At 29.9% G+C, this 140,911-nt stretch overlaps 16 protein-coding genes across 27 annotated transcripts; 7 read left to right on the top strand and 9 right to left on the bottom strand.

The window, feature by feature from the left end:
* Window positions 1-4,609: 4,609 nt before the first annotated feature.
* On the top strand, window positions 4,610-11,014 carry LOC113854487 (cytochrome P450 716A67-like). Of its 2 annotated transcripts, none has more exons than XM_027485495.1 (5): window positions 4,610-5,024; window positions 8,534-8,751; window positions 9,087-9,331; window positions 9,789-10,176; window positions 10,356-11,014. In XM_027485495.1, the coding sequence occupies exons 1-5, from the start codon at window positions 4,679-4,681 to the stop codon at window positions 10,785-10,787; spliced, it is 1,629 nt and encodes a 542-aa protein (XP_027341296.1). In that variant the 5' UTR covers window positions 4,610-4,678; the 3' UTR covers window positions 10,788-11,014. The 2 variants fall into 2 exon arrangements, with proteins under 2 accessions (XP_027341296.1, XP_027341297.1); XM_027485496.1 differs by having other exon boundaries at window positions 4,663-5,024; window positions 10,083-10,176; window positions 10,356-10,889.
* A 2,356-nt stretch (window positions 11,015-13,370) lies between these two features.
* LOC113856299 (mitochondrial inner membrane protease subunit 1) lies at window positions 13,371-17,477 on the bottom strand. 2 transcript variants are annotated; one of them, XM_027488070.1, is made up of 6 exons: window positions 17,310-17,462; window positions 16,999-17,220; window positions 15,726-15,836; window positions 15,182-15,233; window positions 14,429-14,431; window positions 13,371-13,628 (listed from the first exon to the last, which is right to left on the bottom strand). In XM_027488070.1, the coding sequence occupies exons 1-4, from the start codon at window positions 17,436-17,438 to the stop codon at window positions 15,195-15,197; spliced, it is 501 nt and encodes a 166-aa protein (XP_027343871.1). In that variant the 5' UTR covers window positions 17,439-17,462; the 3' UTR covers window positions 13,371-13,628; window positions 14,429-14,431; window positions 15,182-15,194. The 2 variants fall into 2 exon arrangements, 1 of the variants encoding a protein (XP_027343871.1); XR_003502886.1 differs by having other exon boundaries at window positions 13,371-15,004; window positions 16,983-17,220; window positions 17,310-17,477.
* Window positions 17,478-19,438: 1,961 nt separating this feature from the next.
* LOC113853731 (probable solanesyl-diphosphate synthase 3, chloroplastic) lies at window positions 19,439-23,609 on the bottom strand. 3 transcript variants are annotated; one of them, XM_027484303.1, is made up of 6 exons: window positions 23,097-23,609; window positions 22,745-22,878; window positions 22,112-22,239; window positions 21,872-21,975; window positions 20,507-20,634; window positions 19,439-20,347 (listed from the first exon to the last, which is right to left on the bottom strand). In XM_027484303.1, exons 1-6 carry the CDS (start codon window positions 23,299-23,301, stop codon window positions 19,799-19,801), a joined length of 1,248 nt encoding a protein of 415 aa, XP_027340104.1. In that variant the 5' UTR covers window positions 23,302-23,609; the 3' UTR covers window positions 19,439-19,798. The 3 variants fall into 3 exon arrangements, with proteins under 3 accessions (XP_027340104.1, XP_027340105.1, XP_027340106.1); XM_027484304.1 differs by having other exon boundaries at window positions 22,745-22,857; window positions 23,097-23,509; XM_027484305.1 differs by having other exon boundaries at window positions 22,112-22,194; window positions 23,097-23,508.
* A 4,897-nt stretch (window positions 23,610-28,506) lies between these two features.
* On the bottom strand, window positions 28,507-29,701 carry LOC113854187 (major pollen allergen Ole e 10). Its single transcript, XM_027485074.1, has 4 exons — window positions 29,578-29,701; window positions 29,092-29,120; window positions 28,757-28,991; window positions 28,507-28,603 (listed from the first exon to the last, which is right to left on the bottom strand). The coding sequence occupies exons 1-4, from the start codon at window positions 29,627-29,629 to the stop codon at window positions 28,578-28,580; spliced, it is 342 nt and encodes a 113-aa protein (XP_027340875.1). The 5' UTR covers window positions 29,630-29,701; the 3' UTR covers window positions 28,507-28,577.
* A 2,299-nt stretch (window positions 29,702-32,000) lies between these two features.
* LOC113854186 (fatty-acid-binding protein 3, chloroplastic) lies at window positions 32,001-38,653 on the top strand. 3 transcript variants are annotated; one of them, XR_003502741.1, is made up of 7 exons: window positions 32,040-32,376; window positions 33,898-33,999; window positions 34,659-34,814; window positions 34,900-35,114; window positions 35,246-35,450; window positions 38,031-38,172; window positions 38,269-38,653. XR_003502741.1 is itself a non-coding variant. In XM_027485072.1 (5 exons), exons 1-5 carry the CDS (start codon window positions 32,163-32,165, stop codon window positions 35,402-35,404), a joined length of 846 nt encoding a protein of 281 aa, XP_027340873.1. In that variant the 5' UTR covers window positions 32,001-32,162; the 3' UTR covers window positions 35,405-35,670. The 3 variants fall into 3 exon arrangements, 2 of the variants coding, with proteins under 2 accessions (XP_027340873.1, XP_027340874.1); XM_027485072.1 differs by lacking the exons at window positions 38,031-38,172; window positions 38,269-38,653 and having other exon boundaries at window positions 32,001-32,376; window positions 35,246-35,670; XM_027485073.1 differs by lacking the exons at window positions 33,898-33,999; window positions 38,031-38,172; window positions 38,269-38,653 and having other exon boundaries at window positions 35,246-35,481.
* Window positions 35,630-43,336, bottom strand: LOC113854184 (receptor-like serine/threonine-protein kinase At1g78530). Of its 3 annotated transcripts, none has more exons than XM_027485069.1 (7): window positions 43,023-43,336; window positions 42,658-42,820; window positions 42,224-42,562; window positions 41,589-41,843; window positions 41,378-41,511; window positions 35,949-36,246; window positions 35,630-35,766 (listed from the first exon to the last, which is right to left on the bottom strand). In XM_027485069.1, exons 2-6 carry the CDS (start codon window positions 42,791-42,793, stop codon window positions 36,079-36,081), a joined length of 1,032 nt encoding a protein of 343 aa, XP_027340870.1. In that variant the 5' UTR covers window positions 42,794-42,820; window positions 43,023-43,336; the 3' UTR covers window positions 35,630-35,766; window positions 35,949-36,078. The 3 variants fall into 3 exon arrangements, with proteins under 3 accessions (XP_027340870.1, XP_027340872.1, XP_027340871.1); XM_027485071.1 differs by having other exon boundaries at window positions 42,658-42,700; XM_027485070.1 differs by having other exon boundaries at window positions 35,639-35,766; window positions 35,903-36,246.
* A 2,624-nt stretch (window positions 43,337-45,960) lies between these two features.
* Window positions 45,961-48,932, top strand: LOC113855521 (3-ketoacyl-CoA synthase 19-like). The gene has a single exon (XM_027487162.1). It carries the CDS (start codon window positions 47,511-47,513, stop codon window positions 48,930-48,932), a length of 1,422 nt encoding a protein of 473 aa, XP_027342963.1. The 5' UTR covers window positions 45,961-47,510.
* Window positions 48,933-51,561: 2,629 nt separating this feature from the next.
* Window positions 51,562-54,809, top strand: LOC113855283 (F-box/FBD/LRR-repeat protein At3g14710-like). Of its 2 annotated transcripts, none has more exons than XM_027486858.1 (4): window positions 51,562-51,690; window positions 52,134-53,119; window positions 53,819-53,962; window positions 54,073-54,809. In XM_027486858.1, exons 2-4 carry the CDS (start codon window positions 52,160-52,162, stop codon window positions 54,361-54,363), a joined length of 1,395 nt encoding a protein of 464 aa, XP_027342659.1. In that variant the 5' UTR covers window positions 51,562-51,690; window positions 52,134-52,159; the 3' UTR covers window positions 54,364-54,809. The 2 variants fall into 2 exon arrangements, with proteins under 2 accessions (XP_027342659.1, XP_027342660.1); XM_027486859.1 differs by having other exon boundaries at window positions 51,577-51,693; window positions 52,150-53,119; window positions 54,073-54,413.
* Window positions 54,810-58,248: 3,439 nt separating this feature from the next.
* Window positions 58,249-60,268, top strand: LOC113856361 (F-box/FBD/LRR-repeat protein At3g14710-like). The gene is made up of 3 exons (XM_027488148.1): window positions 58,249-59,205; window positions 59,723-59,866; window positions 59,978-60,268. Exons 1-3 carry the CDS (start codon window positions 58,249-58,251, stop codon window positions 60,266-60,268), a joined length of 1,392 nt encoding a protein of 463 aa, XP_027343949.1.
* A 10,430-nt stretch (window positions 60,269-70,698) lies between these two features.
* LOC113854003 (caffeic acid 3-O-methyltransferase 1-like) lies at window positions 70,699-74,141 on the bottom strand. The gene is made up of 4 exons (XM_027484778.1): window positions 73,703-74,141; window positions 72,786-73,122; window positions 72,650-72,714; window positions 70,699-71,336 (listed from the first exon to the last, which is right to left on the bottom strand). The coding sequence occupies exons 1-4, from the start codon at window positions 74,060-74,062 to the stop codon at window positions 71,037-71,039; spliced, it is 1,062 nt and encodes a 353-aa protein (XP_027340579.1). The 5' UTR covers window positions 74,063-74,141; the 3' UTR covers window positions 70,699-71,036.
* Window positions 74,142-79,003: 4,862 nt separating this feature from the next.
* LOC113855339 (ribokinase) lies at window positions 79,004-82,178 on the top strand. Its single transcript, XM_027486948.1, has 5 exons — window positions 79,004-79,671; window positions 80,202-80,387; window positions 81,093-81,288; window positions 81,373-81,479; window positions 81,820-82,178. Exons 1-4 carry the CDS (start codon window positions 79,051-79,053, stop codon window positions 81,462-81,464), a joined length of 1,095 nt encoding a protein of 364 aa, XP_027342749.1. The 5' UTR covers window positions 79,004-79,050; the 3' UTR covers window positions 81,465-81,479; window positions 81,820-82,178.
* Window positions 82,179-99,256: 17,078 nt separating this feature from the next.
* On the top strand, window positions 99,257-104,101 carry LOC113854093 (mitogen-activated protein kinase 19-like). The gene is made up of 10 exons (XM_027484948.1): window positions 99,257-99,615; window positions 100,261-100,669; window positions 100,779-100,906; window positions 101,023-101,082; window positions 101,914-102,063; window positions 102,191-102,346; window positions 102,489-102,700; window positions 102,796-102,897; window positions 103,067-103,230; window positions 103,462-104,101. The coding sequence occupies exons 1-10, from the start codon at window positions 99,592-99,594 to the stop codon at window positions 103,875-103,877; spliced, it is 1,821 nt and encodes a 606-aa protein (XP_027340749.1). The 5' UTR covers window positions 99,257-99,591; the 3' UTR covers window positions 103,878-104,101.
* Window positions 104,102-104,478: 377 nt separating this feature from the next.
* Window positions 104,479-106,993, bottom strand: LOC113855520. The gene is made up of 4 exons (XM_027487161.1): window positions 106,747-106,993; window positions 105,348-105,940; window positions 104,753-105,268; window positions 104,479-104,616 (listed from the first exon to the last, which is right to left on the bottom strand). The coding sequence occupies exons 1-4, from the start codon at window positions 106,991-106,993 to the stop codon at window positions 104,479-104,481; spliced, it is 1,494 nt and encodes a 497-aa protein (XP_027342962.1).
* A 3,058-nt stretch (window positions 106,994-110,051) lies between these two features.
* On the bottom strand, window positions 110,052-111,809 carry LOC113854744 (protein SRG1-like). The gene is made up of 4 exons (XM_027485934.1): window positions 111,490-111,809; window positions 111,164-111,411; window positions 110,759-111,077; window positions 110,052-110,422 (listed from the first exon to the last, which is right to left on the bottom strand). The coding sequence occupies exons 1-4, from the start codon at window positions 111,721-111,723 to the stop codon at window positions 110,168-110,170; spliced, it is 1,056 nt and encodes a 351-aa protein (XP_027341735.1). The 5' UTR covers window positions 111,724-111,809; the 3' UTR covers window positions 110,052-110,167.
* A 15,120-nt stretch (window positions 111,810-126,929) lies between these two features.
* LOC113854658 (protein SRG1-like) lies at window positions 126,930-129,419 on the bottom strand. Its single transcript, XM_027485799.1, has 5 exons — window positions 129,306-129,419; window positions 128,929-129,216; window positions 127,859-128,106; window positions 127,449-127,773; window positions 126,930-127,184 (listed from the first exon to the last, which is right to left on the bottom strand). Exons 2-5 carry the CDS (start codon window positions 129,181-129,183, stop codon window positions 126,930-126,932), a joined length of 1,083 nt encoding a protein of 360 aa, XP_027341600.1. The 5' UTR covers window positions 129,184-129,216; window positions 129,306-129,419.
* A 2,630-nt stretch (window positions 129,420-132,049) lies between these two features.
* Window positions 132,050-137,740, bottom strand: LOC113854655 (protein SRG1-like). 3 transcript variants are annotated; one of them, XR_003502787.1, is made up of 5 exons: window positions 137,406-137,729; window positions 137,084-137,331; window positions 136,478-136,802; window positions 135,003-135,183; window positions 132,050-132,563 (listed from the first exon to the last, which is right to left on the bottom strand). XR_003502787.1 is itself a non-coding variant. In XM_027485795.1 (5 exons), the coding sequence occupies exons 1-5, from the start codon at window positions 137,658-137,660 to the stop codon at window positions 132,309-132,311; spliced, it is 1,002 nt and encodes a 333-aa protein (XP_027341596.1). In that variant the 5' UTR covers window positions 137,661-137,697; the 3' UTR covers window positions 132,255-132,308. The 3 variants fall into 3 exon arrangements, 2 of the variants coding, with proteins under 2 accessions (XP_027341595.1, XP_027341596.1); XM_027485795.1 differs by lacking the exon at window positions 135,003-135,183 and having other exon boundaries at window positions 132,255-132,563; window positions 136,478-136,600; window positions 136,682-136,802; window positions 137,406-137,697; XM_027485794.1 differs by lacking the exon at window positions 135,003-135,183 and having other exon boundaries at window positions 132,055-132,563; window positions 137,406-137,740.
* Between the last annotated feature and the right edge of the window lie 3,171 nt (window positions 137,741-140,911).

Here is a 140,911-nt window from a genome sequence, read left to right as displayed (position 1 = left end):
CATAAAAAGGGAAAGGTAAAATAGTTATCATAAATTTAAACTAATATAGTATATTATATATAATTATCTTATTCACATCTAAATATATCAACAAAAAGTTGCACACCAAAATTGGTGGAGAAACATTTCCATAAACTATTTTATCTCTTCATCAAAATTAAGCTCTTTAAATGAGAGCAAACACTTATCTTTTAGGTTTACATATTACTTTTATCTAACAATACCAAAAGAAACTAGAATATAACAAGAATTAATTTTTTGTATTAATCATATAATAATTAAATTGTATTAACCTAATTAAATGATATAAAATAGTAAATAAAATTTTCTATTAAAAATATGAAACAAATTATTTTTATGGTTTAGTTTATTAGTAAATAATTTTTATGTTAATCTTGTAAAACAAATTTAAATAGATAATTTTTTATATCTTTAAATATGCATTCTTTTAGTTGAGTAACATAAATATTTATATTAAATTTTTAAACCTTTTATTTTGCATAAAAAAATTTAAAAATAGAAAATTATAAATTGAAAGATAATATTGCTCAAATATATATTCAAAATAAAAAATTTATCTATTCAAAAAAATAAAATAATTATGGCCCATAAAAGAACTCTAAACTGAGTAAAAAACATAAAACATAAAATAAATAGTGAAATTTTTATCTTAACTAAAATTTTATAAAAACATCCACAAAAAAATTTCTAAAAACTAAAAGTGAGTTATATTTTTTTTTTCTTAAATTCTTAGTTGCTCCATTGTAAGTAAAAAATTATTCAAACAAGATTATATGAAATTAGAAAAATAAAGATAATTAAAAATATTAATAATTATTATAATAGAGTTTTAGACTTACTTGTTAATTAAAAGACTTACTTGTTATGAAAGTTATTGAACTTGATCTCTCAATCCTATGAGAAATGATAGGTTAGATATTTATATGTAAATTACACTCTTAAAATACAACTCTTGATAGGACAAGTTGTGGAGTAATTCATATGATTACATAATTGTTAATGACTATAGAGAGAACTTAGCCAAATATATAAAGTATTGAGTATTAACCCTAATTCCCTCCTATAATGGACTTTTGAGTTAAGGCCTCTATTACATAAGTAGCATATATATATATATGTCATACCCGTACCCGTTTAGCAGGTAAATATTCTACCTATTGAAAGTAAATTTTGCGATACTCATATGAAACTGCATTAATATCATACTCTCCATACATTCGATGTAGTTATGGTTAACACGATATAGTAACGAGACAATTGTAAAGGGAAGACATTACTTTAGCACCCAATATCTAAATACAGTGTATGTGCAATATGAAAAAGGTAGTCTGACATCAGTTTTAGCACACAATCGATATAAATAGAGTATATGCACAATATGTAAAGGTAGTTGCCTAATGACATCAGTTTTGCCACACAACCGATGTAAATAGAGTCTATGCGCATATGTAAAAGGTGATTGCCTAATGACATCAGTTTTGCCACACAACTGATCTAAATAGAGTCCATGCACAAATGTAAAAGGTAGTCGCCTAATGACATTGGTTTTATCACACAACCGATGCAAAAGTCTACTAGTCATTTGTTTCACAGTGATGACAATTTAACATCTCTTTAAGTAATGAACAGTTGTAGAAACTATCCATATTTTATTATTTTTACGTTAGTGACCAAGGTCATCAATGTCGGTAGGTTGACTGTTTGTGTTGTCTATGTTATTTGCAGGGGAGGGTTCTTGTGGCAACACTTTTTTTGTTGAACAGGTCACGTTTTTATTACAAAGGATTTGCAAGAAATATGCATTTCTGGAAGAAGGCATATATATATATTTTAAAATTGCCCCTCCCTCTGTTGTTGTTTTTGACTTCCCATCATCACTGTATCGTATGACGATGATTACATGCACAGTATTTCTATAATATACAGTGCAACACCTTAAAATTCATGTTGTACCACATTAATTATACGATGATCCTGTCATAAGTTTGATTGATAGTTTACTCTCTATGTAACTATACCACGTTATGTTGTAACTATTATATTTAGAACATCTTAACCTCTACCAAACTTTGTTAGTGAAAATGAATTAATTCCAATTTATCATTAAACTCTTTCCTTTATAGGAGGTTAATGTTGTATTTATTAATGTCTGTCACACCTATGCATATGTCAATATTCATTGTTGGTTGTGCCACTAGTGTAATGCACAAACCCCAGTAAATTGTGTTTAAAATTATGTAGCCGTTCCGATTCCATTCCTGCACTTATTCTGAAGTTGTTATAAATATAATAGAAAACAAGTTTTGCTTTGAAAATTTTCTCATTAGTTCTTTAACCGACGATGTACAAACAAATGCAGCTACAAATGATATCAGTTCAGCAGAGAACTGATACAAATACAGTGAAATTGTTAAATGTAAAAAGGGCGCATTTTATAACATGAGTTCACCATCCAACTGATGCAAATATGTTTGACTTAATTGTTACAGATAGTAAACAAATTTACATTTGTTAACTATTGACCAGTTGCAAAAACTATCCAATTTTGCAAAGACTTACACCTAATTTGTATAATACTTTTCATTCTTTATTATATTTTATATTTGACCTACCGTTTAAGTATGCAAATGTCATATAATCGTCTGTATACCAACTGACATAAAATAATGTCAGTTTATTCGTTCAATCCAGATATGTTGACATTAACATTAACAATTTAGCCACATGTGTATCGACCATCGATGTTAATGAATCTTAACTAAGCTATATTAAGCACCCTTCATAAACGTTACTTGAATGAATAAGAGTTCAAATTACGATGAAATGACTATGTCTTTGAAATATTATCACGTGTTTTTTTCACTAACAGGCTTTGAAATAGATTGTAATTTACAACACAAAAATAACCTAATAAACAACACAAACACAAAAATTAAACTATCATTCTTGATTGATGAGGATGACGATGATCATTTTCCATAAACCCTCCACATTTCTTTTGACTTTGTTTCCACCAATCTTTGTAAGTTATTAAACGGATGTATTAACAATGATAACATTGTCTTCATCCGTACTCTAACTTGAATCTTCACAACTCGACATTGTTGTTCACCTTACTTTATTCCACGACTTATACTATAAACTTGTATAAACTGACCTTTTCACCTTTCAATTTAAAATAAAGAGTTCTGCAATTTGTTAATCCTTTATGATCTCACACTGAATGACAGAAAAAAAATAATGAAAACAGCAACATAACGCTGAGGATGAAGAGAACAAGATGACGACCACCAAAAAGAAAAAGATAAAGATAACACAAAGAAAGAATAGAAACATGAAATTACCAATGTATCATTTCATAAATCTAACTTGAATAACTTGTATCCTATAGTTTATTCTTAACTATTCGATTAAAATCAACGGTCTATAATATATGATAACTTTTACAAAAGTTTTCTTTCCCTTACTTTTTACAAAAAAAAATGAGGATATTAGAATTCTCCATGAACGTGGCTTTATTAATCTTTACGGTGAAACATCTCTGTTTTACTGCTTGCAATATATTTTGTTTAAAAAAATTCATATTTAATAATAATGTTAAATTAATTGTATGTTACATTTAATTAATAGAATTTGATATTATTATGAAGTCAAGTATTTAAATTTTTTATTATTATAATTTTAGTAAAACATGTAATAATTTAAATTTTTAATTTTTCAATCTTTATATTTTATTTTAAATGAAAAATAGCAAGTGGTTTATTTATTTTGCATATAATTTTTATAATTTATATAAAAATTATAAATACGATGACCAAAGAATGTTTAGATTATATTTATCAACATATAACATTTTTTTAAAATAAATTATTATCGTCTATTTAAGTATATATATATATATATATATATATATATATATTAAATTAGAGTTGATAAATGTATTTTTAGTAATAACTTTGTGCAAGGACGTACATTTATTAATACGAAAAATTATTTATTTAATGAATCTGATATTAATTAATTTTTATTTTAATTTATTATATTTTTAGAAATAAAATAAATATTAATTATAAAATTATATAAACTATAAATACTTATTTCATTTAAATTTAACAAATATAATCATTGAACTTATGTTATATAATTTAATAATTAAATTTCTCAAATTCATTCTTAACAAATTGATAAACTGAATAATAAGCATCGAAAGCATCGTTGGACGAAAGACAAAACAAGGATAAGGTCCATAAGGATGATAAGAGTGAGTTGTCTAAATCGTGATGTCTATTGATATTTTTTATTTAAATATTATTACAATTTAATTAATCAATAATAAAATATTTTATATAAAATTATTTAAAAATGTGATCATAAACATTTTAAAGTAACAATACACTTAAAAAAAATATGAAAAACATATTTTTAATTATTAAATAAATTTTTTATTAAAAATTATAAAAATATTAAAATATTATTAAATAAAAATAAAAATAATTTTTTATAATTTTAATAAATTATCAAAAGTGGTTTAAAAAGGGTAACATTTCTCTATTTATAAAAAGAAGAGTAATAAAATCACACTCAAAATACGACAAATTAAAAGGGATAATAGAGAAGGCCTAGCCAAGCAAACCACATAGGTCTTTCCTCCGCATGTATGAAGCCTTTGGTTGTGCCTGTAGTTTCATCATTCATTAAATTTGCACTGAACACACAGAGAGAAATGGAAGTAGCAGGGGCAACAACTGCAAGCACAATTCTCATACTAATACTTGCTTTTGCATGGGGATGGAAGGTGCTGAACTGGTTATGGCTAAGGCCAAAGAGACTAGAGAGACTCCTAAGAGAGCAAGGTCTTCAAGGCAATTCTTACAGACTTTTGGTTGGAGACTCAAAGGAGTTTTTGAAGACACGACAAGAATCAATGTCAAAACCCATGAGTCTCTCTGATGACTTAGTGCCCCGAGTGTTTGCCTTTGTCTATCAGAGTGTCAACAAATATGGTACTTCTTTTTTTACTCCTATTTGCTTTTGTTGATTGTTTTCTGTTCTGCAGAAAATTGATAATTAAATGCGAGTAAAACATGATTTACTAAAACATGTTGAATGATAGCGAGCGATTTTTTATTTTTTAATAGAACCATATTTTCGGTCAATGAAACTGAGGAAAAAAGCCTTGTCTATTCTGTTAAAAGTGACCAATATTTACACTTCTAAATGATTAAATCCCATTCACCTATCTTTAGCCTAGTTGGGCTTTATCAAAATTGAGGGATTTTAAACAAGGATAAAACTTAAGAGAAACTCTAAAGTGTTTCTTCAAGTGTTACCGGTGCTATTTACCGATCAAAATCACCTATCTTTATGCTTTATTGATAAGCTCATATGCGTAAAAAAATAAAAATAAAAGGAACTAGGCATCATTAAAACACGACTTTAATGAGTTGGGTTTGGAGGACTCGAGGCTCAAAAAATGCTTACAGAGATACTTACAAATCATCCACCAATGAGGTCCTTATATTAATAGTGAAATTTGAATCCGCGTCCTTGCAGGATACTAATTTAATTCTTACTAAGTGGACTAACTTTTGTTGATCTAAAACACACGACTTTAAGAGAGACCTTTTAAAAAGTTATGTTTGTTGTGGAAAAAACCATCATTAAACCCACGTTTTAAAATATAATAATCTTTATTTGAACACTTTTGTCTTTACTAAAATAATTAGCTGCGACTTTCCAAGTAGACTGATTACCAATGTTTTTAAGGTACTGGTTAAGGATTAAAATTATATTAAAAATTACATTGAAATGCATTAAAAATCAAGGAAAATGTGTATTTATAATATTTTCTAATAAAATTTTTCTGCTTTTAATTCCTTAACCAGTGCCACTGGTTAGCATTTGTCATATAATTATTACAACCCGTTACCAAATTTCTTAAGCTAGGCTGTCATTTTTAAAATGCTTTCTAGTGAAGACTACAGACCTTTTGTTTTGTTTTACTTCTTCCTTTTTCTCTTTAAAAAAGTATCAAACTAATTACTAAAGACTCACCATCAGAAAATCAGTGGGGGCATAACGGTTGAGTTCCATGATGTTGATTGATACATGTAGCCAATCTCATATAATAAGTTAAGATTTACTTGTTGTTCTTGTTGCTATAAACTAATAATAATTAACCAGTGTTTCTCAATATAAGATAAAGAGCAGCATCCTAATGTGAATTACATGGGTATCATGTCTATTTCATAGTTACTTGAAATGCAGGACTGTTTTCCCCACAAGTTTGTAACAAATTTCCCGCTTATGAAATTATAGGATTAGATCTTCAACCTACGAAATGATATAAACTGACTGTGTACCCACTAGGTTGATTCATAAACTGTAAAAGCTACAAAGTCGTTGCACTGAATTTAATTGATGAGCTAGTATTTCGAAATTTATTGGTTAGTTTTAAGCACGTTAGACTTGAATAACAATACCTATAACTCCTGCTAGTTGAAGAGACAGTTGCAGCAGTGCAAAGTAACCTCAATGGGAGAAAATTTCAGACTGATGCCAAAGTTGTTCAACTAATTATTTGCTTAGGTCATTTATCCATCATATGTTATGTATATATTATACAAAATTTAAATTTTGCTCATCTATATGAAGAATCCATTTACTAAGTCTGTCACATAATTTGAGATAACAAGAACAGCCAAAACACTGATAGTTGACTACTTTTTGTACTCTACATGAAGCATGCAATCAACACCAGTCGTCACTTCCCATGAGTAATTGAATGCATCAAATTTTGCGTAAGCCTATTTTCCTCAATACAAATGACAAGAAACCAGTTGCATATTCAATAATCTAGAAATTGACATCGCATAATAGGATGGATGAAGAACATAATATTGGAAGAATGCAAGACAAAAATTTAAACTAAATCATATTAATAAAATTTTCCTTTTTTCATAATGAGGCAAAGATGTAGGCAGGCAAGTTATAAATATGATTAAAAAAGGAAAACCATACTGCACCAAAAGTATTTGTTCCTTTTTTCTTTTGAATGGGAGAGGAAGGGTCACAATTCTCAATCTGCATATATAAGATCAAATTTTTGCATGAAATTGCTAGCTTGAAGTTAAAGATTTAGATGAAGCAAGTTGGAAAATTAGAACATAGAAGCAAACAGCCCACCGTTTCAATCACAGGATCTCCTTGTAAACTAGATGCTTACAAGACATGTTCTTCTCGGCATCTCTGTGTTTCTTGTGCTGTGTAATTCAGCTTCTCACTACCACTGCATTGAAAAGGAAAAACTATTGCGATGTATTTATATTTTTTCCTTTTTATTTTCTACATGGTGATCCATTTTGCAGAACCTTATGCAGTGAGTTATGTTTGTTTAGTTTATGCGTATGGGAACATATACTTAGAAATCCATTTATGGTATGCGTCTAGTGAGAAAGCCATTTTCTTAACAAGTATAAAAGGAGCAAATCTTAACTGTATAATCATATATGGATGGTTAAGATTAAAGGTTAATTAATGTGACGTGATTAATTTACAAAGTCACATGATAGTAAGATCTAATAGTCAATGTTTACTCTCCTATATCTCACATAAAAACAGTCTTTTTGTTTGATATGTGCCCTACACACCTATGAAGCTCAGACACTTCAAAACAGCATGTGTATCTGACACACATATCTAGTACCGATACGTGTCCAATACATCTAGATACTTATTTCAAAAGCATCTATAGTTTAATTTATTTTTAAAAACTAATTTCTAACCTAATATGACTTAGATATGACTGGAATATGACTCCTAATCATTCGATACAGTTCAAATAGAATTAAATAGTATAAAGATAGTACCTTATTTTTGTGATAGTTCTATATTTCTTTTGGATAGAATTACTAATTCTTTTGTAGAATTCTAATTTAAATAGGGGGTAAAGTATGTAATTTTTTATGTGTTTATAGTAAGACAAATATTTTGATTTAGTTACTTAGACAAAGGAAAAATACGATCTCATGTATTTTTTTTTTGTTAGATGTGATCATTGATATCCAAATATAACACATTAATATAAATGAATTATCAATATCTCTTTATAAATATTTTGTATATGTATAAAGTATTTTATTTCTTTAAATTCACGTGAACGTATATAAGCCGTATCGTATTTTGAATTTCAAATTTTTTTCGTATCTTCGTATCCGTGTCCTACCAAGTATCTAGGCTTCATAGCTACACACATATAAAGCCTTTAGTTCTTCTTAAGCAAGTCATTTCATTGAGCAATACTAACCAACACAATGATCCACTTGGTGATCTTTTAAATTGGCAAAAATCCTTTAGAAAATACAAACACTTTAGAGTGTACCCAACGGTTACATGATTTATAATTCATGTCAAATTCTATAATATCCCACACAGAAAAGTTTCTCATTCTCTTAAAATTCTTAATGCTTTTCTCCTTTTTGTGCATCTTTAATTTAAGTTGCTGATGGTGTAGGCAAGAATTCTTTTATCTGGCTTGGACCATCACCAAGGGTGACCATCACAGACCCTGAAGTAATCAAAGATGTGTTTAATAAGATTAATGAGTTCACAAAGCCTACTACGAGTCCGCTTATCAGGTTTCTAGCTCCTGGTCTTGTAAGCCATGAAGGAGAAAAATGGATCAAGCACAGAAAGATAATCAACCCTGCATTCAAATTAGAAAATTTGAAGGTTAGCTTCCCATTACTAGATATAGATCTTATATGTTGACTTGTGAGCCTTTTGAATACATGCTTGAAAAAAATTGTAAAAATGCAATTTGTGAGCATGCTCTCGTGTATTTATGATTTTTTTTCTTTTGTAAGGGAAGAATTACTCTCCCCAAATATGCATTCTCTTGAGAAAAATATTTGGTATGGAAAAGCTTGAGCTAGTTTATATCCTACAACACACTTTTGCAAGCAACATTAGTTTGGTTATTCAGTAACATGATGTTAAGCCTATTTTATGTGCTAAATTTGACGTGGGATATTTTAACACCTTGCTATTTCTTTATTACATCACAGAATATGTTACCATTATTCATTCAATGTTGCAATGATCTGATTAGCAAATGGGAAGGAATGTTGTCTTCAGATGGATCCTGTGAAACAGATGTATGGCCTTCTCTTCAAAATTTGAGTTGTGATGTTATTTCCCGAACAGCATTCGGAAGTAGCTATGAAGAAGGTAGACAAATATTCCAACTTCTAAAAGAGCAAGTTGATCTTACAATGAAAGTTATCTTGAGAGTTTACATCCCTGGGTGGAGGTAAGACTAGCATGTATTTCTGACTGCTTGACAGACTTATCATTTGAGCAATCAAGCTCTTTGTATGAGTTCTATTTAACTAAACTAACCATAAATTCATAAAAGGAAACATTGATTGGTATATAATACTAATCGTCAAGAATCAGAAATTACTTGAAATTGTGACATGGCTATGTGATACCTCTCAATTTCAACTTGAATAGGAAACTTTTTCACTCTGGACAAAACAATTACCAAATAAGATTTATCATTAAGAATTTGTCAGTGTGCTTTCATTTACCTATTATTTTGATGGAAAGATGTGATGAAGTAACTTAATTGCAACTTGCTATAGTAAAATTGAAGTTGTTAAACCGAACATTGTTTGACAGAACCAACATTAGAAGGCTGGTTAATGTAGAAAAGTACATTCCTTTCATATCATGATAATAAAGGGATTGATTTTGTTCACTTGTAGGCTTCTACCTACTCCTACCCATAGAAGGATGAAGAAAATTAATAGAGATATAAAAGCAAAGCTTATAGATATGATTAACAAGAGAGAAAAGGCACTAAAAGCAGGTGAAGCCACTAAAAACAACTTGTTGGATATACTTTTGGAGTCAAATCACAAGGAAATTCAGGAACACGGAAACAATAAGAATGTTGGAATGAATCTGGAAGATGTAATCGAGGAATGCAAGCTATTCTACTTTGCAGGGCAAGAAACCACTTCAGTTTGGCTTGTTTGGACAATAATTTTATTGTGTAGGTACCCTGATTGGCAAGAACGTGCAAGGGAAGAAGTCATGCAAGTTTTTGGCAACCAAAAACCAGATTTTGATGGGCTAAGTCACCTTAAGATTGTAAGTTTGCACTATTATCTATTAAGATTTTATTGGAAAATAATATTCATTACACTTTTATAACTTAATATAATATCAGTGTTATTTTTCAATAAAAAATATACTATTTTTAGATGTTTGAACTAAGGATTGATTTTAAAAAAACTCTTCATTAATAGCATGAATATTTTTTGTAACAGGTCACCATGATTTTGAATGAGGTTCTTAGGTTATACCCACCAGTAGTTGGTCTTGCTCGAGATGTTCACAAAGATACGAAACTTGGAAACCTAACATTACCTGCTGGAGTGCAGCTTTCTTTACCAACAATTTTGGTTCAACATGATAGTGAACTCTGGGGTGATGATGCTACGGAGTTCAATCCTGAGAGATTTTCTGAAGGGGTTTCGAAGGCTACAAATGGAAGAGTTTCATTTTTTCCATTTGGATGGGGTCCTAGAATTTGCATTGGACAAAACTTTTCCCAGTTGGAAGCAAAGATTGCGCTGTCAATGATGTTACAAAATTTCTCATTTGAACTCTCTCCAACCTATACTCATGCTCCAACAACTATAATTACTCTTCAGCCCCGGTATGGTGCTCATGTCATTCTCCGTAAAGTGGAAATATAAAAACAATGACAAGCTCTTATCGTATGATTTGGTTGTATAATGTCGGTGGAAGTGCTCAAATGTAATAATAAGCAACATACACTTTATAATACTGATTTTATTGTTGCTTCATAAATGTGTACTGGACTTCTGGTTCAAAACCCTGTACTGTTGGTGGAAGAGTCTCACTCTTATATAATTACCATCTTATTTTTGGAGTTTATAAAATATCGTGTTTTGGATGATACCATATTTTCATCACACAAGGAACTAATTTTGGCCTTCGAGAATAATAGAGACTAGTCAAGCATTTAAAAAAGCTTTTTTTTAACCTTTTAGTAGATAAAATTTTAAAAATAAATAATTTTTTATTTAAAATATTCTGTTAACCCCTAAAAGATAAATAACTAATAATAGTAAAATATTTAGTACAAATTTAATACATTAAAAACCACACAGTAATACAAATTGCTGTAACTTTAAAATAAAGTTGTATTATTAATTAAATTTTTATCTTGTCTCTTGGGAATTCAGAGATACATTAAAAAATCGTTTAAACTATTGTGCAGGCAACATTCCATCCCAAAATCATCAGATTATAAATGTGAAACAAAAAAAATTCGTTTTGGTAATTTGTGAATTTAGAAAATACAAAGAAGAGAAATGAGATTTAGGGCAGTTTCCCTGAATTAAAACACGAGGGAAGACATGTAAAATCCTTGAGGCTGCCCCAAAAAAGCATCAGATGTTGGCCGGGTGAAATTGAGATCTCAAACACCATTTGCAGAGACCCCATTGGAACGGCACAAGTTTTGCAAAGACGCAAATAAGAAAAATAGAAATTGCCATAGAGACGATTAAGATGAAGCAAAAGCAATGTGTAAATCCTTCCCTTACTTCTGCAAAATTAGGAATAAAATTGCAGAGAGAAAAAAAGAGAAAGATCTTAGGGTTTTCTATGTGCCCGCAACGGAACTCGGACGCCATAGTCGTTGTGCTACGTCCGGTTCTCTCAAAGGCATTTGAATACCTTGCGGCGATTGTCACTGTTTATATAAAGATAAATGAGTTGTATCAAATGTCTATTTTGCCCTCAATTGTAGGGTTTTTTTATATAAAAGTTTCTCCTCTGATTATTTCATACTCCTCACATTAAGTTAACCATTAAAAAGTTAATTAATAGGTTATACAAAGACAGTAGAAAAATGTAAATTGTGTTTAAACCTTAATATAAATTTCCTACACCGTTGTGTTAAATCTCGCTGAATTGATTATTCTCACGTTTTATACAATTAGCAAGTATTTCATGTATTATACATGTATTATATTTTTTAAAAATATTAGACATAATAAATTTAAAAAATATTTAAATTTTAAAAATCTAAGAAAAAATAATTAATTTTATAGATAATTAAAAAAATATAGGCAGTCAAAATTATAGGAAAAACTTAATACTTTAAAATAATAAAAATAAAAGTATAAATAGCTAAAATTTGAGGAAAAAATTAAAATGAATAAAAGTGAAGTATAAATAAAAAATATTAACATAAAAATTCAAGAAAAAATAATTTAAGTATATATACATATATCCTTACAACATATGATTTTTACCATTATTGAACACCAACACACATTTAGGGTTATTTTCCATTGTATAATATTGTTAATAATGATCCAAGACTTGTACTTTTTTTCAAATCGTAATTTCGTACACTCTTTAAGTTAACTATCTATATCTCTCTTTATACTTTTTTTTCCTTTTATTTTATATTTCTGTGCACGGACTATCCTCATTTGGCTACATGGTCTTCTAATATTTCATATCAAATTAAATCGATACATTTTTTTCTCCATTTAGTTTATCATTCCGAATAAAATTTTATTTTTATTAATTTTTTTTATCTGTGCTCAAATTAATTCAGTCAATACAAAACATTATGAACATTTACGTATCACCAAGAAAATTAACTCCTATCAATTAAATAATTCTTAAATGCTTTAAGTATATTTATTTTATATTTTAATATAATTTTATAATCAATAAAATAATATTTTAAAAATTAAACATGCTTTTAAAATTTTTCATTTATATATTGTTATGTATTTAAAATAAACTCTCATAGTTCGAGTTCCCATGAAAACAATTATATTAAATATAGAGAAACAACCTATAGTTATTCTACCCAACTAGAACATGATTACTTCCGACCAATGGAGAATGATTCCAGTGTCCACCACAAAAGCTCCCATTTGCTTTTAGGTGAGAGTATCTGTCCTATTCTGATCAATTTTTAACAACATTCTCTAAGTTTGAGATATACAAACTGCCATTCCTTATTCCTTTGGAAAGAAAATGGAAAAAATAAAATAAAATTCTATCCTTTGAAAGAATTTTTTTTAAAAAAAAAAAACAAGGTGTGATTTTTAACATCATCATCTAGGTCTGTGCATTATCATTCTCTTAATGGAAAGCATTAAGCCCTTACCACAGAGAGTTGGTTCTTGACAACCCTCATTGAGACATAAAAAGCAAGATTCAACCTAACAAATGAAATAACTAAATTGAAAGGCAAAACAGAAGTACTTCTTTGAATTTCAAGTATATTATTTTCAAAATATTATAAATTGACATTGGGTAATGGAAAAACAAAGATAACCAACCCTGGCATATTGTTAACAAAAAATGAGTAAATGAATGATTCCTAACCAAGTATTCTGCATACAAGTTTGCATTCTATTCTTTGATCAGTAATCCACACAACACAGTACTCAAACAGACCCCAAACGATGTTCCCAATGTTGCAAAAAGGGAGTATGCTCCTTAGGTGTTTTCCTTGCAAACAGCCACCTTAATGTAAATCACTGAAGCTCCATGCAAGTATAATTAGTTGCATTTCACAGGATGACTAACCTGACCATAAGCACTGTTCAATAAATTGGCAAACGAAAGAGGACAACTAGCAAAAAATAGGTAAGAGCGGAGGAACTTATTGCGATTACCATTCATGTAAAGGAATCATTGCATATAAGCAGTGGTGGTTCCACTTAAATGGTCAAATCAGCCAATAATCAAAACATGTACAAGAAATTAGTGCCAATACCATGTCATCATTGTAGGATATTCAAATTCTTTACATGCAGGTAAGAAAGCTTCAACTTGGTGGCGTAGATTCCTTTACAATTTTTTTTTCTTTTGGATTGCAAGTTTGTTACGGTTAAAGCTATATTACAGACTTATTATTATTATTAATATCTAAACAATTGTACACCAACAGAATTGATATCTTTTCTTTTTTACTTATCTCTATCTCTTCGGCAGGGGGTTAAGCAGGGCACTGTCAGGGTTCAAACCCACTCATCCTCAGTACCTCCAGGCTCACACCCTACTGGCAGCTTACAAACTTTATTCCTCTTTTTGATGTCTGCCAATAACTATTTCTTTACTCTCTTGCTTCTGACAACATAAAAGTTTAACAAAAGTTAATACTAATAATTTTCTTCTGCCTCCAATTTCTTTGAGGACGGCCAATTATTCTGTCCTACTAATCCTTCCAACTCCAAAGCAACTCATAAATTTTATTCCTCCCTGATTAGAAGACATTTTCACATTCCAGTTACTCAGGAAGTTCGCTACAGGATATAGCAGAGCTAGCAAAGTCAACCTTCTCTTCCCAAGAGATAGAGAGGAAAAACTGACAAAAGATTATGTATTGTTACCTTCATAACCTTACCAATTCAGTCTATTTATTTGCAATAGATGCTCTGCCTTTACATCATGAGAAGAGATATAGAATTTAAACATGAGAGAAACTAATAGCACACTCTTTAACATGTTCTTTATTGTTGATTAAAATTTATTAAGAATTACAAAAGCATAGAGCTTGAGCTTTAAGTTTAGGCCCAACTTAACTATAGACCTTTTTACCCGACCAATCCAAGAGCTTCAAGACAACTTGATTATTTAATTGTAAAATGCAGGTTCGAGCATGGCTTGGCTTGGTCTTCTATTTTAAAGCCTGAATAAGAAATAGTATTTTTGACCCAGTCTAATGGAACCAAAACTGGTTAACCTGATTCGGGTCAGGTAATTAGTTTGATCACCTCTAGGTCCCAATCCTATTTTACAAGTCTCACTAATGATTTCATGATTCCTAATAAATCTCAACCAATAGGAGATGGTATGTTAGAAAGAAAGAATGTGTTGCTTGCATCCCTCCTTAAACATTCCAACATATAATCTGCATTCATAGGAATAAAAATGGGAAATATTAAATATAGATAGTAATATTTAGAAGGCCGTATGAAAGACTTCATTTTCTATAGTGAAGGTTATATCTTCATTTCAAGACCAGAATACATTTTTTAAATAAAAGACAAAAGCAGACATCTTAAACACAGAACTGAAAGTAAAGTACCTTTATAATATCTTCATTGACCTAGCAATCCAAAGCTATCAAATGGCCATACCTAATAACATAGAGTATTTGAAATGTCTTTAACACAAGATTCAAAATCATCAAAAAGAAAAATACAATTTGACACAGTCCAACAACTGTTTAACTAATATGCATTTTTTTTACTATTAAGTAAAATAAAAGTAGTAAAGCATAAAAGGGTACAAATAATTAATCAGATTGACCAAGTTGCACACAGAAAATGATGCCTTCACTATAATGATAAATCAAATTAGTCTAGTAAATGACATTTAGATCAGCAACAAAAATCTGCAATTGCTTTATACATTACACTTACAAGTAACAACTATAGAATTAGATGTTTCCAGGTATGCATATGAGAAATGGGAAAAAATGAAAGTAAAAAGAAAAAAAAAACTTAGAGTAATGTATTAGCATATTAGTATCATTACTACCTTATCTCACTCTCAAATTATTAAGGAATGAAACCCAATGAACCAATCCTTAAAATGTAGAAGAATATGGTATCAGGGGCAACAGTTACCCGTAAAAAGACTTTTCCTTCTATAAGAGCATATGGAACAGGACCAAAATGCCGTGAATCAAGGGAGGCATAAACATTATCCCCTTGAATCCAAACATGCCCCTTTGGCACCTGTGGAAAAAAAGATTAATAAATCAAACTTATAATAGCAATTAGATAAAATAATGAAAAAAGAGAAAGCAAAGCTCCCCACCAAACATAAACTCCAAACATAGGGAAAGATCTCAGGAAACAAATAAGATAACTGTGTAATAAATTATTAACTTCTATCAAAAACAAAGTTAATAAGTAATTTTAGTGTATTAAGACTCAGCAAAAAGAATTGAATATTCTGATAAAATTGACATGGATCTTAGCAACCATGAGTAAATCAGGGTGTATGGATTATAATAAACTATAATTGTATTATACAAAATATTATTTTATAATTTAAAAATAAATAAATAAATAATTGTCTCCGCCTAAAGCCTAGTGAAATTTCAAGTAACATAACTAGTCAATTATAAACGACAATGATAACATAGTGAGCAAAACAGAGAAATGCATGCCATCAAGTTTAGGACTCAGCTGTTAATCTTAAACATGGGATTAGGGGCAGCTGTGGCACCATTGAACCATCACCTGGCATGAACTGTACTTTTTATAGTATATACGTGGAAGAAGTAGGAAATATTCACTAATAAAAACGCCCAGGCATCCAAATCAGTTGAATCATGAATGAACAGCCAAAAAGACTAATCTAAATGGGACACAACACATAAACAACCTTTTGCAAATCATAAATCAAACTTACTAACCAATGGCTTTCAATCTCATGACCAAAGTAATCCCCACACCTGCCTCTACTCACAACGATCCAACATGATTAAACAATCAAGCCATCACAATTATACATTTACATATAGGATATGTTTGAGTAACAGCTCAATTAAGCATTTATTAAATAATTTTTCGTTGCATAAAGCGTTTATGCCATGAATTTGGTTATAAAACTCAGAAATCAGCTTACTAATAAGTTATATGAAAATGCTTATTGAAAAAAGTTTTTAAAAAAAAAAACTTATTAGAGAAGCTATTTTCATAAGCTTTCTATAAGCTCATCCAAACGCACCCATAGTAAAAGTTGAATTCTCATATTTGCTTATTTATTCTAACATAACAAAACCATCAAGTAGGTACATTTTAACAATCAAGCGCTACAAAAAAAGAGAAAAAAAAAGAGATTAATATTGCAATAGGAGCAAATGAAGAACAAACCATTAAGCACACACACCACAGCAATTTGTGTAGCATCAACATGCGAAGGGTCAAAGTAAGTAACGGTGTCCCCTTCGACGGCCACAACGCGCTTGGTGATGCTCCGATTAGGGTTGACAGGGGAGCGAACGAGAACCAAATCGCCATGAGCAATGATACCGAGGCGTGGAGAGATGTGGTCGACGAGAACGACGTCGCCGGCGACATTGAGGGTGGGGAGCATGCTAGGCCCTTCGACCTGCAAGCATACGATTATGCATTTGAGTGAAAAGGGTATTGAAACAGCATGAAGAGGAAGAGAAAGGGTTGAGTCTTTGAAGTGAATACGTTAGTTGAGGAACAGAGATAGTTGCTCGTTATGTGAAGCCAACAAAGGAACTTGGCAGCGATTGCAGTGCGATCCAACGCTTCCTTTGCCGCGCTTTTCCATTGTGCTACGTAATTCACAAACCTCATCTCTCTCTCTCTCTCTCTCTCTCTCTCTCTCTCTCTGTGTGCTTTCGTTTCGAAGCATGTGATTACACCATTTTCTTGGCACCAAAAGGGAAAGAAAAATGAAAAAGCTCTCAAGCTGCAACCTGCAATTCAGTATTCATTGCAAAAAAATTTTAGAGAAATAATAGCATCATTATGCTTGTTCTCTTTTAATTTTTTAATTTTCATTTATATTTTAGATTTTTATAATTTATTTTTAAAATTTAAAAATTATTTATTTATATTTTTTTAAAATGATTAAATATTTTTTGTTGATAATTAAATATCTATTTATTTTAAATTTTATTTTATTTTAATTTCATTATAAATGTGCAGTGTACCAGAAATGTATATTAATAAGAAAATATATTAGAAAAAGTCTGCTAAAAAATTTGTTGATAATGATTTTTTATATTCTACAAATAAAATAATAATAATAATAACAACAATAATAATAATAATAATATCCAAGTTTATGAGCAGGAAAAGCATTCATGATGTGCACCACTTTATAATAATATAATGTGTTGATAATATTCTTGTTTATTACTTTTGATTGCTTATTCTTAGCTTTAAATGGTTGGATTAACATTTAAAAAAAAAAAATTACAATAAAAAAAAAACCTGCAAATAATGAGAAAAAAATGCAAACTACTTCAAAATTGTCTAGCATTTCCTTGGGATCAAAACATAAATATAATTAGCATGTATAATACATATAAGTAGTTTTAAATTTCGCTTGTTTTAGTTTTGTTTTATAAATTAATTACTTTTATTTTTAAAACATGCTTTGAATAATTCTTTGTTTAATAGAGCAAATAAACAACGAAGATAAAGATATAAAAAAAACTGAGATTTTATCTTATTTTATCCTTTAACTATTTATGGTCAATCTAATTCCTAACATACAAGTAACCAATTTTTATTACGATAAAAGGTGAATATGAACAGAAAATGCTTATTTAACAAATTTCTCTTCGCTCAAAATATATTTAACAAGTTTTTCTTTAACTAAATAGGTCGAAAAGCAAATTGGGTTAAGCTTGAATGACCTCTGTTTAAAAATGCTTTAACCAATTTTAAATTGAAGTTTCGTTATTTATATAGGATTTGATTTATTCCTAATCTACTAATGTAAGATTTTATTTCAACACTCTCCCTCAAGGCAAACTAATTTGGGACTAGTTGATATTTGTATATATATTTTTTAATTATTTTGTTTTTTTTTTCTTTAATATCACAGATCTAATTGCAATTTTTTTACTTTTTTTTTTGGATTTTTTATTTGTTTGTTTTTGGATTTGATGTTGACATCATATTAGGAATTTTAGTAAAATACAAGTATTATTTCTAAACCGAGTCTCTTCAAACTCTTTACACCCTCAGGTGTTTAAACAACATAAATAATAACTTCAATGTTATATATTCTGTTGAAGAATCATGATAGTTGGACTCCAAAATTTGTCTCAACTCAATAAATACAAAAAAGATTTAAAATTAACAAAAGAAAAAATGTAAAATAAATATAGTTAAATGTTTATAAATCTTATGTATTCTCTTATTATTCGCAAATGACTTCTATTATATACCTTGATAAAAAAAATAAACTTCGCAGAGTTGAGATTAAGAGTGAAATTAAGAGTGTCAATTGATTTAGCTCATTTTGCAGCTTTCTTAATTTAACATAATATTTATCTAACTGTTCTAAAAGCTATGAAATTATCAGAATTAATTGAATCCTAAAGAGATAAGATGTCCTGAGATTTAACATCCTCTTTCTTTTCTTTTTTTTTAAACAAACCTCAATGATTTGATAACTTTAATGAGGCAAGAATATCATAGCAAAGTATACCTTTATTTTCTTCATAAGAAGCATTATCGAAGTAGGACAAACAAAATAACAAAATAGTGAATGAGCAAAGGCCAAGATGAGATGGAGTATATAAGATCAATTGTATACTATCTTCAGAAAATACAGAAGAAAAGTAAACAAGTAAAAAATTACAATTATCATTTTTTATTCTGTAAATGTTTTGATGATCTCAGAAAGGAAGAATGGGGAAAAGAATATACTGCAGACGTGTATTGATACAATAATGGAACATACTATGTTCTTGTACTATAATTTGCAGGAAGCTGCAAATATATGAAATGATGAGCATGTGCACTAGCTTTGTCCTTCAATGTCTATATTAGTACTCTAAAAGTAGCACAGGAGGAAGACATGATAGATTTGCTGGAAATTCTTGAAATTGCAAAAAGTTCTCAAGGGTCTCATCCTTTTAGGAAAAAAAGAATGTTTTTTTTATTTTCTTAGCAATGTGTCCTCAGCATGCATAAGTTTATGCTATTCGTTGAAGATTATATACGACCATATCCTGGAGAGCTAAACGAAACATGCTTTGAGGGAGGCATTGGAGACTTTGAATTGCAAGATCAGCTTTCTCTTTTGCCAATTCTTGTGCTCTTTCAATCCCCCCACAACTCTTGACCAACTTGATGGCCTCATCAAGGGAACCAACCTCACTAAATTCAGATTCAATGATATCCCTCAATTTTGGTTCCTTCTCCAACGCAAATATTACTGGAGCAGTCAGATTACCCTTGGCAAGGTCAGTGCCAGCAGGCTTTCCCAGTTGCTCCGCTGATTGCGTGAAATCCAATATGTCATCCACAACTTGGAAGGATAGACCAAGATTCTTTCCATATTCATACATCTTCTCAGTGATGCTGCTGTCAGCACCACTAAAAACTGCAGCTCCTTTTGTACTGGCAGCAATCAAGGAAGCTGTCTTATAATAGCTCTTAATTAGATACTCGTCAAGTTGAACATCACAGTCAAACAAGCTAGAAGCCTGCTTTATTTCCCCACTTGCAAAATCTTTGATCACCTGTCACAGCACAAAAGTAATGCAACAAACTTCAGAAAAAGGAATTATGCATTCTCTGCTAAATAATTGGGTTCAAGTGTGTCAATCACTTACGGAATAATGATTTTAAGCATGTATGTGAAAGATGGTGTCTTAAACAGGTATGACGATGGAACTCACCTGGCTGATAAGTTTAATGACTTCGATATTTTCAAGGTTGGCTAGATACCATGATGACTGTGCAAACATGAAGTCTCCAGCAAGAACTGCAACTCTTGTTCCAAACATTTGATGAACAGTTTTCTTCCCTGTTAATACATAGCAATCACATTTGAGTTCAAATAGAGGGAAACTGAAATTAGCAGAGGAGAAGAAAACCTGGAAAATGAATGTTATAATATGAAACTCCATAATCATTTTTACAGTTGTATAGACAAAAATGTCAACACTCCTGAAAAAGTTGATGCATAGGTTTGGTCTAAAATGGTAATACTGAATATGGACATGTAAATATTCGTCCAAAAAGTAATGATGTTCAATTCTTAAATGTGCAATCTTAAGGGTTTTATTATAGAAAACAAGTTCACATTAAGGATCGAACCAAGATGGTCAAGCTCAATCTGGGCAAGATATTTAAAGTCCAATGGAATGTGAATACATGGAGAACCTATTCTTTTTTCAGTTTTCATTTGAATTCCCTTAAAAGACACCAGAACAATTCCATGAGCACACTGTATTGAGAAACCTATTCTCCTTTAGTTCTCAATTTTATGCTGTATGTAGAGCATAGAATGGCACTAGCAGCCAATAAAAAGGGGACCTTTTGCCAAAGCATGCATTGAACTACCACTACTATGCTATTTAGGTCTGCTGTAATTGCTTAAAGAGATGCACTTCATCCTACCAATAATAATGAAGTTTTAGGCTGTAGTTGTGTTGTGCAGTTTTATTCTTTTATCCATTCTATTTCATTTCCTGTTTTAGGTGGGTGGAGGGACTCTAGCAGGTATTAGCAAATCAGATGATTAAAAACTAAAATGACATGGACCTGAATTCTTATTCCTCATTAACAAGTATAGTTAGCAAGTGCTTTCCAAGACATTACAAAAACTGAAGAAGCTTCTAATATTAGTACACTTGTCCATTTTTTCCCTTTTCAGTATCTGAATCTAATTTAGTTATCTCTTTTATTTTCCGTTTCTCTTTCTCTCTCCTTTTTAGAGATATTGTCTAAATCCCATTGATAACAAATCTTCCGCAAGTATCAAAACTCTGGACCAGATTGAAGACTCTCCTTAAACAAATTCCAAATATGATACACGACCCAAGCATCACAGCTTTGGCACAATCTTGAGGTGCAAATGAAATGTTTCATCAAATAAACAGTAACATGCTTAATTGGTTATCTTAAAATTAAAACTAACTTATTGTATTAGAATAATTGCTTCATAGAAAGCACCTTGCCAAATGAGATACATAATCAGAAACCAAAAGTGATTTCATAAAAATAAATGGTTAATTTCAAAAGAAAGATCACAAGCCTACCTCTTCTTAGATCACTTTCGTCTAATACATCATCGTGTATCAAACTTGCAGTATGAATCATTTCAATAATTTCAGCTAAACGTCGATGCTTTACAGTAATTTCCCTGGAGTCACCCATTTAAAGATGAAGGTTTCAATTTTCTATTGCAAATATATAGAATTTTCAGGACAGGCAAGGAAACTGTGTTGGTGTGTGTGTATGCACACCTGCACATGTCAAAGAGAGAATTATATACTTACTTCAAGCCAAGTAACTCAGCTGTTGCCCTTGACACCAAGAACACCAAAGCTGGTCTCATCCTCTTCCCACCAGCACTAAAGATCTGTTCAGCTGCAGACATTAAAACTGGATTTTCTGCACCTACAATCTATCGGGGCATCATTATCAGGTACATCAGATGTTAGGCAACAGAATCTATCACTGTTTACAAAGGCAAAAGAAGTAAAATAGAAAGAAGGTTCAGCAGGCAATGAGATGAGAATAAAAACTTGGCACTAATTGGCGGGATAAACATTCTAACAAAAAATGTCCAACAACTGGGTAGTAACTTCTGTTACAATAAAACAAATCAGAATGGCATTTAAAAATCATCCAGTCTCATTAAAATTAAACTAAATTCAATAACATCAATCCTGAAACATTGTGATTTGTAAACTGGTATCAAGATACAAAGAAACATGATGTCATCAAACAGAACTGCAATAAGGAATTCAACCAAGGTTAACAACAACAATGATGATGAAAGAAAGCCATTCAAGTGCCACTTCAGTCATGGCAGATAAATCAACACAAGACTTCACGAGACAGGACAGAAACAGTAATCATTCACAGTCTACATAGAAAAAGCAAAAAGGGGAGAAAGCATTGCTTACCGACTGAAGATTTTTATTGAGAGTTTGCAAATCATCAGCAACCACTTCAAACAACCGAGCTGGGGAAATGGGGGTTTCTGAATAACTCTTCAAGTCCAACCCTGTTGTAAGCCCTTCAATTGCTTGAGTCCCCCCTATCCAAAACCACGCCAAATCAAAACTTGCAATGCCATGTTCCACATCCATAACCAACATCTATGTTCATTCATTCAAACAAGTAACCAGAAACAACTCTACCACACACTTGTATTGATAAAAATCTTATACATGCAACTCTAGCACACAGTTCTATTGCTAATAAAGTCTTATATAAGCAATTCTGCTACACTCTTTCATTGAGAGAACCGTATACCATTCACAGTAGGTTGTGCAGGCTTCATAGAAGAAACCCTGCATTGAGTGCTCCTCCTCTTACAACAAAACGATTTACGAGCTCCATGGCCTCTACCCCACCCTTTGGAATTAACCTTTGCAAAATTCCTCACCGTGGACCTATCAAACGAAGCATTGGAAGAACAACCACAAGAGAGCAAGTTTTTGCCAGTCACAGACATCATTATGACTTCTGAGCCAAGCCCAGAAGCTTTAAGAACCAGCAAGTTCTAATCACAATTCACAAAACCCAGATGGAAAAGGAACCCAATTTCACGTTAGAAGCATTGGAGGAATAACAATCGAAGTAGTTGTGGTGGGAGAGAAGAAAAGAAGAGAAAGAGAAAAAAAAGGGGGTGTTTTTGGGTCACAGGTTTGAAGTGGAAAGAAGGAACACAAGTGTAGAGTTAAGTAAGTGGATCGGAAGAGCCCACATAGGACTATGTTTCTTATCAGTTGAGAGAGAAAACGATGAGAATGAAATCTGTGACTCATGATTTTTGCTTAGGACATCTTATTTAGAGGATAACATACAACTCTAAACGGTGGATCTAATTTTTTTTGTGTCACACTCATTGGCACAATTTTTAGTAAAATATAGTATAAATGATGATGAAATTAAGTGCCCCAAGACTCCTTAGTCTCTTATGATGAAAATTATATTTACCATTGTCAACCTACAATTAATTGTTTAACCAGTTTTGTTAACGTTAATTCTTGAAATTGAAAATAAGCGTTTTAAGACTACATGTTGACTAAAACAGAAAAAATATATATATTAAAATATTTCTCTCTTTGATTTTTTTAATAAAAAATAAAAGATTAAATTATTAGAATTAAGAAAAATAAGTAATTATATTTTTTATAAATATAAATTTTATTTAAAAAATATTCATGATGTTAAATAATATATTTAGTGTATTCATTATCTCGTAAAACATGTATTTAATAAAATATATATATATATATATTTAACAATTAATACATCTATAATTTATTTTATATTTCTTTTAATTAAGACAAAAAAAATATTCCATCTTATTTCTTATAAAATAAAACAGAAGGAGTGTTAAATGATATTTTATGTGATTTTAAAGATATTTTTAACATATTTTTAAGTAAAAATATACTTTTTAATATTTTTAGAATATTAGTTAATAAGATATATAATTTTTTATGAGAAAAGTGTTTATTATACAAAGATGTAATAAACAGTGTTTAACAAATTATCATTACTCTTAATTGCTCCAAATAATTTCAAAAATTAATATTAATTTTCTACTTTTAAATATTATTAAATGGGTGAATTAATTGATAAAAAATATTACAATTAAAGTAAGTCTTAAACACAAGTTCTTGAAAATATAATTGCAATAATAACTCAAATTTTTTACTTGAATTATTCAAAAGTCTAATGATATTGATGACTAGATATTAGTCATTTTAGGAAAAAATAATTTTAAAATACAGACACATAATTAATCTAGCTGAATAAATCAATATTTAAAAGACTTAATGATAAGATATTTTTGGATTTGTTGGATAAAAATATCTTTTTTAGAAATGTTTTGAATATGGTCTCTTAGTTAGTGTAGCGTGTAGGTAGAAAAATTGCAAGTTTGATGTGCTCAAACAAGAGCCAGAGAAAACCCTCAACACAGGGAATTAAAATACCAAAGAAAAAAACTACATAATTTGAGTTTGAGGATTGAGCCACGTTACCAATTGTGTAGGAGAGTGTGATATTATTCAAGAATATTAATGTGTCCAAATGCTATTATGTGACAATAATTGTTAAAGCCAATCACGTAAGGGTTTTATGACAATATACGTAAGAGATTTTGTAAATTAATCATTTCTTACGCAAACTCTATTGTTTGCCAAATCCTTTTACTGAATTCAGACACAACCAAATAGGAAAGACGTTTTGGATTAAGCTTTTTGCCCAGTTAATTCATACATAACTATTTCAACTTTTGATCAAGAAAATACTAAACATTACATTTTTGGGTCTTGCTGATATTTTATTAGTAATAAATTTTTATTAAATATTTTATTGAAATGTATTCAAAATTATAAAAAAAAATATTTTTGTATTTTTTTAATTAAACAATTTTAAATTCTATAACTAATGTTCTAAAAATACTTATGTTAGTATTTTCTAACTATTAAAATAATGAATAGTTGAAAGTTTAACTAGAGAGAATCCATACGTTTTCAGACATCTTTAAAAATTAAAACAAATCTGAAATGATTGACCAAGAAATGAGTACAAAAATTCGAAACAAAAAAATCATACTTAAATTCTACTTTGCACTTATTTAATTTTATATATTAAATTTAAATCTTTGTTTTTAAATAACAATGTTAAACAATCTTTTGAATGAAAATATATTAAAAAAATTCTTTTATTTTTGTTGTATCGTATTTTTCTTTTTTATTGAGATTTTTAATTTGTTTTAAAATATTTTTTATTTAAAAATTATTGATTCAGTCAAAGTCACTTCATATTAAATTAAATTAAATATGATTTAAAATTATTTTCTTTCCATGGAAATTGATCTAATGTAATTATTTAAACTCCTAAAACGCCTTATCTTAACGTGCAAAGATTGATAAAATTATGCTTACAATCGAAACAATTTACATTAACTTGAATTTATTTTCATAGGATGATATCAGATTAAATGGATTATAGAAGTAAAATTTTATTTTCAATTTGAAATCATAAAATTAATGTTTAATTTTGACTCTACTTTATCTATCTTTTTATTTTTCAATTATAATATATATATATATATATATATATATATATATATATATTAATCAAGTATCTTACACATAAGTAAACATATTTATTACAATACTACTATAATATTCTTTTCAATTACGTAAATTGTCTTTCATTTTGTATACAATTATTATATAACTCAGGAAAGATTAAAACAATATATATATATATATATAAAGAGAGATATAAAATAAAATTTTATAAATTTTAGGGAGTTTAAATGTAATAAGTTAACAATATATAGAAATTGCAATAATAAATCAATAATAATAATAATAAAAAGTTAACTAACTATTTAACGTTTAGCTATTCAATATGGTTGTCGTCTCTCTGCAATGCTGATTACGGTGGGTGTGAAAAAGCCAATGAATTAGAAGAATGTTTCTCTTCACCACAGGGGCAAGAAGCTAAAGATTTTGTTTATTTTCTTTTTTTTTTAAATATTTTTTTAAATAAAAAATTTATTTATTAGCATAAATTTTATTTTTATTTTTTAAAAACTGTTTTAAAATATAATTTGTAAAAATTAATCCTAAACCTAAGATTTTATTTGAAAATTAATTATTAAAAAAATTTATATAATATTTATCTTTATTTAAAAGTTTTTAGATGAGAGATAAAGAGTTTATAAACTATTAAAAATACTCCTAATTTTATATTTATTAAATTCTCCTGTTTTAAAAGTTTTATAATTCTTTTTTTTCTTTTTTTTCAATTTTTTTTATTTTTTTAAAACTCTCTAAAAAAAGTCTTGCATAAGCTAAAATTATGTGTCTTAGCTTTTGAAAGAACAAAATCTGGTGTTCTTTGGATAATTGCGTTCCTTTCATTTCCCAAGGGGCCCTATTTTTTAATAAGTTTTTTTACATCTCTGATATAATAAATATGGGATTAATAAATAGTTTAGTATTTTTAAATACATAAATTAGACTTAAATATATGCTGATAAAGCAGTTAAAATATATGAAAAAATATTTTTGTAATGAATAATCATAATCTTATTCTACGGTGTATTTATTTTAAGCATATCTTATTTTAAGTTTCTACTTTTCTATATTCATAACGATTCAATCGAATATTCCATTCATATTCGGATGTACTGTGATACTGTCCACTTTCTGCGAATAAAAGCAAAATGAAAGAAAAAGTATGAGAAAAAGTTGTAGAACTAGAAAGAATGTAATTTGCAATGAAGATTGTGCACTCAGAAAAAGGATAAAGTAATATGATATAAAAAGATTAAACAAAGGTGAAGTTGAAATAAAATATTTTTAAAGAATAAATAGTATTAACATTTTTCTAGATATATAAAAAGAGAGAGAATTAGAGAAATGTTGCAAACGAAAAGTTTATCTTTATAGAATTATAGGGGTATCAATCGAAAAGTAAAATTGGCAAATTTTGATTTAATGTTTGCACGCAAACTATCAAACTACCATTTGTGAATCAACAAACTGGATTTCAAATTCAAAACATTTTTTCCTCTTCCTTTCAGACTTTTTTTTTAAAATATTATTTTATCACTTCGTCGGTTACTTTTTTCACTCTCTTTTTTATTCTTTTTTTTTTATCTCACTTTTATCTCTCTTTCCTTTTTTTTATATATTTTTCTCTCTCCTCTGCTTACTTTACACTCCAAAAGTGAATTTCTAACATATAAATTTCTTCTTTTACCACACATAACAATTTCTTAAAAAGCTTAGGATCATATTTAGATAAAAAAATTCCAAATTCTAAAAACCATAAATTAATAATAAGGGATTATCTAAGTAAAATTTAAATTTGAAAAGAGTTATAAATAAAAAATTAAGTATATATTAAAGAGATAAAAATTCTTCATAATTGACATAAAAATTATCTATTTGAAATTTTACAGTATTTTAAAATAATTTTTTATCATATATATATATATATATATATATATGTATATATTATATGTTATTCAAATATATGTAATATAGTAATTTTGATCTATTCCAACACTAATTAAATAAAATTTGTCATTATGTCATTTAATCCCTCATTTTTATTTTATTTTAAAACAAGTCTATCAAAAATCATACTTTTTCATATGACTCCTCTATTAGTAGTTTCTCTCTCTATTAATAATTTTCTTTTTCTTTTTTAAATATGTTCTTATGTAATATTCAATTTGACTCATGACATAAAATTGTTGTAAATGATAATCTTACATTCACACTTTACTTTTTTATGTTTTTAAATATAAGTCTTAAGCTTTATAAGTTAAAATTTTATTAAAAAAATAAAAAATGGGATATTATTAATAACACATCTTACCATATTATGTCTCAATCAAATTATACAAGACATATAATAAAACAAGCTAACAAATGATTAACAGATGGACCAAATGAAAAAGAAAAATATTCTAAGGAATTAAATTATAAAAAAAAGACCAAATAAAAATAAAAAAGTAATTAACTTTCTAGAGAAACAAAATCTTATTTAAGTCCTTTAAAAATTAATTTATGAAATGCAAAATAAGAAATGGCAAAACTTGACGCTATATTTACTGGTTGACAATGACAACCTATTTAATTACAAGTCCATATAGCAGAAGATTAAAGCAACACATAAAATCCACTATCAAATTTTGCCTACATGGGAGCAGATCATATACTTGAGTTTTTTCAGTCCACTACTCCCCTTCTATGCATAAATGCAATTACCATAACCTGCAATTTAAAATGAGAAATAAAGGCACATTTAGCACAACAAAAAGTCATAAAAAACTTGTACATTAGTTTCTACACATATATAAAGCCAAAATTTCAGTTACAAAAGAGCAATTTAGAAATTCAAATAATAAAATGAGTAATGTGACATACTTGGATCGGTGATAACAACGAGGCCAGAGGCCCTGAAATCACAGTTCCAGTGGTTCCTTCCTCTAGACTGGTAATAGAGATTCATGGCAATGGAGGCATGGTTCATGAGATTGTCAGGGTAAGAGCAGGGGCAACCTCTCTGCAGAATCTTGCAATCAACTTGAGAGCAAGCATAATTGAGGTTGGCTAAAAGGGTAGCCTGGTCTGATGAAGGCTTTGCCACGCACCAAGTTTTCTGTGAATAATTCCATAAGAGAAAAAAAAAATACTCCAACTTTAGTATACAAATTATATAATCTCTTTTAAAGGCATTAGAGAAATTTGGTTATAGTTACCTGCCCATTAACCTTTATCATATTCCCTCCTGCATAATAAATAAATGTGCTTAATATCAATAAACACACATTGCACCAATGTTATTGCTAATTCAAAAAAGGAGTCTCTTTTTTGAGATCATTTATCAAAGGGAGTATAAGTACAGCATTTTGCTAATGCTACTCCAAGATACACCTATACTTGGTATATAAAACTCGAAATTTCAACTTTTGCAACTGAAAATTTCGAAATTAATAAAACCCCACTAGAGATCTGAAAGCTAAAAAGAAGAAAAAGCCTTCAAATAAACATTTTGAGTAAGGAATCATGTCCCTGGAAGAAATTCCAAGTCCAACAAAATTTACACTGGCTGTGTAAAATGTAAACCAAACCATGTTTATGTATAATACAAACCAAAGTCCAAAAACCAAAACTGAGACGAATGTTGATGACTTAAGATTATTATATAGCACTGGAGCAAAAATATATAAAAATCTGACACAAACCTGAAGAGAGAGATAAGACGATAAGGAAAAAGAGAACAGCTACTTTAGCCATGGGTGTACAAGTACTGTCTGAACTACTGCTACAGAATAGTGTGACTAAGAGGTTAGAGTAGAATGATGAAGAGAGAGAGAGAGAGAGAGAGAGATGTGATAGAGAAGTAGAGTAGAGTGTATGTGAGTGTGGGTTATAATGGAAGGATGGGATCTTTTAAAAGCAAACCATGGTGGGTGATACCCAAACGTCAGGTCAGCACAACGGCTACATTAACAGCAAATGGAATTTACAATTTACAATGACATTGAAACTTCATTGGGGTGGGGATCTCACCTGAGAAAAATAAAATAAAATATTTTGATTTTCTTTTTTGCAATCAATGTAATTTGGAGTTACATCCTTATCAGATAAAACGTTATAATTATAAAATTATTATTTATTAGTTTTTTACTATATTTTATTAGTCATGCATTAAAAAATAGATTTCTTTCATTATAGTAAACAAAAGTGTAATATAAAATTTTGAAAAGAATTATGAAAATATGAAAATAAAAAATCACCAATGAATAAATTTAGTTAAACTCAAAATGTGTTTTGAATAGAATTAACTAATTTTATATAAAAATGACAAATTTTTAATTTAACTAATTTATTATTGGTGATTTTTGAGTTCTCATATTTTTATAATTTTTTAAAAAATTATATTTTGATATACAAAATTTTTTATTTTACAAGAGTTGAATACTAAAAGAATTAATATAATTTTAAAAATAAAATTTAAATTTTTAAAAAAGTAAAAAAAATAAATAAAAAGTTGTATCTAAATTTTGCAAAAGAAAAAGGGAGCACGTGGAGTGAGGTGTACTTGTTAGATTTAAGAGCAATTTTTGGCTCTGGCTTTCTGATTGGGTCATTATTGGAGAAATGAGAACGTTGTAAGGAAACAATGACCCCACTGTTATTGTCCATTTACTGAGTGTAGGGTCCCATTTTACGTTTTATTTATTTTTCTGTTCAAAGCTCTTAATCATTGAGATGTTATTGCTGATTTGTTTTCTACTTATTCTAACGGGTGCCATGAGTATATTAAAATAACAATAAAAATATTTAACAATATTAAAGCTCAATTTATGTTTTTGTACAATAGTGAAGAAACTATATTTTGAGAGGAAAAGAACTTACTTTAGTTAATAAAAAATTTAAAATAATCTGAGAATATAAATATCTAGGATTTAAAGCAATGCCTTATGTTTAGGTAAGAACAAAAAAAAAGAATAAATTCATATAAAAATATTTGGAATTATAAAAAAAATAAATGTCTAATCAGTTTATATCAAATCTACAAATATTGAAAGAGGGGTTTGAAATTTCAAATAAGAAGAAAAATGCATAATAAATTAAAGATATTTTTTTTTACATAACATGTATTTTTTATATAAAATAATTCTGTTCAAGATTATTACAAGTGATAAAATTATTTCTAGAACTTAAAGTTAATATTATGAATTAAGTTGAAATAATTTTATGATAATTGATTCACACATTTAATGATATATAAAAATTATAATTAAGTTAATTTAAAAAATGCAATAAATAAACAATTAATTGAGATTTAACTGAAAATATAATATATTAAAATTAAAATAAAAAATTTAAAAGTATAATAAAAAAATTTAAAAATAAAAATATTAATTTAAAACATTTTAAAACTGAATGATTATAAGTTAATGCTTACATTTTGAATGTAATCGATAGATAGCATTTTTTATTTTACGTTAGGATACAAGTGAATTTATATTTTATTTTAATGTAACTAACTGTAGTTTCTGCATTAGATTTATGTTTAAAGGCTTTCTAACATATTATTTAAATATAGAGCGCATAAAAAAAATATAAAAAGAAAGAAAGAAAGCAAGAAATATGATAAAAGAAAAAGAAAATTAAAAAAAAATGAATAAAGCAGAAGTAAATGTTAAAATATATAATCATCACTAAATAATACGTGAATTAATTGATATATAATTATTTTAATTTCATCAACCATCTTTAATTTAAGTATTATATATGTATTGAATAATTGAAAAAAATACCATCTACTAATAATCTTATCCAATTTAAATAAAACTTGTGATTTAGACTAAAAGAAAACAATAAATAAAGTTATATGTATTAAAAATAAGAGAGTATAATTAAAAGTTTTAAAAATATTATACTTTATTATAAAAACCCAAAGAATTAAATTAAAAAAAAATTATGAATTAATTGTTAACAAGTTACTCTAAGCAAGGAGCTCCCGAAATTATAGCAAGATCTGATAAAAGAAATGGCAGGAGCAGAAAACGTATTGTCTTTATACTATTGAAAAGATAGACAACTTGGGACCGAGATTTGGATAAATAGATAAAAGCAACTTTTTCAGTTTAACAACAAAAATAAAATAATCTAACTGTCCAAAGGAATTTACTTCAACACAGGGCAGAAAAAAGAATACCGGCGGAAAGACCAAAGTGAGAGTAGTTGAGTTTTGATTTCTTATATCAATATTTTATTACCTAAGAACATTCCTCAGCATACACAATCCTACCTTAAAATGCTTGGAGCTGTAGCAGCTTCCACAACACTATCCTTTTCACCATCCAACCACTCCAATAGAATTGTTGTTCTCAAAGGAATCTCAAATTCAACATTGCCAGTGAGCCATGCCCACTGTTTCTCACTCTCATCAGCTGCCCCTTTGCATTTGTCTTTCTGCAAGAGCATTAGAAGACTACCCCTTTTCCTTGCACAAGCTGCTTCATCTTCTGGTCAGATTCTGTGCTCACTGTCATTATTCTCGACTTTATCTTTTTGCTTTCTCATCAACCCCACTTTTTAGTTCTAGTTTTTATGCCTTGTTGCTTGGTTTATTCTTTCAACTGATTCTTGTATGGAATGCAGTTGCAACTTTCTTGGAAAATTAACAATGCAGACTGAGGAATAAACTTTAGTGGCAGTGCTGCATGTATGAGGATTATTATATAAAGGATGTTTTTGGGTAGCAGCTTAATTAAGAGCTTATTTAATAAACTCTTATTGTATTGGCATAAGCTGAAAAAAAATTGTTTTAATAAGCTATGTGAAAAAAATATATATTAAAATAAGCTGAAAATAACTTGTGAGAATGGTATGTTATTTTCATATGCTCCCCGTAAGCTCTTCCAAACACTCCTACTGATGTTAGATTGATATTGCTATAGAATATGTCTTTTTTCTTTAATGTTAATTGTTAAACTAAAGGTAAATTTTGAATTCTGTTGGATAACTTGTTTCGTGGAGAATAATGCTTTTGTGTTTTTAATTGGAGTGCTGACATGGTTATAGTACAACTTATTTTTGAGATGTGCCACCAAAATCTCTTGAACTTGCTTCTTTGTCCTTGTACAACAAATATTCGCCTTTAATAAAGCCTAGAAGAAAAAGAGAAGGGAAAAAGTAGATGAGATTCTGGTGTCGTGTTTTTCTGTTATTATTATGTTTTTTGTGCTAGTTGCTGACTTTTACAGAACTGTAACTTGAATAGTGGTAAATACTAGTCAGAAAGTTGGGTGAATTGTCCCTATTAGTTGGTTTTGCAACACTAAACAAGGAATAAATGTGAGCAGGGACAAGTCTGTTTCATTTGCTTTTCTGAACTCCTCATTCAAAATAACTATTGCTACTTCTTGTGGCATCTTTTGTTAGGAAATAACAAGAAATGGTTAATTTTTGTACAGATTGGCCAAGTTAAAAGCCAAATAAGATGTTCATATAATAAGAAATTTCTTCAGTGGATGCTTTTTAAGAGATGCTAAAATCAAACTCTATATCTCATTTTATATTGCATCCCCAAGTTTGTTGATAGAAAAACAGGTAGTTGAAGTTAGGTGTTAGGGGTATCTTGCTATTGAACATATGTTGTTAGCTGTGAGGACCAAACACAAACACTTCAACAAGGTTAATTTCCAAAATATTGGACACCGTGACACTGCACATCTGTGTGTGTGTGTGTGAGAGAGAGAGAGAGAGAGAACTCAAAATTAAATATGAGCAACATAATAGAAGTCCTAAATTGATAATCAAGATTTGTATATTCTTTACATTCATCTTCTCCCTATGATATTGAGCCTCACAAAAAAATTAAGGCATTATTTTATAATGTAAGCATTTTGTTTTTCTACTGGTATCTTGATTATCAATATAGAACTTCTGTTAGTTCATCATCTATCACAAAATTCTCTTTCCTTCACTGTGTCATGCTAGCTGATAATAAAGGTTGATGTCTAATTGGTTGTAATCGATCCTTGCAGCTACAAATGCTGAATATGTGAAGGAACCAGCAACGAATGTGAAATTCCAGACATCTTCAAGTTTTCCGGGTTGCTCAGATTCATTAATTTTGTTTGGAACTGGTTAGTCGTTATAGTATCAAACGACTTTTGGAAGAGATAGAAAAAAAAATGCTCTGAGCATGTGAAAATATGATTACAACCATAACTTGATATGTTAATATTGAAAAGATATTTATAAAGCAATTTCATGTGCATATGCTGAGCAGGATTGATTTTGTTTATCTGGTGCTTTAGATGCTTTCTATGATGATGTTTATTCTTGTAAGAAGCTAAATATATTGATATCATAATGAACTTACTTTCTGGACATGAACTTCCAAATCTGATACTTCCAAACTCTTGATAATAACCTTGTGCCTAAATTCAAACCTCTTGTGAAAATCACGAAAAGTAAAATGTCTGTAACATACAGTGATTATAGGCAAATTGGTCACAATTAGGAAATATACAGCGAACAATTGAGGTTAATTGTAGGACACAGTAGGCAGTACCTTGTTTGATAATTCACTTGTGGAATTAGTTATATCATTAAATTTGTGACTTGCATGGGGCAATCAAACTTGGTACAGCTGTAAATGTGAAAGCTTTTGATTCCAATGTTCTTCTGTCTGTATTGTATTGTGAATTTTTTTCTTTTTGGCCCTTAATTATTTCTAAACAAAGTAGTCATGCTATGTTTTTCAATGTTATAGGATTTGATGGATACTAACTTATTTCAGGATATAGAGAGAAAGTTTTTGCAATTATTGGTGTCAAGGTCTATGCTGCAGGTTTGTATCTAAATCAATCTATCACAATTGAGTTGAATGCTTGGAAAGGGCAATCAAAAGATGCAATTCAAGGGAATTCTTCCTTGTTCAAGACCATTTTCCAATGTAACAACTTTGTATTCATTTATTTCAATCTACAATGCGCTCACAGAGAATAAGTTGATAGACATATGCCTTTATGTGATTGCAGCTTCTCATGAGAAATCATTGCAAATTATTCTTGTTAGAGATGTTGATGGTAAAACTTTTTGGGATGCCTTAAGTGATGCCATATCACCAAGAATAGCACAACCCACAACTGCAGATGAAACCGCCTTGACAACTTTCCGTGGTGTCTTTCTAGATCGCCCTCTTAAGAAAGGAACTTTTATAATTTTGACTTGGTTGAACCCCTCCAAACTGCTTGTAAGTCTTCGTTCATATTTTCATTGTGATTTTTACTTCAGATAATTGAGATCATTGATGTCTATTTTCCTGCCTCTTTACCATTTCTATCTCTCAAGAAACTATTCCTTCTAAATTGATTGAGGTTTCAGGTTTCTGTCTCCTCACATGCACTTCCATCTACTGTGGATGCTACAATTGAATCTGCAAATGTGACTTCTGCTCTTTTTGATGTATTCCTTGGAGATAGTCCTGTTTCTCCCTCCTTGAAAGCTTCAGTGGCTGAAGGCTTGTCAAAAGTACTCAAATAAAAACGTTTAGTGTCTCTTGAGAGAGTTTCATGCATCGATGTAAAAGGTTTAATTTTTAAATGTACTGTTGCTGCCTGTATTCTCCTGATGTCTATGTAAGCATGTTCTCTGGTCTACTGATGTATGCCTTATGTACAATTGGAAGCTGTTACTTAGTTCTGGTATTTATTTTTAATGGTCTAAAATCTTTGAAATACACTTGGACCAATTCTAATGAACTATTTTGTCCAGAAAGAAAATTTTCATCGTATAAATGTGCTTTTCTGACCAAAGCTTCATCTACTTTATCCTAGTCTTGGCGTATTCAACATGGTGGATTGGCATGTAACCATGTCAAGGCGCATATTAACGTCTCTCAGTCCCTGTATAGTATAATTACAAAACAAAATTGTTGAAGCTGATAGACAGTAGGCAGTGGCTGGATCTCTTAATAACTAGACAGCTACACTAGACCCCCTCATTTTATTTTTTTTTTCAAAATTCAATATTTTACCATACACATGTATATTTTTTCATATCTTGTTTTCACCCTCTTGGGCTTGACCTTCCCAAACTACATTAATCTTGGTGTTTGATGGCTCTGCCAATGCTTGTTGGATGGTTTTACAGAAACTTTAGAGTGATGGTTTTTTGTGTGAAACATCAAGATGCAGCAACAAGTTAGCTTGTTCTGTTCACTCAAGCAAGTTGACAATCTCAGCCATATTTGGCCTCTTCAAGGGATCTGGTTCAAGACACATCATAGCAATGTTGAAAACCTTGTTGACCTCTTGCATTGGACAAGACTCTAAGCTATCATCAAGAACTAACTCTTCCTTCTTCTCTTGAACAACAGCCTTGACCTGATTCAATAATAACAGAATTATTTTCTAGAAAGCAGTACATATTCCTAAGTTGGGTCCAGAATTGAAGTAAATTCAGTTTTGAGCCAGAAAATCATGTTCTAATTTGACTCGTTGGTAGCTGTCATAAAAAATCAATATTTTTCCATTCTAATTGTCAATGGTATGTGTTTTATAAATGGGAATGAACGAATGCGTAAAAGCAAGTAAATTGGATTATATGCCAATCCAGCCCTATAGATTTATGCTTCCAAGTTTTGCTTTTTGTTTTTCTAGTTTTGATTATTTTAATCTCCATATAATTTTTCATTTTAAATTTAAATAGAATACTTTGTTCTGGTTTTCAAACACCCCCCCCCCCTCTCTTATGATAGCAAATAATAGAGGTCAAAGTTGTTATTGTATATAATTATCATTTATGTGTACAGATTGTTTTTATATACTTTAAATAGGTGTAAATGCTAGATTGATTAGTTGTAATCTTTACATATCAGTTTAGGAATTAGCCTACCTAAAAATAAGCATATCCCTTTAATTTAGCTTAAATATCAGTCTTAGTATTTGTATATTGATCTATATATTGAATAAAAACTAGAAACATGACAGACAAGTCATTCAGCCATATTTTTGGTATGGTATCAAGAGCCTAAATTTTGGGTGGGGTGTTCGTGTCTTTTTTTTTTGAGCCTTGGTTTTCTTGTTCTTTGTTCTCTTAGGGGTTTTCTCGTTTGTCAGGGTATTTTTTTTTTCCATTCATTACTTTGTAATAGCTAGTAGTACACCTGAATTTTGTGTCAAATTTACTGGAAAAAATTATGCAACTTGGGAATTTCAGTTTCAATTATTTGTTACTGAGAAGGAGTTATGGAGACATATAGATGACACTGTCCCAACCCTCACAAATGCTACAGAGTTAGCTCAATGGAAATTCAAGGATGCTCGGGTTATGTCATGGCTTATAATGTCATGTGATCCTCAGATCGCTCTTCATTTACGTCCACACAAAACTGTCAAAACGATGTGGAACTACTTGAAGAAGGTTTATAATCAAACAAATTCAGCTTGAAGATTTCAGTTGGAGTGCAAAATTGCTAACTACTCTCAAGGAAACTTGTCTATTTAGGAATATTTTTCTAGATTTTAAAATTTATGGGCTGAATTTTCTGATATTGTTTGTGCTACTGTTTCCACAACTTCTCTTTCTGATATATTAGCTGTTCATGAAGTTAGCAAACGTGATAAGTTTCTGATGAAGCTTTGACTTGATTTTGAGAATATTCGTTCTCATTTGATGAATTGTCATCCTTCTCCTACCTTGGATGATTGCTTTGGTGAGTTGATTTGTAAAGAACGTCTCTTTACTCAAGCCTCTCTTGATCAAGACAAGTTGACTGCTGCACCTCTAGCCTTTTTGGCTTAAAGAAGAGACAAAAGTAGGGATATGAGTAAAGTTTAATGTTATAGTTGTAAGAATTATGGTCACATTGCTACATAATGTACCAAAAAATTCTGCAATTATTGCAAAAAGCCAAGACACATTCTTAAAGAGTGTTCAATTCGGCCTCAAAATCGCCAGCCTATTGCCTAGCAAGCCACTATAGGAAATTCATCATCTAGTCAAATTATAGATGGGACCTCACCTCCTTCTGTAGTCAATAATAGTGCTGAAACCACCGTTCTTACTGCTGACATGGTGCAATAAATGATTATTTCTGCTTTCTCTGCTTTGGAGCTTTAAGGTAATCGAAAATCATCATCTAATTCTTGGCTTATTGATTCTGCAGCCTCAAAACATATGATTAGTTCAGAAAATTATCTGCAAAATGTTCGCCCATACAATGGTTCCAACAAATCCAGGTCACTAATGGACACACTATACCCATTACTGCTGTTGGAGATATCACTCTAATTTTGAACAATGCCTTTGTATTCTCTGAACTTTCTAATAATCTCATTTCAGTTGAACAATTAGTAGAAAATAATTGTGATGTATATTTTTCTCTTGATGGATGTTGTGTGCAGGATCTGGTGTCGGGGACAGTGATCGCGAAGGGACCTAAAGTTGGACGTTTGTTTCCTCTGCAATTTTCTATTCCTTATCATGTGACATTTTCTACTCATGTCAATAAAAGTGAAGTATGGCATAGGCGGTTGGGACATCCCAATTCTCTCATTTTGTCTCGTTTGTTGAATTCTGGTTGTTTGGAAAACACTAAACCCGTGTCTTTTGATTGTTCTACATGTAAACTGGAAAAAAGTAAAATACTTCCGTTTCCAATAATTGGTAGTCGTGCAGAACCCTGTTTTGATATTATTCATAGTGATGTATGGGGGATCACACCTGTTATTTCTCATGCCGACTATAAATATTTTGTGACATTTATTGATGACTACAGTCAGTTTACTTGAATTTATTTTCTTCGCTCTAAATCTGAGTTTCTTTCTATTTTTTAGACTTTTCTTACATATATTGAAACTCAATTCTCTATAGTTATTAAGGTACTTCGATCTGATTCTGGTGGCGAGTACATGTCTAATGCACTACATGATTTTTTGAATAAAAAAAGTATTATCTCTCAACGTTCTTGTCCATACACACCCTAGCAGAATGAAGTGGCGGAACGGAAAAATTGTCATCTCTTAGATGTGGTTTGTACTTTGTTGCTTGAATCTTCTGTTCCACCTAGTTTTTGGGTAGAAGCTTTATCTACTGCAGTTTATCTCATTACTCGTTTACCCTCCCAAACACTGAATTTTGACACACCATATTTTTGTCTTTATCATAGTCATCCGTCCTACCAATATTTGCATACTTTTGGTTGTGTTTGTTTGCTCATTTGCCACCTCACGAACGTCATAAGCTTTCTGCTCAATTTGTTAAATATGCATTTATGAGATATAGTGCTCATCACAAAGGTTTTGTTTGCTATGATCCTGATTCAAAAAGATTACGCGTTTCTCGGAATGTTGTTTCCTTTGAAAATCAATTTTTCTTCCCAACTCATCTTCATTCATCACCTGAGTTTGTTACTCTTCCTAATTTTGATGACACGATATCTCATATAAATCGATTCAAGCCTGGATTGGTGTACACACGACGTCCTCCTTCATCACTGTCCTCTTCTGATCCAGACTTGCAATCTACTGTTGCTCTACTAGTTTTGAGACAATCCAGTTGAGTTTCTCGTCCTCCTAATAAGTATAGTTCTTATCATACATCATATACTGCTGCTTTGACTTCTATTTTAGTTCCATTTTCTTACTCACAAGCAGCTTCTAATGAGTGTTGGCAGCGAGCAATGCAAGAGGAACTTCGTGCTCTTCAAGAAAATCAAACTTGGGACATTGTTCAGTGTCCCCCTCATATTAAGCCCATTGGGTGTAAATGGGTTTACTCAGTCAAATTTTGTTCCGATGGGACTCTGGATCGCTATAAAGCTAGGTTGGTTGCTCTTGGAAATCAACAAGAGTATGGGGTTGACTATGAGGAGACATTTGCTCCTGTGGCAAAAATGACTACTGTTTGCACCATCATTGTCATTGCTGCCTCACAAGAATGGCCTCTTTATCAACTAGATGTCAAAAATGCTTTTTTCCATACTGATCTCAAAGAAGATATATACATGAAGCCACCTCCTAGTATGTTTTCCTCTTCTACTAAAGAGGTTTGTAAGTTGAATCGTTCTCTTTATGGCTTAAAACAAGCACCGTGAGCATGGTTTCAGAAGTTTCGCTCCACATTGCTTAAGTTTCAGCTTGTGCAAAGCCAATATGACTCCTCCTTGTTCCTTCGTAAGACTTCTAGTGGAATTATTCTACTTCTACTATATGTAGATGATATTGTTATCATTGGGACAGATCTTTTATTGATTACACAACTTCAGCAACATCTTCATGATTCCTTTCATATGAAGAATCTTGGCAATCTTACTTATTTTTTGGGACTGGAAGTTCACACTAGTCCATCTGGCATATTCTTACACCAGCATAAATACACTCAGGATTTGATTTCTTTGGCTGGTCTTCAAGATTCTTCATCTGTTGATACTCCTCTAGAGGTAAATGTTAAGTACCATGCTGACGAGGGAGATCTCCTTCCTGATCCTTTATTGTATCGATAATTAGTAGGCAGCTTGAACTACTTAACTATTACTAGGCTTGATATCTCCTTTGCTGTACAACAAGTCAGTCAATTTATGCATTCTCCAATATGTTTGCATGTGGTTGCTGTTCGTCGCATCATTAGATATCTACGAGGTTCTAATTCTCGTGGTCTATTCTTTCCCACTGGGTCTCCCCTACGACTTATTGCTTTTAGCGATGCTGATTGGGCTGGTTGTCCCAATACTCATCGCTCTACTATTGGTTGGTGCATGTTTCTTGGAGACTCCTTGATATCTTGGAAAAGTAAGAAGCAAGATTGTGTCTCCAAATCATCTACTGAATCTGAATATCGTGCAATGTTTGCTGCATGCTCGGAAATCACTTGGCTTCGAGGATTGTTGACTGAACTTGGTTTTCCTCAAGCTGAACCCACTCCTCTTCATGCTAACAACACAAGTGCCATTCAACTTGCTGCTAATCCAATTTACCATGAGCGCACAAAGCACATTGAAGTGGATTGTCATTATATTCGGGAAGCTGTAGACACTCAAATCATTTCTCTTCCTCATGTTTCCACAAGTTTACAGATAGCAGATGTTTTTACCAAGTCTCTCACAAGACAACGTCATCAATTTCTTGTTAGCAAATTGATGCTTCTTGATCAACCAACATCAATTTGAGGGAGGATGTTATTGTATATACTTATCATTTATGTGTACAGATTGTTTTTATATACTTTAAATAGGTGTAAATGCTAGATTGATTAATTGTAATCCTTACATATCAGTTTAGAAATTAACCTACCTAAAAATAAGTATATCCCTTTAATTTAGCCTAAATATCAGTCTTATTGTTTGTATATTGATCTATATATTGAATGGAAACTAGAAACATGACAGGCAAGTCATTCAGCCATATTTTTGATAAAAGTGAATGTGGTACTTGATAAAAAATGAGTTATTCCATTATTGATTTCAAACTTGATTATTATAATCAAAGAAGCCAATATGCTAGAATTCTGTCTTACCCATGTGACAAGGTTGGTTCCCTCTTCCATAAATGCTTCATCACTAGGTCTTTTCCCAGTTAAAAGCTCCAATAGCACAACTCCAAAGCTATAAACATCCCCTTTTGCCGTTGCTCTTCCTGTATCAAAATATTCTGTATACAAATAATCATCAATTTGAAACACAAGTAGTGTAAGGGAAAAACCATGTCTAGCCAGGTTGTATCTATACCAGGTGCCAAGTATCCAAAAGTTCCAGCCACAATTGTTGAAACATGAGTTTCATTCGGTTGCATCAAAGTGGCTAATCCAAAATCGGAAACTCGGGCCTCCATATTTTGATCCAACAATATATTACTTGACTTGATGTCTCTATGGATAATGTGAGGGATGCAATCATGGTGAAGATATGATATTCCTCTAGCAGCACCTTTAGCTATCCTGTATCTTGTTGGCCAATCCAAAACCTTCTTGTTCTTTGATCTTCCTGCATCACTTTCAACTTTTCAATTAGAAAAGTAGTTAAATTATCATTTGAAGAAAATCAATAAATACGTAATGTAAGTGATGAAAGTTGCATTTTCATCACTGTATTAGATGCTGTAGGAATGATGATGTGCTTGCTGAATAACAAAAAGAAGTTCAGTATTTCATCCCAATCTTAAAAATTTCACTAGTTATATTTGACTAGAGCAAAAATGTGAATAAGAGAGAGTGAACATAAAAAACTATACTACTATCAAAATATATGTAGCATCTATTTATCATGCAAATGTTCAGGATTTCCTTCCATTTCCCCTGCCCCCCTTTTGACTTTTTTATAAGGAAGTCTTAGAATGTAATGTTAGGAACTAACAAAATACAAACCATGCAAAAAGGAATCCAAACTTCCATTGGGCATTAACTCATATATGAGAAGATTGTAGAGTGGTGCAGTGTAATATCCATGAAGAGTCACAATGTTGCGGTGTTTTATGTCTGCCATTGCTTCCAACTCTCTCTCAAAACCTTTGTCTCTCTGTGCTGTTCCTCGGTTAAGTCTTTTCACCGCAAAGGCTGTGGAGTCATTTAGTTTTAGTTCATAAACCACACCATAACCACCAGATCCAATAATGTCCTTGTTGTTCAGTTTCTGTGTCTTCTTTAAGATCACATCAGATGTGAGAGACTTAAGCACTGAGGACCTAAATATTACCATCTTCCCTCCTGTATTATTCAATCGACGAATGTTATTATTAGTGTCTTTCTTTTTTTTTTCTTTGCAAGAACAAAAGTAGAAGACTCCCTGTTTGCCTCCTTACCTGCATAACCTTCTTCATATATCACATGTTTTCTTCTCCATCTCTTGTAGAGGAGGATCGATATAAAAATCTTGGATATCACAAAGGCGATGAAGCATATGGTTATAGAGAAGGCTATAACCAAGGAATTCCTCATTTGGTGCTATATAATTATAAACTAATGCTGAGAAATTAAGAACCTGAAGACAGAGTTAATTAAAATAATCAATGAAAAACCATTAACTAGTTCAGGACGTCTCATTATCTAAACTAGCAGAATCTGGAATATGAGGGCAAGTTGAAAGATTGCTGCACTAAATGTGCAGAACTAGCATTTTTTTTCTTAAATGAAACAAAACACATATAAAGAAAGGACGAAATCTCACATTAATTCTTTGTAGTATTTTGTAATATTCTGATTTCTGAGAAGTCACTTTAAATCTCCAGTTTCTGTGACCATGAACTCTTCTGTGTTCTGAAAATGAATGTAGATGCCATCTTCACACACTGGGATGGACAGTTTTGCAAACTTGTTCACTGTAACAGTTCAGAACTTCACTTTTAACATTGCTCTCATGCATTCAAATTCTCAAATCATCTCGTTTTAACTATTGTCTAACTTGAGTCAGTGCAAAGAAGAGAGCATGGAAAGTTGAAAACTATTGTCTCATTCTTCAGCCAAGTTACATCCTTGAATGTTGGTGCCTAAATTTAAGATCAAGAAAGAAATATCACTGAAGATGATGATAAGAGGAAAAGTAGAAGTTGTACAAGCAACTTGAAAAAAAAAAAAAGGGTACTTATGATAGTGCTAATGAAGTTTGAAATGAATATGGCCTACCTTTATCGTCTAGCCATCATAATCTGCTCTTTTATGTCTAAACAAACTATTGCGGTCCCAAAGATTGTGACATGCTTACCCATTTAGCATGTTTTTAATGGAAACTGTGGAAAGCACAGGTAGGTGAGTGGATAAAACCTGTCAAAAATGTCTCTGTGGCTGTTTACTATGTGAAAACACTTGGACTTTTACGGCATCACTTAAGTCGCATTTTATAAAGCTGGCAGTGAAATTTTTTCGTCACCAATGTGAACGGATTTTGTCACACCCTTACCATATAACTTCAATTATAATATGGGAATGTTCCCTTTTATTAAAGTATAGAAGATTATGTTGAAAAGGACAAAAAGAGAAAAGTAGGCAGGTAGGTGTGCTACAAACCAGGTTAAAGTTCCGTAACATTCAATGATCATGTGAATGGCTATGCTGTCACCATATTTTCTTCACCACCTGTCCCTGTTCCATTCAATTTGGAGGTTGGGAACTATTAGGCCAACGAGATAAACATTATTGGAAAAGGAAGAAATAAGCACTAGTGAAAATGATTGGTGCATAAGCCTGCAAGAATTTCGCAAGCTTAGTACTTTTGATTAGGAAGTTTCTTGCATATTTCAATAATATATAATAAAAGCTTCTACATTTTGAAACTAAGATTACAGAAGATTCTTGTCGGTAGTCCTGAATGAAAACTTTGTAGAAGATTTTTTTAAAAGTAATAATTCTTAGTATGACTTCTAGTGAATTTGAGTCAATAGCCATTTAGGTAATGATATTATCATTTAATCATGTATTCCTACATAAAAAAATATCTGATTAATGATTCACAAAATCAGATACGAAATCAAATCATTAAGACCAAGAATATATAAAAAAGAATAAATAAATCAAATCAGCAATGAAAGTTAAACCATACGGAATAATCATTGGCTTTTAGAATATATAGTACACAGAGTGGAGTGGTTTACATGGATTACTTGCGACTGAAACTGATTATTCGCACATAGATAATTCTAAGATGGACTATTAACACGTAAATGGTGAGAATAACATAAATATATAGTTACACTTTTTCTTTTTTAGAATTTTAATTTCAAAAATTCTTCTAGAGTTTTAGTTGTGAAAGTGATTTAAAGATCATCTTTCCATAATTAAATTTATAGAATGTGTTAATATTTTTATAAAATTAAATTTTAACAGTGATTTATAAATCTTTTTAGAATTTAATATATAAAAAACCATTAATTACGAATGATAATAATAATAAAAAGATGTGTGAAAAGAATGGGCCAGAACACAATTAACGGCTGAACCTGAATATGCAAAGAAAGATGGGCCCAGTCTGATTGTACACAACCCACATTTGTTATGGAGTTGGGCTATTGTGCACTATGGGGCCCAAATACATTTTCACTACGAACACTTGAATTCCACTTTGGATATAACACAAGGTAAAAGTCTTTCCAGTATAGTTCATTGGTATAAGAGAATTAATACAACCCAGTTATGTTAATTTTATGAAGTATATGAGAAAATTGACCAAAAAAAGTTACTATGAGAGAATCCAAAGTTAAAATTAACCATCACTGTGCTTTCTCTTTCAAGCTACTACATGGATGTAAGAACAACAATACCCGTGAAACATTGCTTTCTTCTTTTGTCTGATCCCCTTTTTTTTTATTTAAAGAAATACAGATACAATTACTTAATGGCTACTTTTTTTTTATATGATTTTTATTTTTCAAAATTCAAAAAATATGAGATTTTTTACAAAATTACGAGAATATGGAGTTCAAAAATCATCATTGATGATTTTTGATGCAGTATAGAAATTCAAAGATAAAAAAGCAAACAAATGATAAAGTTTTAAAAGTCGCTAATAACGATTTTAAAAAATATTAAAAAAATTAAAAAAATTAAAAATCGTCAATGATAATTTTTTTAAAAATAATTAAATATTTAAAAATATATCAAAAGTCATCGGTGGCAATTTTTGATCAAAAGTCGCTAATGATAATTTTTTTTTAAAAAAAAAATCATATTTTTATAATTTTGCAAAAAAATCTCATTTTTTTAATTAAAAAAAACCCATATATAAAAAATATGTTCCATTACTTAATCAACCACCAATAAAGTTCTAAAAGGAAAAGTTTACACTAACGTGGTGTATTTAAATTGTTACATGCATCTATTTGTTTTATACTTTGATAGGATTAACTTTTAAGCATTAAATAAAATTAAAATATGAATCAAAATTAATCTCAACTAAATTTTTTTACATTAACACAGATTCACTATTATTGTAAACTAATTAGGCTCATAGTGTTATATATTAATGCTTTAGTATGGTTTGGGGTACAGTCGTTGCTGTAATTAACTTTAATGCTTTAATTATGGAGCGTAATTTCTGCATTTGGTTTAATGTTAAGTTTGAGTGGAATTTGAAGCAGGTTTACAATTAGCTTTTTTTTTTTTTTGGTAAATAACTCCTGCAAGTGTAAGGATTAATTGTCTGATCCACGTTTATTTAAAGCATAGAATATGATCATTGTTTTCTTAATTTTGGTAGCTAGCTATCTAATATATTTGATTTATCCTGTTTGTTTATATCACTCTGCTTTTCACCTATTTTAATGTTTGATGTTTTAAATCCATGCAATATATTGAGATTTGTAACTATTCATTGTGGCAAGTGTATTGAAGGAACCAAGTTCTTTGGGTTTAAAATATTATAATATTAGCATGAATACAGAAAATAAACTATTTGCTTATTTTCATTTCAATACACATGTTAGTTTCAGCATAATTAGAATAATTTCAAAATCCAGAGTGTGTTTGTGCAAATTTTACTTATTTAGTTCTTGAGTTTTGTGAAGAAAAAAATTTCTTTGAAAATGCTCTAATTTCTTCAAATTTTGGGTTTGCGTGAATTATGTACTCTTCATTTAATTTTATTTTTTCAAATTTGCTACTTTAGTATTGGGTTACTTTCAAATTATATATGCTTGCTTAATTAACGACACATTTTTAAAATTATTTGCTTAATAATAAAAAAATATTAAAGATAAAGGGTTTTATTAATATTTCTGTCTTATTAAGTGAACCATAAGTTTTGATTACTTCTTTGATGAAAAAGGAACATATTTGATTGTTAATTAAAGTTGCATAATTCCCCACAGCAAATTGCCCTGAAATTTGTATGACCAGGAGAATGGCTCTAGTTTTATGTTGGTGTCAGTCGTCATTGTTCAAGTTAACCAATTCAAGGGTAGTTGTTGGATGAAATAAAATAATTGAGATCAATCGTTCATCGAAGAATCCATTTAAACATATATATGACCTTATTTTTTAGCCTAGAACCTCAAACGTTTTCCATAAAGACATCATTTTCCAATCAAAATAAGTGAGGTTTTCTTGAAAATTTTGGAACTTGTATTCTTTATTGAAAATGTGTACAAATTAGGACCTATTTAAATTTAGAAAACGTTTTAATTTTTATTTATTAATTGTTTTAAATAATAACAAAATTAGCATTTGTTTTTATTTTATATTTTAAAAAATTAGTAAGTGAAAAAAAATACTTTTGGTATTTTCAAAACTACTCCTTATATAAATGTTTAAATTAAGAAATAAAGTAACTATAGTATTTTTACAATTATTTATTAAAATAAGAAATGAAAAGATAAAACATTTTATCAAAACAAGCCTTGTCGATCTACTCAAGTACTTGCTCATGTCATCACTGTTAAAAACTTTTATATCAAGGTTAAAAATAAGATAGAAAATTGCAGTTATACGACAAAGTGCAATCGGGGAATTGTAAAAGTGGGCAAGGTTGTTCCTTTTAACACCTTTATGAGACGAAAGTCCAATAATCCAGAACTGTATGCATCTGGAAATTATTTATTATATACTCCAAAACTATGATTTCAACATTGGAGCTAACATTGCACTTTGCAAATCTTCACAACCCATCAAATTAAAAGCTAGTATGTGTATATATAGAGATTAATATTTCACTTAAAAACAAGGACAAATGTTCTCCTCCTTAGCCATGGAAATTTTGCTCTTATCCCTTCTTTCCTTATGCTATGTGTTTTTCTATCTTTTCAAATTGGTCCTTAAACGTAGAGACCAATCGTGTTACATGTTGGCCTATGAATGCTACAAACCTCCAGAAGACACCAAACTCGACATAGATTTATATGAGAAAATCTGCCTAAGAAACAGGAGCTTGGGTTTGGAGGAATTCAAGTTCCTCCTCAAATGCATGACAAAATCTGGGATTGGAGGAAACACTTACGCCCCAAGAAACATCATTGAGGGAAGAGAATCAGATGCCACTGTTGAAGATTCCCTCAAAGAAATGGATGAGATTATGTTTGACACACTTGACAACCTCTTCACTAGCACTAAATTTTCTCCCTCTAAAATAGACATCCTTGTGGTAAGTGTTTCCAGTTTTGTACCTGTTCCTTCCCTCACATCTCGCATCATAAATAGATACAAATTGAGGGACAACATTAAGGCCTTCAACCTTGGTGGAATGGGGTGCTGCGGAAGTGGAATTGCCATTGATTTGGTGCAAAGACTTTTAAAGACATACAAAAACTCTTATGCTGTTGTTGTGTGTTCAGAGTGTTTGAGTCAATCTTGGTATTGTGGAAAAGTTAAGTCCATGATGCTTCCTTATTGTCTCTTTCGCTCAGGTGGGTGTTCCATGCTTTTCACAAACATGTCATCCCAAAAGCGAATTGCAATGATGAGGTTGAAGCATGTTGAAAGAACCCATCTTGGGGCGAAGGATGAAGCGTATGGTTGTGCTATGTTAGTGGAAGATGGGCAAGGGTACCCAGGCTTTGGCCTTGCAAGGAGTCTCCCAAAGGCTGCTGCTGAAGCCTTAGAAATGAACCTTAAAATATTGGTGCCAAAGATTTTGCCACTTTGGAAAATTTTGTGGTATTTTAGTGTTTTTCTTTGCAAATGCATAATGAAAAAGGCCCTTATGTCCAACATGTTGGGGAGTCTAGAGTTGAAGTCTGGAATAGAGCATTTTTGTGTGCACCCTGGTGGAAGGGCAGTTGTTGAGGAGGTAGCAAAGTGGTTAAGGCTCAATGATTATGATATTGAGCCATCTAAAATGACAATTCATAGATGGGGTAACACATCTGCTAGTGGGGTTTGGTATGTTTTTAGCTACATGGAGGCCAAAAAGAGGCTAAAAAAGGGTGATAGAATCCTCATGATTGGCCTTGGATCTGGTTTCAAGTGTTGCAATTGTGTTTGGGAGGTCATGAGGGATTTGGAGAGTGCTAATGTGTGGAAAGATTGCATAGATTCTTATTCACCAACCACACTAACGTCCATTTTCGAGGAAAGGTATGGTTGGATTAACGATCCTGCTAATCAAGCCGTCATTGAGGCTCAACTTTTAGCTAAAATCCACCCTTCCAATTAACAAGAAATAAATAACTTGATAAATTTTATTTGAAGCAAAATATATCAAACTCTTAAGAATTATGTAATGCTTTGCTCTTACTACAACTCTAAATGTAAAACTCGTTTTAGTCGATCTACGATGTGCTTGATCGGTTAATGCAAGCTGTGGGGGATAATTACTTTGTTTTAGTTGAGGTTTTCTTTCATATTGGTGGGTTTTCTTTTTCAGAGATGGATTTCGACTTGGAATGGATGACTTAGATTCTTCCTTTAATTTCACATGTTATGGCCCCAATTACTCATAATCATCATCAATATGTCTGTTAAAGTTTGTTTCTTTGCTATAAAAATAATTTAGACCAAACATCTGAAATGCTGACTCACTGTTCCCATAACTCTCATTTTCTCTGCATTACAAAGATTAAAGACCAGAAGTGAACACTCCAGCCAACTTCATCAAGCTTATGCTTTATTTTACTTCTTCTGTCCATTGCAAGACATTCTAACAACACCAACACCTCTTCACTGGAAATGCAGTGTGAGAGAGAGAGAGAGAGACATATATTTTATAAGTATTATAATTCTTGTATTTAAATAATAAAAAAATAATTTTAAAATAATACATCATTTAGAGAATGTAGTTTTGTGAATGACAGAGTGCAAGTGCGCTTTACGCTTGTTGGTTGTACGCAATATGATTATGCTAAATTTATTTTAGTGTGTAGGTTATGAGTGTCAAATTTAATATATTCTTTTGTAATTATTTATTAACTATTAGAGTAAGTATCAAATAAAAAAATATTTATTATTTTAAAATATAAAATAAAATCATTTTTATAATAAAAATAATTTTTATTGAGTAGATCAATCAGCTAATGTAGCTAAAGGGATTTTTTACTCTAGAGAATACACATATTATGAAAGAAAAACAGAAACATTGTCTCCGAAAAGAAGAGATATTCTTGTACCTTAATGTGAAAGTGAGACAATAAAAGTTTATATTGATGGGTTAAGTGTCAATTAAAAAAATATATAAATGAGATTATTTTTTTTAGCGGTAACTATAAATATAATTTGTCATTCAAATTTTTAAGACAAATAAGTTATCCAAATTTAAAATTTATATTATTTTAATCTTTGAATTGAACTTACAGTTAAATTTTAATATCAAGTCAGAGCTTGATGTAAGAAAAAAAAAATGAAGCTAAAAAATGGCCCAAAAAATCCAAAAAAAAGAAAGACTTGTAGCATTTAAGAAAAACAAACACAACCAGTACAATAAAAAGAAAAACAACAAAATACATAAATTGCAAAACAACTCAAATTAATCTCCAAACCAAAAAACCAAACATTTCTCTTTGAATATTCAATTTTGCTTTCCCACAGTCATTCCCAAAACCCAAATTCAGACTGAACCACCTTTCAACCCAAACCAACTCACTTTCAATAAGTGAGTTGTTAAACTATTTGATAAATATAAAATGATATAAAGATATAATTATATATCATATATGATTTTTTAAATTTGAAGACAAAAATATTTTTTAATTAAAATTTTTAATAATTATTTTATTTTAAAATCCTATTTTTTATAACTTAAATATCATATTTGTAATCAAAATAAATAGCATAATTAATATAATAATTAAAATAAATAATGTATAGTTATATAATCTAAAGTTACGTATTTTATTTTTATATTAAAAGCCCCTCTTAGAAGATGTACTCTTTATATTTTATATAAATAAATTTATTGAGACTAATGTTTTTTATTTATTAAGCTACAAGGGACACATACTTTCATAAGTTTCACTTTCTAATAATAATAATAATAATAATAATAACAAATGTGTAAAAAAGTATATTAAAAGCTTACAAAATAAATAGTTAAGTTGAAAGTGTAGGGCACCGGAAAGTCATGGCATTAATTTAGCGTGCTAGCTACCTCCTTAGCGTTTGGGGCCACTTCCATGCCAACTACCTCTCTGCAAACAATGATTGTCACCACTCTAGTAGACGTGGCTTCACCTCTACTATATAATATAATATAATATAAGATAAATTATTTTTTATAATATTTAAATAATACTTTTTTTTTATCATAAATGGAATATAATTCAATTCATTTCAATATGTACGAACGTAGAGAGTTGTAAATTTTCTGTTTTGACGTGTTAAAAATTAAGAGAGTTTCCCTTATTTTGCAACTATTTTGGGTCCACATACAAATATTTATTTTTTATTTAATTTAAAATACATGATAATATTAATTAAACATTTGTTTATTTTTTAAATAACTTTAGCTCTATATATTGAATTTTTTAATTTATATAAAATTGCATAAGTTAAAAAAATTTATTTATAACAAATTTTTATTGAAAAAACATAATTTAATACATTAATATTATTAAAAAATTATAATTTTTATTGAAAAATTTTCGATGAAAGCAGTAGAAAAACTATGAAGAACCAACCATAATTTCAATTAAAACTGTAAACACAAAACCAATCACAAATCATAATTAATTAATGTAAAACACTAACTAATCTCTTTTTCCTTAATTTAATTACTTAACCTGTTAAACATTACGTGTTTCGTAATATACAGCATAGCTCTGCATATATAGGTGGAGATTAAGTTACTCATCTAAACTGCATGCCCTTGAAGTTCTAACACTGTTGCTGGAAACTGAACTCAGACCCTCAATGATGTGTTCTATTATAATTTTAATTTTTTCTCCATACTTTCTGTGATGCTCTAGTTTTTCTTCATTTTGGTGAGTCTTAATTCCTTTTTCATCTGCTTCAATTTGCATATTCTACTCTTCTTCCTATTCGATTCTTAATTTATTTTTTTTGAATAACAAATTTTCAGTTAGCTACTGGAAATTAAATATATATGAAATAAAAGTTTTAGTTTTCTCGTTCTGTTTTCTATGCAGCATAATTAATTTCTCAGTTATGTCTCACCTCACTGTGCACTATGTTTCTGACACATTCTGAGCATTACCCAGAAATCAGAATGGGCAAATTTACTCAATTAGCATTTCTCAACCTCAATCCAGAAACTGTTCTGTTCAGTCATGCATATATTTTTACATATACTAATGTTCCTCCTAAACAGTGCACGCTTGTAGTTATGATACATTTATACATAGATCTGTTTTATTTTCCTTTTAACATTGATATTTTAACTATTGGTGAAACTTGACATCTTCAGAAATTGTGGACTAGCTGTTCAAAGTCATGGATTCAAGTATTGCCACTCAGAATAATTACACGACCACAAAATGTTCTTCTAAGCAAGCCGGGGTTGATGGGGAAGACATAATTAGCAAGTTACATGAAAGCATTCTTGGTCATATCCTGTGTTTCCTTCCAACTATGGAAGCCGTTCACACTAGTGTGTTATCAACAAGGTGGATTCATGTTTGGAAATCCATCACTGGTCTACAATTTAATGATAGTTTGCTTTGTTTTGGGAAGAAGATGCAAAAAGAACAGTTTGTGTATTTTGTGGAGAGTGTGCTTCTTCACCTTGCCAATTCAAGTATCAAAAGTTTCACTCTTTGTTTAACATGTTATCATTATGATTCATCTCAGATTAGTGCATGGATCTCCACTATCTTGAAAAGGGGTGTCCAGAAGCTTCATATTCAGTATCCTGATGAGGTCCTAATCTCTTCCCATTCCCTCTTTAGATGCAACTCTTTAGTACAATTGGTGCTTCAAATGAGATGTAATCTTAGTGTTCCTATCTTTGCTTGTCTTCCAAATATTCAAAATCTTAACATTTCTGGGATTAGGTTAGTGAGTGAACCCTCCAATTATTCAGAAGATCTAATTCTTAGTTTCCCAGTTCTCAAAGTGTTTGAATCTAGAGGATGTGAGTGGGTAACAAAGCAGAACATTAGCATACACGCACCTCTGCTTGAAAGGTTTTCCATAGCTATTTGGAACTCAATATCAAAAGAATCATGTAAATCTGCCATCAAGATTTTTGCTCCCCATTTAACAGATTTCTCTTATGAGGGTGATCTTGAGCAAGATATCATTCTATTGAATTCATCATCAATTTGCAGTGCTTCTGTTCTGATTGTTGTTGATGACGACAAAATGGGCAAAATGGAAAAACTTGGGATTCAAGTACACAATCTTCTTATACAAATCCGTGAAGTGGAGCGATTGAAATTATTGTTTTACAAGGTATGCTTTCTTCTTGTGATACGTTAAAGGGAATTTTGCAAAGAGATGAGTGAAATAGTTATTTGCCGGTGGTTGCATAACATGGTTTATAATACAAAAGCCATACGTGTCTAGAAATGCTCTTCAACTGCAGAAACCGGCATCCACTTTGCTATATATATATATATATATATATATATATATATATATATTTGGATTGTTAGATTTTGTCTTTTGAATATTTTTAATAGAATATAAACTGTTGTGTAAACTGTCAAATATAAAAATGTATAAAGATGGGTTTGTCAAAAGTAGGGATAGTTTAGGCGGTGGGTCTGTGTTTCATTATGAACAACAACTCTGCCCTCTTATTTAGGACAACTAATTATCTGTTTAAGTTTTTCACTTGTGAAAATTATTGATAGAAGAATAATCTAAATTTTCTTATAATAGTTTTTACTTATTAAATACAACAAGTGTTAAATATTTTGATATTTTAAAGATATTAAATACAGTTATGTTTTTGTTTAATAGTTCCTTTACAAAGTATTATAGAATATTGCCAAAAAGAAACGTTGTAGGACACAACATTGAACATTTTTCTTGGTAAGATCCTACCAAGTTCTAATCGTACCTTTAGTAGCTCTGGCTATATTGCATCCAAAAAGCAAGAAAATTTTGACTTTGAAAAAATTGAACAAGTTTTTCTTTGTCAATCAGGCTTTGTTGCATGCTAAAGATATTTTCACCCATGTACCTGCTTTTGGGAGGTTGACTTATCTGCAACTTAACGAGGTTACTGGTGAAGCTCTAATGAACATACTCCACAATTCCCCAATTCTTAATACTCTTGTTTTACAGAATGTAAGTGTTGAACTCTTGCTTTTGGTTCACAGAAATTCAAAGTATTTGTTTAAGTGTCTATTAGATATATAACAAGTGATGAATCACTCATTGTACTCAATTATTTTCAGGGAGTATCTGAATTAAACAAAGATGTGTTGACTTCTGCATCAGTGCCTCAGTGCTTTGTGTCTAGCCTCAAAGTTTTTCAGTTTAAAGGATTTAATGTGCACGAGAATGAGCTTCTTCTGGCAAAATTTGTGATAGCAAATGCAGCAGTGTTGGAACAAATGACTATATATACAGCTTTTTGGTTGAGATATTCAGATATTGACCTGGAGAAAGTTAAGGATCAGATACTCTCATTTCCAAAGTGTTCCAACTTTGCCATGATAGAATTTTCTGAAGTCAACGCTTCCTAAGCCCCACTGTTAAATTATAGTAATATCTGGGGGATCTTGTGTGTTTTACTTCACCAAAACATTGTAAAAAATAAAAATAAGGTGTATTTAGATAAGCTTTTTCTTTTAAGAATTTTTGTTTTTATAGAAAGATGAGGGGAAAGGGGGCTTTCTAGGTATGAGATGTATTGGATGAGGAATGGAGGAAGAGACATTGTGACTCAAAAGTGAATCAAGCCCACAGAAATAATGTTTTCATCATGTCAGGATTGCTTTCCACCAACACCAATCCCAACCTCCATGGTTTTGAAGAGAAACTCACAAATTAGTTTTTGAGATAACATGTATAGAGATGTTAGTTCTTTACTTTTTAAAATTGTCCTTTTAATCTTTGATATAACATTCTATTGAACAATTGGATTTTTAATGTCAATTAACCGTAACATGTACATGTGTGATGCTATTTTAAGGACTAAAATGATGTCATTACAATCTCATAGACTAATTTAGTTTATTTTTATTATCATTATTATTATCATCGGTGATATTCTTTTCCCTTTTCACTCACAATGTTTTCAACCACTACTATAATTGAACTTGGCACAGTAACCTTCGCTAAAATTAGAGTCTAGTTCCACAGCTCTTAGTTAGTCATCACTAATGCTAAAGGTCATATCTGCACATTCGAACTCACAATGCTTATTATTATTGCTGGAGATTCTCTTCCATGGGATTTATCACTAAGAAGTTTTGGTTTGCCTGGAGAAAGAGAGGGTAGGAAAGGAAACAAAAAATGGGTAGGTGAGTGTGAAAACTTGCTTCCTTTTCGTTGATAATGCCATGGGTTTGAGTGTCAAAATAGACTATAGCCACATGATTTTTAAGATGAAGATGGAACAAGACAAGTTGGTTCAAACTTCCAGAGACATTTTAAGTTTGACAATAGAAAAAAAAAGGTGACATTTTAAGTACAATAGTTTTATTTCAAAGCTATCCAGCAACCCATCTTCATGGTTGTGAAGAAATAGTGCCATAAGTCAACGTGTAAGGAATGATTATGCTCAACTTACATCAACTGAAATTATTATATGAAATAATAAACATGTCTCTCACGATCATCCACGCCCCCATTTTTTAAGTTAATTAATATGTGGATGATGATGGCACCTGACTTGTACATTCATAGACGAAATTGTAAAGAGAAGACTTCACTACTTGCTTCTTTTGTTCATAGTTCTTCACTGAAATAAGTTGTTGAAAGAAGCTTTCAATTAATTGTCGGTTGAGGTGATTGCTTTACATTATTTGAATTTTTGGGGCAGGGGAAAACACTTTTGCCAAAGGTTCACCCTCTTAAATGATAATCCCTCTTGCTGCACTTCATTTCACTTCACACCCTCTTAAATTGGTTCACTTAAGGGTTTTATGATTCAAGTTACTTAATCCACATATTGCCCCTTTTCACCTGAGAACAATTGTTAATAAGCCAAGCATCCTTTTTACTTGCTGTAGTGTAATAAGTGGAAGCCCATATTAAATAAACTTTTTAATAAGTATTTATAAGAATAAAAAATTAATTAACAAAATAAATTAAACTCTATTCATAAAATAAAATCAACTTATATTTCATTATTTTTTTAGAAGTTTTTTCATTAACTTAACTAATTTTGAGAAGATAAATTATTCTCAATTTATAAAAATGTAGACAAATTTATTTTCATACAAAAAATGTATAATGTGTAATGCATAGTAAATTTTGAGTTGTCTGGAAGGAAATAGGAGAGAGATTAAAAAAAAAGGAAGAAGAAGAAGAAGAAGAAGAAGAAATAGACAATGTGATATAATTTACAACGAACTAATGGGCTTAAACTAAAACAACTAACAAACCGATTTATGCGTTCAATAGTTATATTATTAATGATTAATGATGATTATAATTATTAATTATTAGTTATATTTAAAAAAATTAAATGTATTTAATATATAAGACTTTATATTAATTAATTAAAAATTATGCATTTTTACTTTTTAAATATTTTTAAATTATTTTTTTTATAGTTTGAAAGTTTTTTCAATTTTAATAATTTAGTTAATCTCAATTTTTTAAGTTGAATTTAAACAAATGTTAGTAATAAAAATTTACTAAAAATAATTATTTGTTATATTTTTATATCTTTAACATAATAAACATTTTTAAAATAAAATTTTAATATCTTTGTTTTCACAAAATTGAAATTATACAAAGGTACGAAGAGACGAAATAAATGAATTTATTATAATAATAATTAGTAATTTTTTTCTGTTTTACGAGTATCATTCAATCAAATTATTTCAATAAATAATTAAATATATATTATATTTTTTCTAAAATATAATAAATATATATTATAATTATTAATAATAAATATTATATTGTATTAGATAAATTTAAAATTTAAAAATTAATTTAATATCAATTAAAAAATAAATATATAATGTAAAAAACATTTAACATGATAAAAAAGTAATTCTTAAAAATGTTTCCCTTTCACAATACTCTTAAAAATTTTAAAATAAGTACTGATAATTATAGAGATTGATTTATCACATAATTTCTGCCACTTGCTTTTTATTTTATTTCTTAACTAGTAATTTAACTATTAAATTAAAACTATCTAAAATTAGTGTGTTACTGGTACAATAGCTTACGGTGTTTCTCGTTTCCGTAACGTGCTCCCTACCTCAATGCCGTCACATGGTTCTCACGGTCCCACCTCCAACTTTTTATATAACTCGATGCAAATGAACATCTCTGCAATCTTCACACTTCTCAATAAATGCAATAAAATATAAAAGCCTTTCCATGAGAGTTTCTTTCTTTTTTCTCAGTTTTTTTATGAAAAATATTTCTATTTTGAATATTTCAAAAGTTTATTTGAATCATTTTAAAATTTAATAATTATGACTACTTTTTGAAAGAAAAATATTATTGTAATCAAATAAAAAAGAGAAGTGCCGACCAATGTCTTAAGGTACTAATCAAGAAAGTAAAAATAAACGTTTATTAAAAAGATATAATTCGCATAATTTAACAAAAATAAAATTTAATTTTTATTAAACCTTTAAAAATAATTATTTTATACATCCTTAAAATTATTGTGTATTAAACAAATAGCCCTGTTTCCTTATTCATGTGCTTCCCATTGTATACTATTCTTTCAATTGCATTGTTCAGGTCTTTTTTAATTATTCATTGTTATTTTAAAATTGCAATAAGCAGGTGGGACTTAAATTTATATCAAATGGAAGTCGTATCTTTTTTTTTTTTTTCCTAATCTCCATGTCCATGATCTTAATCAATCATCGTGCGACACATGGCTAAAATTTAATAGTTTCATATTCTGAATTAAAAAACTTTACCATATATTACATGATAAATGGCTGATATCATGAACATATGGTGGTCTTGGACCATCTAATCATTTTCCTTTTCTCGCTCATGCTGTTTCTAACTCATTATATAAATATAACCCGAATGCATCCAATTAATTGATGTGCTCGAAAACTCGATTTTCATTCATTAGATCTTTAAGGCTTTATCCAAGGCAATTTGCTTGACTTGCTGAGGTAAATTTTAAGAGGAAGGTTCACACTACTTTATTTCTTTAAACTATATTGATGTGGTTAGTTGATGTAGGCATGTAGCTAGTAAATCACGTAGGAGCTGTATTGCCAAATTTATCAACCCAGAAACTTCAAAGCTCTCTCTCAGGCATTTATCTTTCATACATATTCACCTTGCATAGTTTTTTTATAGTCTCCCCATAAAGTGTTGCACTTGCATGCTTAGGATATAATATAGATTTGTTTTATTCCTAGTTAATAATTTAACATTGTCACAAATCATGTACCAGGTGATTTGTTGTCATGGATTCAAGTGCAGCAACTATGGATGATACAACTAAACAGTTTACTACAGGGGAAACAGTGGTAGGAGAAGAAGACATAATTAGCAACCTCCATGAAAGCATTCTTGGTCACGTCCTGTCTTTCCTTCCAACTATGGAGGCTATCCATACTAGTGTGTTATCAACAAGGTGGATTCATGCTTGGAAATCCATCACCAGTCTAAGGTTTAATGATAGTTTGCTTTGTTCTGGGAAGAAGATGCAAAAGGAACAATATGTGTATTTTGTGAACAAAGTGCTTCTTCACCTTGCTAATTCAAGCATCCAAAGCTTCTCTCTTTGTTTAACATGTTATCATTATGATTCATCTCAGATTAGTGCATGGATCTCCTCTATCTTGAAAAGGGGTGTCCAGAAGCTTCACATTCAGTATGCTGATAAGGTCCTAATCTCTTCCCATTCCCTCTTTAGATGCAACTCTCTAGTACAATTGGTGCTTCAAATGAGATGTACTCTTAGTGTTCCTATCTTTGCTTGTCTTCCAAATCTTCAAAACCTTAGCATTTCTGGGATCTGGTTAGAGAGTGAATCCTCCACTTATTCAGAAGATCTATTTCTTAGTTTCCCAGTTCTTAAAGTGTTTGAATCTAGAGGATGTGAGTGGTCAACTAAGCAGAATATTACCATACAAGCACCACTACTTGAAAGGTTTTCTATAGCAATTTGGAACTCCCTATCAAATGAATCATATAAATCTTCCATCAAGATTTTCTCTACCCATCTAACAGATTTTTCTTATGAGGGTGATCTTGCACAAGAAATCATTCTATTAAATTCACCACCAATTCGTAGTGCATCTGTTGTTATTGTTGTTAATGAGGACAAAAAGGTCCGAATGGAAAATCTTGGGTTTCAAGCACATGGGCTTCTCAGACAAATCCGTGAAGTAGAGTGCTTGAAATTATTGTTTTACAAGGTATGCTTGAATTTAACGATATGTGAATGAGAATTTTGCATAGAGATGTGTGGAATAGTATATTTCCTAGTGGTTGCATAAAATGTCTCATGAGGTCAACCTGTCTGGAAATGTATTTCAGCTGCTATGTTGTGAAAAAAACATATTTGGTGTGTTAAGACATTCCCATTTTGAACATTTATGACACAAAATACACTGATTGTTAAATGTCAAGTAAGTGGTTGGCCTTTCTGTTCATAACAATCCTGCCATGATTTTTTAGGACATCTAATTTATTTATTTATTTTTGAGGTAGACAACTAAAACTCCAATAAGCTTTTCCTTTGTGAAAATATTGGCATAAAATTTAACCTCAATGCTTCATATACCAGTCAGGGATAAATATCCTTCATACCTTTTCTTAGCTCTGGCATTCTTTCAACAACAACCAAGCTTTATTTCACTAGGCTCTGGCATTCTTTCTTTAAAACGAAAATTTATGAATAGGAATTTGAACAAGTTTTTTCTCGTCAAACAGGTTTTAGTGCATGCTAAAGATGTTTTCACTCATCTTCCATTTTTTGGAAGGTTGACTTATCTGCAATTAAACGAGGTTACTGGTGAAGCTCTGCTGAACTTACTCCACAATTCTCCAATTCTGAATACTCTTATTTTACAAAATGTAAGTTTTGAACTCTTGCTTTTGGTTCACAAAAATTTAAAGTGGTTGTTTATGTGTCTCTTAGATGTATAATGTAAGTGTTGTGTGATTCATTTTACTAAAATTTTTCAGGGTGTATCTGAATTAAATAAAGATTCGTTGACTTCTGCATCAGTGCCTCAGTGCTTTGTGTCTAGCCTCAAAGTTTTTCAGTTTAAAGGATTTAATGTGCATGAGAATGAGCTTCTTCTGGCAAAATTTGTGATAGCAAAGGCAGCAGTGTTGGAACAAATGACTATATATACAGCTTTTTGGTTGAGATATTCAGATATTGACCTGGAGAAAGTTAAGGATCGGATACTCTCATTTCCAAAGTGTTCCGACTTTGCCATGATAGAGTTTTCTGATGTCAACAGTTCCTGAAGTCACAACTCCATAATGCATTTGACTTGAGTCTCTTTTATGTGCAACTCCATCATTACAAATTTGGATTTAGTGTAGTTGATAAAGGATGCTATTGGTGCAGTCAGAGAATGCGTGCTGTTTGATCTACATTCAATAACTTAGATCAAACTACACTTGATTTATATAATTGGAAAGTGCCGGTACTTAGTATTCGACTACACTAAGTGCATCCATTTTTAACAACACCTAATCTAGATTTCATCATAACCATGGAGAAAGTTGAGGAGAGCAATACTCACATATCCATGCACTATGTATGATACAACTTCCTGTATAAAAAGCCATTTTCTTTCTTTCTTTTTTAAAGCACTCTTTTAAAGTTTTTTAAATATGCTTTTATTTAATAGGGTGGCCTATTTAGGGTGCCCCTGATTGTAAGCCTGCTCTTCTTCATCTCTCGACAGTTGAAACCCGGCCTTGAATAGTCGATATTTTGCCTTTTTTTTTTCAACATGAACTAGTTCAGTCACCTTGATTTTATAATTTTTTAAGAATAACTTAATATAAGATATTATTATTTTTGTTAGTTTCTTTTAGGAGTTATTTGGGAAGGGAGGTTTGATCATGAGTTTTTATAAAAGGCACGCATTCTTCTGCCATGCAGGTGTAAATTGTAAGGAAAATATTTGGCATGAAATTCAAACGTCACAACAATGTATAAACTAATTATGAACTGCAAAATATGAGAAAAATAACTTCGAAAGAATCGTCAACTTAAATTGTGTTTTCTTCATGCCCCCTACCAATATTCATACTTGTTCATTTTTAAATATTGCTTCTGTACTAGTTGGCAGAAGAACAAGTTAAGATGTAGACGGCACAAAAGTGCTCTTGAAATATAAGTTTCATCATTTCTAAATATATTTCAATAATAGAATGCCAAATTAGCTAAACTCGTGTTATACAGTGCTTTAATTAACTAATTTACTCCACATTTTATACAGATTATGCTAAATTATTTTTCTGTATGATTTTCACTTTTCTTAATTCCTTTCAGTGACTGAAGTAAGTTTGTTTGTTTGTTTTGTCATGCTGGGACGGAATTTATTAGGCCTGAATTTGGAGAAAGAAATGATAGGGATCAGGGAAGCATTTTAATTAGAACAAAGTGGCCAACTCAAATAACAATCTGCAAAATAATGAAAAAGTAGTACATAATTGATGGAATTGATCTGTGACAACAATTTTTCTTCTACTAGTCTTACAAAACTGCAGGTTAACTATACATGATTCTGTGTGATCTCTTAACGTTTACATGACACTTCCTGGTCTTCACAACTAAGGCCCAATTCAACATCTTAGCCAAATATTGCCTTGAGTGTACAAAATATTTTATTGGACCATGTTACCTTCAACGGCCCAATAAATCATCAGTCAAGTCCTAAGAGCAGTGATCATTGACCATCACTTCACAGTTCACACCTCCTACGCAATATCAAGGTTGTGATTCACCAGCATCCCAAATTTCTTTACATATATTATACATTAACCTGAGAGTTTAAGTATTTTTATAACTACTTCCACCTTCACCTGGTATCCAGTAGAGGGAGGCAAGGCGTGCAAAATATGATCATATTGGCAAAGACTACATCAAGCAGAAGATATTTGACCACAAAATATGAAATAGACTAGACATGATGAAATTTCTTTTATGATCACAAAAATAGGAGACAGAAAAACCAAAATATTATGTCAGTAATAAATGATGAAAAATGTCATGAAAAGGAAGATATTTGAGCTGATTACTACCCTTTGCCAAATACTCCTCTATGAATCTTCCTGCATTCAGAAGGTGACGCTTTTTGCTGCTCCACTTGTGAAGTTTTTTATGGCTTTACTTTATTGATCACCATTTTTTCTTCTTCCCTATTTACCTATTACGAGTCACTCACACTAAATATTGAAATGGAACTAAGAACCATGTTTTGCTTGTTTGCTTCTTTTCTCTTCATTGTTCTGTTCAAGTACCAGCTTGAATCCTTCCCTTCAAACACCATGAGTCGCTGCTCCCTCCTCATTCCATGGATTGGCCTTACATAGAAGAAACCTTTCAAATGTATTCTCAACACTCAAACATCTCCTTCGCCACAAAAAATAAAAAGCTGTATACTTTTCACTTTAAATTTTATCTTCCACCCTTCAATTAGTTCATGTGATGACCATCTAAAAGAAATGACTAAACATTATGCAAGTGACCATCACATGAACTAGAGCAACTTTTAAAAAATAAACAATGGAACGTATGAATCTTTTATTTGTGTATAGGGACTAAAAGCATTGATATGAACCTTTGTATTTGTGTGACAAAGAAGATGTTGGGTCTTAAGAACACATTTGAAAGGTTTCTCTAATGTAAGGCTAACCAATAGAAACAAGAGGGAGTGGCTCTTCCTAGAGTTTGGAAGTGAAGATTTGAGCTATGAATTGAAGAGAAAAATGAAGAGAAAAGGGGCACACAAACAGAACATGGTGATGAATTCCAAGCCCACATGGAGTGAATGGCTTGTAATAGGTGAATGGGAAAGAGGAAGATGAAAAAGAAATGTGAGAGGAAACAAGTTGGAGAGTTGAAATATTTATAGGGTCTTGCTTGAAATGAGAGTGAAATCATTTATGAAGTAAGAATAGATGGGAAATAGAGGGAAACAGAGGGGAGAGTGTCAATTACAGCTCAATTTCCACACACGGAATCTCCCTCCAGCTCATAACTTTATCATATATATATGTGGTCTAATTTACTTCTAGCTCCAATATGTCACATTATTTGGGTGTAGTCAGTGTACTGAACCGTAACATTTACTCACAAACAACTGTCTCACCCCATGTTCTCCAATGCTTGAAGGTTTCATCAATAATTAACTAATAATCATTTCTGTTTTATTGTAGTCAACGTCCCCTCCTTGAGGTTAAATCCATTACAATTTTGTTCCTTTATTTTAATATTATATCTTCTTATCATTTTTCCTTCAATTTACCCTTTTATATATAAAAAAGTTTTAAATAAAAAATAAATACGTCTAATAACTTACAATGTACGGTCTATTGACAAATGCTTCAAGATTCAAGAATAGTGCTTATTACCAACGTTTTTCTTGGTAACGAGGATGCAAAGGGTTGGATTAAGTCCCTATGATGTATATAATCTTTTAAATGATAATTTTATATTGGTAATAAATTAAAAACTAATTATAAATATTCGTAAATTAATAATTTGAATACTGTGTATTTTAATAATTTGTTCGGAAATGGGGCTAAATGGAAGGAGGATGTGGCATTTTCCATTCATTGCCTTCTCAGAGAAGTTAACGCATACTTTATTGTCAGCAGATATTTTGCCATTGCAAAAATAGTACTCTTATTAGTACCTCTTTTTCAATCATGTCTAGCCAAAATTAGAAAATTCTCTTCTTATTTTATTTTAGATTTAAATTCGTCTTCGATTTCTTTAAAGTTTTAGTTCATTAACATTTGTTTTTGGTCTTACGTTAGTCTATTCACTGAAAAATATGTTTGAAATTGCATTTTTAAATTGGTAAGGGCATTCCATTCAGCAAAATTTCAGGGATCTAAGTCATTTCTAAGTGATGCATAAAAATCTTTTAAAATTCATCAACGTCAAAATATAAATGTTTCATGATTAATGCAAAATAGAGTTTTAAAGAATGGGTTAATTTAATAACTTATTTTAATAAACAAACGATGCAAAAAATTGATATTTTAGTTCAAACTTAACATGTAGAATTATTATTTATTAATTTCAATGATCATTTAAAAGAAAATTAATAACTTCATACATATATTATATTATAATTTATTATTTTTGTTGCAGTTTATTTGATTTTATATAAAATATATTTTAAACAATATTATTTTTTATAATTAATAATATTTAATTTTTATTAGTTTATAAAAATAAAAAAATATTTTATCATTTATATTTTCTTGTCATGTACAATTTAAATATTAAGTTTTTAAATTGTGTATAGTTATTAAACGATGTAAATTTTTTTTACCAAAACATCTAATGTCACTTGCATGTTTGTCATGAGACAAAAATATTTTTATTTTAAATCTAATTTTTTAATCCTTAATTTTTGAACAAAGACCAACAAAGATAAAATAAGAAGAAGACAGGATAGGAAAAGGTTTCGGCAAAGTTGCTCAGAATGGCACAGTGAGAGAGAAAGAGAGTATGACGGAGATACATACATGCAGCTTTATCTAGTGACTAGTTTGGTTTGTATCAAAGTTAAATTTAAAAGTAAGATATTTTTATCTAATAATATATACACACAAGAAACATATAAAAATTAATAGTAAAATTAAATATTTTATCTAATAATATGTACATAATGTTTCACAATTTAAAATTTTAATGTTTGAATTGTATGACACCAAAAGTAAAAGAGTAAAGTAAACTTTTTTCCCTTCAAATATTGGAGAAACTATATTTTTTAGTATGAAAATTTAAGTACCCAACAAGAATGGTGATGACAATCAAAATTACTACTGTACAAGACAGCTACAAATAATTTTTTAAAATTCAGATACAAAGACATATATTTAACCCACCGAGACTCAACCAATTGTCATTCCTATTTTACATAGGTTTATATCTTATGTCACTATGTATACATTAAAAAAAATGGTATAAATTTTAAGATTAATTCTAAATAATACTTTTAATTAGTTACTTTTAAAAAATATTAAAAGTATTATTAAATATAGACTCATTTTAGTTTTTAATGCTTTTATATAAAAATATGTTTAAAATACTAATTAGCAAGTCGTTAGTTATAACTATCTTTAATTTGATGAAGAGCTGTCGTGTCTGATTGTTTTGAGTGTACCCTTAAAGTGGTAAATTTTGGAAGACTAAATGGCTACGAGCATGAGTTGCGGGTCAAAATTTGAAAAGGTTAAAGAGAAGCTATTCTCATTCAAGAAAGGTGTTAGGTTTGCGTACATAGAATTTTCATCCTTTTAGGTTTACATGCAGAAGCATTTTTAGTGCTTATTGTATATTTGGTATTTACGCCCTTCATGGGTCTCTGATATGATATGTTGACTGGTTTTCGATTTACATTAATTCAATAGTAATTTTTACTTTAGACGTTCAAAAAAGATTTATCCAGGAAACGGTAGAAGAAAAGATTTTGAATACGTCTCAGAATAAAATACACTCTTTTTATAAGCAACAAAATGTCCTGAATCTTACAACTTACGGTCCATAAATAGCTATATATATATATATATATATATATATATATATATATATATATATATATATATATATCTTGAATTTCAAAATTTTAAATCATATGTAAGGTAATTTTTATCAAGAAGACATTAGATATCACAAAAATTTAGAATTATTCATCCTATAATAAGCTTGTTATTAATTATATGTGTTTTAAAAAGTAGAGACAATATATTATTATTATTATTATTATTAAAATTGTTTATATATCTCGCTTGTATTACTAAAATAGTAATTATTAAAATTATTAGAAGAGTTGTGTGTTGTGCGATTTATGTTAACTAATAAGTTCACTACGATGATGTTGGGAAGTGGAATTTTAAAATCATAATATGAAAAAAAAAATATGAAAGAAAATAAAAACTTTCCTACATTCTTCTATTATTTAATATTATAAATAATAAAATAAACTAAAGCTATCAATATATATAGATTGTCATGAATGTTAATTACCTAATCCATATATTACTTACCAAACAATGTTACCAATTCATGTTATTTCAGCATAAATAATTTTTTTAAAATTTTAAAAATATTACTTAACATCAATAACTTTCAATAAATGTTAAATAAATTTATTTTAATATCAATCGAAAAAAAATATATCCAATAGATTTCATTATAATAAAGGGGCAGTTCGAAAAAGTGTTCTATCCAAGAAATGGCTATGCCGATGAACATCCATCACCAAGTTGGACTTAGATGATAGTGTATTGTATTCTCCTAATAAAAAGTCAGGTGAAAAACTGTGTTATTTAAATTTTATGTATAGAGAAATTTTTACTAAGCTTCAAGTTTTTTCACTTGTTATTGCTAACAATTAAGTAAAATGTACCCACATGGATATTCCAGCATGTTGAACTGGAATGGAAAATTTTGAGTTACCTTTCTCTGCTTTTACATTTCATTCTCTTTTCAACTTCAAGAAATTAGAAGAATTGATGTTGAAGATGGGATTGTTGTGATATTAGAGACCATGCCTCCTTTGTTCATTCTGGACACCTAAAACTCCTACAGTTTGTGTGGAATTGTATTTACCCTTAACTCTTCAGGTGGCTCAGAATATCTGACACTTAGTTTACCAATTACACTTAGTTTAAGTGTAAAACTTAGTGTTTTAAAAGTGTTTCTATTTGAAAGTGTTATCATTAAGCAAGACAGAATTCAGTTTTAGTGTTTATGGTTATGTATCCAATTAGGTAATTAAGCATCTTTCTTTGAACTTTTTTTGTAACACTGAATATGCTGATGTTAAGCTTGTTATACTGTACAATAAGAACTAGATCATACTGTTAATTTGCATCAATTAAGAACGTGTTCTAAATTTATATTTTTCTACACAAATCTGTAGTCAATTGTAGTATATAAAATATATATTTTTTTATTTTAAAAGTTGATTACATTACTAAAATAAAATGCTGGACTGATGTTTTGGCATGTAAATTCACATAGCTAGATGTACATCTACACTTGTATACATAAACTAGGGGAAATATGTTGAGTGTAACAATACAAATTAGTTTTTTTATTTGCCAACCAGGTACTAGCACAAGCAAAAGTGGCTAATCTAGTTTCCAAGGTTCGTAGGTAGTAAATGAAACTGGCAACTCTACTCTGGCTGCATTATATCAGTAGAAGTTGCATATCATATCATTTACTAAGTCTTGGATAGTTTTAATTATAAGAAGTCTAATTTTCTCTCCCGTTTTTTCCATTGTATTGTTAGGAACAAAAACCATATTCATATTCTTCTATAATGCTTTTACCTTTCTTTCACCTTATTTTATTTCTAACCTCTCTTCTTGTTAAATTAGTTATCGCATCTTTCACGTATCTTCTTGTATCTTACAGTATCTGAATAGCATTTTTGTATTTGGACTTTGATGATAATCACCGGCGAATATCAAAGTTTGACAAGTACCTTTTGCATTTTGCTACTGTGCCTCTGTTTGACATCTACACTCCAGATTGTGAAATTTGGCAAAGTGCATGGGTGCAAGCATGAGCTCTTCTGCTAAAATACCTTTTATACTTAGATTGTTTCAAGGTTAATAATTTTAAAATAAAAAATAGATATCGATAAAATATAAATATGTGGATAACTTTGAATAGAACCATTAAAAAATTGCTTAAATTAAAAAATAAGAAAACAATTTGTCATGTTAAGACCCCTATTAAAAATATAGTCAAGCAATTTTGGTCTATGTCATGATTAAAGATGCTTTTAAAAGTTTAAAAATAAATATATAAAATTCATTTTTATCATTTTTTTCAATTGACAATTACATGGATTTTTTTATATTAAAATAACTTTAATGAATGAATTTCTCGTTAACTATTGTACTAAATGCTGCTAAAATCAATAAGATATTAAATTATAAAATTAATTTATATAATATTCTTGTCATTGATATCAACATAATACCTCTAAAAGTATTCATAAGAGAAAATAGTTACTAAATATTAAAAGTAAAAATCGTTGATAAATATATAAAACAATCACAAACAATCACAAACAATCTAACCTCTGACTTTGGTGGTTATTTTATTAATAAAAGTGTTGTGCCCCTGACAAATTAAATGTTCTATGTTCTAACCCACTTTTTATGACCATTGTTGACTTCATAAGTACAAAGTAATACTTTTAAACTTTTCTTTTCTAATCATGTTAATAAATATGATATTAATGTAGAATGATGTGATAGTTAAATCTATTTTCTTTTTAAAATCACATAACACTTTCACCTTGTGCCGTAAAATCCTGACTTTGACTCTGGTCACACTAATCTTAGTGTACAAATAGAATCAAGGTTGTGAATTGTTGTTACCACTTTTTTTTTCTTACACTCTTTTACCTTTATCAGTCTTATTTGGACTTCTAGCTTCGACAAAGAGCTTTTGAATTTTGCTCATATGCCTCATTGTTTGACATCTACACTGCATGTCATCGTGAATTTTGGAAAAGTGCAAGGATACCAGCATGAGCTTTTTCTAGCTAAATTTCTGATGGAGAATGGTATGGTGCTGGAGAGGATGACTTTCTACTTTGCAATGGGTAAATCAAAGATTATAGAATAATTTAAGGAGAAACGTGATGAAAATCAAGGAAGGTTCTGTTGAAGTCAAAGACTTGAAGACATTAGAAAGACTTTAAGAATTAATGACAAAGACAAGGGCAAAGAAAATAAATAGAGACTTAGAAAAGATTGTTACTGTTCTAATTGAAAGAGAACTTAATTTGGAGTTGGAAAAGTTCAATATAGTTAATTACACATGCTTAGAAAATTTGAACTCTAATGAGTTTCATTATGATTTAATTATTATATTTAGTTTATTTATTTTAATACTAGTTATTACTTATTTTGAGTTTTTATTTAGTTTATTTGAATTTAAACTTGTTAGTAGAAGAGGCTTATTAAAGTTTATGTTAGTATTGATTTATAAGCATTAAACATATATAAACTCTTGTAAACACACTTTTAATTAGTTTTGAATATAATTTAAGATTGAACACTCTTGTGAGAGCATGCGACTCTAGGTTCTTGAGTGAACCAATTTTCTTTGATCTTATAAGAAGCCAAAATTCTTATGACGATTGTTTCTTTACTTATCAATTTTGTCATTGTGGCGTCATTTTCTATCTTTATTCTATTTTTACTTTTTATTAATTTTCTTCTTATTTTAATTTTTATTTGTGTCCTAATAATTTTATTTTTATTGTGTGAAATTCAATTTAATATCGTTTAATTCAATGACACGACTGGTTATCATCAAAACTATTCTCGTTCAAGACGGTTTCTCTTTTGCCATTGTTGAATTTTCATTTGATTACACAAGTCATGGCGATACTAGTCTCTTATGTAATATACACACACACACAGTATCTTCACAGGCTTTTCAAAGTTATAATTGAATGAAAAGCAACCATTAAGTGATGGAATTGAAAACAAAGTAACCTGATTGTGACTTCCTACGTATATACAAAAAAACAATAGATGTTTGAAAAACCTGAAGAAGTTAAACAAAATGAATTTTAATTTAACATCGAGGAAGGTGAAAAAATAGTTGAAAAATAAAAAATTGAAAAAAGAATGATTAGTATCATAAATTATGAATGGCATTTATGTTATGAGGTGGAAACAATAGGACAGGTAAAAAAGATATAAAAATGTTAACTTTTATTTATATATATTATTAAAAAATTTATTTTAAAAAATGTATTATTTATAACATACATTTTGTTAGCTCAATAAAAATGATCTAATTTTAGTAGCCTTTAGACTACTAATTAAAAAATAAGAATTAATATGAATAAAAGAATATAAACTTAATAAATAGAGACTAAATTTATCTTGTTAAAGGTTGATGAGAATCCGGTAATTTTGACCAAGAAAAATCACTGCACCAAAACTAAGAGAGTATTCTGCTGAAATTTCCGGTCAATGTCAGATATTTCTAAAACTCCCTTATCTCTATTTGACAATTATGTGAATTTCACATAATGATTCTTGAATTTTATCTGAAATTTTATATAATTTACTCCCTTATCTTTATTTAACAATCTCACATAATAATTTTTGAGTTTTATTTGAAATTTTATATAATTTAAAAAAAAATTCTAACATATATGACTACAATAAGAAACGCAGAGGTTATATATAACTCATCTTTCAACTTGTTATACTTGTATAATTTATTATCTATTAGATGAATTTAAACATTTATATGTTATCAAATTGATTAATTAAAATGTTAAATTATCAAATAATTAAAATATTTTACACAAGCACCAAATTGAAATTAAAAATAGAAGTAAACGTTCTTGAATTTCAAACCATAAATCTAATTATAAACCCTCTTCTAAAAAAAATTAATTTTAAAAAAGAAAAACATTTGACATGCATGAACAAAAAATTATTCTATAACTTCGGTCATTGTATAACAGAATTCTATTTGTATTTTTTCTCACAATGCATCGAACACTGTTTTTATATACATTTACCACTAATTTAAATTAATTTTTTATTTTAAATCATCATAAATACATCTTTAATTTTTTTAGTTACTTTACACATCTTATTTTAAAAATGTTAAATTTCACCCATAACATTTTATAAATAATTTAAACAAAGGTTGATTATTATTATTATTATTATTATTATTATGTATGGACATGAATTCTATATCTTGGTACAACTCTTGCTTTTCTATGTTTATTTTGCAAAGGTAAGATTATCTTATTTGAGAGACATAATAGGACCTAAGTGGGTGCTGTACTATTCTGTCTGCTATCTCAGGCGAATTTCTAAGCAACAATTATTAATATCTAAAAAAAGTGTCCCACTGCTCCTGACAATTTTGTTCCAACATCATGGTTTCCGTAGACAAAAACAATATCACAATAACACTAACCACATAATTCTGCCTTAAAAAAAAAACCATGGAAACATAGCAAAGCAATTGCATTCATTTCTGAAACTCAAGGACAGTGTAGAAATGATCAACATGGAAGGCTCTGAAATGAGGGAAACCTGCAGAAATGGCTAGTTGCCTGAACTGTTCTTCAGTTCTGTGTTTTCCTTTGGCTCTGTAGATTGTCATCACAAATATGTCACCTTGAAGCAATGCCCTGGTTCTGTGACTTTCATCTGAATGCTCTGGCAGCACTGGCTCACAAGCAATTAACTTGCCTCCTTTTGGGAGTGCCTTGTGACAGTTCTGCATTATATGCTTGCATTCCTCATCTGTCCATGTTGTAAGCACCCACTGCCAAACAATACCCATAACATATGTCACAAAACTACACAACTCAGCAATTTATTGGCAATAAATAAGGGTATACATAATTTTGATCTTATTACTCACTTAAACTTTAGCTTGACCTGATTGGATAATATATGAGACAGAACTGGTCAACCTGGTTTGGTGATATAATATAGGATAAATTACATTCATACCGGTTTAACAAAATTTTATTCAATTATTTTTAATTTTACGTGGATATTATTCAATTTATGTAATAACATAACACTACATATCTTTTCGGAATATAAAATCATCTTTAATTTCTTATGCAGTTATATAAATCAGAGGAGGTTAAAGCAATAAAAAAAATAAAGGGTATCAAATGAAATTTTGTTAAACTTCAAGGAGTATAAATATAATTTTCCCTAAAAATATGAATTTTATTACATATAACTGTGGTTAGTTTAATTTATTTTGGAAAGAATGATAACTTAATTTTACTAAATTTTTAAAATATTTTAAAAAATAAACAATTAATTTTTAATAAAAAAGTTGAAAACATGTGCTAAGTTATAGAATTAAAGATATGTGAAATTAAAATATATTTTATAGTATATATTTTTAATTAAATAATATTAATATATATATATATATATATATAAATTTTATAAAAATATAAATGTGGAATCAAGTTGAGCCGGTTTAAAGTAACTCAAACGTGTCCTTAAAACATGTTCATTGTTCAATCCAATCAGCAGAACATAATGCGTTTATGCATACCTTTAATTGACAATGAAGTTTTACTGGATTAAAGTTGTAATTGGTCTATGAGATATATTATTATAAATTTATTTATATTAAAATAAACATTAATTGAGTAAAGCGATTTATATTTTTATAACTCCATAAAGGGAATAAAGGTGATAATGAATATTGAAAAGGAAAACAGATATCAGCTATGTGTGGTGAGTATCGATTGCGTCAAGTTTCTCATGACTTCAATAATGTAGATAGTAAAGCGTTACGCTCGCTTCACAATTTTATCACTAAAATGTGTTATTTATATTTATTAAAAAATAAAAATGGTGTATAAAAAATAAAAAATTAGCATATTAACATTAAAAACAATTGGACAGATTACAGCCTAATGGAGCTGTAGTACGTTCTACACAAGATATTTTGTTTTATTTTTCATGGTGATAATAATTATGCAAGAGAACAGATATTTGGGAGTACAATTTTGTTTTTTCTAGTCCGTGAATGCTTAAGTTTACTATCAACCAAAAAATAAAAACATGTAGGCACGTAATTTGGAGAAATGGAGTAACACGCACCTTCATGAAGATTGCATCGGCTTGGGGAATATAATTGAACATGTCACCACCCACATGGGTTACCCCTGCAAATTATAATTCATATGTGACCACAACTGAATCTCACCAAATCTAATAAAATGGAAACGCAGCTTACCCGGAATTTGTGGTGCTTTGGCAACTACTTCTGGGAGATCAAAGTTGATCCCTTCCTTAATGGAGGGGTATTTCTGGAGGATCATACGGAGGCAGTCGCCGCCACTACCACCGACGTCGACGAGCTTATGCACGCCATTGAAGCCGTGGTAGCCCTCTAACATGGCCCTCATGAAGGGCACTGACACCCCTGACATGGCCTTAAGCATAAGCTCGTTCATCTCTGGTTGCTTCAGGTAGTACCCATACGCTGCCTCTCCGTTGGCCCTCTCAAAGGGCTCTTTTGTGGGGTCCACCACTGCCTCGTGTACCAATGGCCACGCTCGCACCAACGCATCCTGCACACATACTTTCCCCGTTAAGATACCGTATCCTAATCTAATCTATTGCCTTTTCTCACTTGCTTGTTCATTTCTTTCTCACAAAATGTCATCATTTTACTAAAAATAATCATAATCATAAATCATAAATCTTTCTTTTTTCATTCCTGAATATCATAATCACACATTTAATTGGCCCTTAATTAAGGTACCTTCTACTTACACCTACCAACCAGCTATGAAAGTCAAGGTTATAAAAAAAAAATTACAGTACTCAACGTATTAAAATTAATTTTTTATATTTTTATAAATTTTAATTATAATTAATAGCTAAAAATGTATTAAAAAGAGTTCTATTGTACTAAAATAAAACTCTAATTTTAATTTGAATAGAATATTTAAATTTTGTCTTTAAAATTAAAATATTATTTTAATAAAAACAAATTAATCTTAATATATATTAATTTTTATTTCATCACTAACAACGCGTTAAATAAGAACTTGAGGGAAGAGATTAACATTTTCCTAAACACTGTAAAAATAACAATAAGGAACAAAAATGTGATTTGAAACAATTATTATTAATTAAGGAGCTGACCTGGTGGTGTTGGAGCACGTAAGGCGCGTAGGACAGGCCTTGCTCATCGGTGACGAGCGTTTTGCCAACCTCGGTGAGAGAGTACTTCCGTTCGCCGCCGGCGACGTGCTCCTCGAAGACGCCATAGCTGGAAAGCATGCGGAGCACGCGCTGGAGGTTCTCGGCGTCGCCGCCGGCGGGGAGAACACGAGCGAGGATCTGGGCGGCGGAGAGGGGGGTGTTGGAGCCACCTTGCCAGATGGCGTCGGCGACGTTGAGGCGAACGACGGCGTTTAGGGACATGGGAACGCTTATCATGTTGGCCAATTCGAGAATGGCCAACCTCGCTTGCTTTCGTGAGTCGGTGGCCTCACGCTCCATCTTCCTCAGTTCAATTTGGTTACTATGGAGGTTTCAAGTATGAACGGTGTGCAGAGTGCAAACACCCTCACCCCTAATTTATATGACCAGTTGATGGCTTTTAAGTAATAAATACATGAGGTAAACGGTTGAAAAGGCCTGATTTTTTTATAGATGTAAAAATTAGGAAAATGTTAATATGCACTGTTAGTATATTGATTAAAAAATTTAAAGTAAAAAATATAATTATTCATATTATTTTTAACATATTTTAATATCATTTTTAATTAATTTTTTAAAAATATTTAAAAGACACTTATTAGAAAGATACTAAAAGAAATATTATTTTTTCTTTCAAAAAATATAAGTGATGTTCAATTTAGTTCTTTTGAAAGATTAAATTGATTGATTTTTCTTTTATTGTGAAGTGAGGAATGCATTTCATATACCGTGTGTTTGGTTCAAATTATTCTTTTATTTTTCCTCATTCTTGTCTTTATCTAATTTTTTATTTATTTATTTTCTTCTCTCATTTGCTCTTCACTTCCTAGTTAATATTAGTGTTTTTTCAGTAACAAGTAAAGCATTAGTGTTATTATGTAAGAATTGTAATGGTTGATTGAAACATTAATGTTTAAAATTGAAGTAAAATGCACATTTTACCCCTTTTATGATAAATGTTCTTAAAAGTGAAAAAAATAAAACTTGCATTTCTAATTTTTTTCCGTACATGTAATCTAGACTCTAATAATAAATTAAATTAATTATTTTCTATTTAATTAGTTATTCAACAAAAAAAATATTCAATTTTTCTTAATTTCTTTATTCATAATCATCTAATCAACATTAAAAAAATCTAGTAATTAACCAAATTTTTAAAAATATTTTTTAAAATTCAATTTACATATTTTGCATATATTTACGAACACTTTAATACTGCCTAAATACTCACTAATATTATGTATTTGACAAATTATAAAATTATTAAAATCTCTGGGCTATATATTTTTCCTTAAGAATAAGGTGTTAACTCTCTTTTTAAAAGGACGAAAGAATATTAGGTGAGTTTGTTGTGTCCGTCTACCACTAAATGTATACGTCATCGTGTGTGCACAAGAGCGTGGGCGTCAAACACGTTTACTGCCTAATAATGGCACATCTAGGCTGAAATATATTCTCACGAATGGTTTGGTAGCAGATAAATGTGATAAAAATATATATATTTTTAATGAATAAATATTATATCTTTATTAATGAGAATATAATTATTTTTAAAATAAGAATACAAATTTAATTTTTTTTTCTACCAAAAACAAAACAAAAAAACTCTTTCTTTAGTCAATTTGTTTATTTTTATGGGTTTTTTTTTTATATTTTACTGAAATAAACCAAAAAAATAGTTAAAATTCATTAGTTTATAACTTGTACCGGTGATGATAATTGAAACTTGTAGCTAAAATTTTGAAAATTTATAACTGTATAAATAATTTATATAATTAAAATTGTTTAACAAACTATTTATATAATTTAATAATTTATATTAAATGATTTAAGAAAATATATAATATTATATTAATGTAATATTAAAATTATTTATTATTTATTTTATTTACTCATAATCAATTAATTGAATATATATATATATATAATAAAAAAATTGTGTATATATTTAAGCCTGAAATATTTTAAGTCATGTATTTTTTTTAATATAAAATATATTTAGAGAGTAGAGACAATGAAACATATGAATAAAATAAAAAAAATAAATCTAGTGTGAAGGAAGAAAAAAATTAAAAACAATAAGATTAGATTAATGTGTATATGAAATATTTTAATTATAAAATGATAAATTATTATTTTTAAATATAATAGAAATATTAGTAATTAAAATTTAAAAATTTAATACTAATTTAATAATTTTTAAAAATTAACTTTTAAGAATTTCAAACTCTTTTTATTTTATATTTATTAAACAATTTTATAAGTTTACTAACAGAATCAATAAATTACAAATTTATAAACAATTAAAAGATATAATGCAAAATATTAATATATTTACTTTATTTTATTAAATTATATGTGTTACTATCAACCATTTTATATTTTATTTTATCCAATCAATTCACAAGTAATCTTAAGAAAAAGATAGTTGAATTAATAGAATCAAATGGGTTTTTTTTTTCACTTTTACTCTCATATCATATGTAAATATTATTTTTTCACCGTTATCATTTTTATTACTATTGTCATTGTTATTACATGTGATTTATAATAAAAATAATTATTATTACAACTAACAAATATTATCTTTATCATTATTATCGTTTTTATCTTTATTGTTACCATAGTATTACCAACAAATATTTTTATTATCATTGTCACAATCGTTAATATTATAATAGTTATTTCTTACTATAATTATTATAATCATATTTATAATTATTGTTATCCTATTATATTTTTGTTACTACATTATCACCATTAACTGTTATAATCTCATTATGTACATATTTTACTAATTATTATTATTAGTTTTATCGTTGTCCTACCATTAATCACTAGCAATATTAATACTAGTATTATTATTGTTATATTAATTATTACAATTATAATTACTATCATCTCATCAGTATTATCATACTACGAGGCACTATCAATATTATTTCAGGGTAGATTTTATAGATTATGTTGGATTTTTAATTTAGTTTTCCTTGTCAGAGTTGATATTCTCATCGAGTTGAGATAAGCTGGGCCAGAAATTTAATAATTGAAAAAGAATATTTTATTGATGCTTGGGTAGGTTGATGGAATCTGGACTGCTCCATGATAACCAGTGAAATCAAGAATCACAATATATACAATCATATCACTTTCTACGATTTTCGACAACTCAACCAATCCATGAAACTTTCAAATGTCAAGACAAACAAAGCTTACGCTAAACAATACATCTTCACCGATAACACCAACATTTTCATTAACCATATTATTAATACATAATGCTGTTTATGTTTTTCTCATCAAAATTTTGTTTGGGGCTAAATTTAAGAAAAATATTATTTAATGAAATTTTTTATTTAAAAATTCTATTTTTTTAAAAAAAAATATGATTTTAAATTCTCTTAAATTAAAAGTTTTTTTTAATCCTCAAATTCGTACTTTCCTTCTTTCTAAAAACTTATAAACAATTAAAATATTGTTAATGATGAGTACAATCGAGATAGTAATAAAATTAAAATGAAAAAAAATTTTACAATCATAAATATAGTTTATTAAATATTGATATTTTATAAAATTTATTTAAAATTTAGTCTTTTTTAAATGATATTAACTTTGAAAGTGTAATTTTACGTTGATTAAAATAAAGAGAAAAAAACTATAGCTCAATTATCAACACATTTATTCTAAAAGTTAAGTCTATTGCCTGCATTATTAGTGAATAGTGACCTTAAAGATAGTTAGTTTACCCTTTTTAGAAATAAAAAAAATTGAATTAAAAAATTCATTATTATAAAAGATTCAAAGATAATATAAGCCGTAAAATAAATGTTTAAAATTTTGATAATACTTTCTGATGATGTAAATAAAACTAATAAATTATTGCAAGATATTTTAATTTTTATAAAAAAAATACAAAACTTTAAATGTATATTTTTATGTGAAATTTCAGATTATATTTTTTCTTTTTTTATATACGCATGTTCTAGGTTAACACAAGATGTATTTATTTGAGAATAAAACATAAATTGTCAGTATAAGACATATTTAAGTTAGTATCACTGTATTTGTTTTAAAACAGAACATAAGTTACTCAAAATGATGTGATTCGTGTGTAAGTTATAATTGTTTTAACTTCATGCAACTTATATATTATAAAAAAAAATTTAATTTTTTTTAATAAAAATGACATTTTAAAATTTAGTATTTATTTAAAAAAACCCCAATAAATATGATTATAAAAAAATACAGTTAAAAAAAATTTAAATGTGTGCATGTATACTAAATAAAAAAAAAAAAAAAACACGTATAACAACCCACTGAAATTAATACAAATGGTATGCATCAAACAAAATGGACAATGGTAGATAAGAAATACAATTTCTTAATTAATTAAATCAAACAAGATACTTTGAAATGTTTTGCTTTACGTATTTTTACTATTTAATTTATATATCTATAACAAAATCCATTTTCTAAAAATTTTCAGCAACTTAACTAACTACATTTATTTGTTATTATTGCTTGAAAACAAATAAGTCATTGTAACAACGGAATCTCACAGCAAACAAAATGAAAAATAGATTATGGGCTCTCTCCCAGGCCCAAAACTTCATCATTGATAATCTCTATACAAGCTGGCCCAAATCATAAAAGAACAACAACCCAAGTGGGATAACTTAAAATTAACTCTACTGTCTCAACATAAACAAGAATGTGAATGTGCATGAGCATGGTGCCTTTGTAAGTGCGATTTGAGATATCTATGCTTCATTAAATTAACAAGTCTTATTAAGATATATATATATATATATATATATATATATATATATATATATACACACACTAAAAATTATGAGATATCTAATTAGATAATTCAAAAAAAAAAAAAAATTCAATCTGTTCTCAAAATACCTCGAATCTATTTTTTAAACACAAAACCATTAAACTTAATTTGAAATCATGATAAGTTAGTAAAACAAGAAGAGAAAATTGTTTTTTATACCATTTTTTGTTGGCCGCACTAGTATGCTTTTGCATAATTTTTAAACATTTAATTCTAAAATATATTTTTCACAAGTTTAACTCTAGAAGTGTTTTGTGATTAAATAAAAAAAAAAGTCTAATCACTTCATAATTTTGCATTTCCAAATATATTAAATATCTTTTCAAAATGAATTTCATAAAAAAACGAAGAATAGTTGATTTTCCAAGTAAGAGTGATAAACACATCACACCCCGTAGACTGCGACATTTGACAGCGAAGGGGAAAGGTGCGGCGAGAAGAAGAAATGAGCGGAACAACACTCTCACCGCAAATTCCAAACCAGTGTTTCAAACCCTCAAACAGAACCAGATTCCCCACACTTTCCCAAATCGAATTCATCTCTTTCCGCCACCAACACCACAACCACAATCTCCCACTCCTCTGTTCCGCTTCCAACCCCTCCTCATCATCGCCGCCACTAGTGGTTATTGGTTCCGCCAACGCCGACATCTACGTCGAGATCGATCGGCTTCCGCGCGAGGGCGAGACTCTCGCCGCCAAGTCCGGCCAGACACTCGCCGGCGGCAAGGGTGCGAACCAGGCCACGTGTTCGGCGAGGCTTTCGTACCCGACGCACTTCGTTGGACAGGTTGGGGACGATGCTTATGGGAAGCTGGTCACGGAGGCTCTCCGTAACGGTGGGGTTTGCATTGATAACGTCACCGTGGTTGCATCAATGTCAACGGGTCACGCCGTAGTGATGCTCCAGTCTAACGGCCAGAACTCCATAATCTACATTGGGGGTGCCAACTTGAGTGGCTGGCCCACTACCCTGCCACGTCATCATTTGGACCTCGTGGCCCTCGCTGGCATCGTTTTGTTACAGAGAGAGATTCCCGACCCTGTTAACGTTCAAGTCGCAAAGGTTCTTTCTTCACTTCGTATGTGCTTGTTGCGTGAGGGATTGTAAAATTGAGTTTGAATGAAAATTGATTTTGTAGAATTGATTTTATGAAAATAAAGGGGTAGTGAATTATATTCAGAGACTTTTGTCTGAAAAGAAAATTCGTGGTAAAATTTGACATAAATTTTTTTAAATTAACGGAAAAGTGGCAGTTTATGCCTTAGTTCAGACTAGAATTTGAAGGCAAAATCAAAAATCAATTTATTTTGCAGAATTAGGTTATAATAAAAAAGAATGTGATTACATGCAAATTCAACGTGAAACCAAGCATATCCCAAACGCCTTTTTAGTCCTTCACGTAAGTGCTTTCTTGGTTTTACTTTGTAAAATCTTTTCCTACTTTAAGAAAACTACGTTCATTTTGTTTCGTATTTTATAAGAAAAAAAAGTTAAAAAATTAGAGTGATGAACTCTTATTTGTTTCGAGTTTCTTGTGGAGGTTGAGCATTAATTGGATCCTGGATATTCTGTTATATTGTATTTATTTACAGGCTGCAAGAAGTGCTGGTGTGCCGGTAATATTGGATGCTGGGGGCATGGATGCACCTATTCCGCCGGAATTATTGAATTTTGTTGATATTCTGAGTCCTAATGAAACTGAACTTGGTCGCCTTACGGGAATGCCGACTGAAAGTTTTGAAGAGATTACACAGGCTGTTGTGAAATGCCATAAGTTTGTGAGTTTGAGGAGTGCCTTAAACTTAGGGATCACCTTGAAATAATGCTTTGCACATTTTGCTGTTTGAATGCCATATTCATTGCCTAAGGATAATATTTGAAAATGTGATCCAGCTTTGAGATTTTCTGTTAGCAATAGCCCTTCCCTAGTGTGGCGTGTGCATGCTTGTTTTATTGCTTAGATGGCATCAATAGTGTCATTGTCGAAAGAAATGACCGTCGTGTAGTTATTCATTATTGATCCCTATACAGAACAGTCATATATTCTGATAGCTGGTGGCATTATCTCCTAAATGAGCTTCTGAGCTTTCACTCTTTTATGTTGAGGGGATTGGAGCTGCTGAATCTTCTTGGTATTTACAGCCTTCTAGGGAAAAAGAAAGGGGGAGGGGGAGGGGGTTACAATTTTTATTTGATTCTCTTTTCCTTAAATCCAATTAACTGCACCATAAGGGTACATTATAAGGAAGAAAGGCATTATTGATCAATAAACTATTGAGTTTTGCTATTTGTTGTATGTTCTCCTCATTGTCTCTCTATGACTGTGCATTAAATTTGGAAGTCTCAGAATTTATCTTCTTCAAATGTCTTGGTTTATTCTTGAGGGCTGATGGAATGATGCTTTTGTCACCATGACCATTATAGTAGTCTCAGTGGTTCTAGTTCTGGGGTTATTTATCTTCCTTAAATTTTTGAAATTTTAGGGAGTTAAGCAAGTTCTTGTGAAACTAGGGGACAAAGGGTCTGCTCTTTTTGTAGAAGGAGAAAAACCAATTCAGCAACCTGCCATACTAGCTAAAACAGTCATTGATACAACTGGAGCTGGGGATACTTTTACCGCTGCTTTTGCTGTGGCCTTAGTTGAGGGCAAGTCCAGAAAGGAATGCCTCAGATTTGCGGGTATGTATGGCAGAATGCACTTCTTTTTCCTTTCTGGAATTTTCTATTTGGAAAAATGTGCCTAATTATCATGTTTCGCAACAGCTGCTGCAGCTTGTCTTTGCGTTCAAGTGAAGGGAGCCAGTCCCAGCATGCCCGATAGGAAATCTGTTCTTGATCTTCTTAATTGTCAATGACAATACTTGCTAAAGGTCTATATCTTTGTTTCATTCTTTTGATTTACTGTTTTGTTCTTGTTTATTGAAAAACCGTAATTAAAACTTCCAGAGAAAATGCCTGGTGTCAGTATCTTATATGCTATTCAACTGTTGTTTTCCTTGCTATTGACAATTAATTTTCGAATGTTCCTGACTATAATTAAATGTTCTTTGTCATTACAAAATGAGCAGCTAGTGCTTAAATAGGAGAAATCCATAAGTTCGCGATACTATTATTAATTGGTTTAAACTACAGATACAAATTAGTGAGGTTTTGAAAAACAATCATCTTGTTTCTTCGGTGACTGATAATAATCCAACTTTTGGTTCTCAGATGTCACAATTTGGACTATCAGGAACAGAATAACTGTGTGTGCAGAGGGAAAAGCACCCTTGAAAATGGCAGCAACGATAACTTGTTCTGAAAGAGCGTTTCTGCAGATGGATTCTTCAACATAATAAACTGTTGTCATTGTAATAAGATTGGGCTATACGCTTGCCTTTTGTTTGACAATGGAGCGAGAAAATGAAGAGGAGAAAAAATGTTTTTTATGTGAGATGTTTGGTTTAAGAGAAAAAATCAAGGAAAGAAAATAAGGAACTTCCTGTAGGTTATTTGGAAAAAGTGAAAATGCCCAAAGGTAATCTGTTCAATTGCACTATACATTGATTTTAGTGTCGAAAAAATCGATTATTAATTTTTTCATCTTGCATGATTCGGACAATGGTAGAAAAACAGATTATATTGCATTATGTAAAATGAAAATTTCAAGCCTAAAAAACTGAAAGGAGACAACAAAAGATAAAACATACTGGGAAACAATCGCACATCTCCAACCAAACAATCGTAGCAAGTTCTCGAGAGTACATGTGGGTTTCGGTTTCGGTACGGAGTCATACACGTTTATAATAGAGAAAGCTACTCCTAATTTAGGATTTGTGGTTTCACGTCGATGCCAATGAATATACGTTTTTAATTTTATTAGTAGTAAATTCTGTTAAAACTTTTAAACATTCATTTATAACATGAATATTTTTTTGTTCGGTCAATTTATAACTTGAATATAAACAAGCTAAAACTGGTTCTAACTCCAGCCACTGACACAATGCCATTCTCTGTCACGATATTCTCTCTTTTTAATATGATTTATGAAGCACATCTAATGGTAGTGGATCTCTTAGTGTTAATTAAATTGAGATTTGGCTTTGATAAAAGGGAAGCCTAAGTGAAACGTCAATTTTCATCAAATATAAATAGAAAAAATAATTTGATGTATTAATATGTAATTGGGATACATGAGTAAATATTAACCACAAAATGTTGAGAGGTACCAATACCCCCACAAAAAGAAAGGGTGCTGAATAAACTTTCTTGGAAGGATATGCACCTTGTCTGGTTGAGGTGCAGCTGATTTTCGAACCTCTTCAGGTAGAGGATGGCCAATGATACCAATTGAATAAATCAACAGGATCTCTTTCATAAAAAAGAGATAGCCAAGTGTTTTGTGGTAGATGAATTGTTGATCTTCCACTCCTCGTAAGGTAAACTAGGCACACTATACACAAGGTGTGAGCTTGTACTGACAAATGATGCAGGGCCTATACTATCAGTTCTGTTATTTTAACAATTAAAGATTGATACTATGTATTATCATTTTTATATCTCTCTTTCTCTTAATCTTTTTTTATATTCATGCATCATAAAAAAATATTAATTAAACCTCAATTTTTATAATGTATAAAAGCTAAAACATAATCTTTCTAAATGCAAAACTCAATTAGTGTTTGTTTTAGTTTTATAAGTGAGTTTTAATATATTTTATATATTCGGGTCTTTTATATTGAGGCATAATTGCAAAGATATCCAACGAAAATTCGAAATTTCTTTAATTGTTGCTAGTACGTACAAGTGCATATTCAATTAAGTTTATTTCTGAAAAATAATTTTTTTTTTAATCTCAGCTTTCTCAAAGAACTTAAAAAAAATATGATTTATCAAAAGCAAAAAACCAGTTTGGTGGCCGTTGATTTTAAAATTGGGTATAATTAATTTTAAATTATTGAATATGATTAAAATGTATATACAAAATAATTTAAACTGCATATTTCCACTGAAATATGTTCTTTATTTCAAAAAGGAAAAATATTAATTTAAATTTTGATTAAGAAAAACAATAGTCCCCATTTTGTAGGAAAAAAAACACTTATATAGCCTACGAAACAAGTGAGATTAGTCTTTCAAACATATGCCAAGCAAATGTATGGATTATTCTTATTTTTTAAAAATAAGTTTTAAATTTCTACGCCTACTTTTTAAATTTTTTTTTATCATATCATCAGTCCCATCTCTTTTGTTTTTTCTTCCTATCTTTGTCTTCCCAACTTTACACTTAAATAATAGGTGTGAACATATATTTTTCCTTTTTCCAATGACTAGTGTTACCCTCACACCATGCGAATTTCCCTTTATTGAATGCCTCAAAACATGCGTTTTCCTTTAAATTGCCATAAGCTACAAATGGATCCTAACTAATCCTTTTTCTCTAAACCTGCATGTCTACCTCTTCTATGAAACAAAAACCATGAACTATTCTTCTTGCTTTCTTATCATTCTCATGGTATCCCATTTTTTCCTATATCCAAGCATGACCATGAGAATAATGATTCAGCAAGTCACTGAAGCAGCAACAGATCATCATCACAAAGTGGGTACATAATTTCTTTGATATGATCCATAAGTAGTTAATATCAGTGTTGCTAAGTCATTCTTATCATATTTTCTTGTGTCAGTCAAGAGAAGCTGAGAGGGATCATGCTCAGAGGAAATTGCATGAAGTACATTCAGGGCCTAATCCTATTAGTAATTCCATTCCACAACAAAAGTCGAAGGAAGATATACAAAGAAATCATTAAGTTTTCCTTTGGATGTTATTAGTTAATTTTTTCCCCACTTTTTTAACAGTAAACTCTATTTTCTTTTTGGTTCTTCTTTGTTCTTTCTTTCCCCTTCATCATATTTGCTAAACATATTTTAAAATCAGCTCATTGAATCATACATGAAAAGGGTTTGGCCCATTAATGAAGCTAAATTCAGCTTGATTGATGCATAACAATAACAAGCGTAGTCAGGATCTTCAGTCCAGGTCTTCACTCTTCTCATCCATTTGGGTTGGTTTACACAATGCCAATCATGATCATCACTTGATACATATATAGTTTTTGCTTTTCGAGTTTTCCAATATGTGAATTGATATCATAATCCGTTGAAGGAATTATGACTGGTAAAGAGATGTGAGTCATCTTGTTTATTGAAGTCAGAGTGATGATATCCATTTGGAGGATTTGGTTTTTAAGTTTACATTATTCACGTAATGCTTTTTCTTGGATACATGAATCAGAAATGTTACAGAAGGACTAGAGATTATATGTTCCTTTAGCTGAACATGAAATTGAAGTAGAATTTTAGAGCTTCATTCCAAGTACAGGTAGCACTTACAAAACAATAGGATTGATCTCTCGTTACTTCTGTAGAGGTAATAAACTTGAGTGAAAAAGTCTCACATTATATAAAAATAAAGAAGTTAAAGCAACACATAAGTAACCATGACTAATAATTTATTATCTTAAAGCTCTGGTTATGTGATGTTCAATCTGTTTAAGTGATTTGTTCATGACCTATTTATGAGAATTTTCTCTGTATTTTTAACCCCCGTCTGTGCCACAACATCAAAATCATGTAAATAGTATACTAACAAGTATGACATGCAGGGAATTTTTTCTTATTTTTTCCCCCTAATTGTTCAAAGCAATGAGAGGCCAAAGAAAATTACTAGTGAAACTGTTAAGAAGAATTTAGAAGTCAATAGTTAATCTATTAACAAAATTCATAATAGGATCCTATGATGTAATCTATGTAAGCAACTCTACCTAGTAAGAAAAGGCATAATTTTTGCTGTATCTGTTTCGCTTGCAGGCTTGCATGCATAAATGTGGATTGCATGTTGAACCTTTTTTAGTGGATCTAGATACATTTGGTGATATAAATTTGAACATATTTTTGTAAAGCTGTATAACATTTTATCCAAGAGTACACAAGGAAACGCACTGAAATTGTCATGGATACCATTATTTCTATAACAGATATAAGTGCTACATGATAAAAATTATGTTCCACGCAGCAACATATGAAGACATGATGATGGTCTTGATAGTTGATCAGATACATCCAAAAATTCATCTTTCCCTTGGCTCCTTCAATTTTCGCTAGTACCGAGACACAATAAATGAAGATAAAATAGTAACATATAATCAATTTTCACTATTTTCACCAAAGTTTTATCTTTTTTTCCTCAATATTACATGTATCATGTATATATACATTGGTGTAACCTTATGTGTTTGAAAATTCTGGATCTACCACTCTTTCAAAGTAAAAGTGAATGAAATTGCTTCCATCTTTGGCTATTGCAATTAACCACAACTTAAGACTTGTTTGAATTGGCACTGAGAGGTCTACGATCAATTTTGTCTCCAACGATGGACAGTTGTAATTTTATTTTATAAAAAATCAAAGCACGTTAAAGGGCATTGAAATTTTTTCAATTTCAGCCGTTCCACATGGAGGCTGTTAATGATATTGTTTGAAATATAAACCAATGTTGAAACCCAGTTTCTCCATTTCCTCCACAATTCTCAATTATGTGGAGGCTAGCTAGTTTGAACAAGTGATTGGATGGAGATTTAGAAAAATGAAATCATTCTAAAATTTCCACCAAACAATTTTCTAAAATAAGATTAATTAACAAGATAAGTACGTCCATTAGTTAATTAAAAAGTGACAAGACTTAGGAAAATGAAAAAGAAAACAAGGAAAAAAAAAAGCAAAGGCATGATTCAATGCAACTCCTTATAATTGATCATCCTCACGTACCAAGTTTGGCATCTTGCAGGGTTAGGCAGAAGGACATCCATTCATTTTGAAGTCTTTTGAAATGTTAACTCACTAAAAGATTGCATTGTTTCAATAATCCGTCAAAAGTGAAAAAGAAAGAGCAAACAGGGTCACCATGAAAAGCATCATTGTACAATTTTGAGCAGAAAAAAATAAAGCTGATTATTCGGTTTTCGGCTATTGGCTTTAGAAAAAATAATGGGATAGTGCAGAGAGATTTTCTGAGTTGTTTGTATTGGTAGAAGGATTGTCATGTCGAATTGAACGTGTGACTGAGTGACAGAATCATGCATTTCCACTCCACAACTAATAATAGAGATAAGATCAGTGTGACATAGCCATTGCTCATAATTAATGCCTCTTTTTGGTCAAGTTCACACTTTACACAGCAATTCAAGCCATTTCTCATTTTCCATTCAAGTTCCAACATATGTATAATGAAAATTTAATTAATGAAATAAGTTTCTCTGTAAGAAGTACATAACATTATAAAATTTAAAAACTCACGTAATTACTTTAAAATATTATGAAATTTACATGACTTGTATGTTTTAATTTTAACTGTTCATAATGAAATTTGAAGATTAAAATTTATTCATTTCACTTTTATATATAAAAAAATTTCTTCTCACTAAATATATCATGTTGTCATGTGTATATATATACTACAAAATTTAATCATTTATTATAATTGTTTGATCATTTTTAAATATTTAAATCGCACATATTCTTTATTAGAGACAATTATATTTGAGTTGGGTAGAATTTTTATAAATGGTAATTTTTTTTAAAAAGTATTTAATGCAACTGTATTTACGGTGACTCAAACTCAAGATTACTTGTTAAGTTAAAATACTTTTTTTAGAAGTTTGAATTACTTAAATAATATAAATATTTTATTTGTTATATTTAAAAAATTAAAAAATAATAAGTGAAAAAATAATAATTAATATTATTTTAAAATTCTATACATACAGATAAATAAGATTAATTTTTTTTTATCTTTCTAATTAACAAATGAATAACAATGAGAGTAATAACTTTTTAAAAGAAATCTAGATGAAAGTCTCATCATTTGATTACTTTCCATGTCTTTACATTAATGATTGTCAATTAATCAAATAGAGATAAATCGAACACGTTAATTTAAGCTTCCGAGTAATAAAGTTTTAGATTATTAAAATTTAATTTGAATAAAATTACGATAAATATTTGTAAGAGTAAAAAATTAAATAGTAAAATAATTAAATTTTTTCTATAAGTTAAAATCAATTTATATTTCTTCATTTTTTTAAAAAAAAATCTTATTTTATTTCTAAAAGATTTAAAGAGTATTGGTTATTTTTAACATATAAAAAGGTTTAACTAATCTTTATATTAATTTTTCTTCTATAAATAATTATCTTGAAACTTATTCAAACTTCACTTAAATTCAATTAATTTGAAATGGAAATTCAATTTGTCGTCATTCCATATGATTAAAGTAGATCAACTTTGTTTTTTTTATTTTTATTATTATTATTAGTAGTAGTAGTAGTTATGTACATACGTATGTTACACACATTTATATAAAAAATAACTTGGGAGTTTTAGTAGGATGGCAATTTAGGTCTAACCTAAATTGCTTAGTCTGCTAACTGTTCTGCACTCATCAACACGTTTAACCGACTATGTTTTAACCCACAAAAAATGAGTCAAATGACAGGTTAGGGTTGACTAGGTCGTTAGACCCTTTTTAAAAAGTTTTAAAAATAAAATAATATTATTTATTAATTAAATATTAATTGTTATTAATATAAAAAATAATATTTCAATATTTTTAACAAATTTTTATTATTTTTTATATTTTTATGTTAATTTTAGATGAATCAGCCTGTTAATTCACTATTATTTATATTTATTTATTTTAATTTTTTAGACTTTGATGGGGTGATTAGTCCACCTTGAATGAGCCAAATTATAAAATCTAACCCACTTAAATGGACTAACTTATTTTATGACACACTTTTAGTAAGGCAGGATACGATGGAGGAGATTGCTGCTTTGCCACTCCTAAGTCTTAGAATTATTATGTTATGAGATAATGATCTTAAAACTATATGTTACGCAATAAATATTGTTGATCATAAATGTGACATTTTCACTTAAATGCATTTGTGTGAAATATTTGTACAAAAACTTAGGTCAATTGGTAATAAATTTTTTTAATCGATCTCCAATTTTAAGTACACGAAAAATAATTTTAAGATTATATGTTAAACGAAAAATATTATTAATCATAAATGTGATATTTTCACTTAAATTATTTTTTTGTGAAAGATATGTACAAAAACTTAGGTTAGTTGGTAACAAAAATTTGAAATTGATGTCAAGTTTTAAAAATATTGCTACCTGTATTTTAAAAAATTACTAGGGAAAGTTGGTGAAATTTTAATATTTTAAATAAAAATTAGCGGGGAAATTTAGTAAAAAATTAATCTTTTAAAATTTTCTTATGTCAAAATGTTTGTGGACATTTTTTTATCCCGGTGTTTATTATAGAATAGAAAGTCTAACAGGCTCAATGAGCAAAGCGTCAATAATAATAAAGAAAACCAAGACATCCTTGCAAACTTTTGTTTCAAGATTTGTAAGGTAGGAGAAGGTATATATATATATAATCACATTAACATGATGAATTCTAGTAAATGTTATGCCTATGTTTACTTGTTTTTTTTTTTTTACTAACTTTTAATTTTAAAAGATTATTCTTATAGATATTCAATACTTATCAAACATCTTTTTAAGTATTCATTCTTCTTTTTGTTTTTGGTCAAATAAATCTTTTATTGTTGATAATAATTATTTTGATAATGTTATTTTTTGTGAATGTAATTATATTCTTTGAAACAAAATCATAATACGTCCCTTCCATTTGGGCCACTTTCTTCGATCAGTTGGGCTTCGGCATTTTACTTAAAACTCATATTAACAATAATCATTTGATGGTGAGAAAAAAATAAAAGAAAAATCATTGATTTTGAAATGTGAAAATATTCTAAGGTACTTGCATACCTAACTGTAGTGTGTGAGATGATCCTTTGTCATGTTGTCATCTTATAGAAGATATAAAGGTTGTGATGTGAACAGCGAAGCATTCTCTGCCACCATACAATTAATTATAAAAGAACAAAATAAAGTGGTCCATGGAATCATTATGATCACAACTTAAAAAGCTCTAAATCAATAGAAAATAGAGACCCTACTTTGAGATGGTCAGAGATACCAAATGACTTGGAATCACAAACACAATTGCACAAAGAATATGACAATGAAAGAGCTATTCAGATATCAATTCATTGCAAATTTTGAAGGGTGAGGAAAGGGACAGTCTGTAACCCTTTCATTTCCAACCAAACAAAGAGAGAATGAAGGAGATAGTTTTATTTATGAATGGACTAATTTTAAGTATTTTTTATGTCATGTTTTATCTTAATATTTTCTGACAATATTAAATATGGACTTTCTATCAAAATAAACTATAATTGTTGTTAAAAAAATATATAATATTTTAAAAATTATACCTCAAAACTTTGCTGTTTGTCTATTTGGATAATGTTAAAATATTCGCAAGTTTTTTTAAAAAATGAATACTTGTGAAATCATATTGTAAACATAGTTCCACAAAATAAATATTCCCAAACTTTGTTTTCTTCTTTTGTCTTTTTTTCTTTGTTCCATTTACCGAATGAGGATAAACTTGGATGAAATACTCAGTGGGGTACCCTTTATTTGGTGTAAAGATTTTTCTCACGTCGAGATAATGACAAACATTTGATGTGATACTTATACACATGGACCCACAATAGCAATAATATTAATAAGGTTTAGCTAGAGCTCAATTATTGTTGTTCTAAAATATGAATTTTTGTCTCCTTTAATAGAAAAATGTTTCTTGAGTTATTAGAATGGGAAATTTTTATTTCTTTGTTTGGGTAAAAGGAAAATAAATAATAGTAAACAAAATAATGATGCATTTTTTTTATTTAGTTGAAGAGAATATGAAAGAAAAAAAATAAAATTTAACTTTTAAAAATCAAAATTCAAATTTTTTTTTCTTTTATTATATTTAAGATACATGTATAAAAATAAATAATAATAATATTTATAATATTAGGTGCGATAGTATTTTTTAATGATTTAATTAATAAAATTGTCGATAATATTTTATAAAATATTCGCATTTTGATTCATGCTGTAGACATTATTATTATTTCTTACATTTTTCAAGGAAAATAAGTCTATTAATATTTAAGTCTGATTTTAAAAATTTAAAAAGATAAAAATTTATTTAAAACGGTATTTATTATATTTGAAATATAAAATATAATAAGTCTTTTTTTAAAAAAATAATATTTTTGTGTGTTTAAATTAATTTTAAGGATTAATATTAACAAAAATAGTTATGAAAAATGTTAGAATAATACTTAATTATCTCAATATTTAATCTTTATGATTTTTTTAAATGTTTAAAAATATAAGATTTTATTGAAAAGTATATATTTATTATATAAAAATAAAATAAATATAGTACGTAGCTTAAATTGATATATCTTAATATATTAAAAAATATATTATTTTTATATCATTGAAACTAATATTTAAGATTAATGTTAATAAAATTATTATTTTTAGTACGTAATGTAAATAGCCTAAATGTTGTACAGCCTAAACTTGCTGGGAAGCAAAGAAGGTTGTGGGTCCTGAATTCATTTTACTGTTGGGAATCTTAATAAAGTAACATTTAGTTTTCTAGCAAGAATTAAATTAACTTTTCCTGTATAATTTTTTTAGTCAAACTTTTATATTAAGTTAAAATTTTAAAAAATTTTAATTAAAACTTTAAACAAATGTTCATGTAAGATAAATAAATTAAATTTTGTCTTATAATTAAGAAATAAATCATATCCTGTAATAGAGCTTTATTTTGCCCCTCCTTGAGGTATACCATTTTTAAATATGTCTTTTATGTTTTTATAAAAAAAAATTATATGATAAACTTTTATTTTCTTAACTCGAATGGAGTCGAATGAAGAATCTTATACAAGTAGACACATTAACATTATCATCGCCAAAAATTATATTGTCACTATAGGTTATGTCTGCATTTTTTATTGATACCTTTAAATTTAAATATTATTCCAAGAAGCAACAAAAAAATTTACCTTAACCTTAATTTAATTTATATGTCTCACACTCAGACCTTTTTTCACTATATACAGGGTATACTAAAAAATACTCTCAATTCAATTTAAATATCTCACATTTAGATCTCTTTCCACTGTATTTTGAATATGCTAAAAAATCTCTCTAAATTATGATTCTTCAACATTTGTATTGATTGTCTTTCTCCAACAATCACTACTGTCAACGATTGGTATTACTCCCTTTATGACGATCCTTTTTGCCCTATTGTTAAATTATACAAGTCATCAAAACTCCCACTTTGGGTCAAGTCCTTCAACAATCCATCCCCTTCAAATGCATACTTAGATAATTATTTTGCTATCCCTTCACTTGCTCATTAGATTGACACTCACATGCTTAATGTTAAGTTCAAAGTTATGAAACAAACTTTTTAAGAAAACAACCTCGACAATGTCAAAGTAATAATTGTGGTTCTAAAGAAAAAGTTCTCTTCTCCTGAGTTAGTTGCTTAAGTACTTGATGGACACAATTTTAAAGTTTCAAGCGATTTGATTGAGTAACTTCTAGAGAGATTAAACAAAGATTGAGTCCTAACTTTCAAAATTTTCAAATGCAAAAAAGCTCAACCTATGACAAGACCCAAAATGTAATGGAAGAGATAAAAGTGTTGAAAATTTTTATTAATCGTAATAGAGTTTTATATAAATGAATCTACATTATGCTAGGTCACTAAGAGAAAAAGCTATATGAGATAAATGCACCAGAATATGACCTCTAGCACAATGATGAGTAAGAGCCCTTATTATAATGAGTTTATATAACTAAATTACTATATTCCTATGTTAAGGTTTAGTGTTTTTTCTTTTAGACAGAAAAAAAGTGAAATTTTATAATTTGTTATATTGGAGACTATGATCACAATTTCTATTTTAGACCTATTGGAGTTCTCTTTATCTCCTAATGGGCCTAAATTTGGTTTTCACTTATTAAGCTCATATTTTACTTTTTATTAGTAGTCTAAAGGACTTACAAAAATAAATCACTTTTATTAATTATATATAAATGTAAATAACTCATAAATATTATAAGTAATATGTAACCCATCTTATATTATTAGAAATATTAAAAATCTTAACAAAAGGAACATGGATTCGTCCTTAAAGTCACCAATAAAGAACGCATATAGTGGACGACAATAATAGTTTTCTTGTGATAATAGAATTAAAAAAGAACGAAGAAGAAAAATGATGGGTAGATGAAAGATTTTACGAGTTAGGAAAAATATTTGAGCATTAACAATATTATATATGATATCATTTTTTTTTACCATACAATTAATCATACATGTCACTTCAATCATTTGTTACTATATGTTGACAGTGTATGACTCAAAGAACTAAAATGAATTAAAATAAATGTAATGAACTAACATGATATTTTAAAATTTTCAGTGACTAAAATATTCAACACTTACTATCTTAAGAGCTAAAGTTTTAGTGAGAGTTTAGCATTTAATTGAAAGTCAAACTATATTCTAAAATAAAATTTTTCATTAATAAAATATGCATAAGTAATTTTTTAATCATTTAAAATTTGAAAATTAAAATTCAATAGGTTCAAAAAGTTAGGCTAAATTAGACCTAAATCTTCTCTAGTTTATGCATAAATAGGAATGTTCTATTTCATTTCTGTTTTAAGTAAATTTTGCTTAAACAAATTTTTACTTATTCGCTTAATAAAGATGGTCACTTAAAAATGTCTTAATCTATTTAAACAATTGTTAAGTAACTTAAACGAATTATAGACAAAGAGTAGGCTTTGCTAAACGAAATAGTTCACTTAAGTGACTTTTGTATTGGTTAAACAAATTATGAAAAAAAAAAACTAAAAATAGTAACAATGAAAACTAAAACTCTAAAGATTAATGCTATATTTTAGAAAATATTTTAAATGTTAATTTTTACATTATTTATATATATATATATATATATATATATATATATATTGTATAATTCACTTAAGCAAACTTAAGTGAAGAAGGAATTATAAATGAAGTGGTCTATTTAGAAATATTTGCTCTCTATTTATAATTTAACTTGAGTTATTTAATAATCATTTAGCAAATTAGGACATGTTTATGTAATCACCTTTATTCTCAATATTTGTTTATGGTCTTATTTTTTTAAGTTTATTAATATTCACTTAAAGTTATTAATTTTTACTTAGATGAATTTAAAATTTATTTAAGTTTATAAATATTAGTTTAAATGAATATTTTACTTGTTTAAATAAGTAAATAAAAATTTATTTAAATAAAAATAAAATTGAACAATTTTGTTTGCACACAAATTGAAGAATTCATATTCGGTTGAATCCAGCTCAAATTTCCTTATTACAAATTAGACTGAATTCTTAATCCATTTTTTAAAAAATTTGTTTAACATAATTATGTTTTAACAAAAAAATTAAATTGTGAACTATTTGTCTTTTTGTTTATTGAATATAAATATAAATATATTTTATATTTATTATTTTAAGAACTAAAATAATTATTTTTTAATAATTAAAATACTTTAATATTATTTGCTTAAGGATGAATTTCAATATTCACCCTCAAAATCATAAAAACATGATTTTTTATATTTTAATAGATATATTTTTAGTTATCTTTTATTTTTTTATGTATATTTTTAAAATATATAATTATAAAACAGATATACAAATTTATATACAATTGTTTTTTATAAACAAGAACAAATTTATTACTATGAAAACGTATTCAAAACTTATTACACAAAAAAAAAAATTAAGAATAAACAATAAAGTTATATACCATATTAATTTAAATAATTTAAATAACAGAACTAGAAAATTATTCAAGGTATACGTTATTCTTTCCCAACTCCCAAAGGTCTTTGTCTTTTGTCTTTTCTCTCACTCAATCTTAAAGGACGAAAACTAAACTAAAATAAAATAAGAGTAATAGTTTTTTTAAGAGACAAAATTTATATATTATTATTAATATTCTATTTTAATAAAAAAATTATTTAATATTGTTGTAAATGATTAATATAAAATTTAAATTTATTCAACTTAAGACACAGAGAATATTAAAAAAAAAAAAGAGAGTAAATTTACACAATAGTTTAGTGTGATTTATTTTATATTCAGTATATATTGAATAGAAATTAAAATATTCTCAAATCTGGAGAAGACTTTATTTCATTTATAAATTTTTATGATAGACGGGTCAAAAAAATTTAAACAACAAGGACAAAACTAACCAATCTCTCTAGGGAACCAGAAATTCAAAACATCCCTGCTGACAAAAAGTCACAAAAAAGAGGGGGCTTTATAAAAAGAAAGAAAAAGGTGAACATCCTCTAAACCAGCCTTGACTAATTTATCTGCATTTTGGTTAGCCTCCCTAGGAGAGAAACTAATCAAATACAATTGATACTCTTTATTAACAATCTAATACTATTAATCAATAGGAACAAAAAATGATTATAATCCTGTATATTCAAAATCAGAGACACAATTTCTTTACAATCATTTTTTATCCATGTTAACTTAAGACCTTGCTAGAGAACAAGCTTGATTCCTCAAACAAAAAAAACTCCATAACTAAGCAACTAGGGGTCTCACAAGTTTCTAAACTACTTTGAAATCCAGCCACAAAATCTCCTTTAGCATCTCTGATTAAGTTTCCACATCCAACAACAAGCCCAAATTTTGAGACAGATCCATCCACATTCAGCTTAAATTGCCTTGCAAAGGGAGGGTATCACCTGATCTGGTTATGAAGATTCAGAAAATTAGAACAAACTTTGTATTTAACCTTGCCACAAAAAGAAAAATTAACTAAAATCATAAAGAATCTTATTGATTAACACATCAGGCATGACAACAGAATTTTGAAAAATCCCATAGTTTCTTTTATTCCACAAATGCCATATAGGAACCCCAAAAAGCATATTCTAACAGGAAAAATTATTTTGGTTAACTTTAGATAAATTAATCTTTAGCCAATCAGAAAGTCCTAAGCTAAAGAAACAAATCCAATTAGTAGGTAAAATAAAATATTTCCAGGCCTGCTCAGCAAATCAACAATCTTTTAAGACATGAGGGATAGATTTAGGAGCATTGTTACACCTTGAGCATATAGCAAAATCAAACATACCTCTCTTAAACTTTTCAGAGTTTGTAAGGAGCCTACATTGCACCACTTTCCAAAGAAAAATAATAATTCTAGAGGAATCTTATCAATTCCAAACGAACTTAAATATAATGTTATCATCCCCAATAATATAGGGAGTAGCAAACAAAAATTTATATGCAGATTTGACTAAAAAAAGCTCATTACTAATATTACTAGTATAACTCCAGTAAAATAAATCATGCCCCTTTGAGACATTATTAATTTTATCCATACATTCATAGATTCAAGCAACATTTTCCTAATTCTACCCCAATTCCAATTACAATGGAAAGAAAAATCATTTATAAATTTTTAATAAAAGATAAATAGTGTGATGTAATTAATCATATTCATTCTAACAATGTCACGCCTAAGTAATGCAAGCATACGGTACCATTGATGGTGAAAGTTAGGTGCTATATTATAGTAATAAAATAATACTAATGGAGCATGAGCCGTCCATTATGTAGGGTTGGTTTGGGTATGTCACCCATGACTTCGTAAAGTCCCAAATTGATATCGTCATTTGCATACGTTTTATGGTAATTGACGTTGGAAATTTTGATTTCTTTCTTTGCTATATAGGTCCTACAAATGTTGTGATCTTCACTTTCTTTCAATGTTATATTAATCCTTATTTGAATATTTTATTTCATATTTCTTATTTTTACTGATTACCATACCATCACAGACAATATTAATATTTAGTTATTTAAATATTTACTTTTTTTCAAGGAATGATTTCATAATTCTATATTCCACATCATAATATTTGAAAGAGAAAACTTATTTTCTTCTAAAAAATTTATTCATGGTGATTTTAATGTGACAAATATTCAATAGTGTTTTCTTATATTTTTTAAAATGCTCCATTAATTCAATCTAAACATACATTTCAGCCATTTACATAATTCATTTTTTTAAAAGTGTACGATACATGTTAAAAAACACTAAATAAATTTGATTAATATTTTCAATTGTTTAAAAAGTATGTATTTTTATAATTTAAGAAGGAATTTGTATTGAGAACTAAGCATATAAGAATATAGAATATATGAATAATAGAAAGATTTGGACCCGCAAGTTCTAGGAAGTAGTGGCTATAAAAGTCTAACAATTATCTTTGAACAGCATTTAGATTTTATGTATGCAAAGTGTGGTGGGTGATCTACACGTGTTTAGAAAAGTAACAAGCAACTACAAATGTTATGCGTTGATTGGATGTAACTAAAGTAAAGATTACTACTAGTTCAAGTTTCAAACAGTTAGATGGTGAGGTGAGGTACCTTAATCAACCAACTTACGCATTAATATTTGTGTAAAACATTCAAGAGTTTTAACGCCTCATAAATACTTCCTATGATTTTCAACGTTTATAAGTTAGAGTTTTTTATCAGAGAAATACTCATATAAAGGGTAAAATTTATATCATTTTTAATAAATTTTAGTTAATAATTAAAAAATGTCAATGCTTTTTATTTATTATTTTGTCTAATCGTTAATCTTGATTTATGGTTTCATTCCCATTTATTGTAAATAATATTTAAAATGAAGTTGTGCAAATTTATTATAAGAAATTAAAAACTCTCTTGAAAATAGAAACTTACAGTATATTTTTATCCTTTAAAAAAAAAAACTAAATTATCATGATCAACAAATATTTATAACTTCATAAATATAATTTTTTATATTTTTTATTTAATTTAATTTAGATTCGACCTGAATTTATAAATATAAATTTTAATTTTAAAAAATTATAATATTAAATAATGTAAATGATATAATTATAATATCATAAATATATAATTATTAATAAAGAAAGATATAAATTTTTTAATAATTAATATATTTTATTTTTATATATTATGACAACAATATTTTATTTTATTCCTGATAAAAATAATTAGAGAGAGTAGTCATGTTTCCGAAGATAAACTTGATATTGATTTTTTTTATTATTTTAAAAAAGGGTTAAAATTCTTTTCGATTTTAATGCAAACATCACAATATAATAAATATTTATTTAAACAAATTAAACTTTACTGAAGCAAAATATATATGAAGAGGACTTTGATGACATATCACTTAAAACTTTAATATGACATTAAATGTAAATTTTTTAAATGAAATTTAACTTATTTAAGTGAATTTGGATTGAACTATCGTATTTACACTAAAATTAGAAAAAATCTGAACCCCTTAAACAATAGCCGCAAAAAAAGAGCTACTAACTAAAGACAAAATCATGATAAAGTCTGTTTTTAAAAACCTCAAAATTAAAACGTTAAAATTATAACTTATAACATTTAAATAATAGAAAAATGTTATATGTGCTGAGTGATGTATCTTATTTCAACATTTAATTATATAATTTTATTTTTATGTTTCAATTAAATATATTTTCAGTCCTTTAAATATATATATATATATATATATATATATATATATTGTAAAATTTACTTCTATATGTTAAATTTGAATTTATTTTTAAACTAATATTTTTAAAAACTATCTTACATGAAAAAATTTTAATTTAATTTTCTCTTATATTATTTATCGATAGTCAAACTCCTGTTTTTATGGTAATGTCTTCCAACAAATACCTACCGACTAAGAGTAATATGTAACTTTTCTTATATCGAATTTTTATTTTTCAAATTCATTTAATTTATACATTTATTTTATAATTTTATAATTTTAGCTTTTTAATTTTATTTTATTTAATATAATAAAATATGTATCATTAATAAAGAAATTAATATTTTAAAGTTGTACAATTTATTAACTTTAAAATAATTATATAATATATCTTTAATTTTTATTCAAAATATTTGTTTTAATTCAATAATACAGTTCATAAATGTAAAAATATTTACTAAAAAAATAAAATTAACTCTTTTTAATAAAAATATTTCTTTTATTATTTTTTCCTCTTAAAATCTTAAATCATATTTTTTATAAATTGAGTTAATCAAACTTAATAAATTTTATTTCCTTCAAACTTTATCATTTGAAATATAATATTTATATAAAATTTAGAATTTTCTTTTCTTCAAAATTTATCAATTAAATATAATATTTCTTCATAATATAAAATTTTGTTTTTCTTTAAAACTTTAGTAACATATATTCTAAATTTTTTTTATTTTATCAAAATTTAATTTTTAAAATTTTTAAATAATTTCTTATTTAAATATATGGCAAAATTTCGGTTATTTGAATACATATTTTTTTTAAAAAATTTATAAAAAATAACTTAAACAAGACATTGTATTACGAACTAAGAAATAAAATAAAATAATTAATGGTCATATTTCAATAATGTGCAGGGTGTACGGTGCTATTACAAGAAGAAAATTTGTATTTTTAAACTTACATTTATTTTAATGAAAAGACAAATAAATAAATATAGAATGAGAAAATTTGACCCACCTTCTTTTCAATTGTCTCTCTCCCGTTCCTTTGGATCTCTCTCTCTCTCCCGCGCTGAGCTCAGATCATCTGAAGCAAAGCATTTCTGCTTCTGCTACACCCGCAACTTCTTCTCCTTCTCGCTCTAGGGTTTTCACTCCTTTTTGGAGCCTTGAATTGCTGGTTAACCGGTTCGTTTTTTCTTTTTGTGCTGAATTTTGAAGTTGGAGCTTGATCTTCGATTTGGGGTTTTGCTTTTTTGGCGGTGAGTGAAGTGAACGGCAAGGTAGGTAGCTGTGACATTGCTTGCGCTTTGATCTGTTCCCAGAAAGAAAGAAGAAAGAAAGAAGAACGAGATGCAGCAAGATCAGCCGAAGAAGGTTGTTTCTTTCTCCGATTTCACAATTCCAGAGTTTTTACGGTGCTGTAAACTAACTTGACAGTCGAAAGTCTTAAAAAAATTAAAAACTTGGAACTGGGGTGAAATAACGGCCAAAATTTGAGTATGCTGAGGCATTTGTTGTAAAAATTGTTGCTTTTTGTTATGATACTGGTTCCTGGATGTGAAGTTCTGCCTTTTGTTGCTGGTGGTTCTTGGGTGGTTTTAGTTTGGTGGATTAAATTTTGAACGTGCATCACTGTTGGATTGATTTCGTTACAGCGAATGTTTGTTGATTGATGGTGGATGTTATGGCTTGGTCTTGTTCAGTGGCCATTGAATATTATGTGCAGTTGGTTATTTCTATCTTGTGTTTGTAAGAAATTTTACATATTTTAGACTCCTTTTGAGTATTTGATAGACATTCAATCATGGTAGCTTGCTTGGAGTGATGATTTGTTAAATAATAATTGTCAAATTGCCTTGTATCTTGCTCGTCAATCTGAATGATTTTGTTAACCTATTATGTTTTTATGTAATTTGATTTGGTTCCTTTATAGATGTTTTCCGGTTCGTTCTGGTTATTTTCAATCATTGGTAATGGATTGTATAGAATAAAAGGTTTGTGTAATTTGTTAATGAGCAGGGTATTAAGGAGTTAGACTTTTTCACTGAGCATGGGGATGCCAACAGATACAAGATTCTTGAAGTTGTTGGGAAGGGTAGCTATGGAGTTGTTTGTTCAGCAATTGATACACACACTGGGGGAAAAGTTGCAATAAAGAAGATTCATGATGTTTTTGAACATATCTCTGATGCCATTAGAATCCTCCGGGAAGTCAAGTTGCTAAGACTCTTAAGACACCCTGATATTGTTGATATTAAGCGGATCATGTTGCCACCGTCAAAGAGGGAATTTAAGGATATTTATGTAGTCTTTGAGCTCATGGAGTCTGATCTCCATCAAGTCATCAAAGCTAATGATGACTTGACCCGTGAACACCATCAGTTTTTTCTTTATCAGATGCTACGAGCATTGAAGTATATGCATACAGGTCTTTGCTCTTTCATTTTTTGGCCTTCATATGCTTTTCTTGTTAAACTGTTATATTTCCGTAGAACATGTGCTCTATTGCTTCTAAATGATCTTATGTATTGTTGCAGCTAATGTATATCACAGAGACCTAAAGCCCAAGAATATACTGGCAAATGCAAACTGCAAACTCAAAGTCTGTGATTTCGGATTGGCAAGAGTTGCATTCAGTGATGCCCCAACAACAACCTTTTGGACGGTAATGTGGTTTATTTAATTTAAATTGCAATGGAGCAGATGGAAGTTATGCCTGTTTCTGTACATTCAATTAGTAGCATTGGGGTTTTTCATACTTTTTTCTGGGGCTTATTGCAGGATTATGTTGCTACAAGATGGTACAGAGCCCCAGAACTGTGTGGATCTTTCTTTTCTAAGGTATAGTTTAGCTAAATTTTGTGTTTTAAGGCAGATGCTATGGGGGTTATCTATGCTTCTTTTCAACGACAAGTTACTTTATTAACGTTATTACTTAGATGTGTTGAATAAATAATATATTTCTTGGCATATCTTAAGTGCTATTCATCATTGCATATTTGTGTGACCAGTTTGTTTGTCTGAGGCATGGGTTTTTGATTGAATACTCTTATGATAGGGTGATTCCTCTGTAAATTTTAATCTGAAGGATATAATCTAACTGCAATTTGTAGTTTGAGATAAGGTAGAGCTGTGGAGTTGAGTATCATGTTCATGTTTTATGTCTAGGATGGAATAAAAGTTGAGAAATTGTTGATAATGGGAAATGTAGTAAAGTTTTCCAGAAAAACTGTTTTAGGACTCCAGGCACCTAGGCATATGGAGGATAGTAGACTATGGCAGCTGGGCATAGAATAATTTGAAACTTCATACAATTTAATGTTAACAACATGGTATACTTACTTTTGCTTATTATTTGCTTTCCACTGTAGTACAAGTCCAAGTTTGCTCTACCCAGAAAAGAGAAATTGAAAATGTATTTTGTTTGCCTGACTTGCAAAGATTTTGCTCTTATTTCTGTATGAAATACTTTCTGTGTGTTTTATAGTAAACAGTAATGCCTAGATTATAATAATTCTTGTTCAGGGAGGACTATTGATCTCTCCTGGAAGTTGAATTTATCTGTCCTTCAGGTAATTGTGTCGGTTTGTCTGTTTTCGTGAAGTGGTTTGTTGGAATGTGTAATACCCCTTCTTCTTTAATATTCTGATTTTGTTGGAATTATTTTTGCAGTATACACCAGCAATTGATATATGGAGTATTGGATGCATTTTTGCTGAGGTGCTGACTGGAAAGCCATTGTTTGCTGGTAAAAGTGTTGTGCATCAATTAGATTTGATTACTGATCTTCTTGGGACACCATCACCTGAAACCATTGGAGGAGTATGGACCATTCTTTCGTTTTTATGTTTATCTTTCTCTTCATCTCATGAGCTTGTTAATGGTGTTTCTTTCATGAAAAATTATTTTAGGGGAGCATTTGGCAGCTAACTTATTCAAATTTATGTAGGTTCGAAATGAGAAAGCAAGGAAGTACTTGATGGAAATGCGGAAGAAACCTCCCATGCCTTTTGAAAAGAAATTTCCAAATGCTGATCCATTGGCACTTCGCCTACTGCAAAGGCTTTTAGCATTTGATCCAAAGGATCGGCCAACTGCTCAAGAGGTATAAGTTTATCTTTAATATTGTATGTTATAACCTGTTTAGGGAGTATCTAGAGAAGTGAATTTTGGGATCTTTATTTGCAAAGTGATATTTTTTTGCAATATAAATGTGAAAGAAACCATTTTGCATGTTTGGTTGGCAGGCACTAGCTGATCCTTTCTTTAAGGGTTTGGCCAAAGTTGAGAGAGAACCTTCTTGTCAGCCAATTTCAAGATTGGAATTTGAGTTTGAGAGAAGACGGGTTACAAAGGATGATGTCAGGGAACTAATATACCGGGAAATATTGGAATATCATCCTCAACTACTTAAAGATTACATGAATGGATCTGAAGGCACTAATTTTATCTACCCTAGGTCAAAGCTTAATACCCTTTTTTGCTGATGTAACATAAATGCATGTATATGTGTAATTACAATGCTTATTATTTACGAAGATATATTCCTTGCAGTGCAATAGATCAATTTAGAAAGCAGTTTGCTTATCTTGAGGAAAATCATGGTAAAAGTGGCCCAGTGATTCCTCCAGAAAGGAAGCATGTCTCCCTTCCAAGGTAAGACTAACATGCACTAACTGTGGAAGGCTTTGGGTTTTTAGTTGCCTTGCCTTTCTTAATTTCTGGCTACTAATTTGGTTACATGTTGAGTTTGATCCTTTTTTTTTTTAAACTACATATTTTCTGATGGATATGTTATATAAACACACCTATTTATTTTTTGAAGGTCCACTGTTCACTGTAGTACAATTCCTCCTAGTACGCAGCCATCTTTCGTTCCATGCGAGGACAAGCAAATGCCAGAAAAGGCATCAAAGATTTCGAGTGCTGTAGAATCAAATTCTGGAAGTCAACTAAGGAGTTCACGACCTCCACCAAGGGTTCCAGCAGGTATAAACTGTATATTTAATGTGGTGCTTACCTTAAATCTTTCAATGAAGTATTTAGAATCAATAATAGAGAACAACAGAAAAGAAACAAAAACGAGTAACACTTAGGAAAGCTCATAAATCCTTATGGCACTGTAATGTGAGCTGAATATGAACTAGGTACTAATGTTTATTTATGTTTTTGTCTTGTTTGTTATAACATTATTAAACTGCTTTTCTTTCCTTGCCACAGCTAAACCAGGTCGAGTTGTAGGGCCATTTCCGCACTACGACAATGAGAAAAACACGAGAGACTCTTATGACCAGAGGATCTTCTACCGAAATACTCTTCCTCAAGCAATCTCTCCTCACTGTTTCCATAGGTTACAATCCACCGACACAAAAACTAAATCAGAAACATACAAGGATATTTCACAAGGAAAACATCAGCTCTCATCCCAGCAGTGTAGCATGCCAGCCAGACCAGCTATTGATCTTAATACCAACCCCTACTACCAGCAAGGAAAGGGTGATCACATAAATGATCCTGTTGCGTCTATTGATGCAAAATTGTTGCAGGCACAATCTCAATTTGGTGCAGTTGGTGCTGCTGCAGTAGCTGTTGCAGCTCACAGGCATTCAGGGTCCTTTCAGTATGGATTGTCATAGGTTGGGATATTTTAGAGATTCAACAACGACGAGAAAGCCTTAACTCACTGAGTGTTTTGGAGATACGTGCTATATATAAATATGCCTTATGCCTGAGGTTGGAAGGAAGGAAGTTGATCAAATTTAAGGGTTAGGTCTGATTTTCCATTATTGCTTTCAGATTACCATCGTTGTAATTATATGTACATCATTCAATTGATTAATAAAAAATTGATTGTTTCTCTCCCGTCTTCATCTTGGCGTAAATATTATCTATGGTGCTAAGAATAAATACGATTTCCATAAGACAATGCCATTGATTTGATGAGAAATAACAAAAGGAATATAAAATATTCAAGCGGCTAAAGCTGCGGCAGCTACTCTTATCATAACAGAAAGAATTGTACAATGAAAGAACTTGAAATGGTAAATGAATTTTTATCTCGACAATGTTTGGTGAATAAATTTTTCCAACGGGGTGTTAAAAGTGATAACCACACGATCTTGTGCTGTAAACGAGATAACATGATAATGGGATGATAAAAACCATCTTATAGCCAGCAGAATTGCTGGGTATTACATTAGAGGGTTCTGTAAGTATACTTCCTGTTATCTTGAAATTTCAGTAAGCATGCTTGGGGATAATAATATCAAAGTTGCTTACCGTCCATTCTGCTAGGTGGCCAACACCACTTATGTATATTTCAGTCCCCAAGGTAATAGATGACCAGTATCTTTCCACAGGCTTAGTACCTGGATCCTGCATTAAATATATTATTTTTAACAACAAATACTAAGTATTATTATAACAGTTATTAATAATGATTTCATAATTGATAAATATTGCTTATCATGGATTGTTTCTAAACAGATAGTTAATGAACGTAAAATCTTGCCTGATAAAAATAGATGGACTGAGAGAGCCTTCCAACATCAAGCTCCCAAGTTCTTGAATCACCAACCCAACCTTCACCTTTCTTTGTTGGGTACCCGTATTCGCCCCAAACCGGGTGGGGCAAAATTTGGAGTATCTCTTGAGGCTGCGGGTTACTATATGGGTCAGAGGTCTTTACTGGTTTCTCCAAAAACATGGCATTGCCTGGAGCCCGGTAGACATGATAGGCGTCATAGGGGAAGTTGGCGGCGTCGGTCCGGTAAACCTGGGTGCCATTTGCAAAGATATGATGAGGAGGACAATGTTGAAGCTGATCTGGTTTGCACCATGGTTCAATTTCCGGGTTTATGATCATTTCACTATATCTTGTAACATCAGAGGTGACATCTCCATTGCATGGCTTCCCATTGTTCTTCCAACAACTTCCTATGTCCATGAGGTAGAATTGGCTCTTTGGACCACCTCCCTTTTTGATATCAAGGGTGAATGTTACCTTAAAATGTGGTGACTTTGGTACCTATATTAAAATCTTTTAACTTTGGAAACAAGCATATAAAGAAAATACTAATAAGTTGTAAATGGAGTAAACAACTCACTATTTTTGACATGCCTCTTGTTTCATAATGGTACCCCCCAGAGAACCCTGCTGTGGCATCTGATCTCAAATAGAGCATTAGCCATGGATATTTAGAAGATGTCTTCAACACATTGTGAAAGACCCAGCTTCCATTACCCACTTCCTTCTCCCAAGTCACAGAATAATAAGATGTGTCATTCACATTAGCTGCTGTTGCAGTATCAACATTCAAGTCCCATGACCCATAGAAACTTCCCTTCATGATCTTTCTTTCATCTCCATACACCTTGGTATGCTTGTGGTACATTGAAGGCATATTCATACACCCTTTTCCAAAGCAAGGAAAATCAGGTGACTGTGGGAATGGCTTTGCTTTGAAGCCATTGTTTGGACACACTGCAGCTAAGGTGTCCATGTTGCCACTCTTTAGCATTATCATCCAGAATTGCCATGGCCTTGGAGTATCTAAAACTTCACATATGGCACCCAAGTATAATTCCTTCATAGCTGCGTACTTGTTGGTACTCAATGAACTCAAAGGAATGGATGAATTGCTTGATATGCCTAGCCTGTTCTGCCATTCATGCACCCTGTGAACCAAGTCCACATTCTCTGCATGTGATCATCAAAATATTAAGTATCCGAATTCCGAAAAAATTCCATTACCATACACTTCAACTTCAATGAAAAGGGAAAAAGAAATTTGACTACGGACGTTTTTAGATTCCACGTTACCATATATATCTTGTCAGTGTAAAAAGATAGAGAAGTAGATATCGAAGTTATTTTCTAAATGAAGTCATGAGATTACTATACCGATATAGTTTGCATTACTTGCATCAATTACAAGATTTCATATGCTATTTTAGTTCTGTTATTTCAACTACTAACCTGATACTATATGTGACACTATATCATTGCTTTCATCTCTTACTTTTTCTCTTTTCTGTATTATATGCATCTCAAATATATTGCTCAAATATAAAGATTTAGGTATTCCCTACCAAAGATGGGCTTGTTTGATATAAAGTTGAAAAATCAATTCTCACATATTTTTAGTGAAAAATATGCATTATAAACAAAATGTGTGATTAAAATTATTTATGCATTAACTGCATTCAATGACTCAAAATCAACTTTATTGAAATTAATTATACTTAATATAAAACAATCGATTTTGCTAACAGGAATTAAGTATACTTCTCCGACCACCATGTCCCACTATGCACGAAACATTTATAGACTATATTATTTTAAAAGAGAAATTATAGTTGTACAATAACTATATACAACAATTCATACAAATAAGAAAGATAAAAAACTATAAGATAAAATAAGTGATGTGACAGAGAAATTAAAAGGTGCTATATGAGCTGTATATCTTTATCATATTCTTTGAAAAGGGCACATACTTGGACGTTCGCAAAATATGAGATCAAAGCAATCTGCCATTCTTGGACTACCCATGTTTGGTGCTTCTTTCCCAACCTCATTGCACTGATTCCACGACTCAATTGCAACTCTAAGACCATCTCTTCTCATACCAGAATCGCCAATTGCCGATATATAATCTTCATCATTCAATGTTGCATACACTGGAAACAACAAAAATGCACATGCAGCTGCAATAAAGTTAAAATAGAGGTGAACTTCCCTTTTCTCCATTATTAATAGAGTAACACGAATCAGAACTTAGATGCGTGGCACAAGTAGGTTTTGTTCATACAAAATTGTGGTTAAATGTGCCAAATTCTAACTTCCTCTCACTTTAGTTTTTTTCCTTGTAGAGAATCGGTCCACCATAATAGTTTTAGCCGTTGATAAAGAAGTAAAGGGATGGCTAAAATCGAGCTTTTAATTTTCATACTAGTAAATTAATCTATTATCCTATTAAGTATTGTGCGATATAAAGTGTATGTCCTTGTATGTATTCAATTTTGCAAATTTATATTGATATAAAACCTAATTATGTTATATGAATAATATAGTAATTGGATATTATATTACGATATCATTAAAAATATTATGTTATTAGAATATAAGCTTATCTTGTTGCCTATCCTATTCTATTAGCCTATTGTAAATATTATCCTCATAGGTGAAAAAATAATTAATTTATGCCTTGTTTTATTGTTTTTTTTTTTCAAAATGTTCATTAAGTTATATAGTTAACTTATTCTAATAGATGAATTACCAAATAAAACAATTTTACATAGTGTTTGGTAGTTGATATAAGAGTCTAACATATGATAATTTATCCTATTTTATTTTTTTATAATATTTATTGAATAACATAATATAATAACTTATCAAGATATGAATTTTTTTTACTCATACTTCATACTTTTGATAAAGATATCCTATGAACATTGATTTTATTAAAAACTAATTTAAAAATATTTTTTATAAAATAAATTTGTCTCATTTTATAAAATATTATTTCAATTTTTTTATAATATTTTTTTTATTATAATTTAATAAAAAATTTAACTGTGAAAAAATTAAGAGAAGTACTGTAATTTAATTTCAAAATTTTACTATTATTCATTCATAACTTTATTTTTAATTTTTTAATATATATTTTTATTAAAAAGTTAAAAATTTAAGTTAGAATTAAATATAAAAATATATTAATTTAATAAAATAGTAATTCAATTATTTCAATATAATGTATCCTTATTTTATTTTTTTTAATCATATCTAATATTGACGATTATGATAGAATGCCATTTCATCTACTATTATAATTTATATCTAAGATAAGATTTCTACTTTTATTATATCACATCTTTGTTTAATTTTATCATCCTATTATACGATCGCCAAACGAGTTTTAAAATTTCATTTTTTATATTACACAAGTCTATATAATTATTAAAAAAACAGTATCATATCTTTATTATGAAATATTAAATATTTAATTTTAAATTATATTTTATGTATTTTTTAAAGTTATAATAGCAAATTACGATGATTCTATTTTGAATCGTTTTCAGTTTTTTTTTCCCAATCATAATATGCAAGTCTTTAGTTATTAAAAAAAACGAAGTACATATAAAAATCTAATATAGTAATAATATAATATGAAAAATGTTTTATCTGATAAAAAATATATATTGATTAACTAATATAAGTTAGTTTGAGTGACAAACGGTTCAGTATAGTCTAAGCAAAGTCTTGAATTTGAGTTCTTGTGTATGAAATTTTTTTTGAGTAATAAACTAACATAAGTTGGTTCGAGTGGTAAGCAGTCCAATATAACTTAAGTAAGGTCTTAGGTATGAAAAAAATTTTGAGTGATTAAAGTAAGCCGTTCAGTATAGTTTAAGTAAGGTTTTAGATTTGAGTTATTGTGTATGAAAAAAATTTTGAGTGGTAAATTGATGTCCAATAAAAGGATAACTGATAATTTTTGTTAATATTTTAAATTAATTTTTCATTAATAATTTCAAAATGTATAAAATACCATGCACCAAGATTTTAAAAAAGTGAATTATTTAAGGTCTGTTTGGATGATTGTCAATCTTGAATTTTACAATTTTAAAATAATTAAAATCAGTTTTTAATTTTATGATTTTAGTATGTTTTTTATAGTTTATATTTTAAAATTTTAATATCAAATTCCAAATCTAAAACATTCAAATATTTTACAAATTTTCTGACAAATGTTAAAAGTCACACAATTAATTCTATAATTTTAACAAAAATTTACTACTGTATTATTATATATCATTGGATACATGTTAAAATAGTTGAGTTACTTATTACATATTTACACTTTGTTTGTCGTCCCCGATAATAATAACGACAGATAATCATCACAATCAAGAAAGCAACAGTGAAAGCGATAACATAAAATTGATTACAATGACAATAAATAATGACAAGAATTATAATAGTGACAAGACTATGACAATACTGTGATTAAGAAATAATATTTTATGTAACATAAGCTTTTCTGAAAAATAAATATGATGATGTATATTTTTTTTTCTTGTCACTTTCATACAAAAGAGGAATTCATTTAAATATTATACAAAATTATCCCTTTGTGTGTCTGTGTAATTATTTTTTATGACTTCTTATATTTTATAAATTTTGAATATATTTTTTTTGTAATACTATGACAATGTTATAGTATTTCTTATTTTTAATTTAAAGCACTCAAAATCAATAAAATTTAATAATAAAAAAGTTGTTATATTATTAACACATTCAAATAATAAATATGCTAGGAGGATGCACCATGTATAACATTAATATATATATATATGTGTGTGTATGAAGGTATATATATATATTAAGTAAAATATTTATAATAAGAAAATTCAAACTTGCCAAAACACGGTTGAATTGAGAAAAAATGATGGAAACAGAAATAGCACGTAAACATGTAGTGACATATCTAGTAAATAGTTTTTGGTTTAGAGAAAACATTTACAGAAAGCTAGTAAGGTGTTTCTTTTGAGTTAATTTTTTATATTTAGCACAAAAATAGATAATAAAAAATTGAGATACATAACATTGGGAGAGAAAAACCATGTTGAAGTAACCCCTTAATTAATAAGTTTGTCAATGTTACAATTAATTTTCCTGTTCAATTGAACTGTTTCTATGTATGAAACTTTTATGTTGCAGATGGATTGGGACACTCCCTTGCTTCCTTTTATGATAATTCATTTTGCTGATAAAATTAAGAAGCTATGAGAAAAATGCCTCTAAGGTAATGATGTATACAATCCATTGAGTAATAAACTCTTATTTTACTATAACTCCTTTCTTGTTGTGCATATACTGCTTATAATGTGTGCAAATATTGCTTTCCTGGATTCAACAAATTCAATCATAATTCTCTATTCTCAAGGTATCTAGGTGAGACTTTCCTTCAAGTTTACGAGAAAAACGACTCCTCAAATACTCTCTTAGTTCAAGTCTTTTGAATCGTGCTGGTGTTTGTTCACTGATCAAATTCTTTGCCGGACCTATAACACCATCTTTTCTCACATTGCAGAATGTTGCAATTGAAAGCCTTTCCTTTTCAGAGTTCACCACTGCACGATGCTCAATACTTCGGTATAGTCCATTAGTTATAATCTTCCATGAAAAATAAGCAAACACAACAAAAAATGCCACGAGGATGTTAGACCACAAATAGAACAGAAAATATATTAAGAATTTTGGGAATATAAACAAAAGAAAAAAAAAAACTTTTTTCCCATACACGCTGTTTTTACCTATAGTCTTGCACCATAAGTGAGATGTATTCAACTCAATAATTGAAGTTTGTTTATGGAGAAATTGAAGGTATTTACTCAACATGCTCTTAATTATAAAGTGGAATTGCGAGAGTTGTTTTAATTAAATTATTTGGAATAGTAAAAACATGAAAAATGAATTTGGTATTGGTGAAAATTAGAATATTTACGGTACCTCTAGCATGTCTCCAATGTTGACAATGAAGGCATTAGGTAGGGGTTTAATAGGAAACCACATACCATCTTTCTTTATTTGGAGCCCTTCTACATCATTAGCTTGAAGGAGGATGGTAAGACCTCCTCCATCTGAATGGGGTGTCAGGCCAATAACTTTCTCTGGTTGAGGACATGGAGGATAGTAGTTTATCCTTATAATCTGCACCCCATCTTCAAACAATTCTTCTATTTCCTTGCTTTCTAGAGCTTTTGCTATAAGTCTAATCAGGGTCTCACCAATATTATTTATTTCTTCTGAGTAACATTCAAGGGTGTCCCTGTAAGAAAAAATAAGGAATATTGAAGGAATAATAAAGTAGTTGACTAAAGAGATTGAGTAACAAAGATAGAGAGAACGAAGGACCTAAAAGGAAGAGGGAGATTTGGGAATAAGTGAGGATTCCTTGCATGAATTGGATGTGTGGATATCATGAAAATGTCTGACCAATCAAGTTTTTGTTCCTCAGAAACAACAAACACGTGTCCAAATCCCTCAATATTTCCTGGACTTTGCCGAAGCTTTTTCTTTTCAGATATTGGAATCTTGAAGAAATCTTGAACATCCAACTTGATCTTGTCCAAGATGTTTGAGTCAAGTCCATGGTTTACCAACTGCAAAAACAATTGTCAAGTTTCTCATATATACGATACAAAATAAGAGAAGAAAAAAAAATCCAAAAATGCAATAACCTGGAAGAAACCCCATTCTTTACAAGCAAGGTGAAGCTTGGTCAATTCATCATTCCCTACTTCATTAGAAAGCAAGTTTTGAAAATCAATGACAGGGATTCCTAGCGAACCATCAACTTGAGAGATGATCAACTCTTGTTGATCAGGACGAAGGTATCTGGGTGGAACATCTGCCAAATTTTCCTTTGCCAACTCTTGAACTGATGGCACAACAATAGAACTCCCAAAATCCATTTTTTCAAATGCTCTACTAGCCAGTAACTACCTACAATTTGAAAGCATCTTATATGCAACAAGTATCATACATACCTTTGAAAGAAAAAATATCCTATCCAAATTAAAATAACTTAAAGATAGATTTCATTAAACAGATAATTCAATGCCAAAAAAACTACTTTGCTGTTTAGAATTGATCCTAGATTTACCTTTAATTGTAAGTAGACATGACTATTTAAAAAAATTGTATTTTTTTAATTTTGATTATTCAGATATATAGAATCTAACAATAACTGAAGTAATGTTATTTTCATTTCTTACAGTAATTAGTAACCACTAATTTTACTTGAGACTAATTTTTGTGTATGTAATACAGGTATCAAACATGATTTTTTGAATTATCCGTACGTAAATGCGCGAGATTAAAAACAGGTACATGCTTTGCGAACTTGGAAATTGGAAGATAGAGGCTATGACGCGCGCCAAGGTTTATATACTCATCTTTGCTTTTTTTTGGCTTTTTAACTTTCAACTCAAGCATTTGACTTATATAGAGTTGCTAATATGAAGTTGCCCAATTGAATTTCTAGTAAGATAAAAACACAGTATATGAGAAGGAATTGAGATGAAGTTTACCTGAAGAAGAAGAAGAAGAGTACTCCTTTTACTGTTTCAATTTCTGACAATCTCCTCCTCCTTTCAATGGTTGCCTCGGATCCTATAGACAAGTTATATATATAAATAACTTCAGTCAAACGTAGGCTGCGGATCCTGCTTAGTTTTTTTAACATGTGTCCAATCACATATAACAAAATTTAATATAATAAAATTTTGTTAAAAATTATAAATTTTAATATATTAATACTATAACTTTTAATAAAAAATACTGTTTATTAATTCTTTATTACTTGAAAATTGATGACTTATTATTATTATCAACGTAAATAATTAACACAAATCACCCGTATAATCATTTGGTTTTCTCTTCTCTTTTTATCTTTCTAATTTATGAAAAAGATATAACCTTTTTTTATATATATAAAAATAACATTTCTCTTAATAAATGTAGCAGTCTCGCATGAGAATATTCTCTCTTTTAACTCAGGTTTACTAATTTCCATTAAAGAACACTTTGCATGGTTAGTGCTTAGTGGTCACTGGTCACAGCGTAGCTAATCATTCGCTGAAAAATAAAAAGACGGAGAGGGATAAGACTGACGCTAGATTAGATGACGGTGAATGCAGAATTATTATTATTATTATGTGAATACAAGTCCTTTAATACCTGCTCCCATCTCATTCATAAGCGAGTAAAAAATTCGTTTAATCAAACCTGCAAGAACTTCCGGATACGAAAGTTTTTACTTATAACAGATTTTTACCTTTGAATATCTGTGAGTTAAGATGATTTTATCATCGCTAATAATAGCTATATAATCCAAACAAAATTGATTTTTAAGAGCATGTTTGTTTCTTCATTATAATTTCTTAATAGTTTTCAATTTCAACGCTGAACAAAATAATTATGAGACTGTTACAAAAATAAATAAATAAATAAATAGTTTATAAGATGTGAACGCGAAGTTACGGCGTTAGAATTCAAGACTAGATATGTTCTGTTTGAATAAAATAAAGATGAAAAATTATTGAGGAACAATCAATGACACTGTTTAGATGAAAATTCGTCATTGGTAGATTGGTTTCCAATTTCAAAAGAATTTTTTCTTTTCAAAAATTAAAAATACATTATTTTTTATTTCTTCTATTTTTTTATTTAGTTTAATCTGAATCCAACCTGGATCAATGTGATATACACAAGGACTCGAATCTAAAACTTTGTGTTACGTGTACGAATATAAAAAAGTATATGAATGAAGTAAGTGACGTAAGAAAGAAGACAATCAATTGAACTGGTATTCTAAATGCTTAAATTAATATTGCTATGGAGTCGTACATGAAAATAGTAATGACAATAAAGGAAAAAAATAAGATAACTGAAAGAATATTCTCTAAAAGCGAAATAGATTCGAGAGAGAGAAAAAACAGACTCATTCATTCCATACCTTTCTCTTTCCTCTAACAAAATATTTATAATACATCCTTTAGCATTCAAATTCAAGCTACCTTGAGCTAGTGACCTTTATGTGTGTGCTTCTTTTGCGCTCAGCCTTTTGATGATTGCGTGCCACGTGTCCAGATCCCATTCCTTGCTTAGCAGCCACTAATACGGGTCCCTCATCATTTTCATTCATTACAATTCCTCTCCTTTTGAAAACAACCTTGTCCTTAAGATTTAACGATATATATGTTGTTTCAATTGCGTCCTTATCTTCCCATGTGGCTTGAGACTCATCAAGTCATTCCCATTGAATTAACAACTGCTTACCTTGCTTTTGTCCCTTGAGAATAACTGTTACGCAATCAGAATACAACAATATTCTTTGTGTTAAATTACTAACTAGCAAGTATACTAGGTAGTTGTAGCAAGTAATAAAATTTTGAAAATCAATATGAGTCTCAAGTATCATTCACAAGGATCTTATTTTCAATTAACACTTCACAAATTGATAATTAGTTGAGCCACACAATTCATTTGAAAGATTTGTAATATGTAAAAAATGAGAAATAAGAACAATACAAGGTAATAAAATGCTGTAAAATAGAATATGAATTTTATATTGAAAATATTATGTGGAAAATAGTTAGAAATCACTTTACCAGATTTTCAATTGTAATTTAATCATGTTCTAGACACTTAAGAATTTTAATTGATTGATAATCAATTTCACTTTTTTAACTAAAGGACAATTATTTGTCTCATTGATCCTAATACCTAATTAAACTTTTCTAATTCTTTACGTGAAATTTAATCAAATACTGCATTAAGTTATAGAAATTATAAGATTACTAAATTATGATACTTATTCCTGAGATCCCAATAACCTAGGCATATGATTCAGATTTGAGAAATAAACTCAATTTTTATTGATGAAGATTCTTCTAAATTCAATTGAATGAAGGATTAATTCAGAACTGCATTAAGAATAGAATAACATACTCAATTCACTTAAAATCTCAAGGTCCAGATCCGCATTTACATCACAATATCAAATCTGGATCCATAGATCCCTAACCAAAAAGGTTTAGAACAACATTACAATGAAAAAAGGAGAAGTAAGAGAAGAAGAAGACAAGGAGCAGAAGAACATCTTTGAAGACCCAATCTTTATACTGATTCCTCCAACAATGAAGTTTGAAAGCCGCTCTCAATTTCTCTCTGACTTTTCTTGGAAGTTAAAACAATTACAAAGTGAAAAAATGACAAAATGATCAAAAGTCTCCAAATTTGAACTCTTAACTTCTATTTATAATATTTTTTCTGCCTTTTTCACTTATACACTTTAATCTCTGAGAATTATAACGTGAAAGGTCTTCTAGAAGTTTCTATAGCTGAGGTAAGAACTCAAATCGTCCAAAATCGACACTTAAAAGTAATTTTCAAAATTCTGTTATTTTACATAGACACTTTCAGGAGTAAGAGTGTCCATGCGCATGTGTTCTGCGTAAGTAAGGCTTGTGCGTGGCTACTTTAAGTAGGTAGAGTGTACACGCACAACTTGAGTGGCTACTTTCAGTAACCAGAGTGTCCACATTTAAAGTCTCAAAGTGTCAGAGTAAATTAGCCTTAGGTGTGGCTACTCTCAGTGACTAGAGTGTCCACACACAAGACTCTTCAAGATTTCTGTTGCTGGAGTGTTTACTTTCAACACTTAGAGTTGCTACTCACTTGATCTTTATGGATTTTCTTCTTTAAAGTGTTAATTCTATGCACTCAAAGTGTGACACACAAGCGCTAGGCGAGGGTGGGGAGTGATTGTTGGTGCAATATGTGACACGGACAAGGAGCGACTCCTGACAGGCTTTCGGCGGTAAAGGGCACATGAATGAATTGAACTTACATCGGAATGAGAGGAATCCAGAGACTATGTATACAGTTAAGGATAGCTTAAAGGAATTGATTAGGACTACCTATACTAACAAAATGCATTTACTTTTCAATGACTTATCACTTAAGAACTCCAAAGTTAAGCATGCTTAACTTGGAGCAATTATGGGATGAGTGACCTTTTGGAAAGTTCCCAGGAAATGTGTAAGTGAGGACAAAACATGCTGAAAAGTCTCGTGTTGGTTTGTAGGGACAGTCGTCAGTCCCAAATAAGTTCTGGCAGGCTTCCGGTGGTAAATGGCACATGAATGAATTGAACTTACATCGGAATGAGAGGAATTCAGAGACTGTGTATACAGTTAAGGAACAAAATATGTTGAAAATCTCGTGTTGGTTTGTGAGAACAGTCGTCAGTCCCAAATAAGTTGTTGGGCTGTTACACAAAGTGGTTACACCCAGCACTTATCATCTGATTCTTGCTCTTTAAGCTCAATCCTTTCACCTTTTTCCACTTCAATATCAACTTCAAAGTCTCAGCTCAAGCTTCTGCACAAAAATTAAGTCTTTTTATGTCAAATTATTCAGAATTGGAATAAAATCTAAAATTCTAAACTATTTACATAATTATGAATATTAATGCAATTTTTATGCCATTTTCAAGTTTATTTGGTACTTTACTACTTATTTATTAACAAAAACTATACTAAAAATGTAGTAAAATATGGATTTATTAATAACGAGATCCTTCAAGATGGCTATTAGCTGAATAACTGGTAATTGCTCATTAATAGTGAATGGTAAAGGAACGTAAGGCTGATTGTGATTTCCATGGCAAAGTTTGAGTTGAGGCATGAAACACAGGGTGAATCTTGGTCAAGGGAGACAATAATAACTTATATGCACTAACACCAATTCTTTCAATCACGGGAAAAAGCCCAAAGTACCTTAAACTTAGCTTCTAATTCTTCCTCAAAGCAACAATGTGTTACCTATAAAGTTGAAGCTTCACTAGAGCCATATCACCAACAACAAATTCCTTAGGAAGTCTCTCATCATTTGCATATTTCTTCATCACTTGCTGAGCTCTTTGTAAATTTCTCTTCAACTTAGCTAGAGTAGCATCTCTTAGCATGAGTTGATCTTGTACTGAAGCTGAATCCTGAGAATTAGAAATGTATCTCAATAGTTGAGGAGGTTCTCTACCATACTCACTCGAAAAGAAGCAATACCAATATTAGTATGATAGGCAATATTGTACCAATACTCTACCTATACCATTCCTTAAGATTATCAAATGTGAAGCATCTAAGATACATTTCAAGACGTTTATTTACAGTTTCTGATAAACCATCAAATTGAGGATGGTATATTGTAGACATGTTTAAGGATGTGCCACTCAAATTAAACAATTGTTGCCAAAATTGGCTAGTAAAAACTTTGTCTTTGTCAGAAACAATTGTCTTGAAAAATCCATGTAATTTGACCACTGTATTCATGAAAGTTTCAGCTATAACCTTGCTAGTATAATCAGCCTTCAGACTAGAGAAGTGAGCATACTTGGACAATCTATCTACTACTACCATAATGACTGTGTAGCCATGGGACAAGGGCAACCCAGTGATGAAGTCCATGACAATGTCCTCCCAAACTTGATCTAGAATAGGTAGAGGTTGCAACAATCTTGCAGGAGCCGTAATGGTAGTTTTTGCTTGCTGACACACTAGGAAATTCTGAACATAATCCTTGATGGACTTATGTATGCCTTGCCAGTAAAATTGAGCAGTAACCCGAGTCAAGGTTCTTGCATAACCAACATGACCACTAACCAATGAATTGTGACATTCATGCAAAAGTTGTTGTTTGAGAGAAAGATCATTAGGGAGAACCAATCTATCCTTCTAATATAATAGATCATCATGCACCATGTAATGAGGATCAGGAGGCTTGTTTGCCAAACATAACTCTATAACTTTTTGTAACTTATCATTAGGTAGTAAGACTTGTTTAAGTCTGGTGACTATCTGAAATTGAGGTTGAGACAATACCATGTGAAATGTTCTGGACAAGAAATCAACAGGAATGTTGTCTTTACCTAGTTTATACTCAATGGTAAAGTCACAGCCAAGTAATTTGTGAAGCCAATTTTGCTGCTCAGGAGTTTGGATGGCTTGGTCAATCAAACTTCTCAAACTTTTTAAATATGTTTTAATTACAAACTTGTGTCCCAACAAATAATGTCTAAATTTTGCATTAGCCTCAGTGATTGCATAAAATTCTCTTGTGTATGCTGACTTCTTCTGCAACCTAGGAGTTAATTTCTTGGAGAAAAAAGCAATAGGGTGATTATCTTGACTCAAAATTGCCCCTATGCCTAATCTAGAAGCATTAGTCTCCAATGTAAATGGTTTGTTAAAATTAGGTAATGTCAAGACAGGAGCTTGTGTCATGGCTAATTTGAGTAAAAAAAATGTTGTTAATGCCTCATTGCTCCATTAAAAGTTATCTTTTTTTTTTAACATATTAGTCAAAGGTGCAGCTATAGAAGTATAGCCTCTAACAAATCTTCGATAGTATCCTGTGAGGCCCAAAAACTCTCAAGTTGTTTGATATTAGTAGGAACATGTCACTCCAACAAAGCATTAACCTTGTTTTTCTCCACGGACATCCCAGATCTAGAGACAGAATGGCCTAGATATTCAACATTTTGCAATCCAAATGAACACATAGAGAGTCTAGCATATAGTTAATGCTTAAGCAATAGTTGAAGTACAATTTTCAAGTACTGCAAATGAGAATTCCAAGAGGGACTGTATACTAGAATATTATAAAAAAAACCAATACAAACTTTCTCAACAATCCTTTAAACACATCATTCATCAAATATTGGAATGTGGCAAGTGAATTAGACAAGCCAAATGACATTACCAAGGCCACTAATGAGAGCACCAAAATGTTATGTGTACAAACGTAAAAAAGCATATGAATGAAGTAAGTGATGTAAGGAAGAAGACAGTCAATAAAACTAGTATTGTAAATGTTCAAATTAATACTATTTTGGAGCCATACATGGAAATAGTAATAGCAATATAAGGAAAAAAGAGAAATAAATTTGAGAGAAAGAAAAAACATATTCATTCATTCCATGCCTTTCTCTTTCTTCTAATAGAATATTTATAATATATCCTTTAACACTCAAACCCATGCAACCTTGAGCTAGTGACCTTTACACGTGTGCTTCTTCTGCGCTTAACCTCTTGATGATCACGTGCCACGTGTTCAGATTCCATCCCTTACTTAGCGATCATTGATATGAGTCCCTCATCATTTTTATCCATTACACCTTACTTAAGCGATATTGAGTCGCTTGCCACTCAAACTAACTTCTGTTAGTTTATTTCTTTTATTTTTATCTTTGATCGAAAGAGATAATATTATTTTTGAAACAAAACATAGATGCAATATTATAAATACGATTAGTATTATGCTTCAATTGAAAGCATGTCTGCCTCTACATTTGTTCTATGCTCAATGGTTCGATATACTTCATTAGCTAATTTTCCATGTAAAACATACGAACAAAACCAAAAGTGTCATAAGAATATACAACATACAAAAAAGTAACTTTTTTTTATTAGTTCTAAGAATATAAAATGAAATTTATTTTTTCCCTTAATTGGAACCCGTAAGCCATCTTTCATTTTTTGGAGTTTTTTCACTCCATTAAATGATGAGACTTGATCCATCTGAATGGGGTGTGAGGCCAATAACTTTCTCTGGTTGAGGAGATGGAGGGTAATAGTTCATCCTCATAATTTGTGTCCCATGTTCAACTAACTTTTTTATTTCCTCACTTTCTAGAACTTTTGCCACATGTCTAATAATAGTCATTGCAATATTATTCATCTAACGTTCTAAAGTATCTCTATATATAAATAAAAAAAAATAGAGTTAATTATGTTTTTCGTCTAGCTTTCTTTATGGTAATTTTTTTAAAATTATTAGAATTTAATTATTAATTTATTTAAAATGTTAAAATTTAATTTCTTTCAAACAATGAATTAGATAATAAATGTCATTTAATTTTTTAATATTTATATACAACTTAATTAAAATCTTTTAAATATTTATAAAAAATTCCTAAAATCATATTCTCCATTTTATTCCTCTCATTGCCCCTTCTTAAACCATACTTCACATATCAGAAGTCATTGTCGTGCATATCAGTGGAAAAAAATTTCAACACAACACCAAACCTTGAACCAAAAAAGGTGATTTTTGGTAATGAATTCAGCATCAACATCAATGAAGTTGTATCCCCTACTTGAATGCAAGGAATCAAATAGCACTTGACCGTTACATACCAAGATACCTGTTTCACATCAAGAAGTAATAAAAGATTATTAAATTAACCCCTGGAAGCATTGCAAAAACTTGTTCGGAGGATAAATGTACCCATCGAGAAGTAATAAAAGGTTTTTAAATTAAGTTCCCGAAATATCGTCCCACAAGAATTGATTTTTAATTACTAAGAATTTCCTAATTCAATTGTTTAAGCTTCAAAGATACAAGATTAATTAAAAACAAGAATTTATAAAATCAATTATAAAACTAAGAGCAAAGAATACAATGCATGCCTTGATTAAACTTATCGAAGAGGAACGTAGGGCATATGAGTTTTCTCATTCAATCCTTTATGTTATTTTTCTATTTAACTCTAAATTCGATATCCTTGTGATTACCAATCATTCATACGAATACTATTAATACCCAATGGTCATGCAATATTAATATTCTTTTCTCTAAATTAACATCTCCAATGGTCATGCAAGACATTAATTTAAGAAAGCTTTAGGAGCCTACGAATTTGTTAATTTAATAACGATTAGAAGAGAAAGATTGGTTTGGTCCACCTAATCTTTTGTCTCATTTTATCCTATAGATCTATTAAAATCGAGGTACGGTCGCCTAATGATATAATTAATTAGGATTAAGAAAGAAGCGCAGTAGGATAAAATCTAATCACAAAACGGAAATCAAATTTAGATTCAAACATCAAAATTCCATAAATTCATGAATAATAGTTCCCATAGCCCTAGCTATGGACTTAGTTACTCATGCTAAAGAAAAGAACTAAAACAATCATAAACAAAGCCAAAATCAAAAGAAATAGCAAATTAGAGTATGAGATGTGTTCCCGGTCTTCAAGTACGATCGTTTGAAGCTCCAAGTCTCGCCAAGCATGTGCCAAAGATCGCGTGCAAAAGAGACGAGATCAGAAGTGTATCCCAAAGCCAAAGACTAGATGTGAAAACGGTTCAAAACGGTCTTATGATGCCTAAGATCTTCACTTTTATAGGTTTTGAAAACCTTAAAAAATCTTCATAATTGGGCTTCTCGCAGATGAGTACGGTCGTGCAAGGCCTTAAGCACGACCGTGCATGGGCTCAAAGCACCACGTGCTTATTGAATGGGTCTGGACGTGTTGATTGCTGCGAAACTCTAATCTTCCGTCAATTTGGGCCCCATAATGCACCCAAAATCCACTTACGGCCTCTTTATACCAAACTGCACAATTAATATATAAATTAGTATAAAATTTAAATAAAATAAAGGTTAAATATGAATAAATGGGCTGTAAAAGAGGATTTAATTACAGACTTATTAATACTTGTTTCACAAAATAGTATGGTTGAATAGGATGCACCCTCGAAACTCGAAGAACGTGAGTAAGCTCAGAGGGTTTTTGAAGAATAACCTTTTGAAAATATATTGAGGGATAATGACATAACAAAGGGCTCTTGTATTTGTAAGGAGGAATATCGCCAGTTGTGAATGGGTTGGTGGACACCAAGAAGTGAGAATGGCTGTGTATCCTAACTTAACGAAGCAAGGAAGGGGCATGTCATTTTGGTGATAGGTTTCGTCGTTGATGTCAAAAATGGGCACTGCGAGCCAGAGGGTTTTCTACCTCTTTGAAATCTGGATCCTCTTGCAGAGTTTGGTAGGAACAGTAGCTTGTAGAGGTTAAGCGAACTTTGTATTACTCGAGAGAATTTGGCAAAATGAGCTTGATTTAACATTTTTTAACATATTTTGTAATATTTTTTTATTATTGATTAAAATTTATTAAAAACTAAAGGTATATCATAGGAGAGAAGCTTGCAGACAGATTTGAACATTTCATGTTTATCAAAAGAGTGAATGCATTACTAAGCTTACCGAAAGAATACTCTACGAAGGTTTTTATACAGCTAAAAATGAAATGAAATGTAAGACAAATGAAAATAAAAAAGAATTACATGTGTATTAATTTGTAACTAACTAGAATCTAAGGCAATAACAAAATAACAAAATAACTACTCCTAATACCCCCTCAAGTTGGAGCGTGTATATTGACAAGACCCAACTTGGAAATGTTCACTAAGAAGAGCTTAGGAAGCAAAGCCTTAGTTAGAAGAACTCACATGAAAAAGGTGGATGAGACCAGTTTGAAGCTTTTCCCTAACAAAATGACAATCCACTTCAATGTGTTTCGTCCTCTCGTGAAAAGTAGGATTCTTAGTTATGTGAATGGCAGATTCAATATCACAATATGTGCTGAAAGAAGTAGAAACATGAACATTGAGATTAGCACACAAAAATTGAATCCATTGTTGCCCTCGAGTAAGAGAAGCTAAGGCTCTATATTCAGCCTTGGAAGAAGAGCAGGAGATGGTGGTTTGCTTCTTAGACTTCCATGAAATCAAGGCAGGACCAAAGAAAACACAGAAACCTGAAACTGACTTCCTCATATTGCTTGAACCAGCCCAATCAGAGTCTGAGAAGGTAGTGATTCAAAAATCAGTTTGAGAAGGATAAAACAAACCAAGTCCAGGGGATCCTTTGAGATATTTTATGATTCTCAAAGTTGCATGCCAGTGATCAGTATGCAGAGCAGAGACAAACTGACTAAGTTGCTGAACCGCAAATGCAATATCAGGTCTAGTATTAGTCAGATAGAGTAATTGTCTAACAAGGAGCCTATAAGAAGTGGGATCATCAAATAGTTCCCCTGAAGTAGAAAGCAATTTTGTCGAAGAATTCATAGGAGTAGTGATTGGTTTACAACCAGTAAGACCACATTCAGTAATTAGATCAAGACAATACTTCCGTTGATTGCATGAGCAGATCTAGCAACCTCTAAGTCAAGAAAAAATTTCAGATTGCCCAAATCTTTAATCCTGAAGAACTGATTAAGATGAATTTTGACAACATCAATTTCATGTAAATCATTGCCAGATAATACTATGTCATCAATATAGACTAATAAGGCAGTAAATGAAGTATTTCTCCTCTTAACAAATAATAAATGATCAGCGAAACTCTGTATATACCCCAGCTGAATAAGGGCAGATGTTAACTTGTGATTCCACTGGCGCCCAGCGATTTATTCAACTTACAAACTGTATGAGCTATAGGGGCAACTAATCCTGGAGGTAACCGCATGTAAACTTTCTTCAGTAAGATCGCAATTCAAAAAAGCATTATGTACATCAAGTTGATGTAAATACCAACCATGAGCTGCTGCTAAAGCCAATAAAAATCTAACAGTAGTAATTTTTGCAACAGGTGCAAAAGTTTCAAAGTAGTTTATCCTTTCAGTTTGATTAAACCCTTAAGCAACCAATTGGGCTTTATACCGCTCTATAGAACCATCTTGCTTAAATTTGATTTTATAGACCCACTTACACCCAATAGGGTGCTTTCCTGAGGTAAATCAACCAAAGACCATGTATGATTCTCCTCTAATGCGTTTAATTCATCACTCATAGCCTGTTTCCAGCAATATAACTTTGCAGCTTCATGATAACTTTTTGGGTCAATATGTGAGGAAATAGAATGACAAAAAGAAGTATGAGTGGATGAACAATTTGAATATGACAAAAAAGAAGATAAGGGATAGAGACACTTTGAATTGGATTGACCAGTTGAATTAGAGGAATGATTTCAACAAAAATAATCCTGTAAATATGCAGGGGTTTTTCTTACTCGAGAAGAAGTCCAAATGTTAGGATCATGATTTGCACTTGATTGTTCAGTAGATACATCATTGTCAGTATTTGCAGAATGACTAGGGGATGGAGTAATATCATTATGTGACTGTTGTAATTAAGTAGGACGGATTAAAATATCATCATAGATGCTTGGTTCGAAAATAGGCCCATGTGTAGTTTTGAAATTCGAGTTATTATCAATAACATATGTATGAAAAGGAAAATGTGTTTCACAGAACACAACATTTCTAGAAATCATAGTGTTTCTGGTGTGTAAGTCATATAACAAATAACCTTTTGTCCTCTCTTTATGACCAAGATAAACGCATTTTGTTGACCTGGGATCCAGCTTTGTCCTCCCAGAGACCAAACTTCTTGCATAAGCCTAACAACCAAAAATTTTGAAATTGAAAAGATCTGGTTTAGTCTTATATAACATTTCAAAAGGGAATTTTTGAGCCAAAAGGGGTGTTGGTAGCCTGTTTATTATATGAACAACATGTTTGAAAGCAAATGACCAGAATTTGTGTGGTAAATTTGCTTGAAAAATAAGAGCTCTACCAACATTTAATATATGTTAGTGTTTTCGTTCTACCACCCCATTTTGTTGGGTGTTTCAACACAAGTAGTCTCATATCTTAAGAAATAATCATTCATTAAAAACTCTTTTCCATTGTCAGTTCGAATTCTCCTTAACTTGGTATCAAATTGATTTTTCATAGTTATGATAAAAGTTTACAGTAAATACCTCGTTTCACTTTTCTATTTCATTAAATGGATCCAAGTATACCTAGTATAGTCATCAACTAATGTTAAAAAAAATTTGTAACCTTGTATAGAAGGAGTTTGCAAAGGACCCCAAATGTCTACGTGAATGAGATAAAAAAATTTGGTTGTTTGAGTTAAACTAGTTGAGTAGGGTAGCTTGCGTTGTCTAGCAAGGTGACAGATATCACAATCATGAAAATTACCATTTAAAATGTAATCATATTGAGATATTATTTGTTGCATAACTTTATTTGAAACATGACCAAGTCTATGATACCATATCAGGGCATTAGGTGAACAATCCAGTGAAATCATGTCCCTTGGAGGCTTCAGATAATAGAGACCATTCCTTTTATTAGCTGTACCAATCCTCTTCTGAATAATATGACATATAGAATGATCAAACAAGACAACACAATCAAGAGAAATGGTTAACTTGGAGATATAAATTAAATGTACTTTATATTCAGGCATGTATAGAACATCTTGTAAACTGATGTTATCTAATTTTACACGACCAGAAAAATTGGCTTGCAGAGAGTTATTATTTGGTAGTTTAACGGAAATAGGAGTAATTTGTTTTAAAGACATGAATAAAAATTTAGTAGGACATATATGATCTGTTGCTCCTATATCCAAAATTCAGTAGGTATAGGACATACTTGAACAATAGGTATTTACTTGAGATCTTTGCACACGATTAGCAAAATGTGCAGTTACAGATTTGGATTGTTGTAGCAGGGATATGAGGTCTTCATATTGTTCTCCTGTGAATGAGAATCCAGTGTTATCATACTTTGGTTTTTCTACCTCAGAGTTTGCACCTTCTTGAAATGCACTTGAATCTAGTCTAACCAAATTTGCAGCAGAATTTCCAGTGAAGGGAGGATTGTTCTTGAACTTATATCCTGGTGGAAATCCATGTTTATAGAAACACGATTCCACAGTGTGATTTGTTCTATTACAAAAGGTACACAACTTATTTGATCTACCACCATTCCTTCCAAATCTTCCACCAGAACCTCTTCCAAATCCTCTTCCTCCTCCACCTTTATGAGAATTATTTTGTCTCTGTCGATTTTCATTATTTACAGTTGTGTTAAAGGCATCAATTTCGCTATTCTTCTCAGTCAAAAGAGGTGCACCAAACTCTCTCTCCTGCTGAGCAACTAATGAAAATACCTTTGTTATCGAAGGCATATTTTCCATTAACATCAACTGTGACCTAACTTGTGAGAATTGTTCATTTAATCCTCTGAGAAATCTAATCACATAAGCATTATCTCTTTCTTTCTTGATATTGGATAGAACTCCACAGGTACATGGAATCGAACATGAACATACTGGAGCAGGTTTGAAAGTTTCTAATTCCTCCCAAATTATCTTCAATTTCGTATAGTATTCAAACACAGAGTATTCACCTTGTTTGCAACTATATAGTTCTTCTTGTAAGTCAGCAATTCAAAATTTGTCTCCACGAGAGAATCGATCCTTTAAGTCTTTCCAAATTTCATCAGCTTTATCCATCCACATAGTTGATTGAGCAATTGTATGAGTCATCGATCTTTGAAGCCATGCAACGACCATTGTATTGCATCGCTCCCAAACCGAATACATTGGATCGGTTTTTGCTGGTGAAGATAAGCTTCCATCAATAAACCCGAGTTTATTCTTTGATAACAAAGCCATTCGTATAGATCTACTCCATGCATGATAATTTTTCTCATCTAATTGAGGATCAGCAAGAACCAATGCTGGATTTTCACTGGTATGAAGATAATATGGATTGGAAGGATTCGAAAGATAATCTTGATATTGATTCGCCATTGTGATAAGAAAAGAATTGATGAATAGAGAGATGAAGAAGAAGAAGTATCGTTCTGCGAAAGCTGCGATGGACCAGAGCTTATTGCTTTGATACCATCATAGGAGAGAAGCTTGCAGAGAGATTTGAACAATTCATGTTTATCAAAAGAGTGAATGAATTACCAAGCTTACCGAAAGAATACTCTACAAAGGCTTTTATACAGCTAAAAATGAAATAAAATGCAAGACAAACAAAAATAAAAAAGAATTACATGTGTATTAATTTCTAACTAACTAGAATCTAAGGCAATAACAGAATAACAGTATAACTACTCCTAATAGTATAAGAGAAAAATATTAATTTAAGAGAAAAAGAATAAAAATGTTGTAACTTTTACAGATTTTAATAAATTTTAATTAATAACAAAAAGTGTGTTAGAAAATAAATTGGTAACATTACTCTAAACTAATTAGAATACATAAGCAAGCCAATTTAAGAAAAAAAAGGAAGAATATTTTCATGGTTACAATTTTGCACATATCATCTTGCTATAACAACAACACAGGATTGATTGTGCACAAACATAATCAACAAAAAAAAAATAGATAATGTGACAAGTCTAGCTCGGTTTATTTTCATATGGATGTACGCATTCAAATTTTTATCAACTTCAATTGTGATGCTCAACTCTCAAGGTATTTAAGTAAGACTTTCCTTCAAGTTTTTGAGCAAATAAACCCTTAAAGTATTCCTCAGTTCTGATTCTTTTGAACCGTGCTGGTGTTTCTTCAGTGATTAAGCTAGCCAAAGGACCCACCACAACATCTAGTTTGGTGCTGTGGAATGTTGCAATTGAAAGCCTTTCTTTTTCAGAGTTCACTGTTGCTCTGTGCTCCACACTTCGGTATATCCCATTGGTTATAATCTGTCATATAACGAATACTTTTGCTCTTAGCCTTTGAATTTACTAACAATCGTATAACATGATATAGTGATCTATTCAATTATGTAACCAAGTGTTAAACTCTCACATTTAATGATTATTGATAACTAAATTGAAGCAAACTATGCAGCAATCACTGATAAGCACCACAACATAACTATAATAATGCAAGTCGAGTTTCAAGAGAGTTATTGTTAAACAAATTGGTATCATAGAAATGCCTATGATGAATGGTCATATATTTACCTCAAGTATCTCACCAACGTTTACAATGAAAGCATTAGGCAGGGGCTTAATAGGAACCCACATGCCATCTTTCTTTATTTGGAGTCCTTCTACTTCGTTGACTTGCAGAAGGATAGTGAGACCAACTCCATCTGAATGAGGAGTGATGCCAATAACCTTCTCTGGCTGTGGACATGGTGGGTAATAGTTCATCCTCATTGACTGTCTCCCATCTTCAAATAACTTTAACATTTCCATTTCTTTCATCTTTAGAGCCTTTGCCATTTGGGCAACAATAACCAAGGATAAGTTTTTCAGTTCTTGTGAGTAAAGTTCTAAGGTGTCTCTGCAAGGACAAAGAGCAGTGACTATGCTTGCAAGCTTTTTGAAATGTTAAGATGTAAACACAGACACACAGAAAGAATGAAAACCTGAGAGGAAGAGGGAGCTGTGAAAATAAGTGGGGCATTCTCAATTGTTTTGGAAATGTGGTCATATAGAACACATCACCCCAATCAAGTTTTTGGTCTTCATTCACAACAAATACTTGTCCAAACCCCTCCATATGCTGTGGACTCTGCCAAAACTTTCTCTTCTCTGACATTGGAAGGTTGAAAAAATCCTCAATCTCCAACTTTACGTTGTCCAACAAAGAACAGCTAACTCCGTGATTTACTAGCTACAAGAAGAATGTACAATTTATTAATATAACCTGAAAATAACTTATTTTGATAAGTTATACGGAAAAACTTATTAAAATAAAGTAAAAGGAAATTTTAGGGATTGTGAATTTTCATAACTCTTTCGTTCGAGCTCTAAATCCATTGATAATTCAAATTAAACATATATTTACCACGCTCAAGTGATTTTCTCATGTATAACTAAAATTTCTAAGTCCTTTTACCCCTTTTCTCCTTTGATATTAAGCTTTGAGAAATTGAAGGATACAAAGTGGAATAAAGAATCAAAATGCGAACTTTCTCTTCTCAGACATTGGGAGGTTGAAGAAATCCTCAATCTCCAATTTCACTTTGTCCAGCAAAAAAGAGCTAATTCCATGATCTACTAGCTACAAGATGAATATACAAATAAAGATGTGATTAGATGCATAACTTAATTCATATTTGTTTTAAAAAAATTATGACATGCTGTAAATTTAGTCATAAAAATTACTAGAATAAGATTAAAAACAATTTATTTTGATAAAATATAAAAAAAAAAACTTATTAAAATAAGATAAAATATTTCTAAAAATCATAAATTATTTTCACAAGTTGTCAATAAAATTTTTAAAACGGATCCTAAGTCAGTTGATAATTCCAATTAAGCATATATTTACAGTGCTGAAGTGATTTTGCCATGTATAAAGTTTCTAAATCCCTTTTCCCTTTTGAGTGATTTATATTTCGCTTGCTCTAAAGTCAAGAAAACAACTGATCCATATGTTATTCAAGCTTTAAGAAGTTGAACCATAAAAAAAGGAAAAAGAATCAAAATAAACCTGGAAGAATCCCCATTCTTGGCAAGCAAGGTGAAGTTTGGTCAATTCAGAACTAGCAGTTTCTATAGAAAGCAAGCTCTGCATGTCAATTACTGGAATCTGAAGGCTACTATTAACTTCTTCAGAGATGGCCACCATGTTTTCATATTGAGGCTGAATGTATCTTTGTGGAACCTTCGATATATTTTCTTTAGCCAATTCTTGAACTGAAGGCACCAAGAGAGAAGTCCCAAGTGGCTTTGCGATCTCTTCCATGGCCTTTGGCTAAGACGCTGAGGTCTTTGCTCTCTGTTATTCTATTCAATATAACAATCAAATTCAAAATAGTCCAAGTCTATCCATCTTTCGCTCACACCAAGACCAAACATATAAGTGACGATTTATTACATTATTCCCAATGTCTTATGTATTGACATTTACTATTGATTAAACAAATGAAACTTGTCTAATATAATATCGATTCAAATAGCTTTTCCAATATACTATAATTGATGTATGGATGATTTCCTTTCTTTTGCCCATAAACTCCACTTTACTGCTGTACCTCACCAAAACATGTTACATTATTCCCAAAGTCTTCTGTATGTTTAATATTTGATTAAGCAAATGATACGTGTCAAAATAATATAGATTCAATTAACTTGTCCAATTATTTTATATATATATATATATGTGTATGTAAGTACGTACGTATATAATAATTGTTCTTCAACCTTGTATTTTCTTATTTCACTCATCTTTATCTATGAACTTTGGTGTATTTTTTTTCCTCTTTACTTCTAAATATATTCCATTCAGTTAGCAACGTTCATGTTTGTACGTGTGTTCCTAATCCGGTGATTAGATTCATGGTGTGTTCTCTTGTGCTCGTACGTACGAGGGGGCAGTGATGTCATGCATCTGTAGTAAGTTTTCATGATACTAACCTTGGTTATTAAGTAGTCCATGTATAAAACGACTGTAGAATTGATTTCCTTCCAATAGATAGGAAAATGATATCGAAAATACATAGGAAAAAGGACCAATGAATAAAATTCATAGTCAGATCTTAGATAGATCACTTTGGGAGTAAATATGAAATCACCACATGCTTCTGGGAATAAACTCGTCCTTATTTTTGGTACATTTCACTCGCTTACTTCTTTTGAGTCATTTGTTACCCCAAATGTATTTCAACATCCACTGATCTGTTTGCAATACTGTGCACCAAATCCACAGGCACCGTCCCCCCCTTGCTGTCACCTTCATGACGCGCAGCAGCACATCTCGCAATATTGCCGATGACGACCTAATCTTCAACCTCATCAAGATGGCAAAGTATTTTGGCAACGATAGCATGAGGTTCACATGTACAACAAGCTGTGGTCGCTCCTCATGAGGATGTAATGGTGGCAAACTGCAAGGAAGAACCCAATGGCAAAGGCGTGGTCATTCACGACGCCAATGGTCGGCATGGGGAGCGACATGAGCAGCAACAGGCTTCAAGGACCCAACCATAGATCTCTAGAATTATTTTTGCTGAAATTTTTATGGCTTAGGGTTAATGTCAATGAAAAATGAAAATTTACCATAGCCACCGGTACGGTTGAGTTCCATTAAAACCTACAATTTTTTTTTGTTAAAAGAATTAACCTTTTAAATTAATAATATAAATTATGCAGAAATATTTTGCAAGAGTTAAATATATTTTTAATTTCTATAAAAAAATATTTAATTTAGAATTCATATATGTCACTAACTTCTTATAACTGGTCAACATAAAAATACATTACTTTTCTTTCAAATGAGGAGTATCTTTGATATAATCTTTTAATCGGTAGTCTAAAAATTCTTATATCTAATTTAAACTTTTCATTTAACTTAAATTTAATGACTAATAAAGTAATAAATTATAAACTTAGTGTAAAAATATTTTTCTCATATATATATATATATATATATATAAAAACTACTAAAACATAGTATTTTAAAAAAATTATAAAAATATAAAAATTAATGGCAAGTTTTGACTAAATATTTTATTATTTTTTTAAAGTTTTGATGAATTTTAATTATTTAAAATTTTTGTATATTTTTAAAAATTCATTGTTGACGAAATTTTGGGACTTTTAATTTTTGTTGTTGTTCCATTTCTAAATTTGTGCACTTACACAAAACATCGCTATTAACAATATTTGAATTTTATTTTTTAATTTTTTTAAAAGTACTATAAAATATATTATTTTAAAATATCATATATATATATATATATATATAAAAAGAGAAAACACCTATTTTTATTTGAGTTTAAAGAAAATTTAAAAGTAAAAAAGGTAAAAATAATTAATGAAAAATAAAAAATGATTCCATTATTCTAGCATGCATTGTATTATAAATAATTAGCTTCCATACTTTCATTACAAAGGTTTTAAATCTTAATAAAAGGAATGGAATTTTGATATAAAAAGGTATATTTAGTCTGATACATTTTTTCCATTTCTCTTTCGTAAATATTTGGTAAAGAGAAAATTATATTTTCACATTTTTAATTATAAAATTTATTTTGTTTTTTTTGTTATGATTTATATAAAAAAGTAAAAACAATATTAATTTCTAAAAAATAGTTTTTAAAACGAAACAATCCCTAAACTATATACATCTTTACAACTAATTAAAATATCACTAATTAGTTAGCTACATGATTTGTTTCTGTCTGTGTTTGAGAAATTATGACACTCCAATTACGATTCTTCATGTGATGGATAGGGTAACAAGAGCTGAACAATGGTGAGAAGCCTCACATCTATTCTCCACTAAGTGAATATATACCAACCTTAGAGTCACACTCAATATTCATAAATTATACAAACTTTTTTCCTAGGCTAAAAATAACTCAGATAAAACCACACTAGAACCTCCAAGATTTCTCACAATCCTCGAATCGATCTTAAAAGTTTTCTTTTTCTCCGCACACCCATTTTTAAATATTAGATTCTCGAGGTGAGAACAGATCACCAAATTAAGAAAATTAACTTGAGCAAATAATGGTCTCATCTTTGGAATCATTTTACTTGAAATAACTAATTAGGTAGTATTGGAGCATTAATTTGGGATTACTAACTACAAACGTAATAAAAATGAAAATGTGAACAGGCTAGTTGGCTCTTAATTTTATTAATTTTCATTACGGAATACAACAAGTTTTTAACATGTTCTAAATAACAACGCATGTATAGTCTACAATCTTAAAGTAATTTTAGAGTAATCGTGTGCTGCACACTTCCACAAGAACTTATTTAGGTCATTAGATGACATTATGATGCTATCATAACTTTTTTATTGTGCACATATACCACTTATAATTAGTGCAAATATCTTTAATTTTCTTAATTCTAATTACTTCAGTTTTGATGCTTTATTCTCATGACATCTCTGTGAGACTTCCCTTCAAGTTTACGAGCAAAGAAGTCCTTAAAGTACTGTTTTGTTCCTATGCTTTTGAATTGTGCTGGTGTTTGTTTAGTGATCAAGCTTGGCAAAGGACCTATCAAAACATCTTGTCTTGGGCTGTAAAATGTTGCAATTGAAAGTCTTTCCATTTCAGAGTTCACTGTTGCTCGGTGTTCAATACTCCGATATATCCCGTTAGTCATAATCTGTCATTTAAAACATATACAAATAAAACTAACAATAAAATGTCATAACGATAAACCACATCAAAATTCATTTATAGTGAATTTCCTTAAAATCTTTTATAATAATTATTTATTTGACTTAAAGTTCATTTTGGATAAAATTATATGCAAATATTTGTAAGAGAAAAAAAAATTGTTTAGAGAAAGGAAAATTTTTCTAAGTTATAAAGACCTTATCAAACTAAGGGTCCTAAACTCCCACACTGACAAATCAAAGACTTGAAAAATTATTTAAGTCCTAAATTCTTCTTGAAGATTCCACTCTTCGAAGAGTTTTAGGAGTATTTAGAAATTAATTTTTTCCATACTGAAAAAACTACATTTCGAGGAGTTTTAGAAGGTCAGAGAAGGAGCCTCATTTTTTATTGAAAAGTAGGTCCAAACTCAAGAACAGTTGGAAGGTTTTTTAGAAGAACCTTAATTTCTGTCGAAAAGGTCACATTTTGAATTATTTTAGATGTTTTTGTCACACCCCAGAGTTTTCTCAAAATTGTTTGAAAGACATGATAGTAGTAGAAAATTATTTTAAGTCCACAAGACAAAAGGCCTTTTTGAAGAGTTTCTAAGATTTTATAGTCCATACACTAAGAATAGCTAAAATTGGTCAAAAAATAAGTTTGACAAGAAGATTATTCTAAGTCCACATGACTGAAGGTCTTTCGAGAAGTTTTTAAGGGTGTTAAAGTTTTTGACACACAGAATTGCTCAAAACACAGGAAGTGGTCAGAAAATATTCTAATTTTACAAACTTAATTGAACTCCAGATCTTCTCTAGAATTGCTCGAAAAACAAGAACGAACAAAGGAAATATTCCAAGTCCACGAGACCAAAAAGAGCTCTCAGATTCCCAAAAAGTCAAAAAATAAAAATTTAGGGAGAAATTATTCTAAGTTCATAATGCTAAATGAGCCTATTAGATTTCTTTCAGAATCGCTCAAAAAATAGAAAACAAAAAGAAAAGATTCTAAGTTCATAAGAGTCACTCAAAAGTTATTACAAGGCTCAGAAGTAGTTACCAGCAGTTACCAACAGTTACTACCAGACAAATGTTCAACAACACTAAGAAGAATTGTGGACAATAGCAGTTATGAAAGAAACTACAACTGACAGCACAATCAGAGCCAATCGTGGATAATGGACAGCAGTTAAAGGCAGTTACTGAGAAGTATTCATGAAAAAAGAAGAACACTGGTGGTTTCTGTAACACCCCAAATTTTTGTAATAATATTTTGATATATTAATATAAGTGTATATGTGAATTTTTATGTGTTTGTATGTTTGATTTATGTATATGGTGATGTGTATATGTGTGTAATAACGTACATGTATGAATATGTGAATAGGTCCATATAGTGTGGTTGAAATGTGTGTAGACTGTAACTGGGCTAGAATTGATTGAATATATATATATATATATATATATATATATATATATACATATATAAAAAAGCTAAGTGTGGGTGCTGCAGGGTATTCTCGCTGTAGCGAGAAGGCACGAGGAGAGAGGGGTGAAACTGTTGCTTTCTCACTGCAGCGAAAGTTCTCTCGTTGCAGCGAGGGGGCGACAGTGGAAGGTGCAGTCTCGCCGTAGCAAGATTCTGCAAAAACTAGAATGCAATTTCTTCTGAGATTTTTGCTGTAGTGAGAGAATGTGTCGTTGTAGTGAGGTCCCCTCGCTAAAGCGAGAATGTCGCAACTAGACGGGTATTTGAGAGGTTTAGGGTTTGGGAAAATCATTTTTCCACTTCTCCCTTCGAGTTCTCTCTCATTTCTCTCGATTCATAAGTCATTCTTACCAATTAAATTGCCTCCAAAGCCGTTTGGGAGTAAGATTGAAAGTTAAAAATGAGTTTGGGGCGTTTAGAGGTGAGTTTGTGAGATAGGGTTTTTGGATTTCATCCCCTTTTCTTTGATCTCTTGGTTTCTTATGGGATTTTTCTATATTTAGGATGAAATCCGTTTGGGGAGCACGTTTCTTGTTGATCAACTTTGTGGATCTTCGATTTGATGTAAGGGGACTCTACCCTATCTCATTTTGCTAGATATTCGTTTATTTTGCTATGTGTGGCAATATAATTGAAAAAGGAGGTAGAAACATGTGTGTTGATAGATATTTTGTACTTGATATGAGGTATTCCATGTTAGTGAATATTGGGTGTGATGAGGTGGTTTGATTGTGGTAGAATTCGTGTGAAAATCTGATGATTGTGTGTAATGTGATTGAGAATGTGGGTGAAATGTGTGTAGATGTACTATTGATTGATGTTGTACAATATAAGATGATGGAAAGTGCTTGTGATGGCATGTTGAATGTAATTGTGGTTGTGCTTGAATATGTTGGAATGTCATGAATGGTTCAGCGATACACTAGGAATGTAAAAGATGAGGCAGTAGAAATACCTTGGGGAAGAGAGGGTGGTGATGACACCAACAGTGAGTGTGGGTACACCATAAGTCACACACTCTCCTCCTGACTCGGCCTCTGACTAACACCTTTGCCTGAGGGCTCAATACCGCATACGTTGTATCCGTGAAGCGGGAGCTATCCGATGATCATCCATGGTGTAAACTGAGTAAGCCCCTGAGGTTGAGGGCATAAGAGAAACTGTTATCACAATACAACAGTGAGCGTGACTATGTGCAGTGAGTGCACGTGTGTGAATGTGTGGGTTGTTGATAGTGCAGTGAGCGCACCTGTTTGTGACTGAGAATGAAATGTCTTTGTACTTGTTAATGTATGATTTAAAATATATTAAAAAATGTGTGAAATAGGTAAAGTGAGACTTTATGCTTTTTGATGTGTATGTGATAATATAGAGTATTTACCCTTACATTTATTTTTTAGGTGACCAAGACGATCATCACCGGGTCCAATGAAAGATGGATGAAACTGCTAGGGTTTAGAAATTTATTTTAAAAATTTGATGTATTAATTAAGTCCTATAACAATTATTGATACAAATTTGTAATTCATCCCTATTTTGAAATATTTTATTGAACTGTGCTTTGGAAACCATCTAAATGAAAAATTTTATTATTCCTAATTTTGTGAAATTTATTTATTTAGAAAATTAAATTAAGGTGTTACAGTTTCACTTGCCTATAAATACGTGAAAGCCTCACTTTTCAGGGAACGACTTTTTGCACCTAGACACTACACCCAAATTTTTTGCACGCTGAAACCCTGCACCACGTCAGGCACCTGTTATGAGGAGACTTACAGTGGTCGTTGTTCGTTGTTGCAATGAGTCATACGTTTATTTTTCTTGCATTATTTACATTCCTGTATTCACTTTTAGTTTGTTTTGCTTTGCTTTCTACCCTTGCAATTTAGTTCTTATTTAAACACGTTTCTGTAAAAAAATTTACGTTTTGATTCAATTCTACATTATCATTGTTCATTATTCTTGTTTAACAATCTGCTTTACGACGTCCATTTTAATCATAACATACTTAAAAGAACCCAAGAGGATCTAAAATTCAGTATCCAAAGAAATATATGAAATAATTTTTTTTTATAAATTAAAACTAACTTGTGCACTTTAATTTTTTTAAAATTAAATAAAAAGTCTTTTTAAGAAGTAGAAGAATTATATGTGATTTTAATTTATGAAAGAGAATAATTAACTTTATTTTCTTATTTTTCCTTTTATATGTATTTACTCTAAAGACTTCAATAACTAAAATTGTTGAGTTAAGAGTATAAAGTAAAAAAAAAGGTCCAACATTGTCTAATACTGAAAAAAGGTGGCTAATATATAAGGAGTGGTGTCCTATGTGCTTTGCTTATGCCTTTAAAAAATAAACTTAAAAAACTAACACCAACCTTCTTAAACCAGTTGATATTATAAAATTGATAGGAATGGATATTTTACCTCCAAGATGTCCCCAACGTTAACAACAAAGGCATTAGGCATGGGCATAATTGGAACCCATGCCTCATCTTTCCTTATCTGTAACCCTTCTACATCATTGACTTGTAAGAGAATAGTGAGTCCAACCGGATCTGAATGATTTGTGAGGCCAATAACTTTGTCGGGTTGTGGACATGGAGGGTAATAGTTCATCCTCATCATCTGTAACCCATCTTCAAACAACTCCATTATTTCCATTTCTTCAATTCTCAATGCTTTTCTTATATGGGCAATAATAACCATAGCTATATTTTTCATGTTCCATAAGTAAATCTCTAGTGTGTCTCTGCGTGACAAAGAAGAATCAATAAGCATGAAGCTCTTCGAGATATGGGCATGCAGGTACAAGAGTAGTGGTGAGAATTCAATTTTCAATTCACTGTTTAATGTACTTTAATTATCAGTTAAAATTTATTAAAAAATATAAGTGAGATTAGTTAAATTACAAGTGAGACTTATATAATATTATAATTTCTAACGAGTTTTAATTAATAATAAAGTGTGCTGTGTTTTACTAATATTTCTCATAGATATAAACACATATATGTGACCATATAAGAACAAAACCTGAAAGGAAGAGGGAGCTGTGGAAATAAGTGGGGCATTCTTGAGTGTGTTGGAAGGGTTGTCATGTAGAACAGGTCACCCCAATCAAGCTTTTGGTCTGCACTGATAACAAATGCTTGTCCAAACCCCTCCATATGCTGTGGAGATTGCCATAACTTTCTCTTCTCTGACATTGGAAGGTTGAAGAAATCCTGCATCTCTAACTTTACTTTCTCCAGCAAGGAGAAGCTTAGTCCATGGTTTATTAGCTACAAAATGATATTAAAATTCAAATCAACAGACCCATGTGTTGTAAAGGAATTGAAGGAAAAATATAAGAGACCTGGAAGAATCCCCATTCTTTGCAAGCGAAGTGAAGCTTATCCAATTCTGAACTTCCAGATTCTAAAGAAAGCAAGTTTTGCATGTCAATAACTGGAATCTGAAGGCCACTATTAACTTCTTTAGATATGACCACCATGTCTTCATGTTGAGGCTGAACGTATCTTTGTGGAACCTCAGATATCCTCTCTTTAACCAATTCTTGAACTGATGGTACCAAAAGAGAAGTCCCTGATGGGTTAAAGAACTCTTCCATGGCCTTCGCCTCAAACACTCCTCTAGTGTTAATCCTCTGTCATGCTAAGTTTTTTGTGTCGGGATATTTAAGTGAGAAATAAGGATAAAATCAGTTTTATATATTTATAGTATTGCATATAATATTAATTTTTAATAATTCAAATAATAAATCTAAATTGGCATGAAATATCTTTCATGTTTACCACCCAATTTAGAATGATAATATTTGTTGGCTTACTATTTCGCATTTTGGCATGTAGCCCATGTCTCAACTTGATCATCACTTATTATTGAATAAATTTTTAAAAAATGACTTATGTTTTAAATTTAAGACTAAAATATATTAAAATAAATTAAAAATAGTTTATTTTTCATGTTGTTTATATTAAAATAGTGCAACTAAGAGTATCAATGAATTAAGCTGAATAAACGTGCAAATTTAATTTATTTATTTAAACAAGTCAGATTTAATATTTGAGTTTAATTTGATTAATAATTTCGTACTTTAGAATTGACTAATTAGTTTATTTATAATTTATTTATTTTAATGATTTTTAAATACTTTTTTTATTAATTTAATATTTACTAATAAAATATAATTTTATTTCCATAAAAATAATTTTTTTTATTTGTGATCAAGATGATGGATGTTTCTTAGCATGCAAATGAATTGATGGGACTACGCCAACCCTCACAATGACATCAAACTCTTGCCACCAAACTTTTCTCTGCTACAATATGATGTGGCTTAAATTACAGGCAGAGCAACGTCCTCACCCTAAAAGCCACTTTCTAGTGTATGAACAAATACAATAACGACAATGGAAAGAGCAGTGGATTGCATTACACGGGGTAGCTTTTGAAAAACGTCTTCAAGTTCTAGCGAAAAATGTTTTTTTTTCTTATAAATTTAAATTTACTTAAAAATAGAAAGAACTGAATGTATAATTTTTTATAAACTTGAGAATATTTTTTTTATTTAATACTATTTTAACATTAATGAATTCATTTATTTTAATAATTAATTTTAAAAATATTTTATCAAGTATATATATATTTTTTAAAATTGAATTATTCTGGTATAAAAAACTCAAATTTTCAAACTTGTATAATTGTCAGTGTCTTGATCACAATTCAGAAATCAGTCTCAATCACAAGGAACCCACGATGTGCAGATGGTGGTCAGGCAAGAGATGGGGGTCATGCATGAGGCGATGAATATGAAATTATTATGTGGTCATATGTGTAACTTTTTTATGCCACCGCAAAAAGAAAATATTATGATATTTATAGCATTTTCTTTATCTCTTTTATATTTTATTTATTTCTTCAAAACTTTTTTTTTTTGCTTTTAATGGATTTTGTATAGTACCATAGTTTCATAAGTAAATAATGGAGGAGAAATTATTAAAAATATATTTGGTACGGTTTTTAATTAAAAACTTATTTTTACAAGTTAAAAATTTCATTTAAAAACATTAATTTTTTAATAAAGTAGTTACTAATTAATAAAGATAATTTTTAGTAACTAGTTGAAAATTTTTATCGCTTTTATTCTTTGAAAATTTTTATCGCTTTTATTCTCATTTTTTAAAAATTTCTCTTCTGTGCCCGTTTATTTTTAGAAATATCATATCTCTTTCATTCTTAATTTTTATTCCTCTTTTATTTAATTTTCAGTAAATATTTGAACTTTTTTTTTATTTCTCTTTTACCCATATAATTTTAGAAATATTATATCTCTTTCTATATCATGTTAAATGCCTAAAACATTGTTAATTGAAAAAAAAATTATTTAAAATTATAAAAGCTAATTACTAATTATTATTTTCCATTGATCAACTAATTTAACATTTAATTTTATTAAACACTTTTAATTCAATATAGTAACTTTCAAAACTTGAAACTTGTAACACATCGTACTAATGCATGAAGACGATAAAGAAATGCAACCATATGTTAGAGTTAATATGATATATATATATATATATATATATATGACAGACGTAACCTGTTACAATTGTGGAAAATCTGGCCATATCAGCAAATACTGTAGGCTAAAGAAGAAAATTAGCAGTTTTAATCTTGAGCCTTCCATAGAAGACCAAATTAACAATCTCCTTATTGAATCCTCCGATGAAGATTTTGTTAAAGAATCTGAGGAAAATGTCAATCAAATACAAAACGATGATCAAGTTTCCTCTTCTGACAGTGATGATATTCCAGAAGTCAATATTTTGACAAAAGAACAAGATCTTCTTTTTGAAGCAATAAATTATATTTCTGATCCCCAAGAAAGAAAAGAATTTTTAAATAAATTCAAAGAGGTTTTAGAAAATAGACCTAAGCCTAAAGAGTATTTTATCACAAATAAATTTGATATTACAAATATTTTCAAAAGATTAGAAAAGAATTCTAACATTAAGCCTACCACTATTCAAGATCTCCAGATTGAGATTAACAATCTCAAGAAAGAGATCAGGGAAATCAAAGATCAACAACAAATTCATCAAGTTATTCTTTCCCAATTAGATGATGAATCTGATATTGAGAAAGAAGAACTTCCTGAAGATAATGATTCTATGAAGGTCGATTCTGGTAATCTAGAAGAAACCTTTATGTGTTTGATCAACAAGGTCAAAATACAAAAATTTTACATTAATATCAGAATCGTTATTGATGATTTTGTTCTTGAAACTCTTGCGCTCTTTGATACAGGTGCTGATTCAAACTATATTTTAGAAGGATTAATTCCTACAAAATATTTTGAAAAAACTTCTGAAAAACTCATCACTGCTAGTGGTTCAAAGCTTAAAATTAATTACAAGCTTTCTAAAGCTGTGATTGAAAATCAAGGACTCAAGATTGAAACAAACTTTCTCCTTGTAAAAAATTTAAAAAATGAAGTTATTTTAGGAACACCATTTATAAAAGCCATCTTCCTCCTACAAATTTCGAAAGATGGTATTTCCACTTATCATTTAGGGAAGCAAATAATTTTCAAATTTTTCAACAAACCATTTACAAAAAATATCAACGCCATTCAAAATAAAATCAACTAAATTAATTTTCTGAAAGAAGAAGTTTCTTTTGCCAACATTGAAAAACAATTATAGAATCCTTCACTTCAGAAGAAAATCCAATCCATTTTAGGAAGTATCCAATCCTCCATATGTTCTGACCTACCTAGCGCCTTCTGGAGTAGAAAAAAATATATTGTTAGCCTTCCTTATGAGTCAGGTTTTAAGGATAGCCAGATTCCCACTAAGG

The sequence above is a fragment of the Abrus precatorius genome, unplaced genomic scaffold (assembly GCF_003935025.1).
Source record: "Abrus precatorius isolate BTA unplaced genomic scaffold, Abrus_2018 Scaffold11, whole genome shotgun sequence".
NCBI lineage: Eukaryota > Viridiplantae > Streptophyta > Magnoliopsida > Fabales > Fabaceae > Abrus > Abrus precatorius.
The sequence above is the reverse complement of the archived record's forward strand: the minus strand, read 5'-3'. Positions and strand labels throughout refer to the sequence as shown.

What these genes read in the sequence shown, in the direction of transcription:
- LOC113854487 (XM_027485495.1), top strand. Translation starts at nt 4,679, where the DNA reads ATGAAGCCTTTGGTTGTGCCTGTAGTTTCATCATTCATTAAATTTGCA. An exon ending in TCAGAGTGTCAACAAATATG is followed by an intron (nt 5,025 to 8,533) that starts GTACTTCTTTTT and finishes CTGATGGTGTAG; the next exon opens with GCAAGAATTCTTTTATCTGG. An exon ending in GTTTACATCCCTGGGTGGAG is followed by an intron (nt 9,332 to 9,788) that starts GTAAGACTAGCA and finishes GTTCACTTGTAG; the next exon opens with GCTTCTACCTACTCCTACCC.
- LOC113856299 (XM_027488070.1), bottom strand. Translation starts at nt 17,438, where the DNA reads ATGAGGTTTGTGAATTACGTAGCACAATGGAAAAGCGCGGCAAAGGAA. An exon ending in ATCTCTGTTCCTCAACTAAC is followed by an intron (nt 17,221 to 17,309) that starts GTATTCACTTCA and finishes GTATGCTTGCAG; the next exon opens with GTCGAAGGGCCTAGCATGCT. An exon ending in AAGGAAAAGTCTTTTTACGG is followed by an intron (nt 15,234 to 15,725) that starts GTAACTGTTGCC and finishes CTATGTTATTAG; the next exon opens with GTATGGCCATTTGATAGCTT.
- LOC113853731 (XM_027484303.1), bottom strand. Translation starts at nt 23,301, where the DNA reads ATGATGTCTGTGACTGGCAAAAACTTGCTCTCTTGTGGTTGTTCTTCC. An exon ending in TCAATAAAAATCTTCAGTCG is followed by an intron (nt 22,240 to 22,744) that starts GTAAGCAATGCT and finishes ATGCCCCGATAG; the next exon opens with ATTGTAGGTGCAGAAAATCC. An exon ending in TCATTAAACTTATCAGCCAG is followed by an intron (nt 20,348 to 20,506) that starts GTGAGTTCCATC and finishes GTGCTGTGACAG; the next exon opens with GTGATCAAAGATTTTGCAAG.
- LOC113854187 (XM_027485074.1), bottom strand. Translation starts at nt 29,629, where the DNA reads ATGGCTAAAGTAGCTGTTCTCTTTTTCCTTATCGTCTTATCTCTCTCT. An exon ending in CGTCTTATCTCTCTCTTCAG is followed by an intron (nt 29,121 to 29,577) that starts GTTTGTGTCAGA and finishes TTTATTATGCAG; the next exon opens with GAGGGAATATGATAAAGGTT. An exon ending in CGTTGTTATCACCGATCCAA is followed by an intron (nt 28,604 to 28,756) that starts GTATGTCACATT and finishes TTTAAATTGCAG; the next exon opens with GTTATGGTAATTGCATTTAT.
- LOC113854186 (XM_027485072.1), top strand. Translation starts at nt 32,163, where the DNA reads ATGCTTGGAGCTGTAGCAGCTTCCACAACACTATCCTTTTCACCATCC. An exon ending in ACAAGCTGCTTCATCTTCTG is followed by an intron (nt 32,377 to 33,897) that starts GTCAGATTCTGT and finishes CGATCCTTGCAG; the next exon opens with CTACAAATGCTGAATATGTG. An exon ending in GTTCAAGACCATTTTCCAAT is followed by an intron (nt 34,815 to 34,899) that starts GTAACAACTTTG and finishes ATGTGATTGCAG; the next exon opens with CTTCTCATGAGAAATCATTG.
- LOC113854184 (XM_027485069.1), bottom strand. Translation starts at nt 42,793, where the DNA reads ATGAGGAATTCCTTGGTTATAGCCTTCTCTATAACCATATGCTTCATC. An exon ending in TTTTGGATACTTGGCACCTG is followed by an intron (nt 41,512 to 41,588) that starts GTATAGATACAA and finishes ATTTGTATACAG; the next exon opens with AATATTTTGATACAGGAAGA. An exon ending in GAACCAACCTTGTCACATGG is followed by an intron (nt 36,247 to 41,377) that starts GTAAGACAGAAT and finishes TTATTGAATCAG; the next exon opens with GTCAAGGCTGTTGTTCAAGA.
- LOC113855521 (XM_027487162.1), top strand. Translation starts at nt 47,511, where the DNA reads ATGTTCTCCTCCTTAGCCATGGAAATTTTGCTCTTATCCCTTCTTTCC.
- LOC113855283 (XM_027486858.1), top strand. Translation starts at nt 52,160, where the DNA reads ATGGATTCAAGTATTGCCACTCAGAATAATTACACGACCACAAAATGT. An exon ending in TGAAATTATTGTTTTACAAG is followed by an intron (nt 53,120 to 53,818) that starts GTATGCTTTCTT and finishes TTTGTCAATCAG; the next exon opens with GCTTTGTTGCATGCTAAAGA. An exon ending in ATACTCTTGTTTTACAGAAT is followed by an intron (nt 53,963 to 54,072) that starts GTAAGTGTTGAA and finishes AATTATTTTCAG; the next exon opens with GGAGTATCTGAATTAAACAA.
- LOC113856361 (XM_027488148.1), top strand. Translation starts at nt 58,249, where the DNA reads ATGGATTCAAGTGCAGCAACTATGGATGATACAACTAAACAGTTTACT. An exon ending in TGAAATTATTGTTTTACAAG is followed by an intron (nt 59,206 to 59,722) that starts GTATGCTTGAAT and finishes CTCGTCAAACAG; the next exon opens with GTTTTAGTGCATGCTAAAGA. An exon ending in ATACTCTTATTTTACAAAAT is followed by an intron (nt 59,867 to 59,977) that starts GTAAGTTTTGAA and finishes AAAATTTTTCAG; the next exon opens with GGTGTATCTGAATTAAATAA.
- LOC113854003 (XM_027484778.1), bottom strand. Translation starts at nt 74,062, where the DNA reads ATGGAGCGTGAGGCCACCGACTCACGAAAGCAAGCGAGGTTGGCCATT. An exon ending in ACGTGCTCCAACACCACCAG is followed by an intron (nt 73,123 to 73,702) that starts GTCAGCTCCTTA and finishes GTATGTGTGCAG; the next exon opens with GATGCGTTGGTGCGAGCGTG. An exon ending in CAAAGCACCACAAATTCCGG is followed by an intron (nt 72,715 to 72,785) that starts GTAAGCTGCGTT and finishes TATAATTTGCAG; the next exon opens with GGGTAACCCATGTGGGTGGT.
- LOC113855339 (XM_027486948.1), top strand. Translation starts at nt 79,051, where the DNA reads ATGAGCGGAACAACACTCTCACCGCAAATTCCAAACCAGTGTTTCAAA. An exon ending in TTAACGTTCAAGTCGCAAAG is followed by an intron (nt 79,672 to 80,201) that starts GTTCTTTCTTCA and finishes ATTTATTTACAG; the next exon opens with GCTGCAAGAAGTGCTGGTGT. An exon ending in GGAATGCCTCAGATTTGCGG is followed by an intron (nt 81,289 to 81,372) that starts GTATGTATGGCA and finishes GTTTCGCAACAG; the next exon opens with CTGCTGCAGCTTGTCTTTGC.
- LOC113854093 (XM_027484948.1), top strand. Translation starts at nt 99,592, where the DNA reads ATGCAGCAAGATCAGCCGAAGAAG. An exon ending in CACCTGAAACCATTGGAGGA is followed by an intron (nt 102,064 to 102,190) that starts GTATGGACCATT and finishes AAATTTATGTAG; the next exon opens with GTTCGAAATGAGAAAGCAAG. An exon ending in TCCACCAAGGGTTCCAGCAG is followed by an intron (nt 103,231 to 103,461) that starts GTATAAACTGTA and finishes TCCTTGCCACAG; the next exon opens with CTAAACCAGGTCGAGTTGTA.
- LOC113855520 (XM_027487161.1), bottom strand. Translation starts at nt 106,993, where the DNA reads ATGGAGAAAAGGGAAGTTCACCTCTATTTTAACTTTATTGCAGCTGCA. An exon ending in CAAGAGGCATGTCAAAAATA is followed by an intron (nt 105,269 to 105,347) that starts GTGAGTTGTTTA and finishes ATTTTAATATAG; the next exon opens with GTACCAAAGTCACCACATTT. An exon ending in AGTCCATCTATTTTTATCAG is followed by an intron (nt 104,617 to 104,752) that starts GCAAGATTTTAC and finishes TATTTAATGCAG; the next exon opens with GATCCAGGTACTAAGCCTGT.
- LOC113854744 (XM_027485934.1), bottom strand. Translation starts at nt 111,723, where the DNA reads ATGGATTTTGGGAGTTCTATTGTTGTGCCATCAGTTCAAGAGTTGGCA. An exon ending in AATCTCCCTCTTCCTTTTAG is followed by an intron (nt 111,078 to 111,163) that starts GTCCTTCGTTCT and finishes TTTTTCTTACAG; the next exon opens with GGACACCCTTGAATGTTACT. An exon ending in ACATTGGAGACATGCTAGAG is followed by an intron (nt 110,423 to 110,758) that starts GTACCGTAAATA and finishes TTTTCATGGAAG; the next exon opens with ATTATAACTAATGGACTATA.
- LOC113854658 (XM_027485799.1), bottom strand. Translation starts at nt 129,183, where the DNA reads ATGGAAGAGATCGCAAAGCCACTTGGGACTTCTCTCTTGGTGCCTTCA. An exon ending in AAGAATGGGGATTCTTCCAG is followed by an intron (nt 128,107 to 128,928) that starts GTTTATTTTGAT and finishes TTCTTCTTGTAG; the next exon opens with CTAGTAAATCACGGAGTTAG. An exon ending in CAGCTCCCTCTTCCTCTCAG is followed by an intron (nt 127,774 to 127,858) that starts GTTTTCATTCTT and finishes TTGTCCTTGCAG; the next exon opens with AGACACCTTAGAACTTTACT.
- LOC113854655 (XM_027485794.1), bottom strand. Translation starts at nt 137,660, where the DNA reads ATGGAAGAGTTCTTTAACCCATCAGGGACTTCTCTTTTGGTACCATCA. An exon ending in CAGCTCCCTCTTCCTTTCAG is followed by an intron (nt 136,803 to 137,083) that starts GTTTTGTTCTTA and finishes TTTGTCACGCAG; the next exon opens with AGACACACTAGAGATTTACT. An exon ending in ACGTTGGGGACATCTTGGAG is followed by an intron (nt 132,564 to 136,477) that starts GTAAAATATCCA and finishes TTTAAATGACAG; the next exon opens with ATTATGACTAACGGGATATA.